Source organism: Mus musculus, chromosome 11 (genome assembly GCF_000001635.26).
Source record: "Mus musculus strain C57BL/6J chromosome 11, GRCm38.p6 C57BL/6J".
NCBI classification, from domain to species: Eukaryota; Metazoa; Chordata; class Mammalia; order Rodentia; family Muridae; genus Mus; species Mus musculus.
Genome location: NC_000077.6, coordinates 83,562,143 through 83,704,965, shown reverse-complemented (window position 1 = coordinate 83,704,965; position 142,823 = coordinate 83,562,143). Strand labels below are relative to the sequence as shown.

General features: G+C 43.2%; 5 protein-coding genes, 4 long non-coding RNA genes and 4 pseudogenes across 11 annotated transcripts in view; 7 read left to right on the top strand and 6 right to left on the bottom strand.

Moving 5' to 3' along the window:
* Window positions 1-910, bottom strand: part of Wfdc17 (WAP four-disulfide core domain 17) — a 2,214-nt gene extending 1,304 nt beyond the window's left edge. Inside the window, exons 1-2 of the mRNA NM_001081957.1 lie at window positions 793-910; window positions 24-172 (exon numbers count right to left, since the gene is read on the bottom strand). Of these exons, the coding sequence (NP_001075426.1) occupies window positions 24-172; window positions 793-874 (231 nt within the window). The 5' untranslated portion in view covers window positions 875-910. The remainder of the gene's footprint in view (window positions 1-23; window positions 173-792) is intronic.
* A 6,526-nt stretch (window positions 911-7,436) lies between these two features.
* Window positions 7,437-9,702, bottom strand: Gm11430. The gene is made up of 2 exons (XR_001780135.1): window positions 9,613-9,702; window positions 7,437-7,638 (listed from the first exon to the last, which is right to left on the bottom strand). It is a non-coding gene; the product is annotated as a predicted gene 11430 (long non-coding RNA).
* A 6,807-nt stretch (window positions 9,703-16,509) lies between these two features.
* Window positions 16,510-17,356, bottom strand: Gm11432 (annotated as a pseudogene).
* Atp5k-ps3 (ATP synthase, H+ transporting, mitochondrial F1F0 complex, subunit E, pseudogene 3) lies at window positions 23,295-23,428 on the top strand (annotated as a pseudogene).
* On the bottom strand, window positions 29,036-37,609 carry Gm51868. Its single transcript, XR_003949579.1, has 2 exons — window positions 37,416-37,609; window positions 29,036-29,222 (listed from the first exon to the last, which is right to left on the bottom strand). It is a non-coding gene; the product is annotated as a predicted gene, 51868 (long non-coding RNA).
* A 2,673-nt stretch (window positions 37,610-40,282) lies between these two features.
* Window positions 40,283-56,342, bottom strand: Ccl4 (chemokine (C-C motif) ligand 4). Of its 2 annotated transcripts, XM_011248832.1 has the most exons (5): window positions 56,255-56,342; window positions 55,977-56,071; window positions 42,228-42,422; window positions 41,393-41,507; window positions 40,283-40,672 (listed from the first exon to the last, which is right to left on the bottom strand). In XM_011248832.1, the coding sequence occupies exons 3-5, from the start codon at window positions 42,301-42,303 to the stop codon at window positions 40,585-40,587; spliced, it is 279 nt and encodes a 92-aa protein (XP_011247134.1). In that variant the 5' UTR covers window positions 42,304-42,422; window positions 55,977-56,071; window positions 56,255-56,342; the 3' UTR covers window positions 40,283-40,584. The 2 variants fall into 2 exon arrangements, with proteins under 2 accessions (XP_011247134.1, NP_038680.1); NM_013652.2 differs by lacking the exons at window positions 55,977-56,071; window positions 56,255-56,342 and having other exon boundaries at window positions 42,228-42,382.
* Ccl3 (chemokine (C-C motif) ligand 3) lies at window positions 55,588-57,123 on the top strand. The gene is made up of 3 exons (NM_011337.2): window positions 55,588-55,764; window positions 56,286-56,397; window positions 56,623-57,123. The coding sequence occupies exons 1-3, from the start codon at window positions 55,689-55,691 to the stop codon at window positions 56,711-56,713; spliced, it is 279 nt and encodes a 92-aa protein (NP_035467.1). The 5' UTR covers window positions 55,588-55,688; the 3' UTR covers window positions 56,714-57,123.
* On the top strand, window positions 59,325-60,015 carry Rpl9-ps1 (ribosomal protein L9, pseudogene 1; annotated as a pseudogene).
* E230016K23Rik (RIKEN cDNA E230016K23 gene) lies at window positions 81,273-122,905 on the bottom strand. 2 transcript variants are annotated; one of them, NR_036452.1, is made up of 9 exons: window positions 122,833-122,905; window positions 103,572-103,705; window positions 94,821-95,032; window positions 94,064-94,134; window positions 93,744-93,843; window positions 83,990-84,126; window positions 83,439-83,610; window positions 83,161-83,326; window positions 81,273-82,428 (listed from the first exon to the last, which is right to left on the bottom strand). It is a non-coding gene; the product is annotated as an RIKEN cDNA E230016K23 gene (long non-coding RNA). The 2 variants fall into 2 exon arrangements; NR_036453.1 differs by having other exon boundaries at window positions 94,821-94,945.
* On the top strand, window positions 100,151-109,944 carry Gm38933. Its single transcript, XR_880087.2, has 3 exons — window positions 100,151-100,287; window positions 108,527-108,676; window positions 109,761-109,944. It is a non-coding gene; the product is annotated as a predicted gene, 38933 (long non-coding RNA).
* Ccl6 (chemokine (C-C motif) ligand 6) lies at window positions 111,879-117,080 on the top strand. The gene is made up of 4 exons (NM_009139.3): window positions 111,879-112,100; window positions 115,162-115,209; window positions 115,552-115,663; window positions 116,027-117,080. The coding sequence occupies exons 1-4, from the start codon at window positions 112,025-112,027 to the stop codon at window positions 116,139-116,141; spliced, it is 351 nt and encodes a 116-aa protein (NP_033165.1). The 5' UTR covers window positions 111,879-112,024; the 3' UTR covers window positions 116,142-117,080.
* Window positions 122,906-126,329: 3,424 nt separating the features above from the next.
* Ccl9 (chemokine (C-C motif) ligand 9) lies at window positions 126,330-132,049 on the top strand. Its single transcript, NM_011338.2, has 4 exons — window positions 126,330-126,577; window positions 128,520-128,591; window positions 129,015-129,123; window positions 129,471-132,049. Exons 1-4 carry the CDS (start codon window positions 126,502-126,504, stop codon window positions 129,580-129,582), a joined length of 369 nt encoding a protein of 122 aa, NP_035468.1. The 5' UTR covers window positions 126,330-126,501; the 3' UTR covers window positions 129,583-132,049.
* Window positions 135,838-139,322, top strand: Ccl16-ps (chemokine (C-C motif) ligand 16, pseudogene; annotated as a pseudogene).

Below are 142,823 nucleotides of genomic sequence, written 5' to 3'. Positions count from 1 at the left end.
GTAAAACACAGGACTATACTCACTTAAAAGACAGGAGTTTTGCAGACATGACCACAGCTATTGCTACAGCACTTCATGTTGCCAGGGCAGGATCCATCTCCTGAGCATTGATCAACACAAATTCCAACACTTTCTGGTGAAGGCTTGGGACAAGCTCCAGGTTTTTCAAATTCTGAAATATACAATGATATTTATGTAGCCAGAAAACAGACATGAAACAAGGTGGAGAATTGATGCTAGAGATCTGAAGTCACATCACCTGCTGGAGAGCTTACTCTATAATGTCCTTTTACAACTCAGGGCTCTTCCCTCAGCTTCACCAGCTCCAGTCCTGCTCTAAAGCCAAGCTGTTGATTCAGGCCCTCAGAGCATATTCTCCACCTCCACAGCCTATGCAGTCTCAGTAGAAAGAAACTTCTACCATCGTAGCCTGTCTTTACACCTCAGAAGATGCCATAAATACTCTAATGACAGCCACACCTCTCTTTACACCAGACCCATGGTTCATCTCTGAGCAAGTGCTCCCACAGGACTCTAATGCAAGGCACATCTCTAAACTAGCGGAGCTGTCCTGATTTCTGTGCAAGTTTCTCTCAAACTAAACCCCCTCCTGCCAGCCTCTGTCTTTAAGAACGCTAAGGAATGCAGAATGATCACTCTATATAGACTAAAGGGAGTGAGTGTGATCCAAGCAGTTGTCACATGGCTTTCCCTGTAATAATGCATCCCCTGGTCCTAGTGATCTTCTAGAGTCCCCTCTCTTTCCAGCTTGGATGCCCTTAACACACTTACCTTTGGGGCAAGACACTACATAGGTAGTGTTCATCCCCACAGTGATCAAAGCCACCAGAAACAAGACTGTGGCTGTCTTCATGTTGGCTCTGGCTCGGCTGAACTCATGAAATAATTTATAGCCTCAGTAAAGCTAGAATTATGGGTGTGGGAGGAAGCAGTCAATGGGGAAATGCATGAAAACAAGAGCTTTCCAGAAAGTGCCTGCCCATCACCAGGTTCCTTTTTCCAGTTTCATAAGTGACTTCTCTCTAATTGGTCTTTGATAGATGCTAAACAAAATCACAAAATAGTCTCAAACTCATTTCCTTACCATGTGAGTTGTTACACCACATCTTGGCCCTTGTGTGAATGATGAGCAAGGGAAATATTTATTGCTGTGTAGCACTGTGTCTCACAGTAAGAGCTGGAGCAGAGACAGCCAGTAAGGAGTGTCAGGGCCCACTGGTGGCTTCCTGGACATCCAGTTACATAATGATGTAGCATTCTTCTGGGAAAGATGGGGTTTGTGTCTTTACAGCTCTACAGATGAGAATCTGAAACACTGTGGATCTGGGCCCCTCCTACCTGCAGATGTAGGTAATGAAGTCACTCCTGGAAAAGCAGATACTCAATGACTTCCAATTGGCAAGGGTCAGTTGAAAGTAAGTAGGCAGGCTCCCTGATGATGAGAGGTTGTCTTCGACCAATGCTTTTCTATAAGTCAGGTCTTTATACAGAAGGCTGCATATGTGAGCCGTGGAGGGATGGGAGGCCTAGGAGAACATGCAGTGTCCCTTGTCCCTCAGCAGAGAGCCTGACTCTTTTGCTCTCCAGACTATACACTCTCAGTGACAAAATTGTAGCTGGACAGTCCAAGTCTGTGGGAAAGATTCAGTCACCACGTGCTGGCTCTGCAGTGTCTTCTCTCTGTAGGGTGTCTTCTCAGGGTTTGAGGGGTTTGTGTGGTCACTTACTTTGCTCCCTTTATTTCTAGTCCTTCCTTCAGATTGAGGAGACATTCTAGGGTGTGTGTAACATTCCTCCTTTATTGTGTGCTTGCTTTGTCAGAAACACAGGCAAGTTCATTATTTATAATATTTTTTGTAATGTTATAATTTATATAATATGTATAAAATCATAATATATAGCAGTGGGGTTTCTGTTTATTTGTGTCTTTTGTTCTTGTTTGTTTGTTATTTTTGTGACAGGATTTTTCTGTGTAGCCCTGGATGTTCTGGACTTTGCCCTGTAGACCAGGGTGACCTTAAACTCAGATATCCACCTGCCTCTGCCTCCCCACTGCTGGAATTTAAGGAGCCCACAACCATCACTTGGCTTGAGATACAGCAGCTTCATTGGAAGCAACGGGCCAGACAGTTCTGCTTTCCTTGGCAGCCCGGGCCCAGGCAAAGAGAAAAATATTTGTTCTAACTTTAGTTATTAATATAACCTCTCAGATAACATACTATATGACAACAATAAATACATTTTTATATATCCTCCTATGTCCATATAAACATGTGTTACAGGAAAGACTGCAAAAGGCTAACTGTCTACTGAAGAATTCAAGAGGTTTCAGAGTCCTGAGAAGCAGAGAAACAGAGAAAGGTAAGAAGAATCTGGATTGATGAGATAATGAACCAGGGTTAGGAGAGAAGATGGAGAAACTGTGGTGGCTCCAAGTGAAGCCACTCCTTGTCTGCTGGGATCCTGGGGGCTCAAAGTTCAAGGGAGTCTAGTGGGATGGCTCTGCTAATTAGAAAACTCAATACAGTGTGCGCACACACAACACACACACACAAATGAGACTTCAACCAAAAGAATGCTAAGGATCATTTATTTTGTACATGAACACACTAGGAAACTGTCCCAAGCTTATAGAACTTCCTCTTCTAAGGATGCAGTTCTAGGTCTCGGCAGGAGCCAAGCAAGGGCTCTGTGGATTCAGAAGAAATGCCATCAGTTATGCTTATGAAGACCAGATCCATCTTCCACAGGGCTGTCAGTCATCTGAAATAGAGATGTGATCAGGACAGTTCCTCTGCTTGTAACCTTCTGGTGGCTCAGCCCTCACTCTCTGCTCATTAGCTCATTGCTGATTGGATGTGCACTTCTTATAGTGTCCCTCACTCAGACACCACAGCTATCACCTGCAACCTTTACACATCTCTTAAGGAGGACCCACATTTCTTCCCCTATCCGATCCTGCCTGACTTGTCTGCTAGGCTTTGTGTGTTCCAACTTCAGCTTCTCCTAGTTGAACTCCACTCTGAATTCTTCCCAGGCAAAGCTAGTCACCACTGTTAGTACTTACTAGAAAGTGGTGCAGAGCGTATGCTAACACAGAGTATGTTTCTACAGTCTAGATACATTGGCCTTTGAATCCCCTTTCTAGCACATGCCTGCCTGACACATAAGGCATTCAATAAATGAACATTCCCTTTAATATCATTGTCTTCACAATCCCAGGAACATGTGTTTCCTGAGAGAGTTGAACCTCTTTGACTGAGGGAGAGAGTGTATGATATCCCATGTTATGACTGTATGGCCCTAAATTATGATGACTTTTGTGCCCTTTTGTAAATGTGAGATTGTCTTTGCACAGTAGAGGGCTATGGCCATGCTCCCCCCATGATTGTCAAGGATTCATTCTCTGAACCTCAAAGTTCCTAATAAACTGTTTCTTCTATAAGGTCCCTTGATCCTGGTCTTATTACAACAATAGAAAAACAAACAAGAGTACTAACTTTAAAGTGATGTATACTCAGGCAATACGCAAATGCAACCACCTTCAATGTTGCAGCATTCCTGGTCATCGGGGCATGATTCATCTCCTGTCTATTCATCAAAACAATCTCCAAAACTTTGTGTTGGCCACTTGGGACAAGTTCCATGTTTTTCGAATTCTGAAATATATCATGGTGTTTATGGAACCTGAACAAGTTAGAAAGACATGGTTTTAAATTGGTGCTACATGTCTGAAGACTCATCACCTGCAGAAGACGAACCTGCTCTACATCCTCCTTTGCATGCCAGGGCTCTTCCCACAGCTTCATCAGCTCCAGTTCTGCTCTTAAGCCCAGCTGTTGGTTCTGATCTTGGGAGAGTGTTCTCCCCCTTCACCACCTGTGCAGCCTCAGTAGAAAGATCCTTCCACTATCACAGACCTTTGCATTTTAGGAAATGCCATAAAATCTCTAATGACAGCCACACTCTCTTATCACACCAGACTCTTGGTTGCTCTCTTTGTAAGAACTCCCCCAAGTCCCAAATGCAAGGAAAATCTATAAACTAGAAGAGCTACTCTGATCTCTAGGCCAGCTTCTCTCAGACTGCTCTCCAACCTCTGACTCTTAGAAAGATAAGGAATGCAGAGTGATTAGTCTTATAGGCCAAACGGGGTGAAGTTGAGGCAAGCAGTTGGCACATGGCATTTCTTCATGCTAGCTCGTGGCCGGGTCTTCGTGGTCTTTGAGTCTTCTCTCTTTTCTCTTTGGAAGTTCTTAACGCAATTACTTTTGGGAGAAGGGAAATCACAGGCAATGTCAGAATTGAGATGATGGCTGTCTTCATGTTGGCTCTGGCTGGGGTGAATTCATGAAGCGATTTTATACCCACAGTAAAGCTAGACGTTTTGGTGTGAGAATAGGCAGTCAATGAGGAATTCTCTCTCTCTCTATTTCTATATAAATATATAGGAAAAGCTTTCAAGAAGATGCCTGCCACTCAACTGCCTCCTGTATCTGTTTCATAACTGGCTTCTCTCTCATAGTCTCTTAGATGCAAATGATACCCATTAAAGAATAAAAATACATTTTACAAGTATGTTACCTGTTATATCACAGCTTGGTCCTTGTATGGATAATGAGCAAAGAAAATATTCATTTCTGGGTAGATCAGTATGTCAGATTGTTAGCTGAAGTAGAGACTCTCAGTGAGGAGTATCAGGGCCTTTCTATGGGCTTTCTTGTCATTTCTATCTATAACAATGTTGCCTGCTTCTGGAGAGATGGTGCTTGAGTCCTGTTGAGCTCTAAAGATGAGATTCCTAAACAGGTGTGGAATCTAGTTCCCTGTTACCTACAGATATACATAATGAAGTCATACCTATGCAAAATGGAAACTCAGTCTTCAAACTGGTTACCACCAGCTAAAATTCAGGGTGCAGGTTCCATGATGATGGCTGGATGTCTTTGAAGAATGCGTTTTTTTGCAAGTCAAGTCTTCATACAAAAGGCTGCATATGTGAGCAGTGGAAGGATGTGGGCCCTAGGAGAACATGCAGTGTCCTTTGTCCCCAGGCAGAGAGCCTGACTCTTTTCTTATACATAATATAGTCTCTGAGACTCATATTAGGGAGGGGGTTGGAGGGAGGAAGAGAAGGAGAGAGAGAGAGACAGAGACAGATAGAGAGACAGAGACAGAGACAGAAACGGAGGTGGAGTGAGGGAGAGGGAGAGAGAGAGAACTGTAATGAGTATTGGGAATGGCTCAGATGAAGTGTGGCTTGATTTGCAACTATCTTCTCCCTTCTCCTTGTATGGTTTTTTTCTCAGGGTTTTGAGGTCTCTCACTTTGTTCCATGTGTTTCCTGTCCTCCTTCAGATATGAGAGACATTTCTGGATGCTTATAACTTTCCTCTTTTGTTTTGTGTGTGTTGTGTCAGAAACATAGCAAATCATGTATAATCTTAAGTTCATAATCAATAAAATTCATATTAAATAACCATATATAGCAGTGTGTTTTATGTTTATTTTGTTTTGTTGGATTTATTTATTTCTGTATTTATTTATTGTGAGAGGGTCTTTCTATGTACTCCTGATTATTCTGGAATTTGTTCTATAGACCAGGGAGGCGTCAAACTCAGGCATCCACCTGCCTCTTGCTCCCCATTGCTGGAATTAAAGAAGGGCACCATCACTTTGCTGCAGATCCAGCAGTTGTAATGGAAGCAGCTTGCAAGACAATTGTGCTTTCTGTGGCAACTTGGCTGAAGCAAACACAGGTCCATTTTCTCAATTTTAATCACTAATATTAACTCTCAGTAATACCACACAAAATAAATACATCTATCTATATTGACCTGGGTACATGAGCATGTGTGTTACAGAAAGGACTCCAAAAGCCTAACTGTCCACAGCAGAGTTTGAGAGCTTAGAGAGGCCAGAGAAATAGGGAAACAGAGAAATGCAAGAAGAATCTAGATTGATGAGATAGTGAACCAGGATGTAGGGGAGAAGGTGCAGAATCTGTGATGGCTGAAAGTGGAGGCCACTTCATGTCACCGTTTTGAGAGGAGACCTGTAGAGTTGAGTTTAACTGTAGAAACAAAGAGCAGAATCTGGCCTGGATGAAGGAACTGGAAGACAGATGGATGGCAGATCCAGATGTGTGAACAAGAAGAAACACAGACAATGGGGCTACATAGAAGGAGACATAGGTCATCACTTAAGAAGGTAAGCCTTGAGAGGCACAGGAGCAGTGCTGAGCAACAGACAGACACAGGGCACCTTACATTGTTAGAAGATGTGTGGGGATCTAGAAAACTGAAGTGATGCTAAATGTTTCCTAGTGACATTATCCAGTGAACAGGAAGGTTTTACATTTCTTCACTGATCATCTGTTGCAATCCTCCATAAACACCAACAATTCAGAAAGAAGCAGTCATTAAACCTGGACATGGCTTACACCCCCTCCAGGAAGGCCAGGGGAAGAACAAAAGCAGATCTCAGGGGCCAGTGCTGACCTTGAAGCATAGGAAGAGGCCCAAAATTCCTGGAGCTATTTTAGCTGAGTTCTAACTCCCAATATAGACTGAAAGTGGAATTTCTAATGTATGATTTTATTTTTACATTCTTTCAGATTAGGTTCATGTGTGGTGAGGTGGGTTGGTAGACCTGCACTGAATGCAGGATTCTGAGATCACAGCTGTTAGGTCCCACCTGGACCTGGAGAAATCAGAAGTTTGAGCCATCTCAAGTGGATACAAGCAACTGTGCTGAGGTTCTCTGGAAGAGCAGCATGTGCTATTTACCATTGATCCAACCCCCCCGCCCCCCAGCCTCTTAACTCCTGCTAAGAAGAACCCATACATCAAAGGTCATGCTTGTACCTCAGAAGTTTGATATCCACTGCTGCAGGATTTTGGATTATTCTACAATGGGGAATTCCTGAGCCATACCTGCTTCTGGATCATCATCCATTAAATAAATGCAGCTCCAGGAGACCTACTTCATGAGACAGCCTGCTCAGGTCATTTTCATTGCTTGACTGGACTTATGTTCCAGAATATGCCCCCAATATATACTTATGTCTCCTGCCTTGTCTCTAGTTTTAAATGTGGCATGGGGAGAGAAATTACATAGGAAGACTTGTTCCTGGGACTGATGGGATGCTGCGAGCTCAGTGTACATGGGAGGCTGCAGGGATGGCTCTGCAGGATAGAATAGTCAATGAATGTGGAAATAAAAAGTGAACAATAGCTGGGCAGTTTTGGCACATGCCTTTAATCCCAGTACTTGGTAGGGAAAGGCAGGCAGATTTCTGAATTTCAGGCCAGCCTGATCTACAGACTGAGTTCCAGGACAGCCAGGAATATACAGATAAATCCTATCTTGTAAAAATGAAAAAATAAAAATAAAAAAGGAAATGGATCAATGAAAATGATGCTGAGGATAGTTTATTTTGGACACAAATACATGGGTATATTGTCACCACATTATATATTTGTCTTCTAAGGATGCTATTCTGGGACAAGGAAGTAGCCAAGCATGGGCTCTGTGGATTCAGAAGAAATCTTCTTGGGCTGGCCATTAATCATGCTTATGAAGATTGCATCCATCTTCTACATGGCTCTAAGTCATCTGCAATACAGATTTGATTATGATATTTTCCTCACGTTAGAAACCTCTTGTTGTTTGACCCTGACCCTCTGTTTGGCAGCTCATTGCTGACTAGACGTGGGCTTATTGTGCATTCCCAGACCCAGACACTGCATCCATCTGGAACAAGCAATTCCCCAACTCCCAAGGAAGGCCTAGACTTGTCCTGCGTCTGATCCTTACTCCCTTGTCTGGTTGTGTTTGTGTGTCCTAACTTAAGCTATTCCTATTTGATCTCTCTTCTGACATCTTCCCAGGCAAAGATAGTCACCACTGTTAGAAAGTAATAGAAACCTGTACACAGCTCACGCTGACACACACGATGTTTCTACAATCTAGTTATATTGGCCTTTGAATCTCCATTGTAACACATGCCTGCCTGACTTTAAGGAATTCAGTAACTGAATGTTCCCGTTTACTGCGTTGTCTTCTCCCTCCCAGGAGCACCTGTTTTCCTGAGAGGGTTAAACCTCTTTGGCTGAGGCAGAGAAGAGTGAGATGCCCCAGTTTATGACCATGTGGGTCTAAGTTGTTGTGCTTTGTGTCCTGTTAATCATGGCAGAACTGTCTTTGCAGTGTAGAGGACACGAATTACATAACCTTGTGTACTTCTTTTTTCTTCTAATTCCTTTCTCTTGCACACATCCAGACTCTGTGTGCAGCCAGTGGACAAAGACCATGGGGCTGTCCAGGGACTGTCCCCTGGAAACTGACTCTGTCCCTTGGATATACCTTGCCAGGATGTTGTATGGATGATAATGGCCCTTGTAGCCTTATGTATTTGAATAATTGATTCACTGTTTCTGGAAATTTGGGGAAATATATTGGGAGGTATGGATTTTTTGGAGGAATTGTACATCAGGGGACAGGCTAGGAGGTTTCAGAGGCCCATATCCTTCCCAGTTAGCTCATTCTCTGCCTCAGGTTTGCTTCTCAAGATGTAAGCCTGTCGTCAATGCTCCAGTGCCATGACTACCTGCCTGCTTCATTCTTCCCCAACTCCAGGATCATGGATTTGCTCTTTGAACCTGTAAATCCCCAATAAACTTTCTTCTATAAATTACCTTGATCTTGCTTTCCTATTACAACAATGGAAAAGTAAAACACAGGAATATACTCACTTGAAAAATAGGAAATATGCAGATATGACCACAGACAGTGGGACAGCACTTCTTTATTTTGGGGCATGATTGATCTCCTGAGCATCGATCAGCACAATTCCTAGCAGGTATTAGGGCACTTATGGGACAAGCTCCAGGTTTTACTAATTCTGAAGTACACAATGGTGTTTATGCAGCCTGAGGCAGACAGAAAATTATGGTTGAGAATTGATGCTAGGGTTCTGGAGACTTATTAGCTCAAGAGACTGGCTTACTCTATATTCTCCTTTGCACTACAGGGCTCTCCTGCAGCTTCACCAGCTCCAGTCCTTTTGCCAGGTATTTAGTATTGATTCTGGCCCTTGGGAGAGTGTTCGTCCCCTCCACAAGCTAAAAGGTCTCAGTAGAAAAAAGATCTTCTGCCATCATAGCCCCTTGCTTGCACCTTAGAAGATGCCATAAAATCTCTAATGACAGCTACACCTCTCTCATTACAAAAGAACTATGGTTTATTTCTGAGCAAGTGTTCCCATGAATCCCAAATGCAACATACATATCCCACCCAGAGTACCTGTCCTCATGTATTGCACAGGCTTTGTCACCTGCATCTCTCCCTTCTCCCTCCCCCCTCCCTCTCCCTCCCCCTTTCCCTCTTCCTCCCCATTCCCCTCTCCCTCCTCCTCCCCCTCTCCCTCCCCCTTTTTCTCCTTTTCATTTAAGAAGACCAGATAGGCCCAGTGATTTCTGGCCAAATGCAATGAGATTGATCCCTTCATTTGCCACATGGCTTTTCTCTCTGCTACCTTAGTAGAAGCTTTTACTGGGATTTGAGCTTTGGTCATCTTAACACACTTACCTTTAGAAGACAGAGCACAGGCAATATTCATGTTCGTGGTGATCAAAGCCACCAGGAGCCACACAGTGGCTGTCTTCATGTTGCCTCTGGCTGGGCTGAACTCAAACTAAAGGTTTTATAGCCTCAGTAAAGCTAGGAGTATGGGTGTGGAAGGAAACAGTCAATGGGGAAATGTATGAAACAAGAGCTTTCCAGAAAGTGCCTGCCCATCACTGGGCTCCATTTTCTGCTTTATAACTTCTCTCTAATAGGTCTTTGGTAGATTTAAATGATAATCACAAAGGATTTGCGAACAAATTTCAGTACCATGTGACCTTTTACACCGCATCTTGGCCCTTGTATAAATGATGAGCAAGGGAAATATTGTGTAGCTCAGTGTCTCCAAGTGAGAGCTGGAGCAGAGACACCCAGTGAGGAGTGCCAGGGCCCACCGGTGTCTTCCTGGACATCCAGATACATAAGGATGTGGCATGCTTCTGGGAGAGATGAGCCATCTATCTTTGGAGGGATCTGGGCCCCTCTTACCTGCAGATGTAGGCAATGAAGTCACTCCTGGGAGACATGGATACTCAGAGACTTCTGACTGACTAGGGTCAGTTAAAATTAAGTAGGCAGGCTCCACGATGATGGGTGGTTGCCTTCCACCAATGCTTTTCTGTAAGTCAGGTCTTTATACATAAGGCTGCATATGTGAGCAGTGGAGTGGGGAACCCTAGTAGAACATGCAGTGTCCCTTGTCCCTGAGCAGAGTCTTCTGCTATCCAGGCTATAGACTTTCAGAGAAAGCTATAGGTGGACAGTCCAAGGGCTGTGGGTTTGGCCCAGACATCATGTCGTTAGCTCTGCACTGTCTTCTCTCTGTAGGATTCCTTCTGAGGGTTTGAGGGGTTTGTTCCATTGCATGCTTTGCTCCATGTGTTTCCTGTCCTTCCTTCAGATTGTGGAGACAGTCCTGTGTGTGTGTGTGTGTGTGTGTGTGTGTGTGTGTGTGTGTGTGAGTGAGTGTGTGTGTGTAAAACATTCCTCCTTTGTTGTGTGCCTGCTTTGTTATAAACACAAGCCAATTGATTTGTATTTTTGTAGTGTCATAATTTATGCAATATCTGTAAAATCACATTATATAGCACTGAGTTTTTTAGTAAGTTAGTTTTGTTTTGATGATGTTGGTGTTTTTTGTTTTGTTTTGTTTTTGTGACCAGGTTTTTTTTTTTTTTTTTTTTTTTTTTTGTGGAGCCCTGGCTGTCCTGAAACCTGCTCTGTAGACCAGGCTGGCCTCAAACTCGGAGATACACCTGCCTCTCTCTCCCCACTGCTGGAATTAGAGGAGCTCAGCAGCACCACTTGGCTTCAGATACAGCAGTTATTAGAGGAGCAAAGGTCCGGACAGTTTTGAGAGGATCAGGAGCAGAGCTGTCATGGAAACAGACACAGGACACCTAAATTTCCAATGAAGTTGGGGGGATTTAGTAAAGATAATGGAGGCCCACACTTTCCTGGTGAGATTCTCCTCTGAACAGGAAGGGTTTGCCTTGTCTTCATTGGATCTTGGCAGTGATCCTCCAAAAACCCCAACAATGCTGGGAGAACCAGAAATCTAACCTGGACATTGCTTGTACCTCATTCAGGAAGGATGGGGAGGAACAAGAGCACCTTACAGTTGCCAAGCGCTGACATTGAAGGACAGGAATGGCACAAATTTCTTGGTTGTATTTCTGTTAAGTTCTAGCTCCTCATGTAGGAAGTGGTACTCTAATAGATACGTCTTTAATATTTCAAAAAATTTTTAATTAATCTGTATATTTCTTTGAGGTAGGGTATTGTGCTCTGAATGCAGGAGTCTGAGTTGTCATATCCCTCTGTAGCTGGAGTAATATGATATTCTGAGCCACCTGGCGCAGATGTTGAGAACTGATCTCTGGAAGAACAGTATGTGCTATTAACCACTGAGCCAGCTCCATATGCTCCTAACCCCTGGTAAGAAGAACCCACATTCATGGTCATGGTTGGGCTCCTGGAGTAGCATGTCCAGTCTTGAAGGATGTTGCATTGCCTATCACAGGGAATTCCATGGCCTTCCTGCTCCTCCTGAGTCACCATCCAGTAAGTAGAGCATCAGCAAGACTGCTCCATGGAACTGCTAAACTCATTTTGATTGTTTGACCAAGTTATACTCACAAAATAGAAAAAATTCTCCTGTCCCCCATGTTGTCTGGAGATACAGGTGTAGCAGAGGGGGAGGAGTTACTTAGGAGGACCTTGTCCTCAATCTGCTGGGATCCTGAACAGTGTTCACAGGAGGCTGCAGGATGGCTCTGCTGATCAGAAGAGTCAGTAGGATGCAAACATAAGAACTCTTCAACAAGAAGTAAGCTATGAACAATTTTTTTGGAGTGTCTTCTCTCTGTAGGGTCTCTTCTCATCATTTGGGGTGTTTATTTGGTCATTTGGTTCCTTCCATGTGTTTCTAGTCCTTCCATCGAATTGAGGAGACATTCCTGGGTATCTTTAATTTTCCCCCTGTGTTTATTTACATTCTGTATCAGAAACACAGGCAAATTATTTTGTATGCCTTTTTATGTCATAATTTAATAAATACCTATAAAATCACAATATATTACCTTGGGGTAATTTGTATGCTTGCTTGCTTCAGATTTTTGTTGTCTTTTTTTTTTTTTTTTTTTTTTTTGTACAGGAATTTTTTGAGTAGCCCTAGCTGTAATGGAAATTCTTATGCAGGCTGTGAGTGGGAGGAGGACTCTGAAGTAAAAAGTTAAAGGTTCTTTGGAGAGTCAGTTGTGTTGAATGATGTTTGTCTGGGACAAACATGTGAAGGAGTGTTTTCCTGATGTGGGCAGAGGGTAAAGTCTAATGCAGACTCATGAAGGAACATTACCTGAGTCAGACACAGCAGAAAGATTATATTCTAAAGCATGCAAGTGAAAGGCCATATGATGAAGGAATCTTTGCAACACTCATGATTTGGTCCAACTTACATTTTTATAGTTGAGCTATATTTTTTGGGACTCCATCGAGAGAAACACACCAAAAAATGTTCTAGTAGTGTGCCTCAGTATTTTTGCTGATTCTTCAGACTAGGGCTGATTGGCAGAGTGATGTCATCTGAGACAGACATGGGTGCTGATGCAAGACCCAGGCAGAGGCAAGACACCTGGAGGACACATGATGTTTGAAGATTATCAATAGCACTCAACTGTGCAAAGACAGGGAAAGAGTTTGCATTGGGACTTGAGTCTTTTGCTTATCTTTACTTCCATGAGAGAGGAACAGGTGAGAACAGCTCCTGGTGTCCATTCAGGCCCCTCCTGCTGATTCAATCCCAGGCTGAGGCCTGACTGTCTCTGTTAGGTCTTGTCTCCTCTTTGGCTAAACAGACTATAATGAACTGGACTGCTGGTGTATCCATAAAGTGTTTGCAAGTGGATCCAGCTGCCTCTGCTAAGCTGGGAGCTGAACTGCCGATTTCCAGACAACACAAATGGGAGTTGTTCCAAAGAACCCTTTCTAAACAGGTCCACTTCGCCGTATCTTTTCTTTTCCACCACCTCTGGTGTGCAGTGGGCTAAAACGGAGGTTAAAGTGTTTAAGAACAATCATTAAAAATATATTTTAAAAAATTGAAGTTACAGGTCTCAAACAAAGAGATGCACTGCCTCTCCCTTTTCCACTGATGGAGCAGAGGTCCAGATTGGTGAACAAGAAGAAATTCATATGTGAGAATTACATAGAAAGAGACATAGGTCAAGTAACTAGGTAAACCATGAGAGGCACAGGAGCATTGCTGTGATAGAGACAGCCATCGGACACCTAACTTTGCAAATGAAGTTGGGGGATCTGGTAAAGATAATGGAGGCTTACTGTTTGCTGGTGAGATTCTCCTCTGAACATGAAGGGTTTGCTTTTCTTCTCTGATCATTCACAAACCCCAATAATTCAGAGAGACGCAGTAATCCAGCATGAACATGGCTTGTACCCCATCCATTAAGTTCAGAGTAAAAAGAAAAGCACCTCATAAAACCATCCTTGATATCCTTTGCACCTCAGGGCTCTCCCCTCAGCTTCACCAGGTCCAGTCTTGGTCTGAAGTTCAACTTGAAGATGGCCCTTGGGAGAGTGTTCTGCCCTTCCTCAGCCTATGCAGTCTCAGTAGAAAGAACCTTCCCTCATCACAGCCCTTTCTTTACACCTTAGAAGATGCCATAAAACCTGTAATGACAGTCACATGCTCTCATCACAGCAGACCCATGGTTGATCAATCAGCATGTGCTTTCACAAGTCTCAAATGCAAGGCTCATCTCCAAACTAGGGTATATGCCCTGATCTTTTATGCCAGCTTCTCTCAGACTTCTTCCTAGCCTCTGTCTTTAAGAAAGTTAAGAAATGAAGAATGATAACTCTTATAGGCCAAAGGGAGTGAGTTTGATCCAAGCAGATGTCACATGGCTTTCCCTGAAATAGTATCCCAAGGTACTAAATGTTTTTGCATTCTTTCAGATTCCTGTCATGAGTGGTGAGTTGGGTTGGTAGACCTGCACTGAATGCAGGATTCTGAGATCACAGCTGTTAGGTCCCACCTGAATGTGGAGTATCAGAAGTGCTGAGCCATCTCAAGTGGATACTGGCAACTGTGCTGAGGTTCTCTGGAAGAGCAGCATGTGCTATTTACCACTGATCCAGCTCCCTAGCCTCTTAACTCCTGCTAAAAAGAACCCATACCCCAAAGGTCATACTTGTGCCTCAATAGTTTGATATCCACTGCTGCAGGATATTGGATTGTTCTACAAGCAGAATTCCTGAGATATACCTGCTTCTGTATCATCATCCATTAAATAAATGCAGCTCCAGGAGACCTACTTTATGAGACAATCATGGTCAAGTCATCTTGGTTGCTTGACTAGACTTATGTTCAAGAATTCCCCCAGAAAATAGAATTATGTATCCTGTCTTGTATCTAGTTATAAATATGGCATGGAGAGAGAAATTGCATAGGAAGACTTGGTCCTAGGACTGATGGGATGCTGCGAGCTCAGTGTATATGGGAGGCTGCAGGGATGGCTCTGCAGAATGGAATAGTCAATGGAATGTGAAAATAAGAAGTGAACAACAGAAAGGATTCTTAGGAATGTTTATTTTGGACACAAATACATGAGTACATTGTCACCACATAATATATCTTTGTCTTCTAAGGATGCTATTCTGGGACAATGAATAGCCAAGTACATGCTCTGTGGATTCAGAAAAAATCTTCTGGGGCTGGCCAAGAGTCTTGCTTATGAAGATTGAATCCATCTTACACATGGCTCTAAGTCATCTGCAATACAGATTTGATCATGACATTTCCTCAGCTTAGACACTTCTCATTGTTCAGCCCTTACTCTCTGCTTGACAGATTAGTGCTGACTGGATGTGGGCTTATTGTCCAGTCCCTCACCCAGACACCACAGCTCTCTGGAACAAGCAATTCCCCAACTATCATGAAGGGCCAAGACTTCTCCTGGGTCTGATCCTTACTCCCTTGTCTGGTTGGATTTGTGTGTCCTAACTTAAGCTACTCCTTATTGGTCTCCACTCGGACTTCTTCCCAGGCAAAGATAGTCACCACTGTTAGAAAGTACTAGACACTGGTGCAGAGCTCATGATGACACACAGACTGTTTCTGCAGTATAGTTATTTTGTCTTTTGAGTCTGCATTGTAACATGTTAGGATCGACCTTGTTTGAACTTTTACTGCCTTAAGTGCTTGCTGGCATAAAGTATTGGTTCTTTGGGAAAGTACTTGCCCACGTGAGTACAAATAGATATAGATCCTGAAGTCAGCAGACAACAAATAGCTATAAATGTTGTGGATAGGTGCCTATAACCCATTCTGTTCTGATCTTCCTGCTAAACTGTTTACCCAGTCAATATCCTGTTCCTGGGAAGAGCTGCATTACCCAGAGACAAAGCGACCCCCTTCCACCCTCCTTCCTGCTCCTATGAGTACATAACCCCAGTGGGAAAAATAAAAATTTGTCAGCTTGATCAGGACTCTTGACTTGCTGTCCATTCTTTGTGTTCCTTGTGCCCAAATCTCTTTCAGGTGCCCCTCACGTCCCTGTTTGACTGTCCTGTGGGTTGGAACAGTAACATATGCCTGCCTGACTCTAAGGTGTTCAGCACATGAATGTTCCCATTAACTTTCCTGTCTTCTCCCTCCCAGAAGCTCTTGTATTCCTGAGAGTCAAAGTTCTTTGGCTGAGGGAGAGAAAAGTGAGATGTCTCAGTTTATGGCCATGTGTGTCTAAGTTGTGGTGCTTTGTGTCACTTTAGTCAAGGTGGAACCGTCTTTGCAGTGTAGAGGACACAGATCATGTAACCTGGTGTCCTTCCTTCTTCTTCCAGTTACTTTCTCTTGCACACATCCAGACACTTGTGTGCAGCCAGTGGACAAGGAACATGAGACTGTCCAAGGAAAGTCCCCTGGAAACTGACTCAGTCCCTTGGAAATACCTTGACAGGATGTTGTAGTATGGATGATAATGGCCTTGTAGCCTTATGTATTTGAATAATCAGCTCACAGTTGTTTGGAACTTTGGGGAGACATGTTGGGAGATATTGATTTGTTGGAGGAATTGTGTCTCAGGGGACAGGCTGGGAGGTTTCAGAGATTCACATCCTTCTCAGTTAGCTCACTCTCTTCCCCAGGATTGCTTCTGAAGATGTAAGCCTGCAGGCAATGCTCCAGTGCCATGCATAATTGCTTGCTGCCATGCTTCCTAACACGAGTGTCATGGACTCACTCTCTGAAATTGTAAGCACCCGATGAACTTTCTTCTATAAGTTACCTTGGTCATGGTGTCTTATTACAACATAAAAAGTAAAAAATAGTAATATACTCACTTAAAAGCCAGTAGATTTGCAGATATGACCACAGACATTGCTACAGAACTTCATTTGGCCAGGGCACAATTGATCTCCTGAGCATAGTTCAACACAAATTATATCACTTCCTGGGGAAATCTTGGGTCAAGCTCCAAGTTTTTCTAATTCTGAAATATACAATGGTGTTTACTCAGCCTGAAGCAGACAGAAAACAAGATTAAGAATTGATGCTAGAGATCTGAAGGCTCACCACCTGCAGGAGACTGGCTTACTCTATATCCTCCTTTGCACCCTAGAACTGTTCCCTCAGTTTACCCAGCTCCAGTCTTGCTCTTAAACCCAACTGCTCACTCTGGGCATTGGGAGAGTGTTTTCTCTCTGCAGAGCTTATACTGTCTCAGAAGAAAGAACGTTCCACCATCACAGCCTCTTCTTTACACCTAAGAAGATGCCATAAAATCTCTAATGATAGCCACACTCTCTCATCACACAAGACACATGGTTCGTCTCTGAGCAAGCACTCCCACAGGTCCCAAATTCAAGGTATATCTACAAACTAAAAGAGCTGCCCTGATCTCTATGTCAGCTTCTCTCAGACTACTGGCCAGCCTATGTCTCTAAAAAAGCTAAAGAATGCAGAGTGATCGCTCTTGTAGGCCAAAGGGAGTAAGTTTGATCCAAGCAGATGTCAAATGGCTTTTCCTGTAATATTGCATCCCAAGGTCCTAGTGAGCTTTGAAGAGTCCCTTCTGTTTTCAGCTTGGATCTCCTTAACACACTTACATTTTGGAGAAGACAGAACACAGGTAATGTTCACTCCCATAACGATCAAAGCTACCACAAACAAGATTGTGCCTATCATCATGTTGTCTCTGGATCAGCTGAACTCACAAAATCATTTATGGCCATAGTAAAGCTAGAAGGTTGGGTGTGGCAGGAGCAGTCACTGGAGAAATCCATAAAAAGAAGAGATTTCCAGAAAGGACCTGTATTTCTTTAAGTAAGTTATTAATTTCCTTCTTAAAATCCTCTACCAGCATCATGAGATATGATTTTAGATTCTAATTTCAGTTTCATAAGTGACTTCTCTCTAATTGTTCTTTGTTAGATGCAACAGATAACCACCAATGAGTTACAAACATATTACAGTACTGTGGGACCTGTTACTTAACATCTTGATCATTGTATGAATGATGAGGAAAGGAAATATTTATTTGTTTAGCTCAGCATCTCAGAGTGAGAACTGGAGCAGAGACACCCAGTGAAGATTATCAGGGCTGATCTGGGGCTTCCTGGACATCCAGTTACATAATGATGTAGCATTCTTCTGGGAGAGATGGAGCTTGTGTCTTTAGAGCTCTACAGATGAGATTTCCAAACACTGCAGAATCTGGGATGAAACTGTGGTGGCTCCAGTGAGGCCACTTCATATAACTGGCTTGAAAACAAATCTTCCAGGGTGAGTGTAACTGCAGAAGCCAAGAGCCAGACCAAGCCTAGATGAAGAAACTGGAGCACAGATGCAAGGCAGGTCCAAATGAGTGAAGAAAAGATAGATAGACAAGGGAAGTACATATAAGGAGACATCACTTTAAAGTTAGTATTCTTGTTTTGTTTTTCTATTGTTGTAATAAGACCAGGATCAAGGGTGCCTTACAGAAGAAACAGTTTATTAGGGATTTCCAGATTCAGTGAATGAATCCATGACAATCATGGTAGGGAGCATGGCCATAGCCCTCTACTGTGCAAAAACAATCTCACAGTTACTAAAGGGCACAAAAGTCATCATAACATAGGGCCATAGAGTCATAAAATGGGGTATCATACTCTTCTCTCCCTCAGTCAAAGAGGTTCAACTCTCTTAGGGAAACATATGTCCTGGGAGGGTGAAGAAAATGACGTTAAAGAAATGTAGTGGCTAGTTTTGTGTCAACTTGACACAGCTGGAGTTATCACAGAAAAAGGAACTTCAGTTGAGGAAATGCCTCCATGAGATCCAACTGTAAGGCATTTTCTCAATTAGTGATCAAGGGGGAAAGGCCCCGTTGGGTGGGACCATCTCTGGGCTGGTAGTCTTGGGTTCTATAAGAGAGCAGGCTGAGCACACCAGGGGAAGCAAGCCAGTAAGTAACATCCCTCTGCATGTCAGTAAGTAATGGCCTCTGCATCAGCTCCTGCTTCCTGACCTGTTTGAGTTCTAGTCCTGACTTCCTTGGTGATAATCAGCAGTATGGAAGTGTAAGCCTAATGAGCCCTTTCCTCCCCAACATGCTTCTTGGTCATGATGTTTGTACAAATTGGTACCAGCATAGTGGGGTATTCCTGTGACAACCTGACCATGTTTTGGGGAGGACTGTGGAAGGACTTTGGAACTTTGGGCTTGAAGAGCCATTCGTTGTTAAGAGCTCTGTCAGATGTTGTGTAGGAGCTTGGAAGATAATGTTGAGAACAGTGCAGAAGATGGAGATCTGGCTTGTGAAATTTCAGAGGGAAAATTAAAGACTCTTTTCAGGGCCATTGCTGTTTTGATTGTGAAGATTCTGTAGTTCTGGTTAGCTGGGACAGAAGAATCAGCTGTGATTAACAAGATACCAGAACTACTAAAGCAAAACCTTTGCATTACTGGGACTATTGATACTGGTTAGCTGGAGCTAAGAAATTAGCAGTGATTAAGAAGAGACCAGCATCGTTGAGGTGACATCTTCTGAATCCACAGAGCCCTTGCTTGGCTACTGCCTAGACCTAGAATAGCATCCTTAGAAGAGGAAGATCTATAATCTTGGGACAGTTTCCTAGTGTGTTCATGTACAAAATAAATGATCCTTAGCATTCTTTTGGTTGAAGTCTTGTTTGTGTGTGTGTGTGTGTGTGTGTGTGTGTGTGTGTGTGTGTGTGTGTGTGCGTGCATTGTATTGAGTCTTCTAATTAGCAGAGCCATCCCTTTAGACTTCCTTGAACACTGAGCCCTCAGGGCCCCAGCAGACAAGGTCCTCCCAATAATTCATCTCCCTCTGCCACTGCCACTCTATATCTTAGACAAGGCTGGGACATGAGGACACTTTCTATAGTTCTATAGTTCACTCTGTGAACATATGTCTGGTCAAATCAATGAACTGAGTAGGTTGCACAGAGCAGGCAGGCTAGAGCTGCATTTACATGGTAGTGACTCAGGAGGACCAGGAAAGACTCAGGAATTCTCCATTCTAAAGCAATACAACATGTAGATATATACAGGCAATAGAACATTGGATATGTAACTCTAGAAGGACAACATGAACCTTTGTTGTATGGGTTCTTCTTAGCATTATTTGAAGACTGTGGAGCTAGTTCAGTAGCTAATAGGACATAATACTCTTCCTGAAAACCTGAGCTCAGTGTCCACCATCTGTATCAGGTTGCTCAAAACTTCATATAACTCCATCTCCAGAGGGATCTGACAATTCTCACCTCCTCAGACTCCTGCATTCAGTGCACATATACCCTTCTAAAATAATGCACACATCCTAAATTTAATATCTTAGAAAAGCATAGATTAGAAGTACAAATTCCACTCTGCCTACAGTTAGAGCCTAAATGAAGTAACTTTAGGAATTTCAGGACTGTTCCTATCCTTAAAAGTCAGCACTGGTATTTCTGAGGGGCTTCAGCCTTCCCCTGGCCTTAGCTGGGTGGGCTACAAGCCTGTTCAGTTTTGACTGTTGGTTCTCTCGTCATTGCTGGAGTGTGCAGGATGCTGATGAAAGGCTCAGTGATGAAAAGGCAAACCCTTCCTGTTCAGAGGAGAATCTCGCCAGGAAACATTTAGCATCTGTTATGTTTCTTCATCCCCCCACTTCATCTGCCAATGGTAAGTGTCCCATGTCTGTCTCTATCACAGCACTGCTCCTGTGCCTCTCATGGCTGACCTTGTTATGTGATGACCTGTGTCTCCTATGTAGTTCCCATGTCTGCCTTTTCTCTTGTTCACCTATCTGGACCTGCCATCCATCTGACCTCCAGTTCCTTCTATCAGGACTGATCCTGCTCATTGCTTCTGCCATTAAACTCAACTCTGCATCTTTGCTTTCAAGACAGTGACATGAAGTGACCTCACTTGCAGCCACCACAGTTTCTCCAGCTTCTCCCCCTAAACCCTGGTACATCCTCTCATCTATCAAGATTCTACTTATATTTCTCTGTTTCTCTGCTTCTCAGAACTTCTGAAAGCTCTTGAATTCTGCTGTAATAGTCACTTAGCCTTTCATAGTCTTTTCTGTAACACGTGCATATATGTACACAGATGGATTTAGAGAGATGGATTTATTGTATGTTGTGTAATATGTAATCTGAGAATTAATATTAGTGATTAAATTTGAACTAGATGAATCTGTGTTTCTCTCAGCCAGGGTAAAAACAAACAAACAAACAAACAACAGAAAACAGAACTCTCTGATCACTTGCTTCTATTACAACTGCTATGTCTTAAGCCCAGTGGTAATGGTGCGCTCCTTTCATTCCAGTAGTGGGGAGGCAGTGGCATGTGGATCTCTGAGTTTGCAGCCACCCTGTTTTGTAGAACAAATTCCAGAACAATCAGGACAATAGAACAATAGAAAAACCCTCTCACAAAAACTAAAAACAAACAACAAAAAGAAAACAAACAAAAAAAACCCACTGTATTGTATTATGATGTTATAGATATTTCATAAATTGTGACATTAAAAAATAGAAATGAATTTACTGTGTTTCTGACACAGCATGCCTGTACGGGCTAGATTTGTGTCAACTTGACACAGCTGGAGTTATCACAGAGAAAGGAGCTTCAGTTGAGGAAATGCCTCCATGAGAACCAACTATAAGGCATTTTCTCAATTAGTGATCAAGGGGGAAAGGCCCCTTGTGGGTGGTACCATCTCTAGGCTGGTAGTCTTGGGTTCTATAAGAAAGCAAGCTGAGCAAGCCAGTGGAGGGAAGCCATTAAAGAACATCCCTCCATGGCCTCTGCATCAGCTCTTACTTCCTGACCTGCTTGAGTCCCAGTCCTGACTTCCTTGGTGATGAACAGCAGTGTGGAAGTATAAGCTGAATAAACCCTTTCCTCCCCAACTTGCTTCCTGGTCATTATGTTTTGTCCATGAATAGACACCCTGACTAAGACAATGTCCAAAATAAACAAAAGTTATATGCACTCAGGAATGTCTCCTCAAACTGAAGGAAGGACTGGAACCACATGGAACAATGAGTGAAACAACAACAACAACAACAACAAAAAAAATCCCTCAAACCCTGAGAATGAACTCTACAGAGAAAAGATAACTCCAAAGTCAGTCACAGAGCGTCTAAGACATTCCTACAGCTCTTGGCCTTTCCGGGTATAGCTGAGAGTCAATGGTAGGTACAGCAAAAGAAGCAGGCACTCTGCTCGGGGACAAAGGACACTGCATGTTCTCCTAGGGTTTCCATTGTTCTACTGCTCACATATGCAGCCTTGTGTATAAAGAACTGTCTTACAGGAAAGCATTGGTCAAAGGTGACCTACCATCATTTTGGAGCTTGCCTCTTAACTTTCAACTGACCCTATCCAGTTTGAAATCTCTGAGTAATCATGTCTTCCAGGAGTGACTTCATTACCTACATCTGCAGGTGGCAGGGGCCTAGATTCTGTGCCTGTTGAGGAATCTCATCTATAGAGCTCTAAAGGACTCAAGTATCATCTCTCTCAGAAGCAGGACACATTCTTATAGAACTGGGTTCCAAGAAGGCCCAGAAAGGTCCTGGCAACTCCTCAACAGGAATCTCTGCTTCAGTTCTCACTCTGAGACTCTGAGATACACAGAAATAAATATTTCCTTTGCTCCTAATTCATATAATGGCCAAGCTGTGATGATATGAGTAACTCAATATCTTGTGGATATTTTCTAGCTTACATAAACAATCCTTGAGAGAACATTCGTGGTCATAACAGTAAGAATGTTTGTGGGTAAAGAGGACACTGTGACCATTGGTTCCAGGAGCTGAAGATTGCCACCTGACCGTCAGTAAGCCCCTGGACTCTTCCCCCTCCCTTGGAACCTCCTCTTACTTATGCTTGTATTGCCACTCCTGAATAAAGCTTTTCAGAGCTTGATCAGTATTATTGACTTGCTCTCATTCTTCCTTTCTCTTTCCATTCCACTCTCTCACTCCCTTGCCCTGGGTCCATGCTGATTATCCCTGTAGGTCAGGGCATAACTCTGGTGTAAAATGTGCTTGTGACTCTTTCATGGGTATCACTTTCATCTATGAAAGGAAAATTAGAGAGAAGTCAGTTCTGAAATAGACACCACAGGCAGTAGAATGGTAGGCACCGTCTTGAAAGCTCTATATATTTACATATATAAATATACAGAGAGAATTCCTCTTTTTTTCTGCCTATTCCCACATCCAAGCTTCTAGCTTTACTGTGGGTATAAAATGCTTTGTGAGTTCAACCCAACCAGAGCCAACATGAAGACTGCCATCATCTTAGTTCTGGTTGGCTTCATCCACCATGGAGATAATCATTGCCTGTGTTCTGTCTAATCCCAAAAGTAAGTGTGTAAAAGAGAGCCATGCTACCCTGATATAGCTGTCTCTTGTGAGGCTATGCAGGTGCCTGGCAAACACAGAAGTGGATGCTCACAGTCAGCTATTGGATGGAACACAGGGTCCCCAATGAAGGAGCTAGAGAAAGTACCCAAGGAGCTAAAGGGGTCTGCAACCCTATAGGTGGAATAGCAATATGAACTAACCAGTACCCCCAGAGCTCGTGTCTCTAGCTGCATATGTAGCAGAATATGGCCTAGTCCTCGGCATGGCATACAGCACCAAGCACTACAGTTACCTAAAACCATTGGCAGAGGAGGAGAGGAGAATAGCAGCGGAGGAAAAGAAGAGACTAGATGAATTGAAACGGATTGAGAGAGAACTGGCAGAAGCTGGCTGCAAGTGAGGCTACTTCATGTCGCTGTCTTGAAAGCAATGCTATATAGAGTTAAGTTTAACTGTACAAGCAAAAAAACAGGACCTGGATGAAGGAACTGGAGGACAGATGGAAGGCAGGTCCAGATTGCTGAACAAGAAGAAAGACAGACAATGGAGCAACATCAAGGAGACATAGGTCATCACATAACAGAGTAAGCCATGAGAGATGCAGGAACAATGTTGTTATAGAGACAGACATGGGACACCAAACATTAGCAGATAAAGTGGGGGAGGGGAATCAAGGAAACATAACAGATGCTAAATCTTTCCTGGTGAGATTCTCCTCTGAACAGGAAGGGTTTGCCTTTTCAACACCAAGTTTTTGCAGCATCCTCCCTAAACTCCAGCAACACCAAGAGAACCAACAGTTAAAACTGGACAGGATTTTATCCCATCCAATTAAGGCCAGGGGGGTTGACCCCCCCCCAGATACCAGTCCTTGAAGTATAGGAAGGGTTCCTAAATTCCTAGAACTATTTCACTTAGGTTCTAATGTCCTAGGTAGTCAGCAATTAGCCCTTCTTATATTTGCTTTCTAGATTAATTAAAATTGATTTACACCTACTGCTTTATGAAGGTATATGTGCACTAAGTGCAGGATTCAGAGTAGATCAGAGGTGTCAGATCCCTCTGGAGCTGGAAGTATAGGGAGATCTGAGCTAGCTGGTATAGATGCTAGACATTGAGCTCAGGTTCTCTGGAAGAGCATTGTGTCGTATTAACCACTGACCCAATTTCCCAGTCGATTCACTCATGCTAAGAAGAACCCATACACCAAAGGCCCTGATTGTATTTCCTGAGTTGCATATCCAGTGATGAAGGATGTTGTACTGTCATAGAATGGAGAATTCCCAAGTCCTTCCTGTTCCTCCTGAGTTTCCACTCAGTAAATGCAGCTCTAACATGCCTGCTCAGTGCAACATGCTTAGTCATTTGTTTGACCAGGTATATGTTCACAGAGTGGCCATAGAAAATGTCCTCATGTCCCTGGCCTTTTCTATGATACATGTGTGGCAGAGGGAGATGAATTATTGGGAGGACCTTGTCCTCCATTTGTTTAGATCCTGAGGACTCAGTATTCAAGGGAGTCTAAAGTGAGGGCTCTGCACTTAGAACAGTCAGTAATATACACACAAAATAGAAGTCTTCAACAAAGAGAATATGTAGGATATTTTATTTGGGGGCAGAACCACAATAATAAGCTGTCTTTTTAATTACAGATCTTCCTCTTCTAAAGATGCCATTCAAGGTTTAGGCAGTAGCCCAGATAGGCTCTGTGGATTCAGAAGTAATCTTCTGGTTCTGTCCATCAGTCATGCTTATAAAGATCGGATCCATCTTCTACTGGTCTGTCAGTCACCTATAATACAGATTTGAGATGACATTTACTCAGCTTTCAAACCTCTCTTTGTTGAGCTCTCACTCTCTGCTGGTTAGCTAATTGCTGATTGGATGTGGACTTCTTGTAGTGTCCCTCACCCAGATACCATAGATATCATGTGCAGGGCACTGAGCATGGGGGAAAAGGGGGTGGGAGAAACCCATGTCCCACCAGAGCTTGGAGAGGCTGCAGCGAGACCCCAAGAAACTGCGGCAGGATAGGTATCAGGCCTCACAGGCCATGGGACCCCATTTCAGGGGGTGGGGAAGGCACAGTCTCAGCTCTTGGTACTGAAGAAAAGCCAGTTTTGAGGTCTGGGCCGCTGGGGCTAGGGTTGACAGGTTCTCACTCTTGGACTTTCCCAGATCACTGTATGTTACAGAAGAGCTGAGAACAGACTTTCTCGCAGACTTGGGCCTCTGGCCAGAAGAAGAAAAAGTAAGGGGAGAGCTCTAATAGGTTACTGCAGGGACAAGAGAGTATGGCTAGCTCAGGCTGATATCTAGGCAGTGTGTTTGTTTTGGAAGGTGTCTGTGGCTTGAGCACAGAGGCCTCCCAGTGGGAGGTTAGTTGTGGCTCTTTAGGGGAAGGCCTATTTCATCCCTACAGCATGGTGAGTCTATATGAAAGGAGAAGGTCCATGGTTTTAAAGCTTTAGAAGAGGGTGGTGGAGGGAGGGAGGGAGGGAGGGAGGGAGGGAGGGAGGGAGGGAGGGAGGAGGGAGGGAGAAGAGTAAAGAAGAAGAGGACAGCAATGGCAATGTGGAGAGAGGGGAAAGGGAGAGAGAGAGAGGGAGCAAGAGGGCTAGAGTGAAAGCAAGAGAAGCAAGAGAGAGAGGAAGGGCCAAGCAGCCATTTTTATAGTTGGCTGTGCTACCTTGCTGTTGCAGGGTAACTGTGGGGAAGATCATACCTGGCTATTGTCAGGTAACTGTGGGGGTGGAGTCTGGACAACTTATGTGACTGATGGTCACAGAAAGATGGAGCTGAGGATTTGTGGTGTCAGGTGTTTGTGTCTGGAGGCATAGCTCACTGTTCCATCCCTTGTAAAATTTTCTACTGGGTCTCTGGAGTAAGCCTCGCTCAGTCAGAATGCAGACTGCCTTTCACAGTCCCACAATCATGTGCAATCAATTCCTGTCTCCTAAGGAAGGCACACATTTCTCTCACCATCTAATCCTGCCTTACTTGTCTGCTAGGTTTTATGTGTCCCAGCTTGAGCTTCTCCTAAGTGAACTCCACTCTGAATTTTTCCCATACAAAGCTAGTCACCACTGTTAAAACTTACTAGGAACTGGAGCTCATGCTGGCACATAGAGTGCAGCAGGCTGTTTCTATAGTGTAGTCACATTGGCCTTTGAATCTCCTTTCTAGCACATGCCTACCTGACATATAAGGCATTCAATTAATTAATGTTCCCATTAACGTCAGTGTCTCCTCCTCCCAGGGACATGTGTTTTCCTGAGAAAGTTGAACCTCTTTGGCTGAGGGAGAGAAGACTATGATGCCCCAGTTTATGACCAAGTGGCTCTAAGTCTTGATAACTTTTCTGCCTTCTAGTCACTGTCAGATTATTTTTACATAGTTAGATGGGTATTGAGAGGTAAGCCAATGTTCTGCTGCCGTACTCCTCACTATGATGGTCAAGGACTCGCTCACTGAACCTGTAAGGCCCTAATATACTGGTTCTTCTCTAAGCTCCCTTTGTCAAGGTCTTATCACAACAATAGAAAAGCAAACCAAGGATTATACTAACTTTAAAGTGAGTGAATTCAGGAGATAAACATATGTGACCACATCCCCTTTTGCAGCACTTATCTTCATTGGGGCATGATTCATCTCCTGAGCACCGATCAATAAAATAGTCACAATCTTCTGTCAGCATCTCGGGACAAGTTCCAGGTTTTTCTAATGCTGAAATATAGAATGGTGCTTATGGAGTCTGAAGAAGTCAGAAAGGCAAGGTTGTAAATTGATGCTAGATGTCCGAAGACTCATCACCTGCAGGAGACTACCTTACTCTATACCCTCCTCTGCACCACAGGGCTCTTCCCTGAGCTTCACCAGCTCCCGTCCCATGCTTAAGCCCAGCTGTTGATTCCTGCCCTTGGGAGAGTGTTCTGCCCTTCCACAGCCTATGAAGTCTCAGTAGAAAGAAACTTCCACCATCACATCCCCTTCTTTACACCTTGGAACATGCCATAAAATCTCTAATGACAGTCACACATCTCTCATCCCAACAGAACCATGGTTCATCACTCAGCATGTGCTTTCACGAGTCTCAAATACAAGGCACTACTACAAACTAGGGGAACTGTCCAGATCTGTAACACAGCCTCTGTGGTACACCTCTGAGCCTCTGACTCTAAGAAAGATAAGGAATGCAGAGTGATCACTCTTATAGGCCAAAATGGTGCAGTTGATCCAAGCAGTTGGCACACGGTTTTTCCCACCAGATGCTAGTGGTCTTTGAGTCTTCTCTCTTTCCTGTTTGGATCCCCTTAACACATTTACTTTTGGGTGAATGCAGAGCACAGGCAGTGGTCATTCCCATGGCGATGAAAGCCACCAGAACTAAGATGGTGGCTGTCTTCATGTTGGCTCTGGCTGGACTGAGCTCATGAAGCAATTTATACCCACAGGAAAGCTAGAAGTTTGGGTGTGAGGATAGGCAGTCAATGAGTAATTCTCTCTATAGATTTATATATGTAAATTTATAGAAAGAGCTTTCAAGAAGATGCCTGTTATTCAACTACTCATGTATCTGTTTCATAACTGACTTCTCTCTAATTGTTGTTTCTTAGATGCAAATGATACTCATTAATGAGTAATGACACATTTTATGTTATCTGTTAATCACAGCTTGACCCTTGTTTGAATGATGAGCAAAGGTAATATTCATTTCTGTGTAGATCAGCATGTCAGAGTGAGAGCTGAAGCAGAGACTCTCAGTGAGGAATATCAGGGCCTTTCTGGGGCTTCCTGGCTATAAGAATGTGGCCTGCTTTTGGGAGAGATGGTGCTTGAGTCATTTTGAGCTCTATAGATGAGATTTCTAAACAGATGTGGAAATCTAGGCCCTTCTTACCTGCAGATGTAGGCAATGAAGTCACACCTGTACACAACAGATACTCATAGACTTCAAACTGGCTAGGGCTAGTTAAAAGTCAAGAGGCAGGTTCCATGATGATGGGTGGTTGTCTTTGATCAATGCTTTTCTGTAAGTCAGATCTTCATACAGAAGGTGGCATATGTGAGCATTGGAGAAATAGGAGCACTAGGAGAACATGCAGGGTCCCTTGTCCCTGAGCAGAGAGCCTGACTCTTCTGCTATACCTAATATAGACTCTGAGAGTAAGAGAGAGAAGGGAGAGAGAGACAGAGACAGAGACACAGAGAGACAGAAAGACAGAGACAGACAGAGACAGAATGAGTGACCGAGAGAAACAGAAAGACAGAAAGAGAGAGAGACAGAGAAAGACAGAGACAGAAAGACAGGACGACAGAGAGAAAGCAAGAGAGCTGTATCTTGACAGTCCAAGAGCTTTAGAAATGGACCAGATGTTGTGTGGCTTGCTTTGCAGTTATACCCTTCCTGTGTGGTTCTCTCTCAGGCTTTGTGTGTCTCACACTTTGTTCCCTGTGTCTCCAGTCCTTTCTTCAGGTTTAGGAGACATTCCTGAATGCCTATAGCTTTCCTCCTTTGTTTTGTGTGTTCTGTGTCAGAAACACAACAAATCATGTGGATTTTTAAGGTCTTAATTGATGAAATTCCTCTGAAGTCACAATATATTGCACTGAGTTTTATGTTTATTTTGTTTTTCTTGGATTTATTTAATTATTCATTTATTCATGTATTTATTTACTGTGAGAGGGTTTTTCTATGTAGTTCTGTAGTTTGTTCTGTATACCAGGGAGGCCTCAAACTCAGATATTCACCTGCCTCTTGCTCCCCACTGCTGGAATTAAAGGAGGGCTCCAGCACTTTGCTGTGGATCCAGCAGTTGTAATGGACACAACTTGTCTCTAGTTATAAATGTGGTATGGGGAGAAAAACTACCTAGGAAACTTGGTCCTGGGACTGATGAGATGCTGCAAGCTCAGTGTACATGGGAGGCAGCAGGGATGGCTCTGCAGGATGGAGTAGTCAATAGGATGTGAAAATAGGAAGCGAACAACAAAATGATGCTGAGGATAGTTTATTTTGGACATTGTCACCACATTATGTAATCTTTGTCTTCTAAGGATGCTATTCTGGGGCAAGGAAGTAGCCAAGCACATGCTCTGTGGATTCAGAAGAAAATTTCTGGGGCTGGCCAACATTCATGCTTATGAAGATTGAATCCATCTTCTACATGGCTCTAAGTCACCTGCAATACAGATTTGATCATGACATTTTTCTCAACTTAGAAACCTCTCATTGTTCAGCCCTTACTCTCTGCTTAGCAGCTCATTTCTGACTGTTCTTTTTGGTTGCTTGAGTAGGCTTAAGCTCAAGAATGCTCCCAGATAATATTCTTATGTCCTCTGCCATGTTTCTACAGATGAACGAGGCAGGGGGAGAAGAGTTACCTAGGAGGACCTTGTCCTGGGACTGCTGGGATCCTGAGGGCTCGGTGTTCATGGGAGGCTGCAGGGATGTCTCTACTGATCAACATAGTCAATGGAATGGGAAAATAACTGTACAAAAAGAATGCTAAGATTTCATTTTGGATACAGACACATTAGGAAGTTGTCTACACGGTATAGATCTTCCTCTTCTAAAGATGCAATTCTAGAGCTAAGGAGGAGCCAAGCATGGGCTCTGTGGATTCAGAAGAAACCTTCTGGGACTGGACATCAATCATGTTTATAAGGACCGAATCCTTCTGCAGGGCTATCAGCTGTCTATAATATAAATTTGATTAAGATATTTCCTCTGCTTAGAACATCTAGGTGTTTATCCCTCACTCTGCCTGGCAATCCATTGCTGACTGGATGTGGGCTTGTTGTAGAGCCCCCATCCAGACAGCACATTTATCTGGAACAATGATTTTCCCAGCTTCTAGGGAGGGCCCACATTCCTCCCACCATCTGATCTTGCCTTCATCTCCTGAGCATGGTACAGCACACTTTCGAATATTTCCTGGTGACAGTTTGGTACAAGTTCAAGGTTTTAGTAAATGCTGAAATATACAATGATGTTTATGAAGCCTGAAGACATCAAAAAGACAAGGTTGAGTATTGATACTAGAGATCAGAATGTTAATCATGTGCAGTAAACTAGCTTGTTCCATGTCCTCCTTTGCACCCTATGGCTCTTCTCTCAGAATCACCAGCTCCAGACTTGCTCTTAAGCTCAACTGTAGATTCTGGCCCCAGGGATAGTGTTCTCCCCCTCCACAGCCTATGCAGTCTCAGTAGAAACTTCCACCATCAAAGCCCCTTCTTTACACCTTAGAAGATGCCACAAAATCTCTAATGACAGCCACACTTCTCCTCCCACCAGACCTATGGTTCATTTCTGAGCATGTGTTCCCATAAGCCCATATGCAAAGCATATCTCCAAATTAGGGGGCTGCCCTGATGTGTATCAAAGCTCTTTAGCACACCTCTGAGCTTCCATGTCTAAGAAATAAGGAATAAAAAGTGATCACTCTTATAGTTCTCACTCTTAGGGTTTGACCTAAGCAGTGTATACATGGCTTTCCCCTGTATAGGCCCTCCTGGGATTTGAGCCTTCTCTGCTTTCATATTGGATCACCTTAACACACTACTTTTAGGATTAGTCAGAGCACAGGCAATATTTATCTTTATGGCAAAGCTAACAGAACTGTGACTGTCTTCATATTGGCTCTGGCTGGGCTGACCTCACAAAGTAATTTATACCCTCAATAAATCTAGAAGGATGAGTATAAGTGGAAGCAGTCAATGGGAGATTCTATAAAAGCAAGAGCTTTACACAAAATGCCTGCCTATAATCTGGCTCCTTTGATTGTTTGTTTGTTTCATACCTGACTTCTCTCTAATTGTCCTTTGTTAGATCCAGATGATAAAGAGTCAAGAATACAGTTCTCCAGTGTGTTATTCATTACTTCACAGCTTGGCCCTTGTATGAATGATGAGAAAAGGAAATACTTCTTTCTGTGTAACTCAGAGTGAGAGCTGAAGCAGAGAGCCCTAGTGAGGAGTGTCAAGGCCCATCTGGGTTTCCTGGACATCATAAGGATGTAACATGATTCTGGGGGAAATGGTAGTTGTATCCTTTGGAGCTCTACAGATGAGAATCCTAAACATTGTGGAATCTGGGCCACTTTTATGTACAGAGGTAGGAAATGAAGTCACTCCTGGAAGAGATGGATACTCAGAGACTTCAGTTGAAAGTAAAGAGAGGCAGGCTCCACGATGATGGGTGGGTGTCTTTGTCCAGTGCTTTTCTGTAAGTCAGGTCTTTATAAAGAAGGCTGAATATGTGAGCAGTGGAGGGATGGGAGCCCTTGGAGGACATGCAGTGTAGTGACCCTGCCTCTTTTACTATCCATACAGTAGACTCTCAGAGACAAATCTGTAGCTGCACAGTTCAAGAGCAGTGGGAATGCCCCAGACGTCATTTATCTGGATTTGCAGTGTCTTCTCTCTATAGGGCCCTTCTCAGGGTTTGAGGGGGTTTGTTTGGTTACATGCTTTGTTCCTTTGGTTTCCAGGAAGCTTCAGATTGAGGAGACATTTCTGGGTGTCTGTAATTTTTTTCTCTTCTATTGTGTGCATTCTCGCTCAGCAACAGGCAAACTCAATTGTATTTGTTTTTAATGTCATAATTTATGCCATAACCATATATTCACAACATATATCTTCGTTATGTTATTTACACAGGGCTTCTCTGTGTAGCTCTAGCTGTCCTGAACATTGCTCTGTAGATCTAGCAGGCTTTAAACTCAGTGCTTTGCCTGCCTCTGCCTCCCCAGTGCTGGGATTCCAGGATTGTACTACCACCATTTTGCTTAAGACATGGCACATGTAATGGAAGCAAGTGATTTCCTTGGGAACCCTAGCCAAGTGTATAGGGTTTTTTAATCCCAACTAAATTACTAATAATAACTCTCAGATCACATATTACAGAACACACTGTAAATACATCTCCTTTTCAATATATACACATGCACATATATACATGTGTTACAGAAATGGCTGCAATTTGTTCTGGCTGCCAAAGGATTTAAGAGGTTTCACAAGTCCTGAGAAGCAGAGAAACAGAGAAATGTAAAAAGAATCTAGATTGATGAGATAATGAACCAAATTGATGAGGCCACTTCATGTCATCAGCTTAAAAGCAAAACTGTAGAGTTAAGTTTAGCTGCAGAAGCAAAGAGCTGTACCAGGCCTGGATGAAGGAACTGGAGGACAGACAGATGGCAGGTCCAGATGGATGAGTAAAATGGGATGCAGATGACAGCAGGGTTGCCTTTATCCATAGATAATGGATACCATAGGAAACAAACTGGAACTCCTGAGAGAGTCATCCATTTTTGTCCTGCTGATCCTTGACACATATACCAAGAGGTAAGATAACGAGTTAGTTGTGGGGCCTTCACAGTGCCTTTCATAGATTTCAAGTGATGAGTTATGCCATTTCCTTGGTCTGATGTGTCCAGTAGGCTTTCAGCCTGACTTTTCTGATACAATGTACTTCCATGTACCCCTTCTATACTCTCATTTCACCCAAATAAATGCATAGAGTGCCCCACTTTCTATCCCTAAGAATGAATCTTTTGTCTGCTTGTGTGATATGGGTGGTGCTAGCCAGGTGCCACCATTCACATGCCTACCCAGGTTCACAGTCATTCTTCATTCTCAAAATGGAATCAAAAGCTGCAATCCAGGCTGTTGTATCAATTTGAAAACCAATTGTCTTACACGCTATGCAGAATCTGATAGATCACAGCCTGATCTCAACACCTCCCTAAGGAACAGTTGTTAGCTGAGTAGCTTGTAAGTGCCTTCTATCTTACTCTTATTATAGCCCTTACTTATTATTTATTATTACTGGTGGATGGTGGCTTGTTTAACCCTTTCCTTGTACCTCTTGGTCATAGCTAGAATCATGCTTGTTCAAAAAGGCCTTGAGTGGGTCAACAGAGACAGAGCTCCAGCATGACCTAGAAAGACATTGTGAAATACCTGGCACAGTATCAGGGCTAATACCCAGTGGCCCAAAGTGCTAATATGCACCTAATCAGATGCCAGCAGAGGCAAGGTATATGTGGGAAGTGTAGGAGAAGGCAGGGAAGAAAGTAGGGCATCAGATTGTTCTTAATGAGAGGAAAAACACCAGGAGGATATTGTGTTTATCTTGTCAGCCAGCAGAAACTTTTTACCACCCAAAGAAATAGAGATCAGAGAGCTGGGTTCATTTATGGAAAGAATAATGTTAGACTTTTATATGTTGATGTTGGTGAGTAGAGAATGCACAAGCTTCTCATGAAGCAGGCCAGTCTTGTGAAGTTTACCAAAGTTGTTTCTAGCCACTCCTCTTTAGGGAACTAAATAAAGAGAAGAAAGTGTGACATTCTCAAAACTTATGGAGGAATTACATTTTGTCACAGGGGCTTGTGGGAAGCCTTCTGCACTTCAGGATAAATGCAAGGAAGCAAAGCCAAGACCTGAGTGAGTGCTTGTTTCTTCTTGCTTATGTTGTCCTGGTTCCTGACATTTTCTGAAGGCTGACAAATGTCTGAATGCACTCCTAAGACTGACAGCTGTCACTCTCCAGAAGGGAATAAGATGCGTGTGGGACTGGAGCTAGGAGGAACACTTACTTTTGGTTGGATATATTTTAATTCCTTTTGGGTTTTATATAATGTCTATTATTACCAATTATTTCCCGTGCTCTCTTTCAAGATCTATGAATAAATGGAGATGTTTGGAGACAAATACAAAGAAAGACAATCCATGACAACTACCCCAGTGCTGCAGAAAGTTCTTAATGGACTGCTTCACAGGGAGGAAGGTGAAAGACAGCCTTCTTTATGCAAACACATGAAAATGTATACTTCATCGGAACTACAAATAAACATACTAGATTCTGGAAAGAAACAACCATGCCCAACACAGTAACTCAGCTAACCCACAAAATTAATACAGGAGAAGGAAAAGAAATAGCAATAAGCCAGCAAAACAAAATATCATCTAACATATCTCTGGGAAATGAAAAATCCCATTCTGTAATTAACAGTAAATGACCTTAACTTAGCATTAAAAAGATACAACTCTATGAGGTCTCCAAGAAACAAATTTATATAAAAAAAATTCATACCAAAAGCTTACTATCAAAGGATGGAAAACAAATTATCACGCAAATGGAAAACATAAAAAGCAGTTTACTTTTATCAAAGTAAACATCAAACCAAAACTAATTAGAAGATATTTTTTAAAAAGGACACTCCACATTAATTAAAAGGATAATTCATCAAGAAGATGTAACATCTATAAATTCTATGCACCAAATATTGGGGCCTTGAATTTCATAAAACACACAGTAGAAGACAAAATGGGCACATAAGTCCTGCCACAATAATGGTAGATACTTAAATATTCTAGTCTTAGAGAGGTATTATAGGCTAAAACAAAGAAACACCAGAGATAAAATACTCTATGAGTGAACTGGACTATATATATATATATATATATGTACATATTATAAAATATGTATATTATTATAAAATATATATAACATATATTATAAATTGCATATATAATTTATAATATGTTATATATACTATTTTTCACTAAACAGAGATGGAATACATTTTTTTCTCAGTAGCACATGGAACCTTTTCTAACATCAGCTACATCACAAGAAAGAAGTTAAGTCTTAAGAACAAGAAAAATTGAAATAAATCTTTGTCTCGTATTAGGCCATAATGCAATAAAACTAGAAGTCAACAATAAGAGAAACTACAGAAACCATAAAAATACTTGAAAACTAAATATTATATTTTAAATGGAACAGTGGGTTCTCCAAGACATCAGAGAAGAAATGAAAAATTTCTAGAGACAAATAAAAATGAAACCATATTCTCTCAGAACCCTTGGGATGCGGCCAAGGTGGTCCTAAGTGGAAAGATATTATATGACATGCATATTTAGACATATGAGAGTTGCCAGCGGGATACCCTAACGATGCATCTCAAGACTCGTGAAAAACAACAACCAATCAGTCCAAACCACAGTAGCCAGCTAGAAATAATAAAGAGTAGGAGAGAAGTTAATGAAACAGAGATTAAGAAATAAATACACAACATCAATTGAATGAAGAGTTGGTTCTTCAAAAAAGTTAATAAAATTGACAAACCCTTAGCCAATTTGTCAAAAAGAAGAAGGAAAAAGATTCAAATTAGCAAAATTAGAGATCAAAGGAGTGTCATCATAACTGACTCATGCGAAATTTAAAATATCATTACGAATTACTATGAAAATTTAGACTAAGGAAAAGCTGGATAGTCCCACCAGAAGAAATAGAATTTCTAAATACATATCAAAATTAAGCCCTGAAGATATACATAACTTAAACAGACACATTATAAGCAATGAGATTGAAGCTGTTCTTAAAAGTCTTCACTCAAAGAAAGGCCCTAGCACCATAGATGAACTGCTTAATTCTAGCCAACTTCAACGGAAGGCCTCAGACAAATTCCTCTTAATTTTCCCATGAGGTATAAATGAAGGAAAACTACCAAGTTCATTCTATGAAGCCAATATTATCCTGATACCCAAACCAGATCAAGATACTCCAAAAGCAAACAACAAACAAACAAAAAAACCATATAAACCAATATCTCTGATGAACATATAAGTAAAGTCAAGGACATAATTATTTCAAAGGCATTTGACAGAGTTCAACATGCCTTCATGATAAAAGGTCCCGAGACTTTAGGAATAGATCAAACATACCTCAGAAGAAGAAGGCTTTATACAAGCTTATAGACAACTTTATATTAGGAAGAGACAGGCTGAGAGCTTTTCCTCTAAAATCAGGAACATGACAAGGATATCAGCTCTCTTAGCTCTTACTCAATATATCTCTTAAGTCTGAGCTACAAAAATTAGACAAGAAAAATACTTTAAAAGGATAATAGTAGGAGAAAAAGAAGTCAACCTGTCCTATTTGCAATTTTACTGAGTCTACTAGAAAACTCCTGGACCCCCAAAATACAATAAGGTTGCAGGATATATGTATTTGTGTGTGTGAGTGTGTGTGTGTGTATGGGTGGGTGTGTAAATGCACATGCAGGCACACACAGGCAAGAAAGGATGTGGAGACAAAGGAACCTTTATTCACTGTTGATGGGATTGTAAATTAATACAGATTAGCAGAAATCAGATTGAGATTTCTTAAAAAAAAAAAAAGGAACTACTGAATGATCCAGATATTTTGATATATATGACCCTGGGCATATATACTCAGAGGATTCTATACCATACCATACTATAGGGATACATGCATCCCTATGCTTATTGAGAAGAGAATGTGGGAGGAAGGTTCTGAAGGGAGGAGATCAGTACTGGCTGGCACTCAGATGTTACTCTGAAAGTCATAGGAAACTTCCCTTGATCTGCCTCCTGCAAAACCAGAAACCTGGAGGACATCCATGGGGAAAGCTAAGCAAGTAGGTAAGTTTTCTCATAGTAGACTAAAAGAGGTCACATGCCAAGAGAAGGGAGATCCCTGAAGGGAGATCCAACAGCTGGATTCTCACAGGTAAGGCTCCATGAAGTCCTTTGTTGTTCCTGGGTGAAGCAGTCCCACCTCTGTGGAACTAACTACTCCAGTTTGCCCAGGGCAGGGTGGTAATGGGACAGGAATTAATTATGAAGGAGGAGATCCTGATTCCAGCCCTAACCTTGCTCTCTCAGCAACAATGCAGACACAAACAGGCCCTGTCTACTCTAGGCCCCATCTGATACATGAGATGATGGATTGATTCTTCTTCACCTAAGAATTCAAGACTCCCAGATGCCGCAGGAATCTTAAGAAAAGCTGTACTTTCTGCCTTTGGGGAAGACAGCCCTCATGTTCAACTGTTGAAACAGAGGGTATCTTGAGATACCCTCTCTGAGTCCACCTCTCTGAAGTATATTCAACTCACTTTGGAGTAAACTTTAGGGATGTTTGACTTACTTTCTAGAATGTTCCATTCTCTTCTGCACCTGTAGAGACCACAGTCAGTGACTCTTCAACTATCAATTGTACCAGTTTCCTATTACTGCTATAACAAATCATAGTAAGCTTGATGTTTTGAAACAAAAGACACTGAGTTCCTTAAACTTCTGGGAGTCAGAAGTCCAAAATTAGTTTCACCAGGCTGCTTTCCTTTAGGAGAGAAACCATTTTCTTACCCTTTCCAGCCTCGAGAGCTGAATTCTTTCTTTCTTTCTTCCTTTCTTTCTTTCTTTCTTTCTTTCTTTCTTTCTTTCTTTCTTTCTTTCTTTCTTTCTTTCTTTCTTTCTTTCCCTCTTTCTTTCTTTCTTTCTTTTTTAAGAAAAAAGAAATTCCTGTTTGTCTGTATATATGTGGTGCCTCGTACCTGTGGAGACCTGAAGAGAAGAAGGCATTAGATTCTACCAAAACAGGAGTCAGAGATGGCCTTGGACTGCCATGTGATTTCAGGAAATCAAATCCAGCTCCTCTGCAAGGGCAGCAAGCTGTCTTCACTGCAGAACCATCTCCCCAACCCTTGACCCATGGGCTCCCTTGCCATCCTCAGTGGCAGCAGGACGCCATTTCCTTCAGTTGTTGCATCGATGCATTCTTTCCTGTCATTCCAATATCTTTCTGCCCCACCCCCCTTACCAGGATGCATGGCTACATTCAGGGCCTGAGTAGTCAAGGTAAACTCTTTATCCTAGGAGCCTTAATTTAATCCTATCTGCAAAGTCCCGTTTTCCATGTCTGGTGGTTTCAATATGCTTGGTTTAGGGAATGGCACTATTAGGTGGTGTGGCCTTGATAGAGTAGGTGTAGCTTTGTTGGAGGAAGTGTGTCATTGTTGGGATGAGCTTTGAAACCCTCCTTCTAGCCACATGAAAGCCAATCTTCTCCTGTTTGCCTTTGGAATAAGATGTAGAACTCTTGAGTTCCTCCAGTGCCATGCCTGCCTAGATGCTGCCGTTCTCCCACCTTGATATTAATGGACTGAACCTCTGAACCTGTAAGCCAGCCCCACTTAAATGTTGTCCCTTTCAAAAGTTGCCTTAGTCATGATGTCTCTTCACAGCAATGAAACCCTAACTAAGACACCATGTGTGGTGACAATGACTGGTTCTGGAGATTAGAGTGTGGTCACATCAGGAAGCCACTGTTCAATACTCTGTACCTTGTCTCAATTCCAAGGACCATCCATTTTTCTCCAGTACCATCCACTCAGAATGGAGTTGCACATCTCTGAATCTGTACTATAACCTTCTCCACTACCCTTGTTTCTCTGATCGCTACTTTCAAAAAGGTGCCATGCAATGGAACTTTCTATGACGAGAGGTAGGTGCTGCACAGGTTCTGCATAGTACTTTCTAACACAGTAGCCATCAGCACATGTGAATGATGTGATGAAGAAGCTGAATTTAATTTTTTTCTGTTGCATTTTATTGAAATTTAAGAAGACAGCTGATCAGTGGCTAATGTATCGGACATCTCAAATACAGACAGAAGAAACCAGAAACTAAAAGTTGTTTGTTGCTAGCCTGTCAGACCTGCTTTAGATCTGTTTCCATGGAGTAGCTGGGATGCTAGGAGTGGCTGAAGGTAGGATAAGGAAGGGAATTGTGATTGTTGGCTCCAAGATGAAGGTTCGGTTTCACTTTTATACAAAAGGCAAGGCTGAAATGGCTCTCTGGGCTGTCTTCTCCTTGTCTGTGTTACTTGGGGAGACCTCCCTTTGGGGACCACACAAGTGTTTCACCAGGAAAGAAGCCCAGTACAGGGTACTGACTGTGGGTTGACATTGGCTGCAGTGTCACACACTGACTGGCCTTTGTCAAGTATTTCCCAGTCTTTAGTTTCTTTTTCCACAAAACAAGAGTTAGACCAGACAGCCTAAGGGCTTCTTTCTCAGCTTCAACACACTTCAAGTCTATGAACTGTCAATCAGACCTATGATTCATTCAATTCTACTATTCTCTCTGGCCTATGTAAAGTAAGTGATGACTAAGACTTATAAAGTAGTCATAGCTTAGGCCATTGATATTTTACAGCCAAACCGGACACTCTGGCTTCTGTCATCCCATTTGCTTTATGGTTTAGATTGGTGACCCATGACTAAGATGAACTTCAGAAAACCTTGTCCTCTTTCTGGATGCACCACATCCCCTTCCCTCCGTATTACACTGTAGCCCCTAATCACAGACCCACCCCCAACTCGGAATGTCAGCCTGATAACCCTTAGGATCAACATGGTCCCTCTAGATTACTCTTTCACAATGCTTTCCAAATCAAATTTACAAGCCTCAGAAAATCCCTTCTCTCTGTGTCTCTGTTTCTTCCTTTGTAAAACTGTGGGCACCAGCGCCCACTTCATACAGAAGAGCTAAGGGAAGACTGAAGGTGCTGAAGGGGTTTGCAACCCCACAGGAAAAACAATATCAACTAACCAGACTACGCAGAGCTCCCAGAGACTAAACCACCAACCAAAGAATATACTTGGAGGGATCCATGGCTCCAGATACATATGTAGCAGAGGATGGCCTTATCTGGCATCCGTAGGAGGGGAGGCCCTTAGTCCTCTGGTGGCTTGATGCCCCAGCAAAGGGGGATGCTAGAATGGTATGGTGGAAGTGGGTAAGTGGGTGGAGGAGCACCCTCATAGAGGCAAAGGGGAGAAGGGAGATGGGGGATGGGATGATGGGGTTGTGGAGGTGTTATCAGGAAGGCAGATATAATTTGAAATGTAAATGAATAAAATGATTAAAAAAATAAATAAATAAAATACCATTTTCATTAGAAGTATTGACAGAATATTTTTCTCTTTTTTGAATATTATTATTTTCATTTATTTTTTTTTATTTTTTACTTTTATTAGATATTTTCTTTATTTACATTTCAAATGTTATCCTGAAAGTTCCCTGTACCCTCCCTCCACCTTGCTCCCCTACCCACCCACTCCCACTTCTTGGCCCTGGCATTCCCCTTTACTGGGGTATACTTTACAAGACCAAGGGGCCTCTACTCCCAATGATGGCTGACCAGGCCATCTTCTGCAACCTATGCAGTGAGAGACTCGAGTTCTGGAGGTACTGGTTAGTTCATATTGTTGTTCCACCTATCAGGTTTGGCAGAATTTTTGAGAGCACATAGCCAAGAGCACTTGTAAGGGTCTCAGCATTTACTCAGTAACTGTGGTTTATACCTAATAGCACCAGGTGGTTTCAACCTAAATCAGAATCAAGGCAAAATCACAACTATATCTTAAAGAAAGATTTATTATGAAAATGCATGAAATCAATTTCACAGTCATATCCACAATAGCAGAGAAACAGCAATGGTGGACCATCTCCATGGGAGACACGCGTCCTATAACTAAAACATAAATAATAGAAATAATACTCCCCCAAAAAAACAAAACAAAGTCTACACAGAGATTTAAATTAAGAAGAGGGGCAGGAAATCTGAACGTGAGGAGCAAGGACGCTTCTCAGTGAGAAGCATCAGGGCTGAGGAGGCCTCTCCTGAAGTGGCTCCTCCTGCCCTGCCGCTGGAGCTGCTCAGTTCAACTCCAAGTCACTCATGTACTCAGTGACCCAGGGCTCACTGGGGTTAGCACAGATCTGTCTGCCTCTTTTGGTCAGGAATCTGTAAAAGAAAGAGAGCACAGATGAGAACCCCATGGGACCTTAGAGGACATCTACCACTGTCCTTTGCCTCAAGACATATGCCTATGCCTTTGAAATCAAGCCATAGAGACAAACACATTTAAACCAGAGAGAAAGCTCATTCAATATCTGACTTCCAGTCCACCATCTCCCTCTATTGGCTGTTAATTCTTAAGGAAACAGACGCTTAAGGACTAATGACTGTCTGATAGACTCTATTTAACAGCAGACTTGGAAATCATGTTCTGCTTGACCATTGTTTGTATGGGTAGCCATAGTACATCATCCTTTCTGGATGACCCTACATTAGACCCCCTATAACTCTGACCCATAGGTGTAGCTGCAGCCTCAGGGGTTCCCTATATTAGAAAACAACAGGCTTGATAATCAATATGAATATGTCTCCCAATTTTTCAAATGCCCTTTCTACATGCTCTTCTAACATAGTTTAAGCAATCTATCTAAATAGTATGTATGCGTCATCTTCTGTTTTCTAGTTCCGTAGCGTGTAGCAACTTCCTCCCCAAAAGCCATTCCTGACTCCACACTTTACTGCCCATCCAGCAGCCACCAGAACCCCATGACCTCACTGTTCTTTGGCAGAGCTTCAACCCTTAGAATTGACCCCCGTCAGTTAGATAACATTTTCACCTGAACCTGGCCCTTTTCGAATCTTGCCCTCATCCCAATGTGTACTTACACCACAGCTGGCTTGGAGCAAAGACTGCTGGTCTCATAGTAATCCATCACAAAGCTTCTGTGAAGCTGCCGGGAGGTGTAAGAGAAACAGCAGGAAGTGGGAGGGTCAGAGCCCACTGGAAGGAAAAGTGAGGGTAAGGTCAAAACTGTACCAGGCACTGTTCATTATAAATCTTCATTGAGCATTCTTATGGACTACTGGAACCCAAAACATGGTCCCTGAAATCTATGGTCATCCACCCAGAATGAGACTTCTTTTTCTTTTTAATTAATTAACTAATTGATTAATAAACTTTTATTTATTTATATGAGTGCACTGCAGCTATCTTCAGACACACAGTAGAAGAGTGCGTCGGATCCTATTACAGATGGTTGTGAGCCACCATGTGGTTGCTGGGAATTGAACTCAGGTCCTCTGGAAGAGCAGTCAGTGCTCTTAACCATTGAGCCATCTCTCCAGCCCAGAATGATATTTCTACTCTAACTAGATACTTCTCTAAGAAGAAGGGGAAAGAAATCTAGAAGATTGAAACTAGATCAAAACTCAGAACACCTCTCAATTGCTTCATATTAAAGGTGGGGAAATCAAGGCATAAAGACAAACAAGTTTAAACCAGAGAGAAAGCTGATTCAATATCTGACCATTGGCTGTGAAGGATTCCCTCTTTTGGGAGCTTAAGGATTAATGGCTGTCTGGAAGATTCCATGTTTAACAACAGACTTGGGAATCTTCCCAGCTCCCTCTGGTTCCCCTGCCCAAGCCTGACTATTGAGCTGACCCCAGTTGGAAGACTGGACTAGGTGGGGGCTGGAAGCAGCTGGAAGAGTCAACTTACTTGGTGCTGAGAACCCTGGAGCACAGAAGGCAGCCACGAGCAAGAGGAGAGAGAGGGCAGACACGCAGAGCTTCATGGTGTTGCTCGGGGTTAGGTTTGCACAGAGCTGGGACTGCAGGGCCCAGAAGCTTCAGAAGCTGGCCGAGTGCTGTGCTGATCTGAGTTGGGAACCCCTCTTTATAGGGACTCTGGGGCCTAAGACAAGGGTTGGGGTTGCAGGAAGGAAAACGGAATCTCATGAGTAAAGATGATGTCATGGCATCGAGAAAGAAACTGAAGTTGGCTGAAAGTGAGGAGTTCCTGACAGACTGTCTTCCCCCCAGCAGTGACATCACGGAAGAGAAAGGAGGGAGATGGAGTGGAGAAGTGGGGTGCATGTTGGAGGGGGAAGTGGTACACCAAAGATAGTGACTGGGGCAGAGAAGGGGGGTTGTGAACCCGAGAGGAAGGATGCAATGTTCACACCTGCCACAAAGGCTTGTGGATAAGAAGTCACTTCACTTGGGGGTCGGCACCTCCAGGCAGTGGAGCCTTCAAGTCAATCTTTCCAGGTGGCTGTGATTTCCAGAACAAACATAGGGTGTGACCACAAGAGAGAAGATATTGACCACTCCAGACTCTTCCACACACAGAAATACCATTCAATCAGCATCATTCAGAAGAGTTGGTTTAGCCTATCTAGAACAAGGACAGGAGAGGAAAAAATAGAGATTTCAGGACATTTTATTGGAATAAGAGAAACAGTTTGAAAGTTTGAAAGACCCAATGAATGTTCTAGTATAAATAAGGATTGATACCTAGTGATAGTGTTTGCTGCAGACAAAATGTGTAGCCAACCTAAGCATATGGGTGTTTCCCAGCCAGTCCCTAGGAACATTTCTCATGTTCCTAGCTGCTGGGGACCTGTGTAGAAGATGCAGTCTACCAAGACTGGGGGTCGGGGGACAGTCAAACTCAAAGTAAGGCAAATGAAGGAAACTGGATGGTGGACCCAAGATCTCGCTCACCTTTAGCTCAATTATCCTGACTCACCTGCTTACCCTAGACCTCACACTGCAACATGCCCCTCTCAGAAACAGAAAACAAAGAGTAAAAAACAAGGGAGCCAGGTCTCCTCAGTGCTTCCAAGTTAAAAGCTGGAAAAGACAGAGCAGTGCCCTGGGTTGCTTCACAGTCATTTCACAGAGCACAAGTTTATCCTCCCTCATTGGTCCTCTTTTCCCAGTGCACAGACTGCACCCACCCCTCTGCTACACTTTCTGTCCTCAGCCTCATCGCCCAGGTCTTGTGTTCTGTGTTCCCTGCTGCACACAAGCTAGTCTTTCTGATGAGCTTTCTGGGTTGATGGAGAGTCACACTCACACATCAAGAATGTGTGTCTTTGGGCTCTTAGGTCCTCATGGACTTCATTTCCCATGGCAGTTCAGTTCAGCCTAACTTCCTGCTCATCCTCTGTTTGTCAGAGCACAGGCAGTGGAATAAAACCTCATTGGTCCCTCAAGGAGACCTTAGCCTATTGATGGCATGGACAGTGATAGAACGTCCCGTGAGGTGAAATAAGGTGACACATGAGAGGTGACACACAAGGTGTCAGGGAGTCTGAGAATGAAGGTTATCCTTCATGTGTAGGTAGAAAGTTCCAAGTAAGGTCAAAGTTCACTGGGCTAAGGAGGAGCCTCTGCCTACATTAGCCTGTGTCTTTATCACCTTTTGGTGGAGGGCTATGGAGCCACCTGCTCTGGGGCACTGGGGATGGTAGATGGAAATGGATGATTGATCTGTGATGAGGAGTCTTGTTGTAAGTAGAGCATCCTCAGAGAAGGTGAAGACCATTCCAGAAGTTTAGTTCAGACTATATCACACTGTCTTCATATTACAGATGGGAAAAAAAAAACAAAAAAAAAACAGGGCACCAGGAGGATCCTCTTAAACCTGTAGTGTTGTGGGTCAGAGCCCATGGGCAGCATGACTTTAAGCTGGTTCTTTCTTCCAGTGGTTGTTTACTCACAGAAAGTGGGAACTCAAGTTATAGGACAGTCTACAGGGTACCAGAGGGTAGTAGACTCTTGGGAGACATTAAAGATCCACGGAGGAAGCAGAGGTGTCCGTGTGGACAGCCTGGCATCTCCCTGGGACAGTATGAGGGTTAAGATGTTAAGGGGAATCACTGAGCATTGGGGGCCAAGAGTGAGTGCATGCTTGAAACTAGAGTGCTAGTAGAGGGCAAAAGCTGAGATGGGGAAGCCAAGGTAGCTGGGACACAGAGCCATTTTGCTAAGACAATAAGCCAAGAAGCGGTATTGCCAGTGCAGTATCTCAGTCACTTTGGGAGAAATGGGAGCAAACACTGAATAGTGGATGGAAGAGACAAGTAGATGGTTATGCAGAGCGAAGGTTCTGAATGGCATCTGTAGCAGAGGGTGCCAGCTGAAGCAGCTCATTAGCAACTGCTAGACTCTGGCCACCAGACCGTAGTCACCAGCCACAGCCTATTCCTTGGCTGTCCCAGGTAGAGGGCAGTGACTTCAGAGCATGTTAAATTCCTGAGTGAAACATCCAATCTCACCAGTATCTGGAAACTTCCTGCATTTCTTACGAAGCCCCTTTCTTTGGTTGATGCTTGTACATGTGTTTCTATCCCCTTCCCAGTCAAATGAGAGGAGAGAGAAGGGGAGGGAAGAGATATGACAGGGTTAGGAGGAATTAAGGGTAGATAGGATGTATACATGTGTCAAATTATCAAAGAATAAATAAGAGAGAAAAATCTGAACTCTGAACTTTTAAAAGAAAATTACATTGGTTTGTTTCCCGTCTACCAAAAAAAAAAAAAAAATGTGCAGTTGCTGTAAAATTTCTAGAAACTACTGAAAGACACGTATCTTCAAATCCTTAAGATTTAGGATGACTTAGAATTCTCTATCATTATGTACTGGATTTTAGTTGTTAATACTTAACATTCTTTCTCAACTCAGCCTGCCTTCACGTTGCTAGTTAATATCTGTCAGGGGTGTTAAAGACTTAGTCATTAACTGAGACACACATTGAGGAATCTATGCCATTCCATTGTCTGGAAGTACTAACACTTGTATTTAAGGATTCTACTACTTAGGTAGCTCTGTCCATTCGACTGTTTTGAACTTTTCTCTAAATTGAGCTGAGCACTGAGGGTGATGAGCGAGGCAGAAAGTGGGTACTGATTACTCGGGCAAAAATAAAAAGACCTGTGCTTTGATAAGTGAGATGCATTTATTGCATCCTGTTTCACAGTAGGGCAACTAAAGACAATGATAATAGACTGTATATTTCAACAGAGCTAGAAGAAAAGATCGTGAATGTTTTCACCACCAGGAATTTACTTGATGGATAGACAGATCCTGATTTGAATGTCAGTTATACAGAATGAAATATCACATGGTGCTTATAAACATGTAAAATCTGGGTTTCAATGTTAAATTATTTTTAATTTTAAAAAAACTGGAGACTTACAAAAATGTAAATGATAGTAATTGTGGTTAGCACTTAACACAGCACTTACCATGAGCCAGTGATAGCCTGAGTACTTATGTATTTCATTCTCTCTGTGGTCCTCTGAAGTAGGTATCATTGTTAGTCCCTGTTACTCACAGAAGCACTAAGCACAGAGGGGTGAATAAACAACAGAAAAACACATAGCTGATACACCACGGATTGGGAAATGAAACCAAGGAAGCCTGGCTCCAGGGTAAGTTCATCAGAAAAGGAAACTCACTTCACCATAAATTTCTGTCAAAAGCGTAACGGCCCCATCTTGTCAGTACACCGCAGTTCTTGCTCACGTGATTTGGGGCAATAGAATCCACGAACTTCTCTCTTTTTTTAAAGTCTTAAAAAGTGTGGTAATTTTAGGAGTAGTTTTCAAAGAGATGGGGGTCAGCAAATGGGCATATGTGGGGTTAAAGCAGAAGTGGGACAACAGGGAAAGATTGGGGACAGGAGGCGATGGGAGGGGACAGCAGGGAATGGGAGTCAAGAAAAAAAATAATCTACATTTAAAGATGCCTTCCAGTATCCAAAGATACTGCATGCCCTCCAGTAACCAATATTTAGCCAAAGTTTAATCTTTACATAAAAATGACAAACTTATGTGATTGTTTTCATCTTTAGTAAGTAATAAAATTAGGGGGCTGGAGATGAGATGCCTCAGTGACTAAGAACACTGGCTGCTCTTCCAGAGGCCAAGGGTTCAATTCCCAGCACCTAAATGACAGCTCACAATTGTATAGGATCCAATTTGCTTTTCTGGTATGGAGACAGATGTGCAGACAAACCACTTAAATACATAATATAAATGAATAAATAAATCTTTTTTTAAGGTAGTAACATTTATGTATACAAAAAATAGACATTTTCTTTATTTGTCCTAAATATGGCTATCCGTGGCTGCTATGGGATGCGCCTGTGCCCACGGTACTTCACTCTGCCCTGTGTTTTGCCCTGCCAAGCTGGTGCTCATCATCACAAACAGCTGCCGCAGTACGCAGAGGCGTGGTCTTGGTGGTCAGTGAGTCTGAAGAACAAGATTCAAAGCCAGGTAGGCAGGCAGGGGCCAGGCCTCAGGGAAGTTTCCACGTCACTGGAAACAATGAAGTGGAATTAAAGAACATCCGAGGAAGAGAAGAATGTCTGGAGCTTTAGCAAGATCTCTTTGGCAAAGCTGGAAAGAAACCTTGCTTCTAATTTGCTGCTTATGGCCCTGCTGAGTAGACAGGAGGTTGAACTTAGCAGCATTCATGGGTAGCGAGCAACTGCAGAGCCCTGACTCTATAAAGTATTTGAGTTGCTTTCATTTTGTTTTGTTTCTAAAAGGTTTCTTTTATTATTAATCATATACATGCATGTGTCTATGTGCACCTGATAGCAAGTGCTCATAAAAGCCAGAGGCATCGCATACATCTGGAGCAGAGGTGCAAACACGTGGTTGTGAGCTGCCCAGCGTGGGTGCAGGGAACTGAATGCAGATCTTCTGCAAGAGTCCTTCACAGCTGTGTCATCTCTCCAGCAACTGCACTCCCCTGTCACACCTCCACCCACTGCCACCACTGTCTCCTCCTTCTGTTGCCCACTGCCACAGCCCCTCAGTTTTAATTCCCAGTATAGACTAGTGTAGGTGACTAAATAGATGTAGGAAGTTGTGGTAGCAGACAGTGTGACTTCCTGGTTCCTGATTTGGAAGCTTGAAGGGACAGGATGTTTTCCTGGAATAGATGATCCAGGATTCAGGGGGTGGGTGGAGTCCAGTATCAAGATATATAATATACAATCTAATCTACTGTGGATAATCATGTGCATTCGTGTACACACACACACACCAGAGGAAATGGCATGAACGCAGGCAGGAAATGAAGGGCTCACTGCAAGAGGAAGAGATGGCATCGATGAGTCCTTGTCTCCTGGATGTGAGAAAGGTGCCTGTCTCCAAGGATGCTGTTTCTGTCTTTGAATGGAAGGCCAGACGTAGACTTAGAGTGTTATCATTAGTTAGCCCACTCATGGGGCTGGTGATGTCAAACAAGAGCTGAGACTGGTATCCAGGGAAGTAGAACCTCAGTGGGGACACTAGAAAGAAAACAATAGGCAGAGCTGGATTGTGGGAAGCGTGAGAAGTGAGAGGAGGTAGTGGAGCAGTCAGAGGCAACGACAAGGAAGATGAATTGTCCCACCAGAACTCCCTGGATCTATAGATAGGATATTCTCCTGGATTGTGGTGGGGCCTTGAGAAGGCTGGAATGAACTGGAAATCTAGGACATAGATTAAGCCAGTCCACACTGAGGGCGTCCATTGTGCTACCTTCTGTCCTGCCTACCTAATTGATCTTGGTGTTTCCTCTGAAAAATGAAAATCTTGCCTCGATGGTCTTTTTGTAATTCTTCTCCTCCCATTAGTATTTCAGCTCTTCGATACATTTTAATGCAGAAGATATCTTTATCAAATCTGTGATTTGTCCACTTGCCTCACACTATGTGCTAGGCCTTGTAGCTTTGTTGGAGATACAATGGAAAACAACACAGACCATGAAGTGTATTGATGACCAGGTCCATGTGTGACCCAAGCAAACCATTTTTCCTGGAAACATCAATATGTTGTCACCTAGAATATTTCTGACATCTGCCAACTCAACCCTTCCATGACCTACGCAATGTGTGTGTTAAGCATGTACTATGTGTATAATAAGTCATCTTTTCAATCCAAGTGAAAACACATGGTAAAGGGCTATTTCCTGGTTTGGGGATTGATGCAGAAAGTCTTAAAATTCTATAAACATTAAGGATCTCATATCCCATCAATTACCTTCATTTAAAAAACCAAGCAAAGAGTACACATGGAGGGACCCATGGCTCCAGTCTCATATGTGACAGAGGATGGCCTTGTTGGACATCAGTGGGAGGAGTGGCCCTTGGGCCTGAGGATGTTTGATGCCCCAGTGTAGGGGAATGCCAGGGTGGGAAGACAGAAGTGGGTGGGTGGGGGAGCACCCTCAAAGAGGCAGAAGATGGGGGATGGGATGGGGGTTTTTGAAGGGGAAAATATTTGAAATGTAAATAAAGAAAACATCCAATTTAAAAGAGAAAAAAAAAAAAGAACGAAATTCTACAAATTAGAGACTAGGTCAGGAGACCCACCAAGTTAGACTCATCGTGTGCCAGGATTTGGTTATCTGGATGCCACTAACTTGATGTTGGTTGAATTTGGTTAAAACAGACCAGGCATCATTTAAATTTAAAACAAAAATTTTACATAGATGACTGGGGACCCACTGCAGTGCGGGCCGGAATTCTGGAAGTAGGAAGTGCCCATTGCCAGAAAAGTGATGACACAGAAGCATTCATTTCCCCTTCTATCTTCCCCAGCTTTTAGAATCCAGCCCTCAGAAACTGAATCATAGGTATGAAGGTGGCTTCCTAAGAAGTGAGAAGATGGTGGTGGGGGAGGGGCTGATGACTGGGAGACAGAAGCAGTAGATAGATAACAACACATGGTCTGATAAGTTCCTGTTGAGAATGGGCAACTTCTAGGTGTTGTTAGGGTGACTGTGTATGGTTTTGCTTCTGTGACAGGGTCTCATGTAGCCAAGGCTAGCCTCAAATTCATTATGTATCTGAGGATGACCTTGAACTTCTGGTTCTCCTGCCTCCACTCCTGGTTTTCCTGGGATGTGGTTTCCAATGAAACGAGTGATTATGATGCTTTTCTTTAGAATTGGTAGTAGATAGAAAGAAACATGGACGCCCCTGTCCTGATGAAGCTGCCATTGCCCTTGCCTTTGCCTTTGCTTTGTCTCATGCTACCAGTGTTAGCAATTATCCAGAAGAACAGAAACAGAATCCAAGTGATCAGCCCTAAATACATGCATGTAAGAGCAATACTTAATGGACTCAATAGGTTGTGTGTGTGTGTGTGTGTGTGTGTGTGTGTGTGTGTGTGTGTATGTATGTATGTATCAGGAACAACTGTAGAAGAAGGAGCCATGAATTTGAGAGGGAGTTTGGGGCATAGGAGAAGTTGGAGAGGTGGAGTAGTGGAAAAAATGTAACTCAGTATGTGGGAGCCAGTAGAGTGTCAGTCGCATAGGGCAAGAAGAAAATCTGGTTCAACACAACTCAGCAGCCCATCTAGAGTCTGACCCTGGGCAGTCTATCTTACACATTTTTAAGTGCAGTACAGTTTAGAAAAAAAAAAGTTTCCTGGTGTGGCTCAAACCCCAGTTACATCGAAACTCTTCTCAAAGCCCATGTCACTTCGTCTGTGAAGATGGGTTCGAGAGATAGGCTACATGTGTTACCTTAAGGGGCTAGAGGGGGATCTGATGTGGTCTTGGTCATACAGAGAGTGTAGAGATCATTTGGGTTCTTTACCATTTCTGGTCCTGCTTGTGGGAGCTTGGGAGATCCCCCGGCCATACAGATAACACAAAGGTCACCTAGACGATTCGCCACTTCCGGTCCTGCTTATGGGAGCTTGGTGTGGCCTGGCCATACAGATAGTACAGATCATCAGGTGTTAAGTACCTCTAGTCACAGTCATCTGGGTGGAAAACAGGCTATACACATCTCCCACTGAAGAAACAACCACGTGTATTCAACATTCCTGCTTTCTCAGAACGTATCTGTGAGCACAGGGGCATTTGTGCTCCCATCAACAGTACTAATGTATGAAAGTATCAAAAATGCTACAGCATAACAATAAAAAATGTTTAAGGACACAGAAGACAAAAAATATTTTTAAGCCATTATACTTAGCCTCTAGTCACTAGTAATTAATTTCCACTCCTTTTTAGATGAGAATTCTTTTTCATTTGTTTGTTTGTTTTTCAAACAGGATTTCTCTGTGTAGCCTTGACTGTCCTGGAACTCAATCTGCAGACCAGGCTGGCCTTGAACTCACAGAGATTTACCTGCCTCTACCTTCCCTGGTGCTAAGATTAAATAAATGCATGTGCCACCACCATCCAGGAAGATTTATTTTTTTAAGATTTATTAATTTTTATTGGATGCATGTGAGTATTTGTCTATACGTATGTATATACATTGTGTGAGTGGCTTTTGCCCAAGAAAGTCAAAAAAGGATATTGGGTCATCTGGAAGTGTAGTTACAGGTGGTTGTGAGCTATCATGTGAGTACCAGCTACTAGGCCCAGGAGTCCTGCTGAGTCATCTCTCTCAAGCCCCCACTATGAGAAATATTGATACAAAAATCTCAGAATAGGAAAAGTTCAATCTTAGCAAGACTTTGATGTTATAAGCAGCACCTCAAGTTGTTCTGGTAGTCCTTTCATTTTGGGAGACAGTGAGATACATTTCATTTCAAAATGCAAAATGCCTTAGCAAGCTTTCTTAGCAGGCAATATTATTTGCTACACATAGACTAAGAAACTGAGAAGCCTAAGCAGAGGTCTGGAGACATAAGTTTAGGTCAAAAATAAGGTCCAAGGTGAGACATATCCAGCCAGCTACAGCTGCTGAGAACTACTGGGTCCTATGATGTTCTTTTTTTGCACTAAAAGAGATAGCGTTTCCTAGCAACCCTCCCTTTCCTGCATACTTTTCCCTCAGAAGATAGCAACACCTCCTCGAAACCTGAAGGGTATTCATCACTCCTCTTCCGTAGCAGCCATTAATTTAATGGCTAGATGTTCTCCAGAGAGTCGGGCCAGAGCCATTAGCAGCCTTGGTGCCTAAAACAGGCCAATCACTTCAAAAGTCAACTTGCCATAAACCTCTTACACAATCATGTGATGTCAAGACTTAGAAACACCCCCTCCCCACTCCCCGCTTCCGGGGGTCTTTTTCCTTTAAAACCCCCTTCTCCCAGACCTTGTAGTCATTCACCTAACCTGCTGCATCAGGGAAGGTTTGCACCCTGAGCTCAAATAAACCCTCATGTAAATTGCATCAGAGTCTAGTCCTGATGGTCTTTGGGATTTTGTGATCTGGGCATAACAATACCTGACTACCTGACTTTAGCCCCTGAAGAGAGGAAGCTGGTGAATGCTGTCCTCTGACCTTCACATACATGCTGTGTCACATGGCACACTCACATGCACATGAACACGTGTGAATGCACAACATGCAATATAGTAATAATAATCATAATAAAATAAAAGTTGAAAAATGAGAAAAAAAGTGACTCTGTAGACACTTGGAAGGGACAGACTGCCCAAGTGTGTCCTTGGTTTGCTTATGCCTGAAGCCCTCCACCGTTTTCTTGGATCTAACCTGTGAACTCCAACTCCTCTGGAGAGATTTTAAAGTCTCCTTGGTTCAACCCACCACAACTTAGCTTCACCATCGCTGTTCCCCAAAATTCTCTGTCATTCCACTGAACCCACAAAGTTATACCCTACCACTCTGTTCATATACATTCAAATTTTGTGTGATTCTTTTTAATTTTTTTGAGGTTACAATTACATAAATTTCCCCTTCCTTTTCTTCCCTCTACACTTTCTCAAACTCATGACCCTTTTTCCTTTGTCATTACATATATATGTGCATGTGCATATTGTGTGTGTGTATTATATGTGTGAGAAATAGATAGAGAAAGAGAGAGAGAGATGGTGTGCATTCTTAAATACATAAATACAATCTGGGTCAGTCTAGTTAATGTTATTTGTTACTTGTATGTATGTTTTTAGGGCTGACCATTTAGTATTGGGTAACCACTTGATGACCTCTTCAGCTCTCTTCCCTGAGGAAGATTATTCCCCATGCCCCACTCCCAGCATTCCTTAGCTGCCAGAACTTCTTTGTGTAGGGTTGAGTTCCTCCTTCCCTGTTAGCTTGTCTATTGGATTTGTCCTTGTTCAGGTCATGCTCAGGCAGCCATGTTGGTGATACTGCAGTGGAGTAGCTTCTATGGAATTTTTAGGAGACACAGTATCACAGCAGACTTCCTGCTTCTCCGGCTCTTACAATCTTTCTGTCCCCTCTTACCCAGTGGTTCCTGAACCCTAGGTGCAGCAGTTTTGCAGCTCCACAGCCCTGAAGTTAGGTAAGCTGTGGATTTCTGTAATGTCTTTGTTGAAAGGAGAAATCTCCTTGACTTTGTGCCTTTAAGACCCTATGAGAATGGCATCCCTTCTATGAAGGCGCCCTGAGTCCTACAGAAGGCTATTCCTCCCTCCCACCTCCGAGATTTTCTTCCCATGGTACTTCCTGCCAAGTTCTATGATCCCTATTCACTTACTTCATCTGTCCCTGCTAGACTATGGAATCTACAGATAAAGGCTACTAAAACAAAAACAAAATCAAAAACAAAAACAAAAACAAAAACAAACAAACAAAAAAAGAGCTCAACTATTTGTCACAGCAAAGTATCAATCAAACAGTTTGGCAAAAACTACCAAAACTGTTTTCAAGGGCTAGAGAGATGGTTCAATGCTTGTTCTGAAAGCATGAGGCCCAGAGTCCAGATGCGCAGTACCTTCCTAAATGCCAGTGGGGATGGTGTTCTGCTGCATAGATTGAACACATTAGCAATAGTGTCTGAGTCACCAATAGTGCGTCAGTATTGTATCGAGGAAGGAAATAAAGGCACTTCTCCACTTGGAGTCACTTAACCAAGATTGAGTCTAGGTTTGAATTCTCCTCTTCATGCTCCTTGTGTCCTCTGCCCTCTGTCTGTTGCATGAGACTGAATCTGTGTCTACCTGAAGGCTGTCTTGACAATCTGTCTCCATATCTGTCTGTGTGTGACTCTGTCTCTCTGTGTCTGTGTGCCTCTGTCCCTTGGGTGACTGTTGTGTGACTACGTCAGTTGTGTGACTGTCCCTATCACAGACTTGCTTTGTATTTATTGAACAGCACAGAAAACATCATCTGGGGAAAGAAAGGGACACATTATAGGAATCTTTAACAGGATTGGATTAAGTCACTGGCTCCAACTGACCCAGACAACAAACTGTACTATAAGCATCATGCATATCAGCCAATATCCATAAATGGGTTTTCATTTTAGAAGAGTTCTTTCAACATCTATATTTGCTGCTTTCAGCAAATGGTTCACATGCATTGTTCTGGGTCCAGGGGGATGGAAGAGGACATAATTTAAGATTATGGCAATGCTTTTGCTTAGGTTGTAAAAGTTGATCACATGAGAAACCCAAGGCAAATACTGCTGATTGTTACATTATTCTCTTAAAGGCTGAGTACACAGTAGGAGAGCAGACTTAAGTCCTAAGTGATCTCGGGTACATTATTAATTCTGAGTGTGAGACCCAGCAAAAGTTCCAGTCTCTTAGAATGTATGAGACATTTTTAAAATCATAATATTGCATCACCACAGCCTGCCTGTCAATTCTAGTCTTGGAGTGCAAAGATTGGGGCTAATATGGCAGACCAGCCATATTAGTGAGCTCTGGATTTGATTAAGAGACCCTGATTCAGTAAGTAACATGGAACATCGACGGCGGATGGTTCCTGACATCAGTCTTGCATCTCTACATGCACATGCATGCACACACACTCACATACATGAAGCACACACACACACACACACACACACACACACACACACACACACACATGCACACATGCACACTCACAAGCACCTTCTTTCAAACATGATGCTACACACTTGTAATCCTAGCACTCCAGAGCCTGAGGCAGAAGGATCATAATTTTGACTACCTAGTGAGACCTTGTCTCAGAAGTTAAAAGCAATTAAAAGTAAAACACTGGATAACTGCTTACTTTTAAACTAGTGATATTGAAAATGCTTTAAACTAAGTGAGTACATGAGTATGTGAGAGGACAGGAAGATAATATCTCACCAAATAAAATTTAAAAATCTCAAAATATAAGAAAATTAACCACTCACAGGCCCATCTCACAAGTTTTAATAATTCTTTAAAGTTTTTATTTTTAGTGATTTTTTAAAAAAAAATTCCAGTATTATTTATTTATAATGCCTGGGTTTGGTGTGAAAAACTGTATATTTCCAGATATTTGTAGAATTCTTCACTTTGTAAAACTTGTACAATGTTTCTTGATATTTTTATCACCAATGTTATGAGTGTACTTATGTCATTTTAATTTTAAGAGCTTCATAAACAAGCAATCCAATGTATATACTATAATTTAATTTATAATTTTTTCATAGTGAAAGGTTTTGTTTCTTTAGTTTCAAGTTATAATGACAATGGACCAGCTGTCTCAATATTTAGAGATGGCTTTACATTTGGGTTGTTTCCCCAAAAATCTTTCCTAGAAAGGCTATTTCTAGCTTAATGGAAAAAATATTTTTAGGCTTCTCACATATTAACGCCCACACTTGAAGTATCTTTATGATCCACAACTAATGTTCAACCCAGTGGCCTAGTCACTTTGCGGCTGATGATTGGACAAATGTCTTAAATGTGACCGCGTCTTCCCCATTGCTCGAGCTGGAGATGCTTTTCCTCAGTCCCTCACTGTGGTGGTAGGAGGGGCTGTTGTGCCACCATCCACAGCTATTCTTCCATGTGGTTAGAGAAGCTGAGAAATAACGAGAGTTTCCGTTCCATGGCAAGGAATGGGTTTGGAGTGTTTATTCACAGAACGGTTCTCATGAGATGGGACCAGCTAAGAATAGCCCTGGGTTGACACTGTCCTACCTCCTCCTGCTCATAAGAGAAACTACTTCCCCACAAGAAGAAAGAATAGGTCACGAGTTGAGAGCTGAGACTTATATCTCAGAGATGCTATTCTTAGATATCCTGGGCCCCTGTGGTCACTGTGGACCCTGGGTTGTGTAATATCCATCATGACACCATTGCTGTGCTTAAAATTTTCCCTCCTCAGCCCCGGATTCCATTTCCTCATCTGCTAGGGCTACCTATAAGAGAAGGGGCATATGGCTTCAGACACCAGAAGGATACAAGCAGCAGCGAGTACCAGTCCCTTTTCTGTTCTGCTGACAAGCTCACCCTCTGTCACCTGCTCAACATCATGAAGGTCTCCACCACTGCCCTTGCTGTTCTTCTCTGTACCATGACACTCTGCAACCAAGTCTTCTCAGCGCCATGTGAGTCTACACTGCTACAGGAGGTGTCCCCAGTCTCTGGTCTAAGGCAGACCATAGCAGTCTTTTCTGTGGTTTCAGAGTCTACAAGAGAAAAGAAGCTGGTCTTTCTCTTTGAGATTTTTATTTTCCTCTCTATGGTGTGGAAGGGTCTAACCTTTTATAGGTACCCAGAACTTGAAATCACAGTAAGGATAGTGTTGTCATGTACTTACTAGCCAGCCCTGGGATTCTTAAGGAGCTCTGCCTCTGGGATGTCTTATGGTGATGCTCTGGTGTCTTCTTTGCTGACTTCTGGTATTAGAGAAAGCTGTGGGAAAGACACAGGGCAACACATAGAGAAAGAGAAAGCCCACAGTGAAAATATAGATAGAACAGAGACAGAAACAATGACATTTCTGGTCCCAAATGCCCAAATGCCTTCAGATCCTTAGCCTTCCAACTCCCACCCCAAGCACCTTCCTCGCCTCTTAAGTTGTTTTAGGTGTCCTACCCTGTTCAATGATGACTTTCTTCCCCTACAGATGGAGCTGACACCCCGACTGCCTGCTGCTTCTCCTACAGCCGGAAGATTCCACGCCAATTCATCGTTGACTATTTTGAAACCAGCAGCCTTTGCTCCCAGCCAGGTGTCATGTAAGTTCTGTTCTCGTGCTTTTCCTGATAAAGTGGGGTGAGGAACAGTGTAAGAGAGGGTTTTTCAGTCGTGGGGTGGGGGCGGGGGTGCAGTCACAAAAAGGGAAGCACAGGATCATCTAAAGGGTGCCAGTGAGAGGACGGGAGCGATGGAGAAACCACAGAGGAAGTCAGACTCTCCCATTGGATATTTAAGTTTTTTGACCCTTACCTCTCTCTGTGTAGTTTCCTGACTAAGAGAAACCGGCAGATCTGCGCTGACTCCAAAGAGACCTGGGTCCAAGAATACATCACTGACCTGGAACTGAATGCCTGAGAGTCTTGGAGGCAGCGAGGAACCCCCCAAACCTCCATGGGTCCCGTGTAGAGCAGGGGCTTGAGCCCCGGAACATTCCTGCCACCTGCATAGCTCCATCTCCTATAAGCTGTTTGCTGCCAAGTAGCCACATCGAGGGACTCTTCACTTGAAATTTTATTTAATTTAATCCTATTGGTTTAATACTATTTAATTTTGTAATTTATTTTATTGTCATACTTGTATTTGTGACTATTTATTCTGAAAGACTTCAGGACACGTTCCTCAACCCCCATCTCCCTCCCAGTTGGTCACACTGTTTGGTGACAGCTATTCTAGGTAGACATGATGACAAAGTCATGAACTGACAAATGTACAATAGATGCTTTGTTTATACCAGAGAAGTAATAAATATGCCCTTTAACAAGTGACTGGTGTTGAGTTTTATTTTATTTTATTTTATTTTTATTTTTCTGGAAAGTCAGACTTACTGGTTAAGAGGAATAACAGCAAAGAATAGGAAGCTGTGAATGGAAGTTGGGAGTGTGTTGGAAGGGGTGGGGAGAGGAGAATGGGGAGACTCCCATGGAGTAGACTTCTCCACTTCATAATGGAAATGTGGATCTGGAACCCTAAAATGGTGACTATTTTGTGAATCAACTCATAATGAACCTTCACTATAAAAAGTCACCATTTAAATAATTTTATCATCCAATGGAGTATTAGTTATGCATACCACAAATCAAGCTTTCTTAGGAACAGTTTTGAGGATTACCCTAAACTTGGTGTTATTTTTATACCTTGTCCATTTGATATTAGTGTTTTGTTTTGTTTTGAGATACAGTCTCGCTATGTAGCCTTGTCTGGCCTGAAACTCAGAGGTCTGCATGCCTTTGCCTCCTGAATGTTGAGATTAAAGGAGTATGTCACCATGCCATGCATCCCCTGAAAACATATGCATCAAAGGATTGGTCCCAGGTACAGCAGGGTTCAGAGGAGGAGCCTTTGGGAAGTGATTGGTTCACAAGGGCTCTAACCTCATGGATTGTATGAAGCCATACTTTAATGGGTTTGGAGATTTGGATGGGCTTTCTGTGGTGGAAGCAAGACCTATTTCTTGGTTTCCACTAGCAGGCAGCTTTTGTCCACATGCTTCTGCCATGACAAGGCCTCGCCGTCTTGCTGAAAGTACCCTAGCCAATTTCAGCAACCATGCGCCAAAATAAACCTTTCTTCCTTTGAGCTGAGTTTCTCTGCCCAAACTGGAGGAGACTTCAGCCCACCTGCCAAAACAGCCACAGCTGTCATGGCCAAGGTGGAAATCCTGCTTATACTCTGAGCGACATTACGTAAATGCCTTTGTTTCAGTCACCATTGTTCCAGGTGCCCTGAAATAGTTCCAGAAGTATCAGAGGGCACTGTGGCACAGCCAGAGAACCATGAAGCCAGCACAGCAGTCCAATGCACACAGTCCAGCAAAGATGAGGTGGATGCTGTCTTCACCATTGTGCTGTCTTTCACCCTGGGTTTCTGATCTCTACGTGTTGCATTTGTGGGGGACTTTTTACATTATGATTCATTTATGTCTTTCCCCCAGAAAATTATTTCTACTCTCAAAGGAGTAACCTTATCTGGCCCCACTTGGGACTCTTTCTTGCCATGGAGATTATGAAAAGCACAAAAATGTTGGACAGCCCCAGAGTTTTCTTGGCACACCTGCCCCTAAGCAAACTCAGAAACAAGAGATTTGGCAACTGATCAGATTACAGGCTTCCTCCTATATGTAGTGTATGGGTCATGATTCCCAGAAAATAAACCTTAATAACAAAGTTAGTTTGCCTAAAACAACCTTTGATGATATAAAAATAGTATATAAAAGAAATATAAGAACTTGCCAATTGTATGGAGAATGGCTCACATTAAGTTCCAGTGAGGTCTTTTAAGTAAAAAACAGAGAACAAGTGAATAGAACAAGTCAGCCTGCAGCCTGGGAGAGCTTTGAAACTTAAGGCTAACTCACAAGTTGTACTTCAACAACTGTGCATTGTTCAAGGCTTGGGAACTCACCTAGACTGACTCATATTTTTCTATCTGTTTAACATTTCACTTTCCTGAAGAATACAATATCATATGTCATAAACACTTACATAGTCTAAAGTGATTTGAAACTGATAATTCCTATTTTCTCTGTACTTGTAATGAAGGGTCCTTTTTCCCCCCATATTGTCTCCACTCAGAAACTAGGCCATAAACCATTTGCTGTCCATCCTCAGTATAAGGTACTTTGCTTCTGCATGCCTACCTGGGCTGCTCTGAGTCAAGAAGCTGCAGTCTCTGTTTTGTTTGTTTGTTTGTTTGTTTTTGTTTTTTGGGTTTTTGTTTTTGTTTTTTTTTTGTTTGTTTGTTTGTTTTGGGGGGGGTTGCACCTCATAGTAAAGCAGTGGGAGGCTAGGTGAAGTAGCCTTTGTTCTATCTCAGCAGGAATTGCCCAGCTTTAAGTTGAAGTCTCTAGGGAAGAAAAGGGGAGAGAGGCCTGTCTCTTCTCTGTTCTCAGCACTTCAGAGACTTTCAGAGTGTGTGAATTAATGGTAAAAAGTTCACTATGAGTTTACACATAAATTAAAGTAATAAATTGCCCCATCTACTGCAAGGATGAAGACTATTCTCAGTAATCAGACTGTCAACATTCCTGAGAATGTCAAAATCACTCTGAAGGGGCGCACAGTCATTATGAAGGGCCCCAGGGGGACTCTGCAGAGGGACTTCAATCACATCAACGTGGAGCTGAGTCTTCTTGGGAAGAAAAAGAAAAGGCTCCGGGTTGACAAATGGTGGGGTAACAGAAAGGAACTGGCCACCATCAGGAACATCTGCAGTCATGTTCAGAACATGATCAAGAGTGTCACACTGGGCTTCCGTTACAAGATGCGGTCTATGTATGCTCACTTCCCCATCAACGTCTTATCCAGGAGAATGACTCTTTGGTTGAAATCCGAAATTTCTTGGGTGAAAATACATCGCAGGGTTCAGATGAGGACAGGTGTTGCTTGTTCTGTCTCTCAAGCCCAGAAGAATGAGTTAATCCTTGAAGGAAATGATATTGAACTTGTTTCAAATTCAGCCACCCTGATTCAGCAAGCCACAACAGTTAAAAACAAGGATATCAGGAAGTGTTTGGATGGCATCTATGTGTCTGAGAAGGGAACCGTGCAGCAGGCTGACGAGTGAGGAGGCCTCAGTTTCCTGGCTCCAGAAATGAGATCTTGTTCACAAGAACAATTTGGGCTCTTTTGGGAGAATAAAAGACTTATATATTGAAAAAATTTTGAATAAAAGGTTTATAACAGAGAATGTCTATATGCATACTCACTATGAGTAATTATCTGGCCAAACATTCATCATTTGTTACTAGATTACAGGTTCATAGGCAGTTAAAAACCATAACTAAGTTGTCCTTGAAGTTTTGTGTAGATCTAAACCCAGTCAATATTTTATCTCCTGTCATTGCATCTGTGATAAGTAGTATGTTTAGCTCCTTATTTATGACCTTTGGTTAATGGTGTTTATAACCCCTTGGAATGTACTCTAGGTTTTAGAAGTCGGTTTGTTATGTCAGAAGCAATTAAGCAGGTCTGTTATAAAAAGGGCTTGAATGTCTTTGTCTGGGTCACCATCCTGAAGCAATGGGGTGACCCTAGCATGCTGGGGTTTTCTGCAGAATAAACGTTCTTTGTTCTTGCATACTATTTGAGTCTGGGGTCTTCCTTCAGTGATTTTTTAACCCTAACAGTACGCTTGTCCAGGAACAAAATGACATGGTTTGTTTTTCTTTTGAAATCGTCTGTTTGTCTCTTTTGTGAATCTATGTAAATAAAGAAACATCCTGGTTGTTATATATATTCAGTCCCCTTAAACAAAAGAAAAAACCCTTCTTGCTCCTTCTGCTCTACAAAAGGTTTTGTTTTGTTCCACCCCCCCCCCCCCCACTGAGCTCATCTGACTGTTCATGTTAACAAATCTATCTCTTTTACAAACTTATAAGCTCCAGAAAACCCACTCAGATCTACCTCTCATGGACCAAACAGACTCCATCTAGATAAGTACACCAGCCAATCAACAGCCTAAGTTCCCACTTGCTACTTATCTCAGAGGGTAGGATTCTTCTCATGTGCCCTGGGATTGGGACTCCTCTCAACCCAACCACCAAGACTTAAGAGCTTCAAATGTATATCTAAGAAAAAGTTTTTTTCCCCCAAACGTACTTTATTATGCCGTGTGTGTGTGTGTGTGTGTGTGTGTGTGTGTGTGTGTGTGTGTGTGTGCTTCAGCATTTTGTCAAATCCAGGCATTTACTTAAAATATACATCCAAAACAGCTGCAGGGAAGCAACCCACAGATGCTCCAATCTATTCTCACAGACACAAATGCTTCTACTGGGTCTGCTCCTTCTATCTACAGAAGTTCCCATAGACCCCAGACAGCAAGGAAACAGCCAACTCTCCTAAGACTGGACCAATATCTCCATCCCCATTTTCTTAGGTTTCCCAGATATATGTCACCCCAAAGTCAGCAGGAAGTAACTAGAGATCACAACCACTCTATTCCTGCTTCACCATCACCCCTTTCTAGTTTCTCCCTTTTTTAATTAAACCAAAACACAGGAATGTTGGTATTACTTCTAGGTTCTGCCCAGCAATTACCTGGCTATAGCCAGGTAGGCCTGGCTTACTATAATAGGGGCTGTTTGCCCCCCCTCCTCACTCTCTTATTCTCTCTGATTCTCTTCCCTTCCTGACCCCTTTCTCTCTCACTCCCCATCCCCATCCCCCCTCTTTCCATGTGTTCCTGGCTAGCCCCTCCTGTCCTCTTCTCTTCTCCTCTTCCTTCTCCTCCACCTCCTCTTCTCTCTCTCTCATGTGTGCATGTGTGTGTGTGCTTGCACCTTTTTCTGCCTCTACTCCCTTCTCAACACCCCTTTCCATGCCCTAAATAAAGTCTATTCTACACTAAACCCATTGTATGGCTGGTACCTTAAGGGGAAGGGATGCTTCAGTATGGGCCTGCAGAGGCAGCTCCCCCACCTCACCATACCTGGCTTTATCAACCATACCTGGCTCTATCAAACATCTCCTTGGCTCCTTTCTTTCTTCTTTCTTTCTTTCTTTCTTTCTTTCTTTCTTTCTTTCTTTCTTCCTTCCTTCCTCCCTTCCTTCCTTCCTTCCCTTTCTTTCTTTCTTCTTTCTTCTTCCTTTCTTTCTTTCTTTCTTTCTTTCTTTCTTTCTTTCTTTCTTTCTTTCTTGTTCCTCCTCTTCCTCCTTCTTCCTCTTCTTCTTCTTTATTTTTTTATAAAACACAATACCCCTCCCACCTCACCATACCTTGCTCCATAAACATATCTTGTCTTTTTATAAAACAGGGCACTCAGAGAAAAAGAACATAATTTTTAAAAAAAATTCTCATATGCATCAGCATGCCCCAGAGGCTTGTGAAAACACAGCTTGATGGGCCTCTTGCTTGGGAAAGGGTTGAAGCTTGTGCTTCTAGTTCCTAAGCGATGTTCACCCAGTTGTTCCCAAGGCACCTTTTTGAGAATCACCATTGTCTTCTGGATCTGCTTTGGGCTTTTTTGTTCTATTCAGATGGAAATCACAGATAACCTGACAAAAATTTCTTTTTAAAGGGTCACTAAGCAGCTATTTAGAGTTATTATTTTGTGGATAATGGTGCCAAATACAGCATGTGAATTCGACCAGGAGATACCGGAGTAGGGAGACTGAAAGTAGTGGCAAAGACCTTCCCTTCTAGGTAAAAGTAGGACTTAATCTTATCAATTGCCTCATTCTGAGGATAAATTAATAACTAGAATGGAGTTATTAATCAAACCACAGTGTTCCAAGAGTAAATTAATAACTAGGATGAAACAAGCAGCCAGGCTAGATTTACTAGATCATCACACAGTAATCTAACATCTGAGCTGTGGGGCTCAGATACCAAGGAAGTACAGTTTACCTAGGCCCAGCCTAGGATTTTTTTTTTCAGTACCACACAAGAGAGAGGCTGAGAGAGAAAACCATCTTGAGAGAGATTCATTCATTCAGACCATTCTATACTTCAGCCAGGTTCATATTCACGGTAGAGTGCTCTTCATTTCTCAGGCTGTTAGCTGTTTTAAGGAGGAAGCCAATCAATCCAACCTAAATCAGAGGCTTGAGCTAATGAACCCTGACTGTCAGGTACAAAGTGGGCCATGGCCCTAGGTAACGAAGATGTTGCTGCCCAGCAAGAATCACATCTTCCTCAGATGTGCTTCCAGAGAGGCTGCCAGTGCCTACCACAGGTCCATGAGTCCTTTTCTTGTATATGTTCAGGGAAGAGTGTGATGTTGTTGTTGTTGTTGTTGAGGAAAAAAAATCTTTGCATTCTTCTAAATTTGATTTCCTAACAAAGTACTGGTGATGGGTTTTGCTATTCTCTTAGATAAATCAAGGTACATATGTCTACATAACTGCATATCAATTTAAAGTTGGAGAAATGCAAGGAAGGCTGATAGCCCAAAGGAAATACAGGCTTCTGTATTTGGGGAGGGATGTAGCATAGACTGAGGTGTGGGCTATTGATTTTCTTTGTTGGTATATGAAGGGCATTCACATTTTGTATGTGATGTGTATTTCTTCTCCTTTGCTCTGTAGATTAGAAAAGTTCAGCCATCTGAGGGCCCTTTATCTTGGAGGTGTCGACTTGTGTACTTCCTGTTGCACCATACAGAACTATCTTCCAAATCTGACACTAAATAGACATTACTACTCTTTACCGTGTTGAAGTAACCACCAGAAAAATGGAACTACACACCCACAGTGGAACCCATGCAGGGGGCAGAGCCAGTCTGTTACCCACACCACCCACCTCCACTGGCAGACAATGGGGGGTTGGGAGAGGGAGAGAATGTAAAACAGTGAATCACTGGTAAAGAGTGGCCATATTGAGGAACACAGGGGAATCCTTCAGTAGTGAACACACAGATGGGACCCATCAGCTTAGGAGTCCCCTTTTCTGGAAGCAGCATCAAATAATAATAATAATAATAATAATAATAATAATAATAATAATAATAATAATAAATTTAAAAAAATATTGTGTAAGATTCATCAGATCGTCAGAGCTTGGCTGGGTAGGTCTTGCTTAAAATGAGCTAATTTGCATTTCGGGGTTTTCAAATGTATTCTCATGATGTAAACGTTTCTCATGTCATCACACCATTTGTAAAGACTAAGGGATGTTTCTACATAGATGACTAAATTACATCCAATTAAAAATTGATGTAAATTTCCTGGAGATGAAACGTGTGTGCATATGACCTCACCACCCTCCCCTAATGCTACCCCCCTGGGAGGGATTGGATTTTTCTGGATAGGAAATAAATTCTTAGGTACAAACTTCCTTGTTCAAAGGCTAACAACATTTTCAGATTAGTTAGGCTTAGCCCGTTATACTTAGCTCCCATATCTGATGTGCCTTAGTGCCATTTGACTAGTGTACTTCCTGAAGAATCTCTCAGGAAGAAACGGGGTCTCGAAGGCTGATTGTACGCTCCTCGCTTGCTCGCTGAGCCCGTTGCTGGTACTGCTCTAATCGTCTAAGGACTCTGGCAACTGAGTGTCTGCCCACACTCCAGAGGCCCTGGGTGAAATCATTTGGGTTTTCACCGTCCAAGAGTTGTGGCAGCTTCATTTATTCACATCTGTATAATTAGAACAGCTGTGGAATAGATCAGAAGTTTCTGCTTTGTAGAGGAAACCATGACTAGTGAGAAGGAGCCCTCGAAGTGTGACTCTAGGATGACACTACCATTTCAGCAACTCGTGCTGTAGAAACCACTTCCCTGTAAACAGCCCGAGCTGAGAGAGCACCTGACCTATTCTTGCGGATATGCTGAGCCCCGTGGTTACCCAAGACCCCTCTTGCATGTACCAGTCAACAGGACACAGCTGTACTAAATACTTCCTCTCCAGTCAACTCCCCCCCCACCACCACCACCACCAGTTCCCACCTCCCCACAGCCCAGGGTCTACATACTAAGACTAAGATGTAGCTTGGCCCCATGAAGGATGCTGGCAAGTGAGTGCCTGGGCCCCATCTCATTCTGCCCACACTCTGAGACCCTAGCTATTCTCCTCCCTTGCCCCATCTTTGTTCCTGGACCTGCTTGAGTCTGTTTTCGATTGTGGTTCTTGTCTCTTGTCAGAATACATCACCAAATACTGCAGACAAAAGTAACCACGTGAAACAACTTCACAAGGGATTTTCAATATGCCTTAAGCTATGTTGTGTGTGTGTGTGGGGGGGGGGTGCTCCTTAGCTTCCTATTTTTATATAGTTCAGAAGAAGGGTTGAGTCCTCTCCTATTTGGGAAACGGGGAAACTGAACATGTTTCAACAAGAGGTAGAATCCTACAACACTTGCTTCCAGCAGCCATCCTAGCGCTGAAGGTCCCCCAGTCTGTGTCACAGGTGAGCAGCAGGGTTGGTGTCTTAGACTGACTAGAGTTCCTCAGTAGAGCAGGAACAAGAGACAGACTAGTCACTAAGTGGCATTTCCTGCAGGGGGAGATAGTGGCCAACTGTAAAGTAGAAAAAGAAATGGAAGGGGCAGGATGACTGAAAAACAATCTCCAACTGCTTTCCAGTTCTCCGCAGGGGTAAGGACCCCTGGGCAGCACTCTCTCAGTCTACATTTTCTCTGATTTTATCATTGGTTTTAAAAATATGGAGGTGACTTGTCTGTTTCTATGAAAACTCCCTTTGACTCAGCCTGTGCCTTCCCTCAGAATTAGCCCAGACCTCCAAGAATTTGTGGCCTTTTCTGTGAACACACTCCCACCCTCAGCTGGCCCCTAGCAAGTCAGAAAGTGACTACCATGAGAGAAATAGGCAGTGTCAGGTAAAACCAGTCTTTCTGTCCATCTCTGGAAGGGAATGTAAAGTCACGAGGAACTGGTAGGAGAATCTGAAAAGGCCCACAGGGTGGCTGTGGTCACTCTTGGGGAGTCCTGACCTTTGAGAGTGCCCAGAGAGGCATGCCCTGGGAGCAGCAGAGCGTCATGGAGGAGCTGCCTCTGCAGAGGAAGAGGAGGCTGGCTTATGAGACCATCAGCACCACCCCTGTCACCATGGAAACATCTGGGGAGGGCAGGTTGAGGAGTCAGGCCTGAGAATTAGAATGACCCTGAGCCTAGCTTCCCAAGTCAGATGGGGTGCAGAGAAGGGTGAACCCAGAAATTCTGTTGCCTACTCCTCAGTCTTCAAAGCTACTAAGTCAAAACCTGATAGGTCTGTGCCAATTCTCCCTAGCATTGGTGTCAACCAAGGACTACACAGAAAGGAATTTCTGTGAGTCTTAGAGAGAACAGAAATACCAGTTATATCTATGGGCAGATTAGAGAACAGAGACCCAAGGATGGGTTGCTTGCCAAAAAATATACTCTGGATACTTAATAAATATTGATTTATTTAATCGAATTAATTAAAAATTTACCAGCACACATTAATTTACATAACTATGAACTTTATTGGGACTTTTAATCTATGTGATATATTTTGCTCATACACACTCCCCTATTACCTCCCTTCCCTCACAGTGCCCCATCTACTTTCATTTTAGCTTTTCCCCACCTCTATTGTGTATATTCTACATAATAGAAAAAATACAAGATACTTGTTTTCCCCAGGATGGCTCTTTTCATTTAACATGATGCCCAGTTCCACCCATTTTCCTGCAAATAGTGTGACTTTGTTCTTCTTTATAGAAGATTAATATTCTAATATATACATACATGCCTCTGCCTCTTCCTCTTTCGCTCTCTCCTTTTTTTCTTCCCTCTGTTTTTTGTTTGTTTGGTTGGTTTGGTCTTTTTTGTTTTTTTTGTTTTTTGTTTTTTGAGACAGGGTTTCTGTGTAGTCCTGGCTGTCTTGGAACTCGTCCTATAGACCACGCTGGCTTTGAAGTCAGAGATCTACCAGCCTCTGCCTCCTGAGTGCTGGGATTAAAGGTGGACCCCATCACACCTGGCTAAATTATTATTATTATTATTATTATTATTATTATCATCATCATTATCTTTATCATCATCATCACCATTATCATCATCATCATCATTATTCATTAACCTGTTGATGAGCACATAGGCTAATTCCAACTTGGATTTTGTGAATAGAGTCACAATAAACCTAGACTTGTGGGTGTCTCTGCTGTATGTTGATATTAATAGCAATGCTTTGGGCATATACCAAAGGCAGTACAGCTGAATCATGTGGTATCTTGTTTTTGTTTTTGAAGAATCCCGATGTTGATTTGCATCATGGCTGCTCTCTACATTTTTGCCAACACTGGACAGGGTTCCTCTCCTGCATTTGTTGTTTTAGCTGTTCGGGCTGGGCTTCGATGGAACCTCAATGTGGTCTTGTTTTGCCATTCACTGACAGCTACAGACTGACCATCTTTTCATGTATATGTTTGCCACTAGTACTTGTTTTAAGAAGTGTCTCTTCAGTTTACTGGCCTGTTTATTGATCAAATTACTTGAGGGTTTTGTGTGTTAACCATTTTTACTTCCTTATTTATTCTAGATATTAATCCTCTGTTACATGAAAGAGCAGAGAGAAAAACACTCAGTATATCCAGCCAGCTGTCTCTACAGCTGAGCAGCCCAATTGAGACAACAAACAAAAGATACCATTATCAACATCATTTAGCAATGGGAAACACTCTGAAGAAGTTGTACTGAAGTTCCAAGTCCAGAGTTCTGGCAGAGCAGGACCTTCTCTCCAGGATGAGCCTCTGCCTTCTCTTTCCCTCAGTGGGTATTTTTCCACTATAGAGTAAACAATAGCAACCCTGGTCTTGAAGAACACTTGACATAAGCGTGCTCGGCCGTGACAGAGGATGGGGCAACCCTGCCTCCAGGCCAGCTTCTCAATGAGCTTAAACAATACACAACACTTTGCTAATATATGAAGTACATTACAAAGTGTTTCATGTAGTCTAGACTAACCTGAAACATACTATATAGTTTAGATCAACCTTGAACCCCCAGTCTTCCTGTCTCCCCTCCCTAGGTGCACCACAGATATGCCACTATGCCTGGTTTTGTCTAACTGATTTTTCTAAAGCATGTCTATGTGTTCTTAGCTGCTTGCTGAAGAGATTCCTGTAACTGTCTGTGCCACGCCTCCCCTAGTCCTGACAATCACAAAGTGGTTAACACCTACTCTGTATGTAGGTGAGTAATTGTCTGGCCTTTTCTGTAAGACCTTGTTCCAAAGCTGACATCCAACAAATATTTATAGCTTGTCCTTTATCATCTCCACACTCAGATGTGTGAAGTCAATGACCTATTCTCTGAATGACCCTCTCCTAAGACTGGTAATTCTGTTGTCTTTGTTCTGCAAAGTCAGCACCACTGGCAGGAAAAATGGTGGGGGAGAGAAAATGAACATGAAAATCTGAAGGAAGAGTCATCTACAGGAAATGGCCATAGTGCCTCTACATTCAGGTTTCTGAAACAGATAAAACATTACTTTATGAAACAATGATTATCTTATAGAATATTGTACACCTAGTATATGTTGTTTTTGTACTAAAATCAATCTTTAAGAAGAATTAATTTTATGTGTATGGGTGCTCTGTCTACATGTATGTGCATATATGTATAGTTCCCCATGTGCATGCCTGGTGCCTGTAGAGTCCAGAAGAATCAAACTCAGAACCTCTGGAAGGGCAGCCAATCAGTGCTCTTAACTACTGAGCCATCTCATCTCTCCAACCATGACAAATTCAGTCTTCGTCTTCATAAGTTTATGTTTGTTTGTTTGTCCTAAGTCCAGCATGGTAAAATTCCTGCAGTTTTGCTTAGCTTATTGGTACATGCCTTTGATCCCTGCACTTATGGCTGAGACAGGAATGATCTCGTGTTTAAGACTAGCTTGGATTATGCAGCAAGACCTTCTCTCAAAAAACAAAAAAGAGAGAAAAAAAACCCAAAAAACTCCAATTCATTCCATTCTTTAAAATCTAACATCTCTACAAAGGTACAGAGTTGATGGAGAGGTAAGTGAGAAACTGAGAAACCTAAGTGGAGGCCTGGAGACACAAGTTTAGACAAAGAACCAAGTCCTAAGGTGAAACATACCCAGTCAGCTGGAGCTGCTGGGAACTGCTGGGTCCCACAATACTCTTTTCTGCATTAAAAGAGATGGTGTTCCCTAGCAACCCTCCTATCCTGCATACTTTTCTCTCAGAAAATAGCAACACCTCCACACAAACCTGAAGGGTGCTCATCACTCCTTTTCTGTAGCAGCTATTAATTAGTGGCCAGATGTTCTTTAGATTGCTGGGCCAGAAACTTTGCAGCCTTAGGACCTAAAACAGGCCAATGACCTCTTACCCAATCATGTGATGCCAAGACTTAGAAACCCCCACTTGCGATTTTTGCCTTTAAGAACCCCTTTCCGTAGATACCATGGTCACTCTCCCGACCTGCTGTGTCAGGGAAGGATTGCGACCCAAGCTCAAGCTTGTGCTGACTAAACCCTCGGAATTGAGTTCTGGTGGTCTTGGGGTCTTGCAAACTGGGCATAACATAAGTGCTGGCTAAGAAGTTATTCCATGATCCAGGATCATGTAGTTAATTTATACCATGACTAACATCTTATGCTTATGTTGCTTGATTGGGACTTCTAAAATCACATAAAATGTTCTGAATTTTAAACAGTAAAATTTCTTAGGTTTGGATCTAGGTTTTTGGTTTTTCTTTTTCTCTTTCTTTCTTTCTTTCTTTCTTTCTTTCTTTCTTTCTTTCTTTCTTTCTTTTTAGTTTCCTAGTGCATAATATTATTTTTCTAGTGTATAATATTATTTTCCTAGAACTGATGTTCCACAAAAGCATTGGTTTATATTAAAAACAAGAAAATTGGCCAATGTATGTGTGACTCAGCTTTCCTTTACTGTGACAAATTATATGAGATAGTCAACTCTTTTTTGGAGGTGGGGTTGGATTTGAGACAGGGTTTCTCTGGCTATCCTGGAACTCTCTCTATATAAACTGTGTGCTCTTCCAGAGGTCCTGAGTTCAATTCCCAACAACCACATGGTGGCTCACAACCATCTATCTGTCATGGGATATGCTGTCCTCTTCTGGTGTGTCTGAAGATAGCAACGATGTACTCAGATACAAAAAAATAAATAAGTAAATCTTTTCTAAAAATAAAAGAATGGAAAATTCAAGAATATTTCACAAAGCATTCATACGTAACAAATACTAAATACTAAACTGAATCCTGTATTAATCAGGGGAAAACAGAAATGGAAGTAAATGTTTCTACTAGTGTGTGGGTTCACAGTGGTTGAGTCGCTTTCATCGGTAAGCTTTTTAATGAGTGAAGAGAAGCTATTCAGGAGGCTGATGCAAGACTTCCCAGAATGACTTCCCAGAGAGACACAAAATCAACATCTGCTAATTTCTGATAGCATAATAAGACCGAAGAATAACTCCTGTGTTGCTTTTCTCATTGCTGTGAGAAAATGCCTGACAAAAGCAAGATGGAGAAGAAAGGGCAGACACAACAAATCTCAGCAGGGAAGACATAGTGGCGGGTGTGTGTGTGTGTGTGTGTGTGTGTGTGTGTGTGTGTGTGAGTGGTTGCTTGGCAACCATAGTGCAGAAGCAGAGACTGGCACTGGCACTAAGGAGTTCAGCTTCTCTTTCTGGTTCAGTGCAGAATCCCTAACCATGGAATGGTGTCACCCATATGTTGGGGGAGGGGGGAGCATCGTCTTCCTGCTTCCGGTAACCTGGTGCCACTCACAAAGGTGGGGCGGATCTTCCCACCTCAGTAACCTAAAGTAGATAATTCCTTACAGACGCGCCCTGAACCTTGTCTCTTGTGATTGTGAATTCTGTCAAGTTGACAATCAGTGTTAGCCACCATACACACCATACAAATTCCTCCTGGAAGGTAAAATGAGTTTGCTGGGGGTTACTTATAAAGTAGTATAAGACTCCAAATGGCAGTATTTCCCTGGAGTCACCAACCACCCTTCCTACCAAGAATGGCTGTGACTCCAGCAGAATTTGGGCAGACCGATGTTCAGAGCTTAAAAAGCTTAGAGTTAAAGCTGCAGAGGTGACAGCAAGATTAGACAGCACAAGGCACAGGCAAAGTGCCAGACTCAAGTGGTTACTTGTCTCAGGGTCTTAGCAAACAGGTGCAGGTGGCTTGGTTTGCTTCAGTCTGGCATGTAGGACACCGCTCAGAAGCTTGTTGAAGATGAAGCTTACTCTGGCGAATATTAGGAGTGGGTTGATGCATCACTACAGGGAAGCTCATATGACTAGCTGTAGCCACTGAACTGAGAGCCTAAGGGAAATGGGTCGCTTTGGGACCAACACAGTTAAGTCAGTGTGCTTTCGAGCCTTTTCCCTCACAAAGTCTACAGATGCCCAGGTCACCACTTGGAGGAAAGCTGCTTTGTGACTGACTCATGAAACTCATTGTTCTTAGACCCACAGAATCATCTTTGCCTGAGTGCTCACTAGAAACACAGAATCTTAAGCCAACCTGTAGACTCGGGGGCTCCTGGGAAAATCCTGGAAATCTGCTGAAATAAGCTCTAGAGGAGATTCTCATGTAGATGAAACTTGGAAACCAATTACCTAATCCTCCACATAGGTCCTGTGATATGTGTGTGTGTGAAGAATATCTGCTGGGTTTTGTTACCTGGGCTAGCCTAACCTACCCTGACTGAGTAGAATATAAGATGCTTAACTTTTTTCCTATCTTAGCTCCTAATTATGCTCCTCCTTAGCATCCGGGCATATTCATCACTTCATGGCCACATCCAGATAAAATGTTTTTCTAAATAACACTTCAATCTCAAATTGCTTTAACTTTAGTTATTATTATTATAGTGTGTGAATCACATGTATGCACATGCACATGTAATGGGCATGCACATGCCATAGTGCACATATGGAGGAGAGAGGACAACATTGTGAAATTTATTTTTTTCTTCTACTTTTGTGTGAATTCTGGGGATCAAATTCGGGTTGCCCTCTTATTCAAATGCTAAATCTCCTCTGGAAACTCCTCCTAAACACACCCCGAAATAGAGGTTTATCTAGGTAATAATTATCCCAGTAATGTTGATGCCACAGGATGAACTGTCACAGTAAACATGTGTGGTCTTTGTGAAGGTACATCTAGTGTACAGCAGTCAGGGAACGATCCTGTTGGCCACCACGGGGTGGCATTGCTCCACCATCAGGGTATGGGGATAGAAATTAATACAGAGGACCAGATGGAGGACAACCAGTTCTCAGCGAGGGTCTTAAACCTGCTGGAGGCACACTGTGCATGGAGATCTGAGCTTCTGACCAGCCATCCAGCAGAATTAACAAAACCCATCCCATCTAAGGCACCAAAACTCAGAAGAGACTGCCCTGTCTTCCCTCTGACTAAACTAGCCCATGATTGTAGCCTATGGCGGTTCTCAGACTGAACTCACTTTAATATCACTGGGGGAGTTTTAAAGGTGCCAAATCTAGGTACAAATTACATTTGTAACTTTGGAAGTAAGACCCTCACACTGGACTTTAGGAACGTTCCTGGCTGACTCTAAGGTGAACTCAACTTTGGAATTACCTCTCTATAGTAAGCCATCCCTTATGTGGGTGTCACCATCAGGAAATAGATGCTTGAATAAGAGGTATTCACTGCAAAGAGGGTGGCCAGGTATAGTACAGGAAAACCCAGGAAAATCCAACTTCTAGACAAAAAAAGCAGTACTATATATTCTCAATATACTCGAGACATACTTATCCTTAAAGAGTACTCATTCTGTATTTTCATTTGTCACCTGAAATTTCATTTTCACTTACCACATGTGGAAAACATTCTTCTAGAAAGCAAAGAGGTGAGCAGCAGAGGATGTAGTCACATTTCTTGGCCAGCTACCAACAGGGAGTCCTCGATAGCTAAGGGCAGTTTTGCTAGGCTGGCATTCATATGAGCAAGTGTGAACACAGACCCCAGCACCTGACAAGCTCTCAACAAACGTCAGCTGTCGTTCAGCAGTGGTTCGTGTATGAAGATGAGCTTAGATGCATACACAGAATGCACTACTTTTACCAGTGGAGTGTTTCCCTAGAACAGTGGTTCTCAACCTTCCTAATGGTGACCCTTTAATATAGTTCCTCATGTAGTGGTGATCCCAACCATAAAGTTATTTTTGTTGCTACTTCATAACTGTAATTTTGCTATTGTCATGAATCATAATGTAAATACCAGTGTTTTCCAATGGTCTTAGGCAACCCTCAAAAAGATCACAACCTGCAAGATGAGACCCGCTGCCCTAGACCATAGCAATTATAAAATTGATTTTACAATCAATTATTTATAAAATATGATTATTTATAAAATACTAGTGTCAGTTTCCATTTCCCAGGAAGCCATCTTTCTGGGAAACATCTGGTATACTAGTGTAGTGTGCTGCCCATCCTTGTGGCTTCGACCTCTTCTCTTATGTCCCTGTCCTCTTGCAGTGTCCCTGTCAATCTGTGGTTGTGACACTCCCTGACATTTTATTGTGATATCTTCAGTGTGCTAAAGGCAACACAAGTCAAGCTGTCCAGTATTTGTTGCTTGATACATGTGGTTCGATTTCTCCCTAAGAAAGCTAATCACACTCATGGATTTGAAGAGGGTATTGGAGAAGAGCTGAAGGGAAAGGGGGTCGGGGGTGAAGAGGAAGTCATGAGATATCCACAACTCATTTGTTACATAACACCATTTTAAAAAATAAAAGTACAGTGCAAAACCAAAATGGGATACATAAGCAAGATTAAGTTCAGAAGAAACCCAGAGTAGGCTGGGCTTTAGGGTGGGACCACAGAAGAGATGTCCTTCAGAACTGCAGAGACAAGCATTTCCTCCTCATTGAGCTCACAGATGTTCCACTTTCCACTTCCGTGCTACTTCCAGAACCTCTCAGAGTTCAGTTCCAGGTCAGTGATGAATTCCTGGACCCAGTACTGGCTGGCGTCAGCTCAGACCTGCCAGCTTCTCTTGACCTAGAAACTGCAGAAAATGGTGGCATGGTGGGACCTTAAGGACATGCAGAGGGGATTCCTGTGGCCCTGCATCCTTCTCTTCCTATACATTTCAAGGCCTGACCTTATGTCCCCAAAGTTTCTCCAGTCTTAGGGCTCATGTATCTACTTTAAAAGTCTGTGAGGTCTTTGGAAAGCCAGCTTCCTTATGATACTCCTTATCGTCACAGTGCCCAGGGACTGTGCAGGCCCTAGACCAGGTCTGAGCACCTAGGACTACAGAGAGCCAGGTACTAGGGAAGGAGCCTCTCTCAGCCCCAACAGCTTCCTGGTCATGTGATAACCATTCACAGTCTCTGTGGAATCTTCCATGAGGTCATTAAGAAACAGCAGGAGTAGCTGGACTCTCTGCAGCAGGCAGTGAGAGACACAATGGAAAAACCTAAGGAGCTATGCAGAAGATAAAGCCAGCTAGCCACTCTGTGCCCTGGCCCTGAGAAACAGGCAGAAGTACATGCAGACAGCACTCATAGAGGACAAAGGAAAATGGCATAAATTTTCCAGGACATTTTTGGCTAGATTTCTGTATTTTCCTTTCTTTGCATGTTTCTTGATTTTTGGCTTTGAGACTCCACATCTCTCTACAAGGAATTTAATTTTCCAATCAAATTACTTCTGTTTCTGCTTGAGAAATGCCACCTGGAACCCATCAGAAATCAAGTTCTACCATACTGCTAGAACCTAGGTGTTACTATTTGTCTATAGTCTACTTCTTGTCAAAAACCTGTTAGGCCTCCTTTTCCCATCCAGAAACTAGGATGCTGTATCTCCCAGAACAGAATAGAATTGCTAAATCCTTTCTCAAAGGAGAATTCTCAGAAATAATTTAGAACCCTCTGGGTTCCCTATTTAGAGGCTGTCAGGTACATACTTTGGCATTGTGGTCCCAGCCACAGACAGACACAGAAATGAAGGATAGGCTCACAGGGGGCAGAGGAGGTGTAAGGAAAAGGAGGTTCGCTGAAGAAGATACTTCCTGGATCTAAGACATAACCGCTCTTTAGAGGTACCCTGGGGCTTTGGAAGATGAAACACTGAGGAGACAAAGAAGGGACTTTTAATCATGTTACTGGCACCCACGTTGCATGGGCCAGGAGAGCCTTGGGTCACCACAAGGTTTCAGACAGTTTTCAGGAATGGCCCAGCTGCTTGCTCACTGGGGAAATGGTTTCCACAGTGTGAGGAGGTGTGATGTTGTGTGGCTGGGTGGCTAATGACTTCTCACCAGAGCAGATCTGCACACCAAGCACTCCCCCCACAGAGCTGAGCCTTCTGACATTCTCCCCAGCTCTCCCAGCAGTGCCGTGTGCCATGGAGGCTAATGCCATGGAGTCTTGAAAAGCACAGTGCAAGCTAAGGCCATGCCTTGCATGGAGATAGAAGAATTAGAGAAGCCACAGCTACAGGAGAAGCAATATAGTGAGTGGCCAAGGGTGTGTTATGTCATGTCTGTTTTCCTAGCACTTGGGAGGCTGAAGCAAGAGGACTGCCATAAGTTCACGGCCAGCATGTGCTACCTAGTGAGTTCAATGTCAGTCTGGTATATGTGTATGTACATGTGCATGTATATATCATGTACATGATGTACATGTATATGTGCCTATACATGCATATATGTATATCTATATTGTGTGTACATGCGCACATGTGTTGTATATATGTATACAGAGAGACCTTTCTCAAAAAAATCTGTATCCCATATCTAATGCAGATTCATAATTATAATCCAGTGTCAAAACTCTCATAAAAACTGTGACTGCTTTGATGAGTTAAACAACTACTTAAAAGCTGAGCTCATTACTTTTTTTTCTTGTTTTGAGACAAGAGTCTTGCTCTGTAGCTCAGGCTGACCTTAAACTTGCTCTACCATGAGGTCCTACTGTCTGTGCCTCCAAGATACTGGGATTACAGGCTGAGTTCATTGTTCTTATCACATCTTTATCGTGTGCGTCAATCTCTGATGTCCACTTTACTGGCTAACACGATTTTTCTTAGAAGCATCCAAGCTACATGATGTCACAATCCTTCACCTCCAGGGTGTGGTTGAAATGTTACTTCTACGGCCCATGACACAATACACCATGCACATTACTCTCTGTGGTCAGAGAGGTGCTGGCCCCGCATGGGTCAGAGTTTGGCTCTGTGGGAGGAAGCGTTCATCAGTAGATCTCTCTTACTGTAGTCACACTCGTGTCCCACCTTTTCTCACCACCACCACCATTTCCATACAGTCAGCACCAACTAGAATAACCGAGTTATTCTTGTATATCCTGAGTCCGTGGTCCACACCATACCCTAGAGTGGGCAGCACTAAGTCATTTCCTCCATTTATTCTTGGCCTTTAATTCCTCCTCGTCAACAGTTGACTGTGGAACATGGCTGGAGCCCCAGAAGGGTGCAAGCAGAATTGAGCGCCCCACCTTGACTCTGCCCACAATCCTCTGCTGGCCTGACTCTATACAGGTCTCTGCAGCTTGACTCTTTTGTTGACAGCCTCCTTAGTGCAGCCTTCAGCTTAGTCTAGTGGCTTTCAACCTTTCTTATGGGCAACCCTTCGAAACCCTTTAATACAGTTCTTCATGTTGTGACGTCTCCAACCATAAAATTATTTCATTGCCACCTCACAACTGTAATTTTGCTACTGTTATGAATTCTAGTGTTAATATCTGATATTCAGGATATCTGATGCACAACCACTGTGGGGGTTGCCATTCACAGGTTGAGAACCACTGGCTTAGTCTAATCTGGTCCTTGAAGCTCTCTTCAACTTAGTCTGTCTTCATTTTAGAGTTCTTTCTCGTGCTCTGAACAGACATTTGAACCATGTGTATTCCCATTGCTTCAGACTATCTAAGAGAAGAAAAATCAAAGAACTTCACTTCTGGTGGCCAAATGTTTGAACTATTTTCCAAGGACTGTTATTTGTTCCAGTTCTTGGGTCTTGGGCCAGCTTTTAGTTGAGAAAATGCAGGTCTTGCACTTAGCACTGTGGCATGCACCTGTAATCCCAACTTAGAAGATGGAGTGTCTTGGTTAGGGTTTCCATTGCTGTGAAGAGACACCATGACCAAGGCAACTCTTATAAAAGACACTTTTAATTGGGGCTGGTTTACGGGTTCAGAGGTTTAGTCCATTATCATCATGGCAGGAAGCATGGCAGCATCCAGGCAGTAAGCATGACATGGTGTAGGCAAAAGAGGCGAGATTTCTACACCTTGAGCTGACTGCATCCAGGAGAGACTGGCTCTTCCAGGCTGCTAGGAGGAGGGTCTCAAAGCCCATCCCACAGGAACACACTTCCTCCAACAAGGCCACGCCTCCCTCAACAAGGCCACGCCTCCCTCAACAAGGCCACACCCATTCCACCTCCTAATAGTGCCATTCCCTGGGCCTTGCATATCCAAACCAACACATAGAGGCAGGAGAATAGGGCATTCAAGATTATCAAAACGTGTGTGTGTGTGTGTGTGTGTGTGTGTGTGTGTGTGTGTGTGTGTGTGATACATTCGATTATAGGCAAAATAAAAAATGAAAGCTGAGGGCTGGAAAAGCTTAAGCGGGGAGGGATTCTGGAGTATGGGGAAAAGGAGAGCTAACACAAAGGGAGAGTGTGTGGAAACCAACATGGAATCCTATAGTCCCACACCCCAATTTAAAAACTAACTAGAGAGATGATAGAATGTGAGTGAAATGAGAGAAGGGGGGGAGCTAGCACGGGTTTAAAGGATTGAATGAGGCTAAGGCAAGGAGTTGGGGAGTGGAGAGGGTAGAGGTGTGTTTACCACCACTTAAGGATGTATGAAAAAGACTTTTGCAGACCCACCGATTAGTATCCAATGGACCTAGCAGCTTTTAGTTTACTATATATTTTGCTGTACTAATCAGGGCTCCTCAAGAAACCACTCTGAGAGCCCTAATTAAAAAAATTGGGGATCGGTCTCATATAGCCATGAAGACTGATAAACCCCAATATTTTGAGGTAAGTTGGAAAACTGAGGGGTAATGGTGTGGTCCCATTGTTCAGCACAAAGAAAGAAGAAGAACCAATCCTCTTCAGAGACAGGAGAATCAGCACTTTTGTCCCACCCTAAGCATCAGCTGATTGGCTGAGGCCCATAACTTTAAGAAGAGCGATCTGATCTTTGTGGCTTACTGATGTAGATCGTGGTCCCATTTGAAAATGCCCTCCTGGAAGTGCTGAGTCTCATGTCTGGGCACTTTCTGGCCCAGTCAAGTTGATGCTTCAATTTAACAATTGTAAGCATCACTTCCTATTGCTGTGGGGTTCCACCTGTGTGTAGTCTGTTACTGGATTCTGTGTTCTGTCCCATTGATTTAACCTGTGCCAATTGCATACTATACTCGTTGGTCGAGGTCAGTTAGAAACCTTGGCCCCTAGAGAGCACAGCTGCCTGCTTCGTTCTTCTGGATCCATTTGTTGGATTTGCATAGTGTTACTATTCTAGGAACAGATTTAACCCAGCATTCCCTGTTCTACAAGGAGGCATCCTGGCTCTAGATAACCAGATCATTCCCTTGGGATGCCCTTTTCTGCCTCCGTGGGTACCAGGCACATACATGATACACATACATACACACAGGCAAAACACTTATACATATAAAATAAAAATAAGTATTTTTCAAAAAAGAACCTCACCAGGCTCAGAGCCCATGCTCAATAGTGGGGAGAAAGTTCCAATATCACTCATAGAGCATTTGAACTTAGGGGAAACTGAGTCAATCTAAAACTATATCAACACTCACATCCCACTAGAGGTCAGAGTGAACTGCCTGCCATGCTCCAACAGACTAAAACGAGAGGCAAATAGGTTCTGGGCGTGTTCTTGAGTTCAGTCCCTGCCACTGTTTTGTTTTTGGAAAGCCCAGTCACAAATTATGATGTATGTGAAGAAGCAAGAAAATATTTCCTTAAGAATTAAAAAAAAACAAACAAACCTAAGTCATATAAGGAAATAGAGTGTAAAGTGGTGTCATATGTAGGAGCTTGGACTCCAAGAGAGGGGGAGTGAAAATAAGGATGAAAGTGGAAACAGATGATTAATAAAATCAGATCAGAATCTCGGAGACCCCACGAAGTGTATAAAGTGACAGTGTGGCCCAACATAATGGCCGGAAATGAAGTGTAAGAGCAAGTCGTCAGAGCAGGGACACTGAAGAGCAGAGCAAACTGTGCTTTTAATTAAAATGCTTCCCTGCTTGTTCTCTTTAGAACTTAGGTTTGAACTCCTCTTTCCATTTTACACTGTGAACTTTTTGATAAACTTTTAATGTTTTCCCTTCCATTTGCTATGATGTCAATTTATTGCATGGTGAAATAAATAAAAATTTACATATGTAAAGGATCCGACACAGGAAACAAAGATTAAACACAGTGAAACAGCAGTGTGTGTGTGTGTGTGTGTGTGTGTGAGTGTGAGTGAGAACTGTGTTTGCACCTCCTAGCCACAGTCCAGAGGCATCAGATCCCCTGGAGCTGTAATAGGAGAAGATGTGAGCCATCATGTCCATGCTAGGAATGGAAAAGAAGCAAGTGTTCTTAACCACTGAGCCATCTCTCCAGTAGCCTAATGTCAAAGTGTTTTTTGAGAAGTTCTTAAGACAGGAAAATAATATTAGACAGAATGCTAGACATAGGGAAGGGTAATGAAGAGAAATGAAAATGATAAACATTTGGGAATATAGGAAAAATATGTTAACTCCTTTCTTCTTCTTCTTCTTCTTCTTCTTCTTCTTCTTCTTCTTCTTCTCCTTCTCCTTCTCCTTCTCCTTCTCCTTCTCCTTCTCCTTCTCCTTCTCCTTCTCCTTCTCCTTCTCCTTCTCCTTCTCTTTCTCCTCCTCCTCCTCCTCTTCCTCCTCCTCCTCCTCCTTCTTCTTCCTCTTCCTCCTCCTCTTCCTCCTCTTCCTCCTCTTCTTCTTCCTCCTCTTCCTTCTCTTCTTCTTCTTCCTCCTCTTCCTTCTCTTCTTCTTCTTCCTCCTCTTTCTCTTTTGGGACACAGCTTCATGTGGCCCATATATTTTAAACTGCTTATATTGCCAAGGACAACCTTGAACCACTGATCTTCTATCCTTTACCTCCAGTGAAGGAGTTACAGGTCTGTACTTCTATTCCCAGTTTTGTGGGCTGGTAATGATTGAACTTGGGGTTTCCTACATACTAGGGAAGCATTTCACCAACTCAGCAGCACTCCAGCCTTTTACTACTATTAGATAATATAGTCCATATCATCAACCACCTAAGCAAAAGTAAATGGTTGTGAGATAAATAGTGCTTAAAGAAGGGAAAGTTTACACAATGAAAGTGCAAACACAGCCTGGGAAAACAGTTGGAGAGTGTGCTAAGATGCTCACACTATTTATACAGTCCTGTAAAGTTGTGAGATAAGAGAAAAAGGGTACTGAAAGATATCTAATTAACAAAACAAAAAAAAATATTTTAAGATATAAATATTTATGCTTCTCAAAATAATCATGATAAGTACAAGAAACCAGATTAGAAAAAAATACATCCTATCTGATGTCAGTTGCATACACAATATAAATATCAGATTTTTAAAAATCACTAGAAAATTAGGCACCACAGTATCAGTACTGATAAGCAATGGTCTGCCTTCTCCTCTTCCTCCTTCTCCTCCTCTTCTTCGTTAATAACTCTATGAAAAGGCTGGAGATAGCTCACATAAAACAATTGGCTCAGTGGCCCTAGAGCTTGATTTCAGATCTCCAGCACCAACTTTAAAAGCTGGACATGGTGTGCAGGCCTCTAACCCTAGAACTGGGGAATGGAAGTCATGACAGAGATTGGGAGCAGGGACACAGATGGGGACTGGAGACAGGCAGATCTGGAGGGCAAAAGCTGTCCCTCACCAGCCAGCCTGGCTGAAAAGGTCAGCTTGGTTCAGTCTGCTTGGTTGCAACAAGGCTGAAAGCAATAGATGACACCCCAGGTCTTGCTTGGGTCTCTGGATGTGTGCACATGGATCAAATGCCCACAATTATGTGCAAGGAACACACACAACATGTCATAAATAATCTTTAAATTGCATATAAAAGTGAAGTGAAGTCACTCATACTACATCAAAACCAGGCCTTTAAGACTTTTGCATTATAATACCGTCCAGAAAGAAAGCATGCAGAGAGAAAATAATTTCTATCACTCTCTTTTGCTTAAGTGTTTTCTAGGTTTCCCTCTAGTTGCTTTTAAATTAATGCATGACAGTCAAATGCTTGTTTTGTCCTAAGGAGAGAGTCCCTAAAGCCTACTGTTTAACTCAGAATACCAATGCTTTTTACTCATGACTGAATTACCAATCGTCTCAGAATGTAGTCAGCAAATACTGTGGCTTTGCGTAACTGTGAGTACCATGTATGAGAATTCAATCAGCTCAGACTGAAGATGAGTTTAACTGCATCTTTATTTAACAAGTTCAAACTTTTTTTCTTGTCATTAGCCCCTAATCAATATATCACCAAGATTGTTTATCTACCATTTACATGGTATTAGGTATGATAAATAATGTAAACTTTATTTATTACACAGGAGGAAGGTTAGGTATAATGATTCACACTGGTTATTCACACCAGTACTTAGGAAGCTGAGCCAGAGGATGAAGAGTTCAAGGCCAGCCTGAGCTACATTGCAAGTCTGTATTCAAAAAGCCAAAAAGTGCCCCCAATGGAGGAGCTAGAGAAAATACCCAAGGAGCTAAAGGGATCTACAATCCTATAGGTGGAACAGCAATATGAACTAACCAGTACCCCCCTGGAGCTCGTGTCTCTAGCTGCATATGAATCAGAAAATGGTCTAGTCGGCCATCAGTGGAAAGAGAGGCCCATTAGTCGTGCAAACTTTATATGCCTCAGTACAGGGGAACGACAGGGCCAAGAAGTGGGAGGGGGGGCAGTGGGTAGGGAGCGTGTGGGGGACTTTTGGGATAGCATTGGAAATGTAAATGAAATAAATACCCAATAAAAAAAGCCAAAAAGTAAAAATTAAGGTGCCCAAGGGGATATGCATAGATTATATGCAAATACTGTGTCATTTTGTATAAGAAACTTGAGGTTCCTCAGATTCTAGTGTCTGTCGGGGTCTTGGGCCTGGTTCCTAACATGCTCTGATGAACAACTGTCTGTACAAAGTAAGTGGATCAATAAATGAGTGAAGGCTTCTTGTTGAAAGGCAAATGAGGATCAGGAAGGAAGTCTGATCTCCACAAAACTCAGAGCTGAGAAGAAAAGTACTACAAAGGTGGTGTTTCGGCCCCTGGTGCAGAAGACACCATTTCTCAGCAGCTGAGACAACACAGGGTAAACACTCTGTGAACAAACTCTATGAACTCTTGGAAGGCAGGCAGAACATAGAGTACCAACAGCACGTGAACAGGAGGAAGGAATTGGCTTTCCAAAGGGCAGTGGGTGAGAAGCAGACTGCAAGGTGGACATGAATTCTATGACCTTATACCTCTGTTGTTTTTGACAAGCTTGTGGATCTGGACCATTCCCCTTTGTGTCTTTGATAAAATCCAGCATCTCTTCGTGATAAAAGTCCTGGAGAAACTGGGCGTACAAAGGACATTTCTGAGTATAATAAAGTTGATTCACAGCAAACCCACAGCCAACATCAACTTAAACAGAGAGTACTTCAAAGCATTTCCACTAAAATTAGGAACAAGACAAGGATGTCTACTCTCTCCAAACATATTCACATTAGTATTTGAAATGAAAAGCATACTACAAACCCTTTCATCTATCATGGTGACCTGCCTGCATGACATGCTGGTATAATAGTGCCATAGATGTTATGGGTGTAACTAACTGCTATCTGATTGGACTTAAGGACCACTCCATGAGATGAACCTCATGCCCAACACTGTTTGGGTGGCCAAGAATCTAAGGCTAGATAGATTATGGACCTAGGGAAAAATCAAATACTATTGTTCTGCTAAAGGAACTTAGCAATAAAATGACATCTAATGACATTCTGCTATGCCCTTAGATCAGTGTCTTGCTCAGCCATCATCAGAGAAGCTTCCTCCTGCACTAGGTGGGAACAAAGGGAGGGGCCTTCAACTGGACAATGTGCAGAGAGTAAAAGACCTTTGAATACTCAGTGCTAAATAAGATGTCTTCATCAAATCCCTCCCTTTGGGGTTCAGGGAATTATAGGAGGAAGTAGAAAGAGAATAAGAGCCAAAGGAGATAGATGATAGCAAGGAATCAGTGTTTTCCAGACCCAACAGGATAGACGCACATATGACCTCACAGGAATTGTGGCTGCATGCATAATACCTGTACAGGTTCGAGCCAGAGTCCCAGCGCCCAGACAAGGAAGTGCGTGCGTGTCTCATGCTCCTTCTTAGTTTCTCTGCTGCTTATCCTTCCTTGTTTGTCTTTTACTTGCCTATTTGTTTTCTTAAGGGAGAAAGTAGGCATGGAGTTAAGAAGTGGAGATGGTCTAGGAGGAGATAAGGGAAATTGTGATCAGAACATATTATATGAAAATAATTTTACTTTCAATGAAAGAATACAATTTGAAAAAAGAAAAGAAACCCCTTTGCTGATGCTACCATGGCAATAGTGGAAGAATCAGTTGTTTATTGAACTGTGGAAACACCACTGAGGGATGGCGCCTTCTCTAGAATCTTCCACACTCCCAGCTGATAATGTCCAGGGGCACAGAGGGTCAGACAGATGAGCTGATGAGGGAGGATCTCTGTAGGGACGATCCTTGAACTCTTGCTAAATAAATAAGACAGGGATGTAAGGGATGTAGGAGTGCAGGATGAACAACAGACATGCATGTAGTGAAAAGACAAGAGACACTTTGTAAGTAGACCACAATGACCTAATCCAATCACAAAAGCAGCTCAGAAGAAGACTTTCAAAAAGCCCTGGGTACTTTGAAAGAACATCATCATAACTGTCATTTATCAAAAGCTCTGTATGGTTGTTTGGTTTGGTTTGGTTTTTTTTTCTGGCACCAACAATGTCCTAGGCACTTGTATTACTCCTCTACTAAACACTGTCTCTATTCATCAGAACGACTCAGTAGAGCAGATATTATTTAGCTCATTTCACAGGTATGAAAAACAAGATTAAGAAAAGATAACATCCTTACCTGTGCTTACGTAGTCATGAGCATTTGCAGTGTGAGAGTAGGGCAGACCATTGTGGTTTCTGATTCCCCTTTGCTGTGGACTCTGTGACCCTCAGTGACCTCGAGCCCGCATTTATAATACCATACCTCGGTTTGTTCTGTGGATTAAAGGAGTTAATGCTTGACAACTCTTTAGAATGCAAAACCCAGCTTGTCTCCATTTCCCTGTGTGTATGAAGAATGTCTAGGTAGAAGCATTCTGCGTGTTATTTTTTAGTATTAGCAAGAAGAGGAGTCTCTCACTGCCATGCTTAACCATGCTTAATGGTTTTTTTATAGTTCAGGCGTTATAATTATCTTAAAGATTTCTCTCAGAGGGATCTCATTCAGCTTGATAACAGCTGAAGAAGTTAGTAGTCAACCCCCCTATCCTTCATTCTCAACAAGAGAATTCTTAAGTTGCTTATTTCCCAAAACACCTTACACCTCATAGTCACACATCTGCTTCTCCCTGATGTCTCTGGGCCAGCCAGCATCACCTCTCTCATCTGCACCCATCCACAGCTTGCAACTACGTGAGTACCTCTCTCTCAAGTTCTTTGGCTGGAGATTAACCCTAGATTTAAACACTTCCATTACATGCCATGGCTTTTAAGACAGAAGCAAATAATTTAGTCTGCCCTCTGCTTTCTAGTGCAGTGTGACCTTTAATTTTATCTCCATCTCCTCTGCCCCATTCTCCCAATCCTCCAAGCAAGCCAAATTTAGTTCCCAAATTCACCAGCTTTCTTGTCTGAATCTCTGAATAAGCTGTTTCCTAGTAAGGAGTAATCGTTTCTATCAGTTAAAATAATGATTCCCGTATGGACTTTCTAAAAAGTATCAAGATTGCTTTTAAATTATTTATGAGGTAAACAATAAGCTGGCACAGTTAATTAAAAGAAGGATCCTCCCATAATCAGCTTCCAAACGCTGACACCATTGCATACACTAGCAAGATTTCGCTGAAAGGACCCAGATATAGCTGTCTCTTGTGAGACTATGCCGGGGCCTAGCAAACACAGAAGTGGATGATCACAGTCAGCTATTGGATGGGTCACACGGCCCCTAATGGAGGAGCTAGAGAAATTACCCAAGGAGCTAAAGGGAACTGCAACCCTATAGGTGGAACAACAATATGAACTAACCAGTACCCGGGAGCTCTTGTCTTTAGCTGCATATGTATCAAAAGATGGCCTAGTCGGCTATCACTGCAAAGAGAGGCCCATTGGACTTGCAAACTTTATATGCCCCAGTACAGGGGAACGCCAGGGCCAGAAAGGGGGAGTGGGTGGGTAGGGGAGTGGGGGTGGGTGGGTATGGGGGACCTTTGGGATAGCATTGAAAATGTAAACGAGGAAAATACCTAATTAAAAAAAAAGAAAGAAAATATATGTATCAAAATGAAAAAAAAAAGAAGGATTTCAGACCTAGCTTTATACACAGAAAATCCACAGGGACCCACTAAAATTACCATTACTAATAAATGGGTTCAGCGAGGTTACGGGATTCAAGATCAATCAACAAACTCCTCAAAAACCATGTTACCATATAACACCAGTGAATACTCCAACATGAAACTGAGTTATATTTATAATAACATTGAAAAGAAAAAAAATAAGTGAAAAACTTGAAGAAAAGAAATGAAGGAGGGAGAGGGAGAGAGGGTGATGGAGACAAGACCAGAAAGCAGAAGTGAGAGCATCTTGAGGGAAGAGAATCAGCGGAGAGGAAATGGACACAGGGAGGATAGTAAGAGAAGGGAGTGGCCTAAACAGATTATAATGATGCATGTGTGTGAAGATGCTACAGTGAATCCCATTACTGTATATGCTGATCCTAACTAATTTTAAAGTGAAGTACACAATTTGTATACTGAAAACTTAAAAAAAAAGAAAAAAAAAAGCTAAGTAGATATATGGACTTGAAGACAATCTTATTAAAATAGTAGTGTTCTCCTAATTGTGCTACAAAAGCAGCCCAATTATCAAATGCCAGCTTTCATTTTTTTCTTCAGAAACCGACAGAATAAAATTTGTGGGGTGCCAGACTGACCCAAGACTTTCAGTGAGGACAAAGGTCCTTGCCCAGGTTTGACACTGGAGCCAGTGCCTCAGAGGGAACAGTTCCTGGGAGCCAGACTTCCCCCCAACCCTGGTTGTGGTTTTCAGTCTTAGACAGCTGTTTCTGAGGTGTGTTTTGCTATCTTTGCTAATGTTGTCTGACTTCACACTTGCCCTCCTCCCCGCATCCCAGAAATTGGTATAGAAGATGCTGAACTTCCTAGTAAACTCGCTTAGCCCAAGTCATCATCTTATGCAAGACTTGCTGGTCCGTCCCCCCCCCCCCCCGCCCAACTATTGCTTTTACGTTCTTTATTTCTCATTTTCTCTATTTCTCAATCACTGGCCCTCCCACTCAACACCTTCAGTGCCATTTGGGACCCTTATTCTTGCTGGTTCAGAACAAAAGCCACACAGAAACAGAGGGAACCAAGAACAAAAACAACGAAGTACCATAGAAAAGAAGAACAAAGCTAGAACACTCACCCTTCCGGATTTTGCAACTTACCACAAAGCTACAGTAATCAAGATGGTGTGATAGGGGCATAAAGACCAAAATTTTAATCAGTGGAACAGAATTAAGAGGAGCCTAGAAACCCTTACATTTATAGTACATATTCTTCTCTTTTTAAAGCACATATGCATATTTTAACCAAGTATTCAAGCCAACCAGATGTGTGGGGGAAGGAGGAGAGGCCTTTGGGCAATTGTTGCTGGAACACTTGGATATTCATATGCAAAAAAATAATAATAACTCAATGGAGAATCCAAACAGACGGTTTTTCTATTAATGAGGAAAGCTGAAATACATTTGCACACAGGTGCAGAACTGTTTCCTCCAGACAAAACTTATTGGCCTTTCTACCTCGCTGTGAGTTTTTACATTTCACAGGTTCCTAAAAGAATTCTAAGACAATGGAAAGTGTGAGTCTTCATAGGACAAGAAAAGCCAAAGAGAAATCAAAGGACAGTCATTGATCTTTTGTTGGAAAGGTGGAGCTCACTTCAAAGTCTTTCACAGTTTTTCCCAACTCTCCTTTTGGAGGGCTCTCCCCTACTCTTTCCCTAACTTATTTCCACTCTGTAGCTCTTAGCTTAAAAGGCAGTTCTTAGGAGACAGACAGACAGAGACAGAGAGACAGAGACAAAGAGACAGAGAAAGAGCAGAGAAACAGAGAGAGATGGAGACAGAGACAAAAAGAGACAGAAACAGAGACAGAGAGAGACAGAGCTAGAGCAGGAGAGAGAGAGACAGAGAAACAGAGAAAAAGACCTTTCCTCCCCCTAGAAATCCATATTAGGGTTTTCTGTTATTCTCTTGCGATGCATCCTGGACTTTTCCTCCCAGCCACCCATCCTAGATTGTTATCTGAGAGTCTTGTATAACCACATCTTAACCTTCTAACTGTCATGAGAATGTTTATCCATTTCATCCACCACTAGATTCTAATTTTCTTGTTTTGTCCTCAATAACTATGTGTCAGTTTTAATCAACCATCTAGTCCATTCACTAATCAATAAACCAATAGACAACGAATACTACCTCAACATTAGAGTCTGCATTGTGACTTGAAAGAAAGCATGAGTTTTATGTTTGGGTTTCATTTTTAAATTTTGCCTTAAAGTTTAATATCCAAGCAACAACTTGTATACTCTTCTTAAAGACTTCTCACTTGATGTTTTATTTTATTGTTAGCAAAGACGAGAGCTAGATTTTTCTAGTATTTTGACCAGCTCTTTTTCTGTAGGTTTTAGATCTAGTTCTGTATATAAGAAAATAGCTATCGAAGCTATTATTTATTATTTTTTAAATTCTGCATATAAATATGCATAGAAGCTTCACTAACCATTGCCCCAAACTGAAAATAATATAAGGTCGTTCAGTGAGTGACTATATGCACTATGATATTTATAAATAACTGCATCTATAAATCAAAAGGAAAATTAGTGGTGGGAAGTATGAATCAGTATGGCACGCATCATATGAATCAGATGTCAGGCATCCTGGACATCTTCAGGTGCTGACATGAACTTAAGGCTTAAAAAGAGGAAGAACTGGAGCAAAGGGTGAGCTCTGTGTCTAAGTCAGCAGTCTTAGGCAAACAGTGGTGGTTCAGGGAGTGTCACTCTTGTGCCTCAGCATTCCAGGAGGCTGCTCTGTGCCCTGAGATGACCATTCCTCTGTTACTATCATGAGACTGTTGCCCCACAGCAACTGGGTAGGAGAACAATCTTATCATGTGCTGCTGTGTCTGAGCCCACTGTTCCTGGAATCCACCATGACTTGTAGTTTCAGGCACAGTCTTCTTTCCAGGGATCCAGTGCAGGATGTTATAAACACTAACAGTGAAATACTTTAGTCACACTTATCTTAACCTCTTCAGTCTTGAGGCAGATTGAGAAAGAATAGGTCAGTTCGGAGATAAACAACCTTATATCACTTGTGTGTAGACAGATACTCCTTAGTTTATGGCTAAATTATTCATTTATAAATAGAATTATATTATATAATTTTATATATTACATAATTAATAATAATTCAATTAACACATCAGCATGCAAAGTTGAATGGGAATCTAATCTAAGGTTCTAGGACAGTAGAGCCAAATGCGAAATGGGACAAAAATTCCAAGATTTATCCTGCTTTTAATTAGCTATCAGATAGCTGCAGGTCCAAGTGAAAAATCCAAATTTTTCCCACAAGAGCACCCCTGACATAAGCACTTAAGAGATGTTCACAATGCTGAGTATTAGAATTTTCGTGATTATATTACACTTAGTGATTATATAATATGTAATGTATAATGTGTAATAAATTATTATATGATATATGATACATGATACTTAATACATAACAGTATATAGAATGATATATAGTATAGTATATAGAATATATAATGTATTATATTGATATATAGAATATGTAATATATAATATATAATTTAATGTGTAATATGTAATATATAATGGATGGTATATGATATATAATAAATATTTATTATTTCTAATCATCACAGTTGCCCTACCAGAAGAGAAAAGGGAGGAAGAGAGAGAGAACCAATCAATAAGTGTGGAAACTCATTTGGAAAGGTTTAATAACCTTTATAGCCAAATGAATCAGTGATGTTAAGCCAGGGAGTTAACTTTGGGGCCTCAGAATTGACACATCATCTTCAACTCCCACAGAACCAGACCATCACCAAGTTCCTCAACCCTCATGACTGTATGTTCCTCATCAAGTCTACTAGAGTTTGAGGGAGCATTAAACAACACTATGCAGATAATGTTTAACCAGTGCAGAGAAAATCAAAACTCTACCTTTTTAGGGTCCCAGCTGGGCTCCGAATGCAATGAGTGTGAGTTGACTACTGGGAGAAGAGTGGACATGTCTATTCAGTGCATGTGTTAGTGATGCAGGGCCTCGTGAGGAAATGAAGATCCGAGGAGACCATTTTATCATCAATAACTTACAGGCTGAACCAGGCAAAGGATAGGAGTCACAAACTAAGAAAGTAAAGGGTTGGAATAGGTAGGTGGCTTGGAACAGAAAAGTGACTCTGAAGATAAAGATTAAGATAACAAGGTTTGCACAGAGGAGAATTTTTCGCATGGAAATTTGCCTGCTTTCAGGAAGCAGAGTGAAGGCCAGAGAGTAATCCCGTTCACCTGTGACTCCTCTAAGTGCCTTCATTTCAAAAGAATCTATAAGCCAGGGCAAAAATACTTTCATGTAATCCATCCTTAACTCCTACACGACTTACAAAGCTTGACTGTCCCCTAAGAAGGATGCTGTGTTTGGGTAAACATTAAGTGGAGGAAGAAGAAGCTTCCACAGAGAGAAAGGGCAGATTCTGGAGGCTGCAAGTCAATTCTGTCTTTGCTGTTGTGTTGGCTTGAGTTTTTTTTTTTTTTAAGATTTATTTATTATTATATGTAAGTACACGGTAGCTGTCTTCAGACACACCAGAAGAGGGCATCAGATCTCATTACGGATGGTTGTGAGCCACCATGTGGTTGCTGGGATTTGAACTCAGGACCTTCGGAAGAGCAGTCTTAACCGCTGAACCATCTCTCCAGCACCTTGGCTTGGGTTTTTATTTGTTTGGTTGGTTTTTGGTTGAGAATCATTTGTAATATGAGAGTAAGTCACCCCAGCCATTTTGGGGGAACAGGATAGCATGTCTGAGTCCCTTGGGGAATGGTTTAGCCTCCCTCTGCCTGCTTCCTCCCAGCTATTAAAAAAAAAAAGACATTAGCAATTGCTGCTATACCTCTTAGAAGATTCCAGGGGATGCCAGTTAGCTGATACATCATTGTTTGTCAAATCCATGCAGCATGGCTCAAGGCTGCCCTCCATCAAGTCACAGTTCACTACAATTGGTGGATGATTTGTTTTACTTACTGAAACATTTTGGGATCTTTTTTTGGCTTTGTTCATCTTCAGGCACCCCTCCCCCTCTCCAAAAGGAGGGCAGAGATACCCTGGGGTCACAGCTTTCATGTGCCTCACCAGGTCACCTTTGAGCCCTCATCCCACAGTCTAGAGACCAGCAAACTTCTTGCCACCAGTTTTGGGATTGAAGCAGTCTTCCTAGCAGAGTTAACAGGATGAGCCATGATGTCAAGCTCATGGGGTAAGAGGAGCCTGGAGCCAGTGAAACGGGGTCACACTGTTTGGAAGCCAAACTTCCTGGGATGGATGAATCCTCACTTTTCCTCAACAGCCCCTAGTGTGCTGACTTCTGCTTGGCTCTGAAGCTTTGCTCCAACACTCTGCCTTCCAAGCTTTGACTGGAGTTTTTGGCCGTAACATTAATCTATAGATGTCTTATCTGAACATTGGAGAAGCAGAGAAGAGCCATGAAAAAGCCATGTTGGATCCAACCAGGCCACTGGACTCCCAACAATTCAGACTGACGCAGGGAGCACTGGAGCCTGAAGCCAGGGGCGGCAAAGGACTTATGAAGTGACCCACGTAGTGGATTTGGGGTGGCCATGAAATTATATACAGCATGCTAGATGCTCATCATTCTGCTCTTTGCAGAAGTCTGAACCCAAACCCTGGACTCTTACTTCTGTGTATTTGCTTCTCGGGGTACCTGTCTTCTCCACGGTGGCCAGTTTAACGCCCTGTGTGTGCATTTCAGGGTATCTTTCAAACACTGTCCTTCTTTAAAAACCCACCATCCACCTCCATCCGCCTCAGCCTCCTGGGATACGTCTGTCCATATTTACTTGGCCCTAATTCAGGTGTCTCCAGTATTGTACCTACACAGGTACAGTTATCACCTTTCCCTCATCCTGGAAAAAGAGGGGACCAGCTCTCAAGTGTGTAGATAATCAAGATGACCACAGATGGCAGCTGGGACCTTGAAGAACCTTAAATAGCCAGAGCACGCAGCCTCATGGGAAAGGGCAGAGAAAGCCTCTATAAAAAAGGCCACAGCTTTCCTGAAGCCTGAAAGGTAAAGCCAGGCAGGGAACCCAGTAAAGGTGAAAGTCCCGGGGTTTACAGGATCCTGGGGTGCTCCTCAAATGACAAGAAGGCCAATGAGACTGGAAAGTCCAGTGGTGTCAGACAAGGGCTGTTGGCCAACTGGAGTGAGTTTGATGAAGAACTCAGATCATTTCTGATCTTTCTCCACTCCTAAAAGATCTTCAGGATGGAGCATGGATTTGTGAAGGGTAAGAATGAAAGTAGCGAGAACACCATTGCTGTGGTCAAAGTAAAGGAAGATGGCAGTAACATGGTGGCAATGAAAATGGCCAAGAGACCACTAACTACACTCTTTGCACAGGACCAACTAATTGATAAGTACAGGAGTGTCAGGGAATGGAGAATGCTGCTCACTTGACACCTGTCTCTTGTTACCTAATATGACATCTTGTAAATCCCAACCCCAGATAAAATTTAACTAGCCCCAGTCCTGTACAATGTTCCTTCCCAGGGACTACAGATATTCTATAGCAGGGACCTCCTCCCCTAAATCCTGCCCAGCTGCCAAGGGAAAAGTACAGGTCATAAAAATTCAGCCTCCAAACCATTGGGTGCTTCTGTCTGTGGCCTTAGGAAAAGCAGAAGCAATAATCTAGTCACATCTCTTTAACAGTAGCAGTTTATTTCTCTTAAATTGGAAGGGTACTGATGCCAAAGGGTCAGGGAAGACAAATGCCAGAGCAAGGACGGGTTGGATGAACCAGGGACTCTGCTCTGCTCCTCTTTTGACTTCCAGAGGCCCAAATCCAAGAAGCATGTCACAAATTTTGCAGGCAACAGAAAAAAACAGGAAAGAGAAGATTGGTAGAAAGTTGATAGAGATGATGCTAAGACCTGACGCTGGCCTGGCTTTGCCTTAGAGAAAAGACCCTGAGACCCTCAGAGCAGACACCCTCTGACCAGCACATGTCCAGGGTCAGCCCTAGAGAAGGCCACCTCTCAGCCCATCTTTATACTTATTGCAACCATCTCATGATGCTAGGAAGAGAGCCAGTTAACCCAAGATGCACATAGATCTCGTATGCAAATGTGTGGCTGACTCCTTAAGCAAGGAGGAACTTGAGAATAAATTATAGAGCTGTTGGAGTTTGGGTCTCCCACGATGTCTCTGGTTTTTCTGAGGACTACTTTTGCTGTTACTCATGGATAAAACCCAAGGCAGATCCCGTGGCTGGGATCTAAGTGCCCTCAAGTTCACACTGACCAGTCCTCACCGTATGCTGTAATTTCTTGACTCAGGACCTTGGCACATATGAATTCTCTTCCTTGTATTTCCCTTTTCCTTGTTTTTCAACTTATCTAACATCTATTTTGTAAGTTTCTTACTAGGTGCTGTTCTTTATGTAAGCACATATTTGTTTACACAAATCATTTCACATTTGTTTCGATGAGAAAAAGGAACACTTTTTTAAGACTCAAATAGTATACATGGTCCTAAACAGGATGACTAGCACATGTAAGCAAGTCTTCAGTAAATTATATAGAGGATGGATGGGTGCTTGGATGAATGGATGGATGGATGGGTGCTTGGATGGATGGATGGATGGATGGTGGTTGGAAGAATGGATGCATGGAGGATAAAGAGATAGTTGGATGAATGATGGATGGATTAATGGGTGGATGGATGGATTAATGGATGGTGGATGGATGGATGGATGGATGGATGAATGGATGGATGGATGGATGGATGAGTATTCTAACAGAATGATCTCATTGGTCTTTTCTTTTGTCTCAAGTTCTTGCATGGCTTAGCATGGCACTGCTAGTAATTCACCTTTATTTAAAAGTTTTTTCCATTATTTAAATTATTTATTTTTCATTGCTTAAATAATAAAAAGTTCATTATTTAAATAATAAAATATAAATTTATTTAAATATTTTGCTCATCATGAATGTGTAGCAATGATATTGGTATTTAAATTTTTTACATTTAATTATTTTGCAGTATACTATTGCTTATCTTGAGTACCAAATTGGTTTTGTTTTGTTTTTTACGATTTGGGGGGAGGGGGGGAATCCAACACCATTAATTTACACCACACACTGGTTCTGACCTACCCAGAATGAGGACTTAATAAATGGCAAGTATTATTTAAACCAATTGCTGCTGTATCAAGAACAAGATATGATATCAGGACAATGACAGGCTTTTAGAGAGAGGCAAATTTGTCTTTACCTGCTGGCCTCAGGGATTGATAAGGAGACAACAGGATCTGGGAACAGCAGGGAGTGCTGGGTGCTTTCCAGGGAGGCGGCGTGCACAGACTTCTGAACACCTGTCAAGTGTACAAAGTGATAGGCAGGGTGGCTTTTAGCTTGGGTGAAGCCTGTACAGAGAAGAGAGGAACTGGAACTAGTGGGAGGGAGGGAGACAGAAAGAGAGAGGAGGATTCTGAGTTGGGTGTGTCTGGGTCCTGAAGAGTAGGAAACAGGCCCCCTCAAAAGAGACTCAGCCCAAGCAGTACAGAACCAGGACTCTGTAAAGAACATGGGTACCTCAGTGGAGTTCAGCTCCTAATTCCCTGGCTCCTCAGTTTCATCATGCGAAGGGGCCAACACACCGCTGCCTGAAATGGAAACATAGTTTCTTTGGAAAGTCGGTTACATCAAATGATGTTTTGCTGGGGCACACAGGTGAAAGGATGTCTTGCTAATAAAACAGACACAGTTGAAAGGCTACTGTACTGGCTAGTTTTGTGTCAACTTGACACAGCTGGAGTTATCACAGAGAAAGGAGCTTCAGTTGAGGAAATGCCTCCATGAGATCCAACTGTAAGGCATTTTCTCAATTAGTGATCAAGGGGGAAAGGCCCCTTGTGGGTGGGACCATCTCTGGGCTGGTAGTCTTGGTTCTATAAGAGCAGGCTGAGCAAGCCAGGTGAGGCAAGCCAGTAAGTAACATCCCTCCATGGCCTCTGCATCAGCTCCTGCTTCCTGACCTGCTTGAGTTCCAGTCCTGACTTCCTTTGGTGATGAACAGCAGTATGGAAGTGTAAGCTGAATAATCCCTTTCCTCCCCAACTTGCTTCTTGGTCATGATGTTTGTGCAGGAATAGAAACCCTGACTAAGACAGCTACACTTGAAAGGACTTGTTATAAAGGATTATAAATATGACTCCATAGACAGTGGGAACTGGAGCATTGGTTTGCTTTGCCCCACCTCACTATTCTTCGCTAATGCCACGCGTATATTGTTTCACCTTCCATAGTATTGTTGAAGTCCTCTTGTGGATCACCATTGAGAAAAACTCACCGAAGAACAGTTCATGAGGTTCCCCCGCTTCAGCGGCCACGGGCAGGTTGGTGAGCCTTGCGGATTCTTCAGGATGGGACTGCAGCTGCTGAATCGTATTTGGCGTTTGCTGCAGGACTGAACTGCTGATAAAGAAGAGTTCACCCCCAAAGAACTATCGCTGAACAGGTCCACTTCCCCCACATCCTAATAACTTTTCTCTTCCACTACCTCTGGTGGGTGGTGGGCAAGAGGAAAGCATAAATGTTTATTAAAGTAGGCTGCAAAAAAATGTATGCCTACAGTGGCTTCTTCCGTGGTGTCAGTTTTCATGACTACACATTGATTGGAAGCAGGACCTGTGAAAAATGAAAGCATGGAGCCCCTTTTCAAAATTATTATAAGAATTTCAAGACAATGGTTAACAACGATGTGAAACAAAGCAGGACCCGTGTCTCTGCACAGATCATGTGCACCAGTGTGCAACTCAAATCCCTGTGACGACATCACAGCTGAAACCCGAGTTTAAGATGCAGCAGGAGGGGAAACTGAGTCTCCCGTCTCTACCCCTCACCTCTGTTGGACCTTGGGGATTGCCTTGCCCTAAAATTTACCCTACACCTTTCTCTCTGCTCTTACTCTTGTTCCTGAATTCTGTTCTTTCTGAGCTTTGCTCTGCCTTCCAACTCTCTAAGTAGAACCCAAGATGGTCATGGGACTCCAGGCCTCAGCATAGACTCAATATCAGAGCCTCAGAACTAACAGAAGAGTCAGAGCCCTGAGCAGGGATCAGGGAAGAGTTCGGGAGTGGGAAATGGGGGCTCCTTGACTTTTAATATCACATGTCAAAATGCACTCAGGGGGGAAATAATTTATGGGTTCATACTCTGAGGACAACAGGGATTGCGTGGGAGTGGAGAGTTCAAGACAAGCATTCCACAGAACTCTAGGTCAGCTTCGTTGGTGCATCTGTAGGTTGACCAAGACACAGTTGCTGGCACCAAATGTCACTGTCTGAGGCAATGCAGTTCTGTATTTGTGACAATCAGAACAATTGCCCCCAAAGCATCTGCCACCATCCAGCTCAGAAAGTGGGTCAGGGACACAGCAAAGAAGCAGCACTGTGACTGGCTACAGGCCTCTGGGAAACAATTACTGCATAGGCAGAGTTCTTCTCAGGAAAGGGAACCACGTCTCTCCAGGGTAAAGAGGGTATAAGAAGAAATAAACACATGTCCAGCATTTCACCAAACAGCTCCTAAAGAGCTGTGATCATGTTAAGCATTAATTGCCTCCTAAACATTTATAAATGGAGGTTTACACACACACACGCCCCACATACCACACACACACACACACACCAGACATACACAGCACACACTATATACACACACTACAGAGGTCATTTGGTCACAAAGGCTACCCAGTTCTGGAAGCAGAGACTTCCTCCTTTCTCTTCATGTCCACCTGAACTCAAATAAAGCATCTTTACTAGCATTTATGTGGTCCACCTGTAGCAAGTTCTAGCTTAACTTAAAGCAGGAAGCAACTTCTTGACTGAGAAACTCCCTTTTGCCAACCTAACAAATAAGACGAATTCATCTTCCATGGCTACAAAAGATGAAAATCAGTTCCCTGTGGCTGCAGAATAAATTACCCTGAAGTCTGGTGGCTTAAGAGCAATGAACATCTACTGTTCTCAAAATTCTGTGGATTCAGTTGCTAGTTCTCCTCCTCTGGGCCTTTGTCAGAATCTGTTTGGATTTCTTTTGCTTCTCTCTAAGGAAAGCCTGAGCCCAGACTTACAGAGTGTACAAAGTGGTAGGCAGGGTGGCTAGAAAAACAGAAAGATGGCTTGGTTAGCTCCATGACTCTTCTTCCTACTTAAGAAAGTGTTTCTTATGCCATAGTCAGGCCATTTCCACTCGCTGGGTTTTGCAGTAAGGACAAATGGGAAGTGGTGTGGCCCAAGGCTTCTCCTTACCAGATCTCCAGTCTTCATAGGTCCAGGCCTGTTCCCATCTCTACAGGATCCAGGGCAAGAATCCAAAAGGAGGCTCCCATGTTCAATGAAACTAACCCATGATTTTAAAACAAAAAGGATTGCTTAATATCAAAACTACGGTGTGTGCATCCTGATTTATGAGTTTTGCTGCAGAGATTGGAAGACAGAAAGAAGAGGAATGAACAGAGAGCATGCTGGGGGGTGGGGGGTGGGGGTTGGGAGGGGGCAAGCCTCCGACATGCAAGGATAGATTGCACACCTGCTTTTTGGAGACTCTGGCAGCTTCTTAGGCAACCTTCCCATGCCAAGTTTTCAGCTCCTCCCTACAGCCCAAAATGTAGCAATGTATCATCAACACCCAGAAACCCTCCTGCCACCCATCGGGCGTTTCTTCTGATGGTTCTGGTGCAGGAAATGTGGGAAAGTAGCTCCCTTTTCATCCCAGGAGTATATGTGTGAACACTGAGCCATGCTGTGACTGACCTGAGTGTTGAGTCCTTTGTGCTTCCTGACACATTTGTTATGCCTGGGCAGCAGTGGGATAGAAGAAGTTCCCCCCAACGCTCGTGTGTTGAAAGCCTGGTCTCCAGCTACTCATGCTATTAAAATCTTTGGGTCATGAGGGAACTAGCCTTATCAGTCATTAAAGAGTTCATAGATTAATGAGCGATTAGGAGGATGGGGCTTAACTGGGAGGAGTCCTGGGGGCACGTCTTTGAAAAGCATAGTTTGTTCATAGAGAGATGTGAGACCATTCCACCATGAGCTGAGCAACCTTGTCTGGGGCATGCTTTAGCTGCCGTGATTGTCTGCCTCACCACAGACTCACAGGAATGAAGCCACCATGGGCTAATGACTATGAAGCTGTGAGCCCCTCCCCTCCCTTTAAGTTACTTTCCCCTGATACTTTGTTATAACCTTTGGCAGTATGTTTGTGATAGAAGGAGTTCCCTAAAGCACTGCTGGGACAGGGCTGAAACTGCAGTCTCATGATGTCTGCCCACTGAGGGACTGCCAAGCAAGACATTGCTTATGGTGGAACTGAACCAAGCAGCACTTCACTCACACAGAAAAGAAACAGGAGGATCAACTTCAATAGTGAGCCCGGGCGCCCCATGGCCAATGGTCCTATCTATAAATAGATGTCAATGCTCTATTCTTATTAGTAATACACCCAGTCATGGCATTGGCCAGGTATGATAAAAATACAGGCATTTAGAAAGAACAAAGGACTAATTCTTTGGTCTGTGGGACTCTTCACCTGTTGGTAAGGAAGGGTTCTAAAACCAAGACCTTCATATGTGTCCACCGCATAAAGCCTGCATGCATGTGGCTCCTTTGCCATAGAGTGTGATGATGGCCCAAGAGAGAAGGAGACTTTGTCTTAGCTTGGGACAACAATCTGAGCTCAAGAGAACTTTCCTCACCAGGATTTTTTACTTCACAGCTAAAAGAATTGTTTAGGCAGTAGTGTCACTATTTAATACAGATTATGAATGCCAAATAGGAAGAGTCTTTGCTATGTCATCTCAGAGGATCTGACTTGGCTCACAGCCTACTCCACCCTTCACAGGCATCTTAGGCATCTATATAATTCCTGATTCATCCAAGGAGCCCTGGCACCCGAGTTGATTCCACCTGGAAACCCAAGAAACAGAAGCCTATACCAGGAAGACCCAGTGCCAGCCAGCTCCTTTCCTTTGCAGGGAGCAGTACTTGTGGCAGGCATTCTGGGGCTTAATGACAAATCAGGGAGACAGACATCCAATGTATGGCCCAACAAGAAAGGAATGACTGGTGAAACTGAAAACAATAAAATTAAAGAGAATTGAAAAACAAAGGAAGGGCTAGAGAGAAGGCTCAACATGTAAGAGCATTCGTTGTTCTTGCAAAGGGACCTGGGTTGATTCTCCAGCACCCATACACTGACTCAAAAATATCCATAACTCCATTCCTAGGGGATCTAATGTCTTCTTCTGACCTCCACAAGCATCAGGCATACATATAGTTCATATATATATATATACACACACATAACACTAATATCTGTTTGGTTTTTGTTGTTTTTTTCTCATGACAGGGTTTCTATGGGTAACAGCCATGGCTGTCCTGGAATTCTCTTTGTAGACCAGGCTAGCCAAGAACTCAAAGAGACCTGCCTGTCTCTGCCTCCAGAGTGCTGCGATAAAAGGTATGTGCCACCACATCCAACTCATAAATACATTGTTTTTTAAAAGAAAAATAATAGAGGAAAATTCTAGATTAACTGCAGGTCTGAGAATGAAGGTGGGCTACTCAAGGCGGGGACATTTTCACTCGTGTGCTCTGACCCTTGCCCTATACGCCTATGCAATGCTATAAGACAGTTTTCTGTGCAAGGTCATATCATAGGATGTGGTAAGGGCTGTGTTGACAGGATATTTAGCATTTCTGTAAAGGCAGAAGTTGTGGGGTGTGCTAGGCAACATTATGAAACAAGTGCAGTAAACAACTCACAGGAAAGATGTAAGATGTCTTCAAGTCCTGCAGCCTGGGTTCTGAGGTCTCAGTAACAAACCAAAGTACAATTCCACCACAGTTTCCACCTGGGAAACCAATGGGTTTCTATGGCCTACTTAGAAAGCATGAGGAAAGGGTTACTAGCAGAAGTGTGGTGACCCCCAAGGCAGCCACACACTGAAAGTCATCAATCATCTAGCATGGATGGTGGCTTTCCCACAATCTCATAGATGGGACTCCCTTCCTCCGGTCTACAGAACTGCATACAGATGGCTAGAGAAGTATCCAGACACTCAGGCCCAGTGACCCTCCAGTCCACAGGCTTTCATGATAAAGTCTTGCAAGGAGGCACAGCTGATCTCACAAAGATGGCAGTAGTTAGGCTGGGAGGGTAATACCTTGCCACAGAGTGTTGCTAACTTAGCTAATAATACAAATCTCAGAGTGGGAGCTTGTAGTTCGGGACTCAGGACATGCTCTTTTAGGTTGGCATACTGTGTTATATCTCCGATCTCTAGCACACACAGGGAGCAGGAGTGATGTAGGATTAACCCTTCTCCTCCCAGTGCTCCATTTGCAGTTTTCACGCATTAGATTCTACTGGATTAGAGTTCTTGATTACTGACCTGGGGAGGAGGCAGTGGACAGACACGCACACAATGTGGGTTCCCCTGAACCTGGCAGAACAAATGCAGCCAACCTGACGGAGGCTTTGGAAAGGGTTGGATGTAATACAGATGGTAACATCCCAAAGGGAAGCAGGATGGGTTGCAATCATGACTCACCTCCCATTGAGGCCACAGCCAGAGCCTAGGTCATCACTCTTCTTAGACTCAGATGACCCTCCTAGAAATGTCTTGCCTAAGTCTGTACTTCCTAACTCTTCCTTCCTGTCCCAGGGCTTCTCTGATACTGAGATACAGAACCTGCAGAAACATACCCAACAGCCGTGTGTGAATAAACCAGAAGTACAGAGAAACTAAGGTGAGAGATCTATTAACCTTCTCCACGTAACAGGCCACCCAAAGCACAGTGGTGTTGAACAATGGCTTCGTTGTGCTCATCCCTTTAATGGGAAAGAAGTTCCCACAAGGCCCAGCAGCATGGACCTTGTGCCTGCTTCATGATTATCGGGTCCCTATTTAAGATGTAAATAGTAAGAAATGACACAAATGACTGGCAGCTGGAGTCATCTAGACCAGTGCTGCCCAGTAAAAAATTAAGGCAAATTACACATGGAATTTTTAAATTTTATAATAGTCTTATTGTTGCTGGTTTGGTTTGGTTTGGTTTGGTTTGGTTTGGTTTGGTTTGGTTTGGTTAAGACAAGGCCTCACAAATCCTAGGCTGTCCTGGAACTTGCTGTATAGCAGAGGCTGGCCTTGAACTTTTGATCCTAACTCTACCTCCTGAGTGCTGGCATCATAGCATGGACCACCATGTCAGTTTGATGTGGTGCTGAATGTCAAACCCAGAGCTTCCTATATGATAGGCAAGCATCCTACCAATTGAGCTACATCAGCTCTCTCATAGCTATAGAGTTTTAAGAGTAAAAAGAAACAGATGAAATTTATTTTAATAATATTGTACTTCATGTAATATATCCAACATATTACCACTTCAGTATATGATCAAAGTACAAAATTATTGAGAGTTTTTTTTTTTTCATTTTATGTGAGGCACTAAATCTTTGACATCTTTGTGAATGTAGTTCATACTTTCAGAAAAATTTGATCTGGTCCACACCAAAGTGTTCAGTAGCCATGTTAAGCTTATCATTAGAATGTTGGACTCGCAGACCTAGAGTCTTCCTCACTCTTAATTTTAGAACATAGGTTGAGATGACTTGAAGGCCACGTTCATTTAGAACTACCATCTACCAATCATGTGACTTATTCAAGCTAGGCAGCTTCCTTGCCTAGTAAGAATGTATCAAGATTGAGTGGCAGTGACAGAAGCCGATGTTCCAGGGCTTTCTATGAATGAGCCTCAGAGGCCATGTGACATAGTCTGACACTTAAACAGGTCATAAGTCTTTTCAATTTCAAGGGGAAAGACGCAAACTCTGTTGCGCAATAAGAGGTATGTCAAAGAATCTGTAGCCATGTGTAAACCTTAAAAAATATATTTTATTTATTTTTAACTCTCTCTCTCTCTCTGTCTCTCTCTCTCTGTTTGTCTGTCTGTCTCTCTCTGTCTCTGTCTCTCTGTCTCTGTCTCTCTCTCTGTCTCTCTCTCTCTGTCTCTCTGTCTCTCTCTGTCTCTCTCTCTCCCTCCCTCTGTGTGTGTGTGTGTGTGTGTGTGTGTGTGTGTGTGTGTGTGTGTGTGTGTAGGTGCCCATGGAGACCAGAGGCATCAGATTCCCTGGAGCTGGAGTCACAGGAAGTTAGGAACCACCCAACACAGATGCTGGGAATCTAAGGAGACTTCCCACAAGGCAGTATGCCTCTCCTACCCATCAGCAATTTCTCCCGTCTCTGGAGCTATTCTTTTAAAGTACCACACGAATAAAACCCAGATGATAAATGCTTTCCCTTCACTCTCCTAGGTGAAACTTCACAATCTCCTTTTTAAAAACCCAGCTAGGCATGGTGGTCCATGAGTATAATCCCAACACTTGGGTGGCTAATATCTAGGGAGATAACAAGTTCAAGGCCAGTCTGACACAAATCCCCCTAACTGGTCCAGTCTTCCATCCCTGCTCTCCAAAGTACTTCCCACATAAATTAAGTGTACCTAATAGTTACTGTGTTCTGCTTTCAACTAGACCTTGAGAGTTAATGTAACCACAGTGAGCCATGTGGAAGACGCAGGGATTAAAGGCTTCAGAAGTAAAATATGTAGAATTTTAGGTAATGTTGAATATATAGGGAAAATACGCAGGTGGGTTGGGGAGCTGATATTTTAGATGGCTTGGCTAAGTAATGACTTACTAAAACAATGTTGAGACAAACAGGTAAGCAAGCAATGCCTGAGGATATATGAGAGAAAACCAAGCAATATATCCAGGGAAAAGAGATCAGAGCCAGCCCACATGACCAGAAGGCTGGAGAGAGTAACAGACTGTGAAAACAGACAAAACAGGGACCGCTAGGGACATTAGCTTATCATAAGGACTGTGCTTTACAGTGATAGGGCTTTTAATTAATTTTTTATTTTTATTTTTATGTACATTGGTGTTTTGACTGCATGTATGTCTGTATAAGGTGTCAGATCCCCTGGAACAGGAGTTACATAGACAGTTGTGAGCTGCCGTGTGGGTGCTGGGAATTCGACCTCTGAAAGAACAGCCAGTGCCCTTCACTGCAGAACACTTTCTCCAGCCCTCCACAATGATGGGGGTTTCTGTGTTTTAAATCCACTGCAGGATTTTGAATAGGATTCATTTGATCTATGACTTTAACAGGATCATCGTGACTATAATGCCGATAATAAAGGAAAGCAAAAAGCTGGAGACAAGCTGGGGGACTTTTGCAATAATCCTGGTGACAGACAAGGGTGGCGTATGCCAGGGAGAGGAAGAAGTAGTGCTGAGGAGTGTGACATTGTGATGTAACAAAAAATACATATCTCAGGGTTTTGGTTTTTTTTAGGGTGTTGATCCACTATCTTCTCAGATTGTCAGCTCTCTAAATAATTAGTACAGTTTTAAAGCATTTTTAAAAATTTATGTGTATGTATATGTGGGGAGGGGGTGGAGGGTTCTGTGCCCACATATGCAATATCCATGGAGACCAGAAGAAGGAGTCAGAGCCCTGGAACCATAGTTATAGGTAGTTGTGAGCCACCCAATGAGGGTGCTGAGAACTAATTCCAGTCCTTAGCAAACCCAGCAGGTGCTCTTAGCAGCTGAGTCTCCTCTTGAACCCCATAAAACACAACTTTAAAGATTAAATTCCCGTCTCGTTGGAATCTGTGACAGGAAGCAAACCACTCTGGCATTCCAGTTATAGAAGAAACGGGTTTTTCTTTCAAGAAGGAATAGGTTTTAGATATGTTTTTCAAGGTTGAGTCAAAATTTGTTTGTGAATCAGATATGGAATATAGACAAATGAAGAAGCCAAATATAATTGCTACAGACGGCATGAGGAGAATCCCACAGGCAGGTCAACAAATTATCGCGTTTCCCCGTGATGGGCTCCTATGCATACTGGCGACTGGGAACCTGGAGTTGGTCAAGTCATAAAGAAGTGAAAAGAATCACTGTTTAGAGGCCAAGAGGATGCCTGGAAAGGAGATCTTCCTTAAAGTATTTACTCTGCCCGTACCTGGTCGATAGCACAGGAACTCCAAACAGGCTGTCAAGCCATCTTCTCAGAAGCTCTGGGAGTGGGAGCCAGAGTCACAGCCTGAGTTCTCAGTCAGGAGGGGCTGCCCTTCTCAACTCTCACCAGGAAGAATTCTGGGAAGAGTCAAAACAAAGCAGAGGTGGAGTTTATAAAGAAGAGGTTTTTACAAAGCTAATGGTAATGAACTTTTTGCTTCATTTTACTTTGCTTTGCCAATTTGTCTTATTGATATTTTGCTTGTTTTGATTTTTGTTTCTGTGTTTCTTTCTTTCTCAATTTTCTTTTTCTGTTTTTTTTTCCTTGAAAGAGAGAAAAAGAACATAAAGTTGGATAGGTAGGGATGTGGAGAGAAACTGGGAGAAACTGGAGGGGGGGAAACATGTCAAAAATATATTGTATGAATAAAAACTATGGACAAAAATAAAGAAGGTTAACATTGATTTAGGCCTGGTTGTTAAAGGGAAGATGGACATGTAGGGAAATGATAGTACGATGACCAAGTGTGGGAGTGCACTTCTCCAATGGGTCAGGCTTAAGTGGCTACAGTAGTGAGGCCTGGCTGTGGTGGCTTCTGAGGTTACATAGCAAAGCATTGCTAAAGAACTCCTTTTCCAGTAAGTGAGATCATGGTTCAGTTCCTGAGGCACATGGGGTAGGATTACAGCTGATAAGGTAAAGCTGTGGGTCACAGGGGACTAAGACACATTTTTATTTGAAATATTTCTGTATACAAGGAGTAGTGCTTCTGTGTAAGCCGTCTTCTCAGCAAAGGTTAATGGTGTTGAAATTCTTGCCTCTCTGTTGGCAAAAGTCTCAATAGTCTCCATGGTGAAGTGCTCTTTTTCTTTTCCATATCTCCTTAATTTTCCTTGTCTTAATTTCCCTGTCTCAGTTTCCCCTTGAGAGAACTTGAGCTTTTAAACTTAAGGATTGACGACAAAGATCATTAAATTTCTCCACTCTTAATTTTTTCACTGCTAAACATCGACGTGAACCCTGCTTATCAAGGGTTCAAAAGTCTCAGCCAGGGCCCTAGAGAGATAGGTTAGCAGTTAAGAGGGCTCTTCCCAGGGATGGAGCTAGGTTCTCAGCACTCACATGAGATGGCTCATAGCAACCTATATCTCCAGATCCAGGGGGCGCAATGCTCTCTCTTCTGACCTCTGTAGACTCTCACATGTTCACACACACACACACAATTTTTTTAAAGTCTCAGTCACTGTGGTCTAAAGTGGAAGGGAGTACAAGAAAGTCCTGGGCTTGTAGATCTAGATTGTTTTTCTGGGGAAATCTGGAGAGAAGGTGTTATATCAGGCCACATAAACAATATGTATTGTTATACCTGATCCTAAAATTAGCACTGAGAATAGCAGGGCCTTTGTATTATGAAGTCTGTAAACCATTTAAACCTTAAGGCAGAATATGACAGAAACTTGATTTGGGCATATAAATCTTGGAAGACTGAGGACACATTGCCCCAGTTACCTGGTGCATATGTGCAGCACTCTAATCATGGTACACACTCTGCTTGGCTGCTGTTAGAACAGCAAGGCCATCAGGTCTTGTAGCACAGCTGTCTTCATTATCTGAACTTCTAAATTTAGGAATGAGGTTTCTGGGCTGCAAAAACAATCATACCTGCGTCTATATACTAAGCGTGTAGCAAAAGACAAAAGACATAAGAAGGAATCTGCTGCAGGATATTTGATTCCACTGTGAACCCTGAGATTGTGCTATTTATTGAAAATAATATATTTGTATTTGTGGTGTGGTTCAGCCCTTAGTACATACCTTTAATCCTGAACAATGAAAGCAAAGTTAGTTTGTAGAAGGAAGTGCCCATGTTTGAAACTGATATCTAAGTGAGTGGCAGACAAAGTGATGAATCAGAGAAAAATTTGACAGAATAGGATATGCCCAACTCTCTTAAGAAGGGAGAGGGAACGGAAGCTATTTAAGAGACAGTGAAGTGAGAAAGGAAGGAGGCAGTTTTACTGGGATTATTATACAGAGACAGGATACAAAGAGAGAATGAGCCAAAGAACGAGAAGGAGTTAAAAGAGTAAAACATATCGCCCAAGCTAGATTTAGGCCAAGCAGAGCAGAGAGGCCCAGAGAGAGAAGCCAGATTGAATCAGTCAGCTTGGAGAGAAGTTTGAGCCAAAACAACAGAGTTGAATCAGTCAGCCAGAGTTCGGAAAGAACTAGGAAAGGGTGAGCTTATTCAGCAGTAAGTCTCAGAGGCTAAAAACACTCTAGGCCTAGATTAGATTGTATGGAGGCCAGAAGCTTCCAGGGCTAGGCCAAGGTAAACAGACTGAGGCAGTAAACCTCTGAGATGACAATTATTTTTATTGGAGAATAAAAGATATGTTACAGGAATCCCACAATGGGATTAATTTAAAAGGGAAATCATGGAAGGCTGATATATACCAAGAGTGCCTAAAACAGTTTTCAACCTGTGGGTCACCACCCTTTGGGGGTTAGATGACCCTTTCACAGGGGTTACCTGAGACCATCAGAAAACATAGATATTTACATTATGATTCATAAGAGTAGCAAAATTACAGTAATGGAGTAGTGTTGTGCCCTTATTGCAAAAACCCCAAAGAGACCACCAGAAACCACAACTCCAGTACAAGTACACGAGAGTCTTTATTCAAGCTTGAGCTCGGGCCACAAACCTTCCTGTTGCAACAGGAGAGGAGAGCAGCCCCAAGGTCTAGGGGGAAGGGGGTTTTTAAAGGAATAAACCACAAGTGGGGGTGTCCAAGCCTTGGCATTACATGATTGGATAAGAGGCTTATGGAGAACATCTAGTCATTAATTAACTGCTGCTATGGAAGAGGAGCAATTAGCACCCTTTGAAATGGTATCTCCTAGGTGAGAAAAGAATGCAGTAGGACTGGTGACTCCCAGCATAGCTAGGAAAGACTGGTGACTCCCAGGGTAGCTAGGAAAGACTGGTGACTCCCAGGGTAGCTAGGAAATATTATTTCTTGAGTGCAGAAAGGAATGCAGTAGGACCAGTGTTTCCCAGCAGCTGCAGCTGGCTGGATGTGTTTTGCCCTGGGTCCTGGTCCTCTGCTTAAGCTTATGTTTCTTGCTTAGGTCTCTCGGTAGTAACAAAAAATAATTTTTTGACACATATGTGGAGATCAGAAAACTCTGTAGAGTCGGTTTTCTTCTTCTACACATGATCTTCAAGTTACACCTGGGTGGCTACTTGGGCTTCGACCTTGCAGGCCCTGTGTGGTTTTCTTAGGAGTCATGTTTGAGGAGGAATCCCAAGGTTGGAGCTGAATGATGATAACACCTCAGCTCTGATGAATCTCCACTAGCTTTGGTTACTGTACAATGTCTCAATTTGCCCGGGGCGCCTGACTCATCCGTGGAGGAATACAGCAAAGGCCCAGCATTGACAAGAAAATTCACATTCTCCTGGCAAATACAGAAGTGGATGCTTACAGTCATCCATTGGGCGGAGCACGGGGTCCCCAACGAAGGAGCTAGAGAAAGTACCCAAGGAGCTAAAGGAGTCTGAAGCCCCATAGGAGGAACACCAATATGAATTAACCAGTATCTCCAGATCTCCCTGGGACTAAACCACCAATCAAAGAAAACACATGGTGGGATTCATGGCCCTAGCTGTATATGTAGCAGAGAATGGCCTAGTCAGTCATCAATGGGAGGAGACGCCCTTGGTCCTGTGAACGTTATATGCCCCAGTATAGGGGAATGCCAGGGCCAGGAAGCAGGAGTGGATGGGTTGGGGGGCAAGGGGAGGGGAGAGAGGATAGGGGATTTTTAAAAAGGAAACTAGGAAAGGGGATAACATTTGAAATGTAAATTTTAAAAAAAGTATATGTGGGAGGAGAGGCGAGGGTAAATGCCCCAGACTCCTGAAGAGGGCGCCCAGCTTTCGAAACCAGAGTTCCAGGAGGTTCCAGGGAAACAAACTGAGGCCCACTACTGAGCCGCCTCTCCAAGTCCAGAAAATTAATATTTTTATTTACTATATCAAGAGTCATCTGAGACCCTTCAATGGTTGTCTGCAGTGACTTAAAGGGGAATTCACTTCGGGCATTTTCAGAAGGTTCACCCTCTCTTTGGGAGTAGGGCATCCTTACCACAGTTGCCTGCTTAGTAGAGAAGGCAAAACCCTGGTGGTTTCTTAGACCCTTGCTGAGAGCAGATCTCTTCCAGTGCCCAGGCTAACAGCTGTAGCAAACATGGGCACGCTGGAATCCCCTTGTCCTGATGTTTCTCTGAGGACAGGTCCTTATCAGCCTGGGGAAATGTGTTATTCCCCAGGGCTATAGACATCAACTGAGAATGTCCCCGTGATTATAATTGCTTCCCCTGGGCATTCTAAGCTGCAAATAAATTTTTCTTCACAGTTGAAAACTTCAAACAACAAATTTAAAAGATGATTTGGGGTCCTATTGTCTGACTGTAGAGCAACTGACAAAATGTGACCCCGAATATGATTTTTGAAGATTTTTTTATATTATTTATTATATGTAAGTACACGTAGCTGTCTTCAGATACTCCAGAAGAGGGCGTCAGATCTCGTTACAGATGGTTGTGAGCCACCATGTGGTTGCTGGGATTTGAACTCCGGACCTTCGGAAGAGCTGTTGGGTGCTCTTATCCACTGAGCCATCTCACCAGCCCAAAGATTTTTTTAATTAAACATTCTTCCATTACAACTTACTTAAACTTACTTCGGCATGTGAGTCCATTTTCTGGTTTTGTGCACACTTCTTGCCATTTAATTTTGGAACAATCCTTTTATTTTAAGTCAAAGTTACCACCTAAGCTCCTTTTCTTATCTAAAGCATTTCCTTTTTCTTTTAAGCTTCTTTACCAAACATGAATTTCTAAGCTATAACCTTCCATTTAAAGACTCTTGATTTTTTTCCTTCTATCAGATATAAGTTAATGAGTGCATTAGGAACTTCAGTGTTGCTGCCAGAGGTACTTTGGAACTGCTTGTGTCAAAAGGTGCCAGCTTTTCATCTGGGCTCGAAGTGCAGCCCAGGACAGGACAACACCTTTCTTTTCTTGCCAGTATCTCACAGGTAAGCGTATAACCATGCAAGGAAAACTGAAAGCACACAGGGAAACTATTGTCCAAAGCCTTGGACTCCAGGAAGCATAGCACCTAACCAGAACCGACTCCAGATGAGAGCCACCATCCATGAAGCCACACCCTGGGACAGGAGCAATTATCCACTGCAAGCCAGCTGTCCCTCCAAGCAATGAGTTATCTTAACTACACTTGTAGGACCCAAACAGAGGAAAATCAACAAGACCACACCTTGACCGAGACTGTCCAGTTTCAAAGAACTTTTTGTCTATTGTTTTAAGCCCTTTCTACTTAAACCTAAAGTTCATGTTGGTCCCCAGATGAGCCTGGGGACATTGGACCTCTCTGTTAGTTCCCTCTTTCTGGCTTTCATTATTACTCATCTCTTTTAACTGGTGAATGGAGAACAGTAGGCGAGCTTAAGCCGCTGAGGCTGCCAAGGGCAGGAGGACTTGTGTTCTCTAACTCTGGTCATACTATGTGCTAAAAAGAATTTGGGCTAATTGAACATTTCAGATTACATGAACAATCATTTATCTTCTAAGACAATCTGGTGCCGTGTAAGCAATCTATAAACACAAGTAGACAGTACACAGGATAGCTATTCATAAAAAAAAAAAAAATAGACCAAAGATTCTGTAGCTTTTATTTATGCGTGTCATCTGTTAGGCTGTAGTTATGTTAGGATGTTGGTTTGACTATTTCCTCCACGGCACTAAACAATCCCTAGTCTAACATGTGTACCTCCAAAGCAGCAACCCTTAATAACAAAGCATACAGAGTGCATCCGACAGGGCTCATGTAGACAGTGGTGAGGGCTAAAATAAGAAATTTGTGCAGAATCTACATAATTTTTTATTCCTATTCTGAATGCTGAGCCAGAGGGAGAGAGAATGCCTTTAAAGGTAAAATTTCCTAAAATGATATTTTGAGCCATATTCCTCCACTTTTTAACTTATCCTGAGACTGAGCTATCCCTTCTGCGTGCTTGCACGAGTAAAAGGAAATGTCCTGGGATATCACACTGAGTTTTCAACCTGGACCAGACCCTGATGCCCTGTCTTGTTCCTTCCCAGGCTTCCCTGGAGATCTCCTCTGAATACATTATTGTGTCTCGTCGAAAGTTTAGAGAGACAGCTACACCCAAGGTGTGGGGTTTTAACCTCCTCATGCGATGAGAAACATGGAGTCTAAATTTGCTTATTGACACACTGGCAAGCTCTAGATGCCTCGGAACATCCTCTGGTGAGACTCTGGAATTAAAACGGAATGTGCATCTCCAGCAGAAGAAAGCTTTGGCTGTGAACACAAGCCAGAAATGCAGGACTGGTAGAGAGAGCACAGAGTTCCCTGTGCCTGAGGGGACGAGTCTCAAAGCAAGCAGACAAAAAAGCAAGAGTTGGTAGGAGCAATAGGAAGATTTTAGACTCAAGAGAGGGACTGGAGCCTGTCACACACAGAAACAGCCTTCCCTAGTGCGTTTCAAATCCAGAACACACTGGATCTAAAACGGGTTAGAGACTCTGGGCATCACACCAGAGTCAGTTCACACCAACAGGGTCTCAGAAAGCCCTCCCACAGGTGAAGACATTGTAAGACCATGGTGGAACACCTTTTGGTGGCAACCTTTTGGACTACCATGTTTGTTCCATCTGACCCAGGAGAGGGGTATAAACGGCTCTAAGGAGACTCCTCTATTCAAAGGCAGTGTCACTCATCAAACACTGTGTGAGTCTCTGCTTAGAAACAGAGAGAAATGAGAGCAAGCCAAAGGATAGAGGAGAGCAGCTAAGAGGCCGTCAAGGGAATTCACCAACACTGCTTCGGAGCCGGACCATTTGCAGTCACCAGAAAAGACGTCAATAGCAGTAGTAAGTTGGGCATGAACTGGGCACTGCTCCATGCTGCTACATGTGCCAGTCTGGGAAGTTCTTTCCAGAGCCCTAAGTACAGATGAAGCAGGGTGCTTGACTGTATAAAAAAAATTTCAGGACAGACAATATGAAGCAGCATGGGAGGGTTTAAAAATATTTATTTGCTATCATTAATTATGTATATGTGTGTGTGCATGTGTGTGGTGTGTGTGTGCATGTGTGGTGTGCATGTGTGGTGTGTGTGTGTGTGTGTGTGGTGGTGGTGGTTGTGCACCAGCACACATGTGCATGTGCAAGTGCCCACAGGGGCCAGAAACATCAGTCAGATCCTTCTGCAGCTGGAGTTCCTGGCAGTTGCAAGCTGCCCACTGTGGTTGCTGAAAATCAAACTGGGGTCCTCTGTAGCAGCAGATTGTGCTCTGAACAATTAAGCTGCCTCTCCAACCCTAGTGATGGAGTTTACTAGAAAGAGATTTTAAAAAACAAAACAAAACATAAACTTATATATGAGTGTGAATAGAGACACTTGGGAAATGGACATTACACACTCAGGTGTGGGCATGGACTTCCCAAGAGAGTCACAGCTAAGTTACAATTGAGGTACAACAGCCAACAGGTATAACTTTGGTAGCCTCTGAAGTTATAGCCCAAAGGGCTGCTAAGAACTTTCTCTTTTTTTGGTAGATGAGATCAGAGAGTGGTTCTTGAGGTTCGTTAAGGATGATTGCAGCTCATATGCTATCGCCCTTGGTCATGAGGATCCCACAAGGAAGTTGAGGTAGCTTTCACTATAACGAAATGTTTAGTCTTATTTGTAAGATTCTCAGAAAATTGCATGTTCACATCTGTGAAAGGAATTACGCCATACCTAAATATCAAATATTATTGAACATAGTCCATTGCTTTTTAATAAGTATATAAGCGGCATAATCCATTGTTATATTAATATTCTTTTTAAGATATCTCTGTACATAAGGAATGTTTTCTCTATAGGCAACTTTTCTTTGTTAATTATGCTGAAATTCTTGACTCTCAGCTTATAACATGTTCTGGATGGAGTTTGCAAAAACAGAAAATATTGCAAATGACCATGTCTTTTCATACCCTCTTTCAGGATAGCTCCTATCCTAATTCCACCACTTACTAGCTATGTAGTCCAACACACCAAGAAGACCTCTAAGGCTCCTTTCTCTCTAACATCCCCTCGTTGCCCCTGTTTTTCTAGCCCACCATGACCTTTGCCCTCGCTTCCTGTTGCATTCTTGGCCCTCCACTTCCTGTTGCATTTTCAATCTTGTTCCCTCTTTTAGAACTAGCCTGTTGTGTATTATGTAGCCAGGGACAGCATTCTGAACTCTACCCTGGCACTTCCTGAACCTCCTAGCTTATAAATACCAGGGCAGGCCAGAGAATCAGGGAGGAGTGAGCAAAAATTCTCAGACCAGCTGGGCCTGTCCTCCAGGAGGATGAGAAACTCCAAGACTGCCATTTCATTCTTTATCCTTGTGGCTGTCCTTGGGTCCCAGGCTGGCCTCATACAAGGTGAGTTCACTTGAGCCCTCTCAACCCAGGGGGCAAGTCTGTGAGACCTGCAGAACTGGAGGGGAGCTAGAGAAGGAGAGCACTGCCCTCCTGGAAATATTCCATCCTTGACATGGTGATGGAATTCCCTAAGAAGCAGCATCAAGTTATAGATCTGCCTCTGTAGCCTTTAGGCTCTGAAAGAAATGCAACACAGAGGCTGGCTCCCACTTGGGGAAATAATTATGCTTGACGAGTTTATTTAGCTGACACAGGACCAAGCATTAACTCATAAGAATAGGAGTAAAATTATAAGTGGGAGGGTAGCAGTCTTGCAGGAGGCATGATGGTTGAAGTGTCTGACACCACCTCTACAAAGCCATCATTTTGAAGAAGTGGGACAGGCAGGTAATCAATTCAACCCAAGACCATTTAACCACGCTGTTCTTTTATTTGACAAGTGCATTAGCTAGTGCTTCTTATGTGCTGGACAGACAGCTACTGTAGGGTAGATGTCATACTAAACAATGGGAAGTTGCATATTTTTTTTTGTACTGGAAAACAGTAAGCCATCAATGATTTTGTATATTTTCCCTCACTATCATGGTTGCTGTCATTTTATAAATAAGAAAACTATATCAGAAGTTTAAGATTAAGGCTAGTGAGTGGTGGGATTAGGGTAGGGACCAGCCTGGGATGGAGTATAGAAAGATATAGTCATTTGGGATCTTTTCTGGGTTTTGCAAGGTCTACCTAGACCCATGAAGTATGCTACAATGTATCTACATGCCTCCTTAGAGTACGCCATACTAATTACACCATTTCTGGGTGTCCTGGGACCCTAGACCCATGTGGATATCAAAATCCACAGATTTCATATCTATAACCCACACACATCTTCATCTGTGTGTTTAAAAAAAATCTCTAGATATTTTTAAGACTTAAAACCACTTAAATGTCAGTAAACAGTCACTATATTGTTATCCAGGGAATCATGGCAAAAAGTCTCTAGTGTTCCAGTTATATTTCAGGAAATGTTTTCTTGGTTGACTCTGTGGATGTGGAAGCTCCAAAGACGTAGACCAACTCTATAAAAGAAATCAGCTAAGAACAATGGAAGATGATTGCTGGATAAGTTGATAGCTTAATCCTTACTGCCAAAATCATTCATTTTTGCTTTGGTATAAGAAGTGAATGCCACTATTTTAGTTAGACTTATTCTGTTTTTATGCATGCACATGTCTGAGTATGTGCATGCACACCTGTGTGCAAATAGATGCCTTTGGAGGACAGAAGAAGGTGGTGGACCCCCTGGAGCTGGAGTTACAGGCAGTATAAACCACCTGACATGGATGCTGAGAAATGAACTCTGCTCCTCTGTAAAAGCAAAAGTGCTTTAATTATTGAACCATCTCTCCAGCCACTAAGGATCAACTTTTAAAGCTATCTGTTTATCTGTGATAACATAACTATCAGTTAGAAGAAAAGGGAAATTGGGAGGGAGAAAGGAAAGGAGAAAGGAGGGATGAGGGGAAAGTAAAAGGGAGGGAGGGAGAAATAAGGAGGGAAGGTTGTTTGAGTTGCATTTGTCTAATTATCACAAGGCAGGTTTACAATACTTTATCCAGAATCTTTGGCGCTATGTGAATTTTGCAATGCATAAGTAGAGTTTTGATAAGTTAACATGACACACAGCAATATCATTATTGAGTGGTAGCCCTGAAAATTCAAAATAGATACATAGAGAGATTTTCATGCAATTATTTTCATTCGCACCACACAAAAGAAGAAACTACATACTCATCAGTAGGTTGAGTGTGTAAGTAAAATGTGACAGGCACACATCTCCAGTGGAATAGTCCTCATCGTTGAGAGGGAAGGCATTCTGGTGTGTGCAACCAAAAGCAAGAACACTGAGGAGCTGGTATCACCAGAGGAATATGCCAGTCAGGAAGGGCAGGTACTGCCTGGCTCCATTCACATGTGCCTCTTAAAGGAGTCAATTTGTAAAGACAAAAGAGACACAGAGGTGCCTGCCTGTAACTCCAACTACTGGGAAGCTAAAATGAGGATCATGAGTTAGAGGTCAGTTTGAGCAACACAATAATGCCTTGTCTTAAAAAAAAAAAAAAATCAAACCAGGGAGTACAATGGTGCTCACTAAGCTGACAGGGGAAGAAGCAGAAAGGTAACATTGAATAGGTTCTGGGTTTCCACTCTGCAGGCTAGAGAGGTTATGACTGGATGGGGTAGTAGTTACACAGCAGTTTGAATGTACTTGATACTATTAAACTGGACACTTAAAAAATTACTTAGAGCCCCAGAACCTATGTAAAGGTAGAAGGAATGAAGCTGTCTTCTGATTTCCTCTTGCACGCACGCACGTACACACACACACACACACACAGAGAGAGAGAGAGAGAGAGAGAGAGAGAGAGAGAGAGAGAGAGAGGAGGCTTGAGCCTGTCTCTTATGCCAGATACAATCTAAGAAACGTAGTAACAAAATAAGGTTCCTACAATATCCTTATACTAATGGGACAAACATAGTTTAAAAAACAAAACTTCACTACACTATGAAGGACATCATAGCACCAAATGGGTTGCTAAGAAATTTGTTTCTAGAGTCCCATAGATGGCAGATGTGTAGACACAACTGGCCTATGACAAACTGCACTTTCAGTTAACTTACCTGTGTTAGGTTTGCAGCTCATCTTTAGTACTTTAGAGTCAACAGAATGTTTTTATTTCTGAAATATTTTCAAAGGGTCACAGGGTGGGGAAAATTTTATAGTAACAAGACACACTAGCCTGGAGCAGACCTTTGACCCAGACGGGTTAACAGAGATCCAACAACAGAACCTGCTACCTTCAAATGGGAGAAGGGGAGTCAGGCATGGAGGTGCACACAGTGTTCTTAGCACTCCAAGTTTGGTGCTGTAGAATTGATAGTTCAGGCCACCCTGGGCTGCAAGATCTTGCTTTGTTCACCAAAACCTAAGGGTGGAATATGTGGTGAGTGGTGGGGCGATTATAATACAGCAACCATGAATTTATTTTCCCACCTTTTCTGTTTCTTCCAGAAATGGAAAAAGAAGATCGTCGCTATAACCCTCCAATAATTCATCAAGGTAAATGACCAGATATGACATGTTTAAAGGAGCTGGGTGGATATGCCATTATAGCTTCACCTCCCCCCATGGCAGAACAGGATGGAAGGGTCCTGAAGGTGCTGAGCATCTCTGGAAAGAGTGAGATGTGGTATAGAGACTCACCCCAGTGATGCCTTCTCTGCATATACCTGGGTACCCTGAGTCCACCTGCTAAGAACAGAAGCATCCCTTGAGTTCTAACCCTTCTCAATTTCCATGATACACTTCTCCCCACGCTCCCCACACACACACACACACACGCGCGCGCGCGCGCACACTGCACTTTTGAGAGCAATAGCCTGGCCATTTGTCTTCCTACAGGCTTTCAAGACACTTCTTCAGACTGCTGCTTCTCTTATGCCACACAGATCCCATGTAAAAGATTTATATATTATTTCCCCACCAGTGGTGGGTGCATCAAGCCGGGCATCATGTAAGTGTCAAACTCGCTCAGTGTGTGTTATGGGGAGGGGGAGCCTCCAGGATCTTAGGTGACCTGGTGGATAGACTTCCAGAAAAGGCCAATCCTTGGATCTCACCAGGTGGCGGGGGGTGAGGGGGTTTGGGGGGAGACTTCAGGGTGTAGAGAAGGAGACAGCTGACAGAGTCACTCCATGAGTCCTTAGAGACCCTCACAGGTCTAGAGGGGACCCCAGAGAGGGGATGATGGTGCTGAGCTACCTCCTGGAAAGAACAGACTGTTGAGTGGAAAATCAGAGGGTTCAGAAGATGGGGCTCCCACCACCCCTTTACTAGAGAACTCTGATTATAATCTTTCTTCTCCCTTTTTCTTCAGCTTTATCAGCAGGAGGGGAACCCAGGTCTGTGCCGACCCCAGCGATCGGAGAGTTCAGAGGTGCCTAAGCACCCTGAAGCAAGGCCCAAGATCTGGGAACAAGGTCATTGCTTGAGAAGGAGGGCAGGCATTGTCACCCACTTTCTTCTGTCTTCCCCAGTGACCGCCTGCCTAGGAGACCTTGTTTTTATAGATATTTAAAGCATTTATCCTTCTGTTCAGGTTTAGAGCAGTCAACAGTATTCATGTGGACTCCGCCTGACACGGTTAGAGCCATCTGGAGTTGTAAACATCAAGATTGTCTTTGAGTAATTGTTGGGTTTTTTTTCGGTTTCTCAGCAGATTATAAATGGATACATTATTAGGGTAGTCTTTGGGGCTTTGGAATGTGTCTGGTTCTGATACAAGCTTAAGCCGGGTAATATCTAGCTGAGATGAAATCAATTTTGCCCTAGGCCATACATATGTCCAGCTTTGTGGGTTCCCAGTTGTTCGCCCTGCCACAATAGAGCAATGAGTGCCCCCAATAAAGTCCACTCCATGTAGCCACAGGACTGTCTCTTTCTTCAGATTCATAGAACTACGGGGCCAGTCTGAAACTGGGCTCTTGGGGTGAAATTATCTCACTCACTCACCTTGAGTACAGGAGGGAGATGGGACCATATAACTTTGAATATTCTAAACCAAAAGACATCATGGTATAATTTTTAAAAATTAAGAACACGGTTTATTCCTCTGAGCTTGGTGCAAAACAGAGGAATACCTTTTCCAGCAGGGCGTCTTCTTCTCTGCCTGACTTTTATCTGCGGAACCTGACCTTCACACCCTCTACCTGAGGAAGTTCAGGTAGTTGTTGGCAAATCTACAAGTAAGAACCTGCACACCAAGTATCTGGGATTCCTGGAATGCCTCTCCATGCAAATGAGGCATTCCCAGTACTTTAAACTTCATCTAGTAATTTACATTTACCCTGAAAACTCCTTCCTATACTCCAAGGTTCATGTATAGCCCTGGTTTACCCCAATAAAGTGTATGCACACAAGCTGTTTCACTGAAAATCCTCTAAGAGAGCTGTTTCATTGAGTATCATCTAAAAGAGCTGTAACACTAAAATCCTCAGAGAAGACCTTCTCCCCCATCCACCTCCTTCACATACACACAAACCCACCCCCATACTCCCTTCGGGACCAGGATCCTGCAAACCCCGCCCCTTTTGGATTCCTCTTCATCCTTCTAGCCTGCTATACAGCCAGTGCCTGGACACCCTGAGGGAAGAAGCAGGATGCAGAACCACTGCTGGCGCTCAACCATAGCTGATGCCCACGTGGATTCAACAGGAGCTCTGGTTTGAGCAAGCAAGCATTAGTGCCTGCCAGGCTCTGAGCACCATCCGCCTGTCCTTTGCCATCAGCCCAAAGGCTTAAGCCTCCATACTCTGAGGGCAGGCAACCTATCTCTTTTCTACTTTGCTCTTGGTCAGAACCATTATGTGGATTCAGATACATTAAAAAGACATTTGACACTATCTGGCTAGAGCATTCTCAGATGCTGGCATAAGGTCCCTAAACCTCTCTGTGAAACCCAACAGCCCATACAAGAGTTGGCAAAGACCCCCTATTTAACTTCTTCTTGAAACAAAGAATTTTAAAAAGTAACAGCAGCCTGTAAGTACTGAAAGATCCTGACAGAATGTAAAAGGTCACAGAAGCCCTGAAATTGGCAAAATAGATTTCATTGTTAGTAGAACTAGCTTCACTGATTTAGAAAAATAGAGGTGCACAATGCTCTGGCCCCTCCTGGAACCTGTGTGTCTGCCAATGTTCTGACCAGGTGTGTGCCCATTGCTGCACCTCACTGCCAGGTGTTTGTGATATTGGTTGTTATATTGGTTGCTGGGAAAGAGTCAGAAAATCTCCCCAGCGACCGGAGTTGGGGCCAATCCGGAGTTGCTGCAGGTGCATTAGACTCCTTCCTTGTTTCCCTCCCATACCCATTTCTTGAGAAATCAATCATTTTATATTGTTTAGATCTGGAAATCCCCTACTCCCCCCTTCTCCTTTCCCCCCGAGGGCCTATAAAAACTGGGACCTCTTTCCCCTCAAGGTCGACTCCTCTACCCCTGCATGGGATATGAGTCGTCCCCAGAACTCTGGCTTTCCCCGAATAAAGCCTCATGTGGTTTGCATCAAGTTTGGTCTCTCATGAGTTCTTGGGTGTCCGCTATTGTCCCAAGGCCTGAGCAAGGGGCTCCTCTCGGAGTCTTTCAGTAACATTTAGGGTGGCCAGTAGAACTCTTAAAATCTTTGGGAAAGCTTAATGTTTTGTTTTTTTTTGGACCTCTGTGGAATCCCTTGGAGCCCAAATGCTGCAGGAACATTCCTATTGCAAAAGGTATTTCTTTTCTTTTCTATCATGGAATACACTTTATAGCATAAAAATCACCCCCTGAGATTGGAAAGAATATAAGCCTTATTAAGGTCCCCTATTAAAAAAGAAAAAAAAAAAAGCCTCACCAAAAAGTCATGTGGGCTCTCAACTCTATCTACATAGAGATAGATATCTATCTATCTCTTCTGCTCAGCAGCCCTGAACTCTGAAGAAGTGATGGATGAACAGCCATGCCAGGTGGTGGCCTCCCCCACCCCTTCTCCCCTGGCCCATCAAGGCAGCATCCTACATGATGCCTTTGTAACCATAGGCCAGTCACCTCACCAACTCATGGCTTTCCTACTCCCCATCCCTCTGCCAAACTGGAGATAGAACCCCCTGCTTCTCTTTCCTTTGACCCACATAACTACACTCTCCAAGAACCTGCCAAGGAAATGGAGGAAGAGCCTCATAACCCCCTGGCCTCCTCTCTCCAGGCAAGAGAGGAGAGTGTGTGTGCTGATCCCTCAGCTGGCTCCTCCTTCTCCTCGGCTTGTGACCTCACCAGGAGTTTGGAGCCCTGGACATTCTCAGTTGATGACCACCTCACCTGGGCTGGATCCTCACAAAGTCAAATCACCTTTTTGAACAGTTTTTTTCCATAGTCCAGCCTGCAAGGTGTTACTGCCAAACTCTCCACTTGCTTTGGACTTAAGACAGAGTCACCCGTCTCTCTCGTTCACAAGTCCCGACTCTCGGTACCTCCAAGCAGGGTGTCACCAGGCACCTCTGCCTACCCTTCTTCCTTTCTACTTGCTAGAGTTGCAAAAGTCCTGATGCCTCCTGCTAGGCTATGGTGGTGCACAGTCAGGGGACAATGTACAACCAGGGAGACCACAACCAGAACAGGCAGCTAGGGGCTGTGAAGCAGGCGCCTCCCTCAGGTCAGGCATCTAAGCATCTAAGCAGAAAGGACCCTCTAGATCTGCCTGTTGCTAAGTTGAAACCTCTGGGAGGACTGCTTATGAAAGCCAACGCAGACCGGGGAGACCTAAATTGCAGAAATGATGGGCAGAGTTTTGTTGCTACAGTTTGAAAAGGCATAGCTTGGGACAACCTAGCCTGTCCAAAACTTAGGATTCTTCTGCTTCTATATCTGAATTTTGTTTAAATGCTTGTTTTTCTCTAATAACAGAAATAACTAGAAGACTGTTTATGCTTTTGTTTGTTTGTTTGTTTTTTGGGTTTTTTTTTTTTTTTTTTTTTTTTTTTTTGGTTTTTTGAGACAGGGTTTCTCTGTGTAGCCCTGGCTGTCCTGGAACTCACTTTGTAGACCAGGCTGGCCTCAAACTCAGAAATCCGCCTGCCTCTGCCTCCCAAGTGCTGGGATTAAAGGCGTGTACCACCACGCCCGGCTCTGTTTATGCTTTTAACTCAGAATTATTCTCCAGGCCTCTACTATGACACACAGACACATGTCTATTTCCTTATAAAAATTTTTAAACTTCAGAGAATCATCTAAGATCCACCTCTCACAAGTCAAACAGACTACATCAACAACTATTATTTACTCTTTAATTAATAAAAATAAGACCATCTACTTGAACCAGTTTATTTTTCTCCAGACAAGCTATTACTACCTATTCCATGAACATGATTAATATGCTATTTCCTTTCTCAGCTACCTTAAGCAGGAGACACAAATGACCCCCAGTCCTTTCCTCCGCTTCCTTTACTGCAACCCAGGTGACTGCCTCTAGGAGTCCTCCAGATACAGAGGTTTCAGACATTGGGAACGCCAAGTTGAATCCTCCAATTGTGATGGCACCATGCTCACCAACCTTAAAACTGATTTTCAGCTTCCCCATCGACAATCCCTGAAATGAATAATAGTGAATGGGAAATGGGGGTAAGCTCTATCCTAACGGATTTGCTAAGAGCTGACCTACACATCTCCTGCCAGCTTATCCCTGCCTCCAAATCAATATTTACCCATGTTGGCATTCTTCAACGGGAAAATCAAACTGGGAAGGAGATTCAAACTACCCTTTCCTGGCTATGGTACATCAAATATACAGGCAATATCCTTCCCCTAACCACCCAACCCAACTCCCCTCAATGCGTCTTCTGTGCTTCCCTCTCCTGACCCCTATTGGAGACTGTTCCCATTAACATCTAGTTTTGTGAACCTCCATGGGTCCTTACTCACACAGAAGTTACAAAACATTCCTCTCTTTGACCTCCACCTCCTCCTTTGCTTCTAAGGTTCTATATCACCATCACCAAGTCAATAGGTGCTACTGATTCCTGCATTAAATCCTTTTCAAGCCTTTTCAAGGCCTGTAAGGATTGTTCCCCAGGTTTATCTCTAATAAGCCTGAAGAGCTCACCTTACAGCCAGGAGGAGACTGAAAGAAAAGAGAGTTCTTCATCCCCCTGCTCATCAGACTGAGTTTCACAGTCTTGTTAGGTTCCACAGAAGCAACGGGAGCAGCCCTCGTCCAAACACCATCTGGCTGGTGACTTTCAGGACAATCTTGACCAGGTGATGGCTTCCACCATGGACAGCCCCTCCAATCATAAACTCCCTAGAACAGGTCGCTCTCCAAAACTGGGGAGCTCTGGATGTGATGACTGTTAAACAGGAAGGGACTTGCATTAGGTAGGGGGAGGAATGCTGTTTCTATGTTAACAAATCTGGGCTGGTTGATCAAAACATACAAACCCTCAAAGATCTCCGTTGGGATTTCCTAGCATGCTTTGCACCAGACACCCCAACCCATGGTACTCAAACCCTCTGTAAGGGCCCATGATTCGCCAAAGAATGATACCCCAGACTCAAACAGTACATAAGAGCAAAGAGTATTATATTCTGCAAAAGTCCAGCTGTTGTGACCAGATTGCAAAAAAACCCAGAGAAACCAACTCCAATGCAAGCACATGGGAGTCTTTATTCAAGCTTGAGCTTGAGCCACAAACCTTCCTGATGCAACAGGAGAGCACACTTAGGTCTAGGGGGCCAAAATTTTAGAGGAAAAAAAAAAAAAAAAACACAAGTGGGAGTTGTTCAGCCTTGGCATTACATGATTGGGTAAGAGGTTAATGGGAAAGTTGACTTTTAAAATGATTGGTTTGTTTTAGGTGCCAAAGGCCACAAATGGCTCTGGCCTGGTCATCTGGAGAACTGGTCATGAGCAATTTGTGGTATTTCCAGAAACATGACTCCCAAGGGTCATTTGGGTTTGAGGGTTGCTAGGAAACGGTATCTCCTGAATGCAGAAAAGAATATAGCAGGACCGGCGACTCCCAGCAGCTGCAGCTGGTCAGATATGTTTCACCCTAGGACCTGGTGCTTTGCTTAAGCTTATGTTTCTAGGAATCTGTGGAGGCATTTAGGTCTCTCACAGCTTGCTGGGGTCTCCTATTCCAAGATGGAGATGCCCAAGTGAGCTTGCAGGCCCAATTTAAAGCATATAAGGAGAATTCCAGGGAGGGGTAGGTGACCTCTATTGTTGGTTCTATCTCTAGGGACATTCCAGAACCATTTTGGGGGAAGTCTGGAAACTGCTGCTGACCCATTTTCCTTGCCTCAGGCCAGGTGGCAGGGCAGCTTCTGAAGACTGGACTTGTCTAGATTTGCCCAGTTCTTGGAAACAGAAATTTTGGCCTAGTCTCCTGAACTGCCAATTTGAAGCCTGTCATGGAGTCAGCCTGTCTCACACCTTGTGACTTGGCTTCTTCCCCTCCTTGGCCATGGGACCCCTGCTCCTCTTGGCACCCTACCTCACCCAATTTTTAAAATCCCGGGTAAGTAGCATTGCAAAAATCACTGCCAGTAGGGTTCTGGTTCAGTACCAAACTGTTCCCAACATAGAGGCTGAGGACTACTGTAAAACCTCTCCATTATAAATAAAACAGAGGAGGATATTGAGAAACCCTGCTATATAAGGTTGCAGTCTACCATGTCCAGATAGCTCCTCTGAGCTTGGTGCAAAATGGAGATTTCCCTTTTCCATCAGGGTTCCCTCTTCTCTGCCTGACCTTATTTGGGGAGCCTGACCCCCCAGACCCTTTACCTAAGGAAGAGCACATAGTTCTAGTCAAACCAACAAGTTCAATTTCCTCCCCAACGCATCCCCTTAAGAACCTGCCCAGCAAGTATAGGATTCCTGGAATACCTCTCCATGCAAATGAAGCATTCCCAATTCTTTAAGTTCCAGCCGATGATTTGCATTCACCCTGAAATCTTCTTCCCTCTCTCCAAGATTCATAAATAGCCCTGGTCCACCCTGAATAACAGGTATGTGCACAAGCTGTTTCACTGAAGATCATCTATGAGAGCTGTTTCATTGAGAGATATAACACTAAAATCCTTGGAGACCATCCCTCCAAGCCCCCTCCCAGCACTCCCACTTGGGCTGGCATCCTGCAGACCTCACCTGTTCCAGGTTCCACTTCTTCCTTCCAGCTTGGTGAGCAGCAGAGTTCTGGACTCCCTGAGAGAGAATGCAGGACTTGGAACCAAACCTGGTGGGGGAAGGGCAGGGAAAAAAAACACCCCATGCTGAGAAGTAACTGGTGAATGCAGTTACTTAACAGCTTCCAGCCACTGGTCATGCCTGCTCCTCTCAGAATCTAGGTGTAGGTTTGCTGAGACAGTAATTCCTCATTTGCATGGGTCAGTGGTGGAAAGAAATATCATTCGTTGATATAGATGATCGGGAAGGCAGCAGCCAAGTGCCATCTTGAGATAAAGTCTATTATTCAAAACTGAGCTATGCTGGGGGCCTGAGATGGGAGAATTTCTATCAGTTGGGGAGCCATAATTTGGCTTGCCACAACCTCTAGGTGAGGGAAATTGACTTGTGGAGAGCTGGAGGGGTGACTATGGACAAGCTAAAGGATCAAGTTCCAGGAGGTCAGCTCAGGCTGAGAGCCCTGCCCTCAGTGACCAGGAACAGGTTCCTCAAATGAAAATAATTCTGGATTTGATGGGTTTTGAACTTAAAGCAGGCAGATGGATCAAATCCTAGAGCCAGCTATTGTTCACTGCCATGGACCCAAGAATTCCGAAGTTCCAAGTTTGTGCACGATACCTATATACTGACAAAAAGCAGCATAAGGGAAGAACTGATGTATTTTAGCTTACAACCCAAATTACAGTCCATCATAGGAGGGAAGTAACTGGCAGGAGTTTGCACATCCGCAATCAAGAACAGAGAAATAATCACTCCTCGATTGCATAGAACTTTCTTACACACTCCAGGGTCCAGCACCTGAAATGGTGCCATCACTTTCCAGATGGGTCTTCCCACTTTAATTAACAATCTCCCGTACGCATGCCCAACCTGATCTAGATAATCTTTCATTAAGACTCTCTTCCCAGTGATTCTAGGTTATATCAAGTTGCCCATTAAACTAACCAACACAATACTCACAGTGGCATTCCCCCAGCAGGGTGATTCATATTCAAGAGGTCTTGAAAGTATGGAAATAGGTCCTCTGCTTAAACCAACTCAGTGCTGTGGTTTCCTCCCACATTCCCAGCACACTTGGGGAATCACCCTCCAGACAAAGCATACAGCACCCCAGCGTTACAATCTGTCTCAGGAGGATGCAAGAATCTGTCCAGACCATAAAAGGAAACCCAGGAGGCCTGCAGAACCTGTCATGTGAAGAATGGGAAATACAAAAGAGAAGACCTTGCACATGGACATTACACTCCTGTCCAATACAAACTCAACATCAGCATAAACCACAGGAAATACAAAAGTTTAGAGCTTTTTGTTTGTTTTGTTTTTTGTTTGTCTGTCTGTTTGTTTTTGAGACAGGGTTTCTCTGTGTAGCCCTGGCTGTCCTGGAACTCACTCTGAAGACCAGGCTGGCCTCAAACTCAGAAATCTGACTGCCTCTGCCTCCTGAGTACTGGGATCAAAGGCGTGTGCCACCACTGTCCAGCAAGAGTTTATAGCTTGACTGGTCCTCCTCTCCCATCTCCATGCATGAAAGGAGCATCCCAAGAGAACATAAACACCTGGATTAAATAAGGAGCTTGATACATGATATGAAAAAGGAAGTTGGGTTGGAGAGATGGCTCAGTGGTTAAGAGCACTGACTGCCCTTTCAAAGGTCCTGAGTTCAAATCCCAGAAACCACATGGTGTCTCACAACCATCTGTAATGAGATCTGATGCCCTCTTCTGGAGTGTTTGAAGACAGCTACAGTGTACTTGTATATAATAAATAAATACAAATCTAAAAAGAAAGAAAGAAAGAAAGAAAGAAAGAAAGAAAGAAAGAAAGAAAGAAAGAAAGAAAAAAAGAAAGAAAGAAAGAGAGAAAGAGAGAGAGAAAGAAAGAAAGAAAGAAAGAAAGAAAGAAAGAAAGAAAGAAAGAAAGAAAAAAGAAAGAAAGAAAGAAAGGAAGGAAGGAAGGAAGGAAGGAAGAGGAAGTAGGAGGAAGTAAATAGGGTATAGAACCATTGGGGGAGGGGACCATAGCAAACTACTGGAGATCCAAAATACAATTAAGTCAAATTAAAAATTCTGCAGAAAGCCTTACCAGTAGAATCAGTCAAGAAAAGGACAGCATATCTGAGCTTGAAGACAAGGCACTGGGAGCAGAAAGTGTCAAGGAAAAAGATGAATTAATGAAAAGGCATGAGTTGGACTTTGGGCTATTTAATACATGAGGAGAAGATAAAGTCTAATAATCACAGATATAAAAGAGTGAAGTTCTTTCCAAATGCACAGAAAACATTTCCAGTGAAATCATAGCCAAAAAAAATTTCCTAAATTAGGCAAAGAAACATCTAATCAAATAGAGAAGTCATTTAGAACACCAAAGAGACAAGACCCAAAAAGAACTTCTTCTTGTCATATTATAATTAAAGTTATAGTACTAAGTATTCAAAACAAAGAAAATGTGTAAAAAGCATCAAGAGAGAACCACTAAGTCATGTGTCAGGAGATGTCCATCAGCGTAACAGAGAGCTTGGAGAGGCGTTCCTCAAGCTTTGGAAGACATGAACCTCCAGCCCAGGACAGTATTGCCAGCAAAGGGCTCCTTCATAACTCAAGGAGAAAGGGGATCCTCCCTTGATAGAAAGAGGCTAATGAAACTCACGAAGACTGAACCTGGGTCCTCTGAAAAAGCAACAAGTGCTCTAAACCAGTGAGCTGGCTCTTTAGCCCTCTCTTCCTATTCTATTTGACCACATCAGACTAAAACCACAAATGAACAGCAAACATTCACAAACTCACGGAGATTGGATAACTGAGTGTGTAGACCAGACTGGCCTCAAACACACACACACACCTGCCTCTGGCTCCCAAGTGCTGACACCAAGTGGTGAACACCACCCCAACCAGCCTTAGATGTTTCTTCTGACAGACGTTCTAAAGATTTTTTTTCCTCTGATGTTAAAGTATATTAAAAATATCTAAAGGGGCTGGAGAGTTGGCTCAGCGGTTAAGGACACTTGCTGGCTTCAGTTCTCAGCATCCACATGATGGCTCACAACCATCTGTAACTCTAGTACCAGGGAATTTAACACCCTCTTCTGACCTGCACAGCACTGCATGTATGTGGTAGACATACACACATGCAGGCAAAACATGGATATAAAATAAATCTTTAAAAATTAAAGAAAAATAATTAAAGAAGGAGTTGACAACAATTTTATATATCTCTGGCAAGACATATAAGTTTACTTTTATAATCTATATCTGTCGGTCAGCTGTCAATGAGCATAAGCCAGCGTCCTCCAAGCTAACCTCTCATCAGGGGTCTAGAAGGATCCCTCACTCCCACCCTGTGGCCAGAGCTAAAGGAGTGAATGAATTTTATAAAAGGAGAAATCCTTCTGGAAATATTTACTCTCTCTGAATCAATTTGAACTTTGGAAAGCCCCAAGTCACCTTTGCCCTCCACTTCCCACTGCACACTGTTCCCTCTCTTAGAACTAGCATGTTGGGTGTTATGTAGTCAAAGGAGGGCATTATGAGCTGTACCCCAGGGACTTCCTGATCCTCTTACATGTATAAATAGCAAGACCGGGCCAGGAACAGCAAGCAGTCTGAAGGCCAGCTGGGTCTGCCCACTAAGAAGATGAAGCCTTTTCATACTGCCCTCTCCTTCCTCATTCTTACAACTGCTCTTGGAATCTGGGCCCAGATCACACATGGTGAGTCCTGTGGTGGTAACTGAAAATTTGGGGGGAGTTCCAGAAGGGGCAGCATTTAATAATTTCCATCCCAGACAGAGCAATGGAATTTACTTAGTACAGACCTGCCTCTGGCTATAGCCCCTGGATCAGTGGTTCTCAACTACCGGTTGCCACCCTTTTTGGAAGTCAAACAACCTCTTCACAGGGCTTGCCTAAGACCATCAGAAAACATAGATATTTACATTATGATTCATAGCAGTAACAAAATTACGGTTATAAAGTAGTAATGAAATAACTTTATGGTTGGGGATCACCACGACATGAGGAACTGTATTAAAAGGCTGCAGCATTAGGAAGGGTCTGGTCTGGAAGCTGGTACACAAATGGCTTGCTTCCATTTGGAGAAGCAAATGTTTTCCTTTTTCATAGCTAGAATTATTTGATAACTTTTCCTAGCCAATCCTAGCTGACATTGTAGTTAGATCGAAATAACTATAATTAAAGCATACATTTGTAGAAATGAATATAAAACTCTGTGATGCTAGAGTTATTAGATGTCAGCTAGTATAGAACCATCATTTTTAAGGCATTGGGACCAGTCAGGCCAATGGCTCATCCAAGGTCACCATTTCATCTGAAGCTATGATATTTTAGTTTATGGAGGTGACCAGGGCTCAACACAGAGAGGTCCTGTGAAATAAAAGAATGTATTCCTCAACTTTTCTAAGGAGGAGAGATACATCATGTCTCACAGAGCCAAGGAGAATATTGGAGTTAGGCCAGGAGGCATAAGTAATGAAATAGAGAAACTTGTGTCAGATTCTTTATTGGAGATACTGGAAAAGAGGAAGGGCACAATGCAGGGTTCAGTTAAGATTTCCTAGACTGAAGAAGTCGAGCAGACTTTGTATATATGGATGGTCTTTAAGGATCTAGCTTTAGGAAGAGTTAGGGCAAGGGAAATACCAACATGGTGTTTGAGAATGATAAAGGTTGGGTGCTGGGCTCAGTGAGAGTTGGTTAAGAAGCAGTTAGCCCCTCCCTGTGGTCAGGATTTTAAGTATGCCAGAATACCATAATATGCAGAAAACAAAATACAGTTAGTAGAGTTAGCTATTGCTCAACTGTCCAGATGTTGATTCATTCTTCCTCTGGCATCCCTGAGGGGTGGGACAAATGGAAATGCATCATTCTTGTAGAAAAAGAAGAAGTTAGAAGACAAGCAAGCCTTGTATATATTATTGCCCTGCTCACTTTTCAAACCAGATAACTGAAACAGAGAATTGGAACAGCCTTCAATAATGTAAGACCGCATGAGTAGTGATGGGTAAGACTAAGAGGCAGATTAGTAATCATGCGTTCAAGAACAGGCACTGCTTCTTAAGATTTACTTTGGAAGCCACCCACACCACATCAAACTTGTTAAATAATAGCCGTGCACCCTACTACAGATAATTCATATGCAACCATTGAAGACATGATATAAGGGATTAGTAGTCTTGTCTTAGCACAATGCAAATTCCCAATCCTTTAGCAACAATCTTTGGGCTTCGATATATTTGGGATAAAGGATTATTATGGATTTTAAAAAGTGATACATTGCTGGATGTCACTCAACATCCCTGATGGTTTTTTCTTCAGTGTGTCCTTTAATCAGGCATTTATATAAATGTGGACTATTAGGAGCCTCATTTCACTTCAAGGGACTTTGTGTCACCAAAGGGGTTTGTGCTTCAAGTCAATAGAGTTTTTGGTTTTTTTGTTTTGTTTTGTTTTTTAAGATCCCAGAAAAATCTCATGTCACCTAAGGGGATAAATGAGTCTAGAGCAGATCCTAGACTCCAAGTGTGTGATGGTGGTCCTCAGCAGAGCCTTCTCAGCCTTGGCAAGAATCGGGGTGGGGATGGTGAGTAGAGATGCTAAGACAATGATGCTAACCTCTGCCCTCTGTCTCTTCCAGCAACAGAGACAAAAGAAGTCCAGAGCAGTCTGAAGGCACAGCAAGGGCTTGAAATTGAAATGTTTCACATGGGTAAATATTTCATTACAGCTTGTACTGAGAAGCACCAGGTGGTTGCAGATCAACACCAGAGCATCCCCCTACCCGATGACAGAACAGAACAAGGTCATGAGGGTGGTTGAGGATGCTGTCCAAAAATCTTCAAGAAGATCAGGATGGGCCATTAGTATTCCCTACAGATGTGCCTTCTCTATGCACCGAGTCTGCCTTGGGGCAGAAGTCACCTATAGGTGACTGCGCATGGCTTCCCTTCTATGGACATGTTCCCAGCCTGATTGTGGTCCACGTTAGGCCCACTCAAAGGTGCAGAAAGAGATGACAATGAGTGCAGGGTGAGGGGAAGCCTCCCCTGAGTCCCGGGGCCTTCTTATGCCCCCATGGGACCATCACCCCAGCAATGACCTGGCCTTTGAGTGCCCCCTTGTTTTCTTGCAGGCTTTCAAGACTCTTCAGATTGCTGCCTGTCCTATAACTCACGGATTCAGTGTTCAAGATTTATAGGTTATTTTCCCACCAGTGGTGGGTGTACCAGGCCGGGCATCATGTAAGTGTCAAATTCACTCATTGTGTGTTATGGGGAGGGGGAGCCTCCAGGATCTTAGATGGCCTGGTGGATAGACTTCCAGAGAAGACCCATTCTTGGATCTCACCAGGTGGGAGGGGGGATACTTCAGGGTGTAGAGAAGGAAACAGCTAGCAGAGTCACTCCATGAGTCCTTAGAGACCCTCACAGGTCTAGAGGGGGCCCCAGAGAGGGGATGATGGTGCTGAGCTACCTCCTGGAAAGAACAGACTGTTGAGTGGAAAATCAGAAGGTTCAGAGGATGGGGCTCCCACCACCCCTTTACTAGATTAACTCTGATTATAATCTTTCTTCTCCTTTTTCTTCAGCTTTATCAGCAAGAGGGGGTTCCAGGTCTGTGCCAACCCCAGTGATCGGAGAGTTCAGAGATGCATTGAAAGATTGGAGCAAAACTCACAACCACGGACCTACAAACAATAACATTTGCTTGAAGAGAAGGGTGTGAACTGCCAGCTACTTTCTTTGGTCTTCCCCAGTGACCACCTAAGTGGCTCTAAGTGTTTATTTTTATAGGTATATAAACATTTTTTTTTTCTGTTCCACTTTAAAGTGGCATATCTGGCTTTGTCACAGAGGGGAAACTTGTCTGTGCCAACCCCAGTCATCTGAAAACTCAGATGCCTGGAAGGTCTGAAGCTGACCTCAATGACTACACATAATATTTGATTGAGATAAATGGGCAAGGTCTGGAGAGATGGCTTGGTGGTTAAGAGCACCTGCTGCTCTTCCAGAGGACCTGGGTTCAATTCCCACTTAGATGGCAGCTCAAACTATCTATAATTCCAATTCCAAAGAAAACTGATGCCCTATTTTGCCCTTTAGTTAGTAGTATTTACAGTATTCTTTATAAATTCACCTTGACATGACCATCTTGAGCTACAGCCATCCTAACTGCCTCAGAATCACTCAAGTTCTTCCACTCGGTTTCCCAGCGGATTTTAAGTGGATAAACTGTGAGAGTGGTCTGTGGGACTTTGGAATGTGTCTGGTTCTGATAGTCACTTATGGCAACCCAGGTACATTCAACTAGGATGAAATAAATTCTGCCTTAGCCCAGTAGTATGTCTGTGTTTGTAAGGACCCAGCTGATTTTCCCACCACCCCTCCATCAGTAAGCCACTAATAAAGTGCATCTATGCAGCCACAGGTCTGTCTGCCTCTTTTGCTTCAGTTTCCTAGGACTATGGGCTGAAATTGGGCTGTTAGGGAGAAAGCATCTCACTCGCTTTTATTGAATCTGCAGTGGAAAAGAAACAGAGGGAGTCAGGTAACTTTGAATATTTTCTTCAAAACAAAAGATATCATGGTACAATTTTTTTTTAATTTTTTGTTTGTTTGTTTTTGTTTTTCGAGACAGGGTTTCTCTGTGTAGCCCTGGCTGTCCTGGAACTCACTCTGTAGACCAGGTTGGCCTCCAACTCAGAAATCCGCCTGCCTCTGCCTCCCGAGTGCTGGGATTAAAGGCGTGCGCCACCACCACCCGGCCCATGGTACAATTTTTAAATTTCCAGAAATATAGTTTATTCCAATGTAGACTTCATATCAAGGATGTATTTTACCCACTATAGAGAGAATCATTAAAGTGATCTACAAATCTTTGGAAGTTCTCCCTGTTCGATAAGATCCTCAATTCTATTCGAGGATCTCAACTTGGTCAGCTTGTTTTTATACCAGTCTCATGCTGTTTTTTTACTGTGGCTCTGTATGATAATCCCTTCAGCAGTGTCTCTATTGTTCAGGGGTGTTTGGGTTACCTAAGATCTTTTGTGTTTCCATATGAATTTTAAGATTGTTATTTTCAAAATCTGTGAAGAATTGCATTGGAATTTTGATGGGAATTGCAATGAATCTATAAATTTTTTTTGATAAGCTGACCATTGTCAAAATATTAAACTAGACCATGAGCATAGGTGGTCTTTCCATCTTCTGGGTCTTCTTTGATTGTTTTAGAGTTTTCATTGTATAGGCCTTTTGCTTTATTCATTAGGTTTATTCCAAGATATTATTTTGCAGGTATTGAGAGTGGGATTTTCCTCCCAATTTCTTCCTCAGTATGTTTGTCATTTGCTTATAGGAAGACTATTGGTTTTTTTGTATGTGCAGATCGTGTCCTGACACTTGGCTGAAAGTGTTTATCAGCTCTACGAGTTTTCTAGTGTAGCATTTAGGGCCTTTTATAGAGAGAGAAAGAATGATATCATCTGCCAATGAATATTGCTTGACTTCTTCCTTTCCTGTTTGAATCCATCTTGTCTCCTTCTCTTGCCTTACTGCTGTAGCAAAAACTTCAAGTACTCAGCTGAAAAGAAGTACTGAGAGAAAGTATCCATGTCCCTTTCCTGATTTTTAGCAGAAATGCTTCCAGTTTTTCTCCGGTTAGCATTCCGTTGGCTACAGGCTTGTTGTATATTTCCTTTATTGTATTGAAATACGTTCCTTGTATTTCTGTTGTCTTCAGGGCTTTAATAATGAAGAGCTGTTGGTTTTCACCACAGGCATTTTCTGAATCTACTTTCTGCTTTCTTGAATTGAGTCCATTTATACAGTGGATCTCATTTACTGATTTATGTATGTTGAACATCCCTGCAAGTCTGGAATGAAGCTCTTTATGATTTCAGAAAACAGATTTTTCTTAGTCCTCATTTGTAACCTCTCCCCCTAGCCTGAAACCTGGCTGCTCAGGTTTCACTGTTAGCAGGAAGAGAGCGTGGGGTGGACCTACCGCCCTATCGTTCTGCCACTCCCACTGCGGCTGCCTGCCACCTAGCTGTTCCTGAGCCAACACGTGGTCACCTGCAACTGGACTCCTAGGATGATTTGGCGGGAATGGGCCCCTCCCCCTTTTTATAACCCAGTGTCTGGAATAGTAAAATTGAACCTTGGTCAGACGGTTGTCTTGGTTCCATCTTTCTCGAGCCGCCTAGCTCCCTCTTCTCTTCCAGATTCCAAGATGCCTTCCAGACTAGAACCCAGACATGTGGGCCACTGGCCAACCACAACAGATTTGGGGAACCAACTCGGGACTTTTGCTTAAATCACACTGTTGTAGTTTGATGCCCACTTGATCCCTCAAAAAAATCTCATATGGATGTTGGTTTCCCCACAATTTTTTCTACTAGCCAACAGAGAATCCTGGGGTTTGTTTTAGTATTATTCCATGTTTCCAGTCATACCATTGGCTTCACGGTAACTACTTCATTCTAGGGAAAGTTCTTCCAAGACCTCCTAACTTTCTATTCAAGTCAGAGGAATTATGGTGGACCTGCCCGTCATGCTGGAACGCCTCCGCATTACATGCCAGCGTTCATTCCCCCACGATAGGCAGCCCACAGCTTCCCTCTTTCTTTAGCTTGTATTTTGTTTGGCTAGAGTATACTCTTGAACTTCCTCTTTCTGCACAAGATGACAAAGGCAAACTCTCTCCCTCACCCCTGTGGGACGCAGGCCAGGGACATTCAATTCCCTGTCTGACCATGTTCCTACTCCCTTCTGGAGCTTCAAACCCAGTACTAGGGTTACAGGCAAGTAAAAGAAAGGGTTTACTCTGTGACACTGATGGTGACACTAGCTTCCCGACCAGGCAGATCACAACCCTGGGACCAGCACCACCAATTCCACGGCTCAGTTGCAGGATTATAAGAGACATAAGCACTTCTGTTTTATTTTGCTAAAAACACATTTGTGCTTTCTTCCAATTTCTTTAACATCAACTAAGAGACTATCAATCGGTATTTAAGGTAAGATACTAAAAGGATGTTTCCCAAGGGACATAACCTATTCTAAACTCACAATGTGTTCGTGATTGTACAAGGGATAGTTATATCATGTTAGGCATATTTATGACCTGGCTATTGTTTCATCTAGATATGAGATATGATTTGTGTCAAGTTGACAAGGGGTGGATCATAATGGCTAGTCCCGGTTGTCAACTTGACTACATCTGGAATGAATTACAATCCAGAAATGGAGGTCAAACCTGTGATCCATATCTTGAGGCTGGAAGACTCAGGCTTCCTACCCAGGTCTTAACATGGGATGGCACACACGTTTGATCCAGATCTTGAGGCATAGTGGCCATCAAAAGCTTAGGCCCAGGCAAGGACGTATACACTTTTAATCCCAGGAGACTAAGGCAAGAAGATCTCCAAGTTCAATGCCAGCCTCAGACATAGTACATTTCAAATCCAGGCATGGTATAAACACCTTTAATCTGGGCCATACCTTTTGCTGGAGGCCTACGGATGGACAATGGGAGAAGGAAGACTCACTCTTCTTTGCTTGCTTGTACTTACTTGCCAGCACATCTGTTGGAAGCTACTTCTTCTTCTTTTTTAATTATTTATTTATTTTATGTATATGAGTACACTGTAGCTGTCTTCAGACCAGAAGAGGGCACCAGATCCCATTACAGATGGTTGTGAGCCACCATGCTGTTGCTGGGAATTGAACTCAAGACCTCTGGAAGAGCAGTCAGTGCTCTTAACTGCTGAGCCATCTCTCTAGCCCTGGAACCTACTTCTTTAGGATTCCAATTTATATGGAAGACCAACTAAAACTACTAGCCTCGTGGGACTGAGCAACTAGATTCTTGGACTTTCCATTCATAGCTACCCGATGTTGGGTTAGTTGGCCTGCAGACTGTATAAATTCCCATAGTATATAGAGGCATTCCATAAGTTCTATGACTCCAGAGAACCCTGACTATACAGCTGGAGGTACAGCAGTCATGGTCTGTGTTTCACTCACTACAATTCTGCTTACAGAAGACTTCTACTCTGCTGTCTGAAGTGTTTTCAACTCTATTGATTCTTCTTTTAAAAATATATATTTAGGGCAGGAGTTCAGTGCCAATAATGCATGAAGCCCTTGGTTTGATCCACAGCATTGATTTGTTGATTGATACACACACACACACACACACACACACACACACACACACACACACAGCCATATACACCACACCACCACACATACACACACACACTGCCACATACACACATCTATAGCCTCCACCACTAACTGCCCTGAGCCTACCAGGGCCAAGTGTCTCTTGAGGCAGCGAATGTTAAACCTGAAAATCTGGAATTCTCCAATTTAATCAAGCTGTGTTTTGGGGTGCACTGGAACTGGCCAACTGGCTGTCTCACCCTAGGTTGGGATTTGAGAAAGCAGCCTTTGTCAGCCTCTTGAGGTCCTTTTTATGGGAGAGACAATAGTGTTCTCAGGGGTGAGAGAGTCAGCTGTTATATTGTTAAAGGATGTAATGAAGGATGGTAAGAATGCACACCATGTGTATGGGGTCTCAAGTTTAGTGTAGGCTGAAACATGCTTTGCAGTTTACATTGGATCCTAGAAACAGGAACTTGTTCTTAATTACAAACAGAAACCTTAACTTGCAAGAACTTAACACAGGACAAACAGGGGCGTGTTCTTTAACTACAAACAGAAACCTTAACCCGCACAGGACAAACAGGAACTTATTCTTAACTGTCCTGTCTTAACTGCAAACAAAACCCTTAACCTGCAAGGAATTTGGTCTTGTTTTGGTCTCCCATTAACCTGCAATGAGTATTGGTCCTGTTAGGCTCCCACACAAGCCCTCTAAGGGTCTACACATTCACGACTCCACCCCTGCTTCCCATTGTTCACCTCCTGAAACACCTCCCTCTGCCTCTAAACCTCACAGTCCAATGGCAACAAAATTGCCTGCATCTTCAACATGGTTGCTGCCTTTGACTTGGAACTGGACCCTGGAACAGTCAAAAGAACAAAGTTGCAGTGTCGATCATCAGCAGGGCATAGGAGCAAAAGGCAAACTCTGGGCCTCATAAGCTGGTTGCCAGATGCATGGTGTTAGATGGTGTCCTCTGTGGGCACAACGGACTCTCCAATCCTCCATCCATCAAAATACAGACAGAGGGAGCAAACAGTGAAAGCCAATACAGCTGCATAGCCGTGCACCTTCAGCCCCCAGGAGACATTAGCTAACTGCAGCTAAAATTGCTCGAGTTTGGGATGGCAGCACACATGCTGGGAAGATCCCAAAGCCCTGAATGCCCTTGTCTGGCCTCTGTAGGCACCTGCACACACATGTGCACTTACACACACACATACACACATATACATACACACACACACACACACCTGGCCACTAGACCCTACCCTTGTCTCAGTCTTCCCTCTCTCTGAGCCTGCTTTATATCCTCCCCCAAAGGCCAATCACTGAGGGGAAACTGAGGCCTTCCAGTCCTCCATCCACCTCAACAGGGTGGTAACAAACCACAAAAGCCAATGGCTTTGTTCTCTACACAGCCTATCTACTTCCTCCTCCTGGGGCCCTTGGCAACTTGCTTGCCCCCTCTAAGTGTCTGTGGTCTCTGTGCATGGTCATGCTACCACACCGAGCATGCGAGGAAGCTGACAGAACATCAGAACATCCTTGTCGTAGAGACCTCCATTTACCGTCTGACACGATTTCAGTCCTACGGCCCTCAACTGTGCACCAGCCTTGAACACCACAATGATCTCTTTCGGCCATCACAGTGGTCTGTTCTTTCTTCTCCTCCACCACCAGTTCTGAAGCTGTCCCAGTCCAGAGATCTGAGCAATCAGAATGAAGATGGTCTCACTCAGAGTGGCCACCCACGGAAGCCACAGACACTTAGAGGGGGCACCCAACTATTGGTTACCATTGTCTGTGTTGAGGTGGATCGGGGACTGACTGGAGGGCCTCAGCTTCCCCTCAGCTCTGCCCGGGGTGCTGCACTACCCCATTGAGAAGATGAAGGTCTCCTTGGCCTCCCTCCTCTTCCTCCCTCTCCTCTCCATCCTCAGCATAGCATCAGCTTTCTACAACTGGCAGAGTGAGTCATACATCCCCAGAAGCCACAGATGAGCAGGGAGACTGAGTAGCTGGCAGAGGTGATGCCCCAGGTACTCAGGTCACATTAGCCCTGGAGCCCCTTCATGCCCAGGTGCTGTCCTCAGGTTCTCCATGTAAGTACATCTAGGCTTGGTCTAAACCTGAAATTCCAAAGGTGTGTGATTCAAGTCACATCTCTTTAGAGCAGTGGTTCTCAACCTTTCTAATGCTGCGACCCTTTAATACAGTTTCTCAGCCAGGCATGGTGGTGCACACCTTTAATCCCAGCACTTGGGAGGCAGAGGCAGGTGGATTTCTGAGTTCGAGGCCAGCCTGGTCTACAAAGTAAGTTCCAGGACAGCCAGAGAAACCCTGTCTCGAAAAACCACACACACACACAAAATTATATATATATAGTTCCTCATATTGTGGTTACCCCAACCATAAATTATTTTTTATGCTACTCCATAATTGTGATTTTGCTGTTATAAATCATAATGTAGATATCTATGTTTTCTGATGATCTTAGACCATCCCTGTGAAAGGGTCATTCAACCCCTCCACAAAGAGGTTGCAACCCACAGGTTAAATAACAAGCTGCATCCATTTCATCGGCTGCAACTGGCAGCCTCCTCATGTTTTAACCCCATTAGAGCCTGGCACGTAACATAAACTAGTTCCTACTTGCTTAATCCAGTCACCGGGGAACAGAAGCGAGCCAACTCGTCCCGCTCCTTGGCAAATGTGTGTGTCAGAGTTGCTTGCTGCACTCGACAACACTCAGTTCAGAAGCTAAAGGGGCCACATGTACATCCCTGAACATAGGTCCTGCAGTCTTCCCAGTACCAATCACGCGATCATCAGTCCTTCTACTGGACATTTTCAGCATCGTAGGAATGGGATATGGTTGATGGAAGAGGGAGGTGAGCACAGTGGTCTCCTTTTCTGCTTCCCTGACTCAACTCACAACGACTCCTTCATCAGGAATGCCTGAGACTGTGAACCCTCTACCCAACTGCCACCCACAACCCTGTAAGAAAGTACTGCCAAAGATACTAATGGCAGGGTTTAAAGAGGCCCTCAAATGCCACCTGCCAGAGATCAATGTATGCATTTCCATTCTGTGGAGATGGGAGGGAAACTGGAGCAGGATGGGAAACGAAGGAGAGAGATCTCCATCCTAGAACCCTCTAGGCTGTGGCTAAGGTTTGGGTTTTGGCTCTCAGGGACCTGGGTTCACCTTTGTTTCTGCCACTTAGCATTCTGCCATTATAAAACACAAATCACTGCCATTATAAAACTAAAGCTTGACTGTCCAGTGTTGTGGACAGCCCTGGGATTGCTTGTATTTTGATGCTAATCCCACTCTCCTGGGAGGGGTTGAGAAGGAGGAACGAGTCAGGTACTCCAGTATCTTCTTGTGAACCATCCCCTAATGAGTAAAGGAGCCAATCACTGGGTGAGTAGGCGGGACTTCTGGTTTGGATAGGGAAAGAGAGGGAGGAGAGAGATAAGGCCTTTTGGATGGGGATAGCGGACAAGATGTAGCTATTAGTATCTCCCAGTTTCAATGGCGGATCCGTCAGGATTCGCCTCCGGATGATTTAGATTTAATAAGGCTTACAAGATTAGGTTTTAGTTTTTGCATCCAGCGATTGAGTTACCCTTGTTTCTGAACGAAGTTTGTGTTGTGTTTTCCTTCATGTGGCGGCTCATGTGGGTTCAAAAGAAAAAGGTACAGTGGCAAAGTGTGGGTTTGCCTGATGTGCACCACAAAGACCGTGGGGGCTTTGTGGCATGGGGCTGGTGTGGTAGTGACCCACTAGTAGGAACTTAGTGAGCTGGGTGGAGAGATTTTGGAGAGTCTCCGGGAAATGAGAACTGGCTGATGAGACTGCTGGTTGCTGAGAGCAGCTGGGTGAAGTGAGGGAACTTGTATCTTTTTAGTGTTCCTTCAACAGTCCAGACTAAGTGGGTGAGGGCCTGTGAGAAGGAATGGTCACATCTAGAGGCCACAGAGGGCTTCAGGACTCATACAGGGAAGCCAAAGGAAGGTTCTAGAAAGCATGAGCTATTGAGTTGCAGAAGGTTGCTGACTATAGACCCCATCCTGTTCCACAGCCATGACAGTCTAACTGTGCCTCCACAGCTTTGTCACCAAGAACAGAGAAGTCTGCCACCAACCCAGGTGAGGGATGGGTCCAAGAGTACATCAAGAATCCCAACATACCTGGGAGGCCTCCCAAGAATTTATCCCAGTGCCTCAGTTCTTTTTTTTTTAATATTTTTATTACATATTTTCCTCAATTACATTTCCAATGCTATCCCAAAAGTCCCCCATACCCTCCCCCCCACTTCCCTACCCACCCATTCCCATTTTTTTGGCCCTGGCGTCCCCCTGTACTGGGGCATATACAGTTTGCCTGTCCAATGGGCCTCTTTTTCCAATGATGGCCGACTAGGCCATCTTTTGATACATATGCAGCTAGAGTCAAGAGCTCCGGGGTACTGGTTAGTTCATAATGTTGTTCCACCTATAGGGTTGCAGATCCCTTTAGCTCCTTGGGAACTTTCTCTAGCTCCTCCATTGGGAGCCCTGTGATCCATCCAATAGCTGACTGTGAGCATCCACTTCTGTGTTTGCTAGGCCCCGGCATAGTCTCACAAGAGACAGCTACATCTGGGTCCTTTCGATAAAATCTTGCTAGTGTATGCAATGGTGTCAGCGTTTGGATGCTGATTATGGGGTGGATCCCTGGGTATGGCAGTCTCTAGATGGTCCATCCTTTCATCTCAGCTCCAAACTTTGTCTCTGTAACTCCTTCCATGGGTGTTTTGTTCCCAATTCTAAGGAGGGGCATAGTGTCCACATTTCAGTCTTCATTCTTCTTGAGTTTCATGTGTTTAGCAAATTGTATCTTATATCTTGGGTATCCTAGGTTTTGGGCTAATATCCACTTATCAGTGAGTACATATTGTGTGAGTTCCTTTGTGAATATGTTACCTCACTCAGGATGAGTCCTCCAGGTCCATCCATTTGAGTGCCTCAGTTCTTGATCAGTTCTTGATCAGGCTCCTGTCGAAGCCTAAGTTTTGGGGAGGAAGGAGGAAGCCTGTGAGAATGTGGCCATGCAGTGTCACAGCCAGGGGCAGGGCGGCAGGCTGCTGGCCAGTATAAAGAGCAGTACTTTGAATCATCTTAGACAGTCCTGAAAGGAAATGTCAGAGTTAGGGGAAATAGACAGATTCTCCCCCCAGTTTCTGTGTCTGTGTCTGTGTCTGTGTCTGTGTCTGTGTCTGTCTCTCTCTCTCTCTCTGTCTGTGTGTGTGCGTGTGTGTGTATGTGACAGAATTTTGCTGTGTATATCCTAAGCTGGCCTTGAAGTCCCTATGTAGCACATACTGGCCCCAGACAAGGTGATCATTTTACCTTGGCCTCCCAAAGGCTGGGATCACAGCTGTGTGTCCCCCATACCTAGCTAAGACATATTCTTTTAATCCCTTTTATCCAGTGTGTGGGGGAAAGCAAAGATGGGGAGTCATCCTTATCACTCTCCTACCTTATTCACTGAGGCAAGGTCTCTCAATCAAACCCAGCCAAGTTGCTCTTGGAACCCCCTGACTCCACCTACCGAGGCAGGAATTATAGGTGAGCCACTACACACACTGGGCATTAATGTGAATCCTGGGCATCCAAACACCTGCACGCATGCCTGAGTGGCGGGCACTTTAACCACTGGGCCATCCATTGCCATACCTCCTAAGATGTATTCTTGTTGCAGAGACAGGCACCTTTCTCATCCCTCACCTGCTGCTGTGAGCTCAGTTCCTCACCTCACATGGACCCACCAGCTTTTCACGTGTTCTGGTTCCCAGACAGCCAGCTCGAACCTCTGTGTCTTGATCCATCAAAAGCTTCACAGAATTTTGAATTTTCTATCCATCTTAGTATTTTCCCAAACCTGTCTCCTCCCAATATTATTTGTTGCTTTTTTGATCTTAGATTTATTAATTTAATGGGTATGAGAGTTTTGCTTGCATTTCCTTTCAGAGGAAAGCCTTGAATCTCCTGAATCTGGAATTGTGGATGGTTGTGAGCCACCACGTAGGTGCCGGGAACTGATCCTGGGTCCTTGGAAAGAGCAGCAAGTATGTTTTGTTTTGTTTTTTGTTTTTTGTTTTTTTTTTTTTTTTTTTGAGATAGGGTTTCTCTGTATAGCCCTGGCTGTCCTGGTACTCACTCTGTAGACCAGGCTGGCCTCGAAGTCAGAAATTCGCCTGCCTCTGCCTCCCAAGTGCTGGGATTAAAGGCGTGCGCCACCACGCCCGGTGCAGCAAGTATTCTTAACCTCTGAGCCATGTCTCCAGCCTCTGCTATTCTCATCTTTAAAAATATATAACTTCTATTTGAGCAGGCTAGAGTGAGAATTGCTCACATTAGCTGTTTTTACCATTGTGTAGTCTTACTGCACCCTCCTTAATTTCCCTAGAGGTGGAATGCACCCAAAGCATGCCAGACGAGGCATAGATCCACCTTCCACCCAGTGCAGGGCAGGAAAGAACATTAGGTAGGGTCATGGATAAAGGCTTCCAGCTTGCTGTGAATGTCCTTAGATGCTGATTTGATGCTTAACATTTTTATAACAGAAGAGAAACGTATGCGCTTTTTTCTAGGGGTTTTTTACACTGCCTTAATTCCTTTGTCAACGTCAAAGGTTAGAAAGTTACAGAACACAAGGACACACAAGCACTTGGCATCTCCCCTTTTCTCTACTCTTCTGCCTTCAGCTCAATGGCAGGGAAATGACTCCGATAGAATTCAACTTTCTCCCCAAAAATGTTGTTGTGAAGGCAAACAAATCAGCTAAGGTCAGATTATTAAAAAACAAATAAATGTGGCAAGATGATCATTCCAAAGAACTCATCAGGAAACTGAATAACTGAATTCTGTTAAGCTGACTCATAACTGCCAGACATGGGCTGATGCTGGAATGCTTGGCTGCCTCCCAGGCTAACTCAAGCTCGTCCACCTGACCCAGCTAGCCAATGAGACTCCCTCAGAAAGGATGGAAATTCAGACTAGAAACACTGAGTGGCTGCTGGAGACCTCCCAGAGGAAGAGCTAGCCCATGAGCTCCAGGTACTGAGCTATCCTGCCTCTGGATCTTATTCCAGGTTGGGGACTCAGCTCCTCTAAGTAATCCCATGAGATCTCCCAGCATCTTAACAATTTTTCTCTCCATAAAAAGCAATAAAATAAAAATAAAACCTTCCTGGGGCCATGGTGGCATTTTGTATCTCTGAAATAATTCATTCATTGGTTTAGGTTGATTATGCATGTGTATCCACATACATGTAAGATTATCTATCTTAATAATTTTTTAAAGATCTATTTTTTTTTTACATAAGTGAGTACACTGTAGCTGTCTTCAGGCACACAAAAAGAGGGCATCAGATCCCACTACAGATGGTTGTGAGCCACCATGTGGCTGCTGGGAATTGAACTCAGGACCTCTGGAAGAGCAGCCAGTGCTCTTAACTGCTGAATCATCTCTCCAACCCATATTGTAATTCTTTTTGCCTGTGTAGTTCAGTATATTCACATGTTTGTGCAGCCATCACTTCTACTCCTCCCAGGATTTTCTCATCATCTTACACGGAGACTCTGTACCTGGTCATTACCAATTCCCCATTCTTGCCTCCGGAGCCCTGGTAACTGTGTCACCATGAACCTCACTGTTCCAGGTTCATCACACAAGTGGACTTGCGTAGCATTTTTTTTCCTTTTGTGACTGCCTTATTTCATACAGTATCCCAGCTTCAAGTCTCATCCATGTTGTAGCATTCATCAGAACACCCCTCTCTCCTAAAGCTGAAAATACTCTATGGTGTGTATCTTCTACAGTCTGTTCATCAATAGGACTGCAGAATCCCCTTTTTCTTACACTACTCATAGTCAGTGTATCTTAGCTTCCACTATTTGTACCAAAAGCATCTTGGTGTACGTGATGGCACATCGGTGTCTACCACACCCAGGTGGAGATGCAGACGCAGGTAAAGTGGATGACTCTACCCTCAGCCCTCTACTGGGGACCAGCACCGACTGCTTTTGCCTCTCACTGAGATGTGAACTCCGGTATCTTGTCCTAGAAATGTGTCTGTCTGCCCTATGCTCTGTCAAACCTCAAGGGTCATAGCTAGATATCATCCCAGCACCTGCCTCCAGCTCGCAACCTGACAGTTACAGAGTTACCAACAAAATCAATATAGTCAGGCCTGGCTGTTTATTTGTGGAGTTGGGATGAGGGGTCAGTGGCAGAGGCCAGATCGACACAGGGGCCAAGAGAATATGAAAGAATACAGCCAAAGCAACCAAAAGTGCCAAAGCCCTCAGCCAGCACTGGGGCCAGACTCGGGGAAGTAAGGTTCAAAGCCCTGTAGACCATGAAGAAACAGAAGCAGGAAGCACGGGACCATGATTGGCAGATTGGAACTGAAATGGTATTGTCTTCCCTCCCTCCCCCCACTCATTGAAGGAACTCAAAGTTAGCTATCAACCTGAAGACCTAATTGAGTCTATACACACAAAGGAAAATCCCCACCCAGCACAGAATATAAAACTTGCCAGAAACTCCCAACCTGAAGGACTTTGGCTGGTTACATTTGTTTTGAACAGAATTATTCCTAGTCTTTTCAACACACACTTCTTCATTCCTAAACACAAGGTACTTAAGCCCTGGCCAACCTAAAGACCTCACATAAACCCATTGCAAACATCATACACAACTCCCAGCCTTGT

Bases quoted from the DNA above. Each gene is read 5' to 3' on its own strand.
- Ccl4 (XM_011248832.1), bottom strand. From the start codon at position 42,303: ATGAAGCTCTGCGTGTCTGCCCTCTCTCTCCTCTTGCTCGTGGCTGCC. The intron at 41,508-42,227 runs GTAAGTTGACTC...TTTTCCTTCCAG, and splicing joins TCCAGGGTTCTCAGCACCAA to TGGGCTCTGACCCTCCCACT. The intron at 40,673-41,392 runs GTAAGTACACAT...TTTCTTTTACAG, and splicing joins TGCTCCAAGCCAGCTGTGGT to ATTCCTGACCAAAAGAGGCA.
- Ccl3 (NM_011337.2), top strand. From the start codon at position 55,689: ATGAAGGTCTCCACCACTGCCCTTGCTGTTCTTCTCTGTACCATGACA. The intron at 55,765-56,285 runs GTGAGTCTACAC...CTTCCCCTACAG, and splicing joins CCAAGTCTTCTCAGCGCCAT to ATGGAGCTGACACCCCGACT. The intron at 56,398-56,622 runs GTAAGTTCTGTT...CTCTCTGTGTAG, and splicing joins TGCTCCCAGCCAGGTGTCAT to TTTCCTGACTAAGAGAAACC.
- Ccl6 (NM_009139.3), top strand. From the start codon at position 112,025: ATGAGAAACTCCAAGACTGCCATTTCATTCTTTATCCTTGTGGCTGTC. The intron at 112,101-115,161 runs GTGAGTTCACTT...TGTTTCTTCCAG, and splicing joins CCAGGCTGGCCTCATACAAG to AAATGGAAAAAGAAGATCGT. The intron at 115,664-116,026 runs GTAAGTGTCAAA...CTTTTTCTTCAG, and splicing joins TGCATCAAGCCGGGCATCAT to CTTTATCAGCAGGAGGGGAA.
- Ccl9 (NM_011338.2), top strand. From the start codon at position 126,502: ATGAAGCCTTTTCATACTGCCCTCTCCTTCCTCATTCTTACAACTGCT. The intron at 128,592-129,014 runs GTAAATATTTCA...GTTTTCTTGCAG, and splicing joins AATTGAAATGTTTCACATGG to GCTTTCAAGACTCTTCAGAT. The intron at 129,124-129,470 runs GTAAGTGTCAAA...CTTTTTCTTCAG, and splicing joins TGTACCAGGCCGGGCATCAT to CTTTATCAGCAAGAGGGGGT.